The 144,179-nt window shown below is 40.9% G+C and overlaps 8 protein-coding genes and 2 long non-coding RNA genes across 15 annotated transcripts in view; 5 read left to right on the top strand and 5 right to left on the bottom strand.

Annotated features, from left to right (window-relative positions):
• Positions 1–31,127: 31,127 nt before the first annotated feature.
• Positions 31,128–35,123, bottom strand: LOC132910130 (CCAAT/enhancer-binding protein-like). Its single transcript, XM_060965626.1, has one exon. The coding sequence runs from the start codon at positions 34,543–34,545 to the stop codon at positions 33,484–33,486; it is 1,062 nt and encodes a 353-aa protein (XP_060821609.1). The 5' UTR covers positions 34,546–35,123; the 3' UTR covers positions 31,128–33,483.
• Positions 35,124–36,202: 1,079 nt separating this feature from the next.
• On the top strand, positions 36,203–40,132 carry LOC132910138 (longitudinals lacking protein-like). 2 transcript variants are annotated; one of them, XM_060965643.1, is made up of 4 exons: positions 36,203–36,375; positions 36,911–37,143; positions 37,223–37,436; positions 37,522–40,132. In XM_060965643.1, exons 2-3 carry the CDS (start codon positions 36,955–36,957, stop codon positions 37,415–37,417), a joined length of 384 nt encoding a protein of 127 aa, XP_060821626.1. In that variant the 5' UTR covers positions 36,203–36,375; positions 36,911–36,954; the 3' UTR covers positions 37,418–37,436; positions 37,522–40,132. The 2 variants fall into 2 exon arrangements, with proteins under 2 accessions (XP_060821626.1, XP_060821627.1); XM_060965644.1 differs by lacking the exon at positions 36,203–36,375 and adding an exon at positions 36,440–36,681.
• On the bottom strand, positions 39,618–91,298 carry LOC132910145 (uncharacterized). The gene is made up of 3 exons (XR_009658688.1): positions 91,223–91,298; positions 90,816–91,125; positions 39,618–39,683 (listed from the first exon to the last, which is right to left on the bottom strand). It is a non-coding gene; the product is annotated as an uncharacterized LOC132910145 (long non-coding RNA).
• On the bottom strand, positions 49,016–52,065 carry LOC132910129 (arrestin domain-containing protein 17-like). Its single transcript, XM_060965625.1, has 8 exons — positions 51,767–52,065; positions 50,918–51,055; positions 50,572–50,786; positions 50,309–50,494; positions 50,015–50,214; positions 49,598–49,827; positions 49,373–49,501; positions 49,016–49,291 (listed from the first exon to the last, which is right to left on the bottom strand). The coding sequence occupies exons 1-8, from the start codon at positions 51,882–51,884 to the stop codon at positions 49,278–49,280; spliced, it is 1,230 nt and encodes a 409-aa protein (XP_060821608.1). The 5' UTR covers positions 51,885–52,065; the 3' UTR covers positions 49,016–49,277.
• Positions 53,929–80,561, top strand: LOC132910117 (uncharacterized). The gene is made up of 8 exons (XM_060965602.1): positions 53,929–54,199; positions 55,111–56,391; positions 58,082–58,225; positions 63,868–64,045; positions 74,418–74,626; positions 76,919–77,010; positions 77,478–77,670; positions 78,264–80,561. Exons 2-8 carry the CDS (start codon positions 55,491–55,493, stop codon positions 78,542–78,544), a joined length of 1,998 nt encoding a protein of 665 aa, XP_060821585.1. The 5' UTR covers positions 53,929–54,199; positions 55,111–55,490; the 3' UTR covers positions 78,545–80,561.
• Positions 67,398–69,255, bottom strand: LOC132910144 (uncharacterized). Its single transcript, XR_009658687.1, has 2 exons — positions 68,592–69,255; positions 67,398–68,348 (listed from the first exon to the last, which is right to left on the bottom strand). It is a non-coding gene; the product is annotated as an uncharacterized LOC132910144 (long non-coding RNA).
• LOC132910137 (vesicle-associated membrane protein 4-like) lies at positions 81,635–83,472 on the top strand. Of its 2 annotated transcripts, XM_060965641.1 has the most exons (6): positions 81,635–81,854; positions 81,947–81,996; positions 82,080–82,127; positions 82,286–82,518; positions 82,976–83,051; positions 83,320–83,472. In XM_060965641.1, the coding sequence occupies exons 1-5, from the start codon at positions 81,783–81,785 to the stop codon at positions 83,011–83,013; spliced, it is 441 nt and encodes a 146-aa protein (XP_060821624.1). In that variant the 5' UTR covers positions 81,635–81,782; the 3' UTR covers positions 83,014–83,051; positions 83,320–83,472. The 2 variants fall into 2 exon arrangements, with proteins under 2 accessions (XP_060821624.1, XP_060821625.1); XM_060965642.1 differs by lacking the exon at positions 82,976–83,051.
• LOC132910142 (long-chain fatty acid transport protein 4-like) lies at positions 83,929–91,969 on the top strand. The gene is made up of 13 exons (XM_060965649.1): positions 83,929–84,334; positions 88,269–88,419; positions 88,481–88,718; positions 88,939–89,167; positions 89,522–89,723; positions 89,945–90,137; positions 90,214–90,357; positions 90,447–90,584; positions 90,670–90,736; positions 90,818–90,908; positions 90,975–91,128; positions 91,226–91,281; positions 91,347–91,969. The coding sequence occupies exons 1-13, from the start codon at positions 83,964–83,966 to the stop codon at positions 91,443–91,445; spliced, it is 2,133 nt and encodes a 710-aa protein (XP_060821632.1). The 5' UTR covers positions 83,929–83,963; the 3' UTR covers positions 91,446–91,969.
• Positions 91,970–92,320: 351 nt separating this feature from the next.
• Positions 92,321–99,104, top strand: LOC132910104 (5-oxoprolinase). The gene is made up of 21 exons (XM_060965564.1): positions 92,321–93,117; positions 93,175–93,360; positions 93,451–93,689; positions 93,769–93,931; positions 93,994–94,079; positions 94,152–94,353; positions 94,564–94,824; positions 94,909–95,028; positions 95,133–95,334; positions 95,420–95,636; positions 95,742–95,880; positions 95,957–96,234; positions 96,314–96,574; positions 96,650–96,755; positions 96,891–97,058; positions 97,119–97,363; positions 97,432–97,543; positions 97,633–97,857; positions 97,924–98,105; positions 98,172–98,331; positions 98,850–99,104. The coding sequence occupies exons 1-21, from the start codon at positions 92,953–92,955 to the stop codon at positions 98,988–98,990; spliced, it is 3,858 nt and encodes a 1,285-aa protein (XP_060821547.1). The 5' UTR covers positions 92,321–92,952; the 3' UTR covers positions 98,991–99,104.
• A 37,859-nt stretch (positions 99,105–136,963) lies between these two features.
• LOC132910110 (uncharacterized) overlaps positions 136,964–144,179 on the bottom strand; it is a 78,193-nt gene continuing 70,977 nt past the window's right edge. For all 4 annotated transcript variants that reach the window (XM_060965581.1, XM_060965582.1, XM_060965585.1 and 1 more), the window contains exons 9-10: positions 142,293–142,430; positions 136,964–140,635 (exon numbers count right to left, since the gene is read on the bottom strand). In XM_060965581.1, the coding sequence (XP_060821564.1) occupies positions 139,622–140,635; positions 142,293–142,430 (1,152 nt within the window). In that variant the 3' untranslated portion in view covers positions 136,964–139,621. The remainder of the gene's footprint in view (positions 140,636–142,292; positions 142,431–144,179) is intronic.

Here is a 144,179-nt window from a genome sequence, read left to right as displayed (position 1 = left end):
TCTGTTAGATATTTTATATATTTTTGAGGATAAAAGTCCATGTGAATCCCTTCATACGACGAACAGTAAGTATATAATCGATGGAGAGAAATTGTATGTTGTGAATATCGATGGATTACGAACACTTTATGATCTTTGTCGTTCCTTAAATTACGATACTAATTTCTTAAACGACTCGAGTGTTTCGTCCGGTAATTTGTAACGCGCCCCATACCATCGTAGAAGTGAAATAGGGCGCATGTCGGCGAACAGGGGAATAGCCCTCGTCGTGGTCGGACGTTTCGCGAGATGCCCGGCTACGAGCGCCGAAGCGTCGACGAGGAAATTTCGCGGGAAAAACACGACGTTTCAATGCATTTCGAGATAATCCGGGCTGATTAATTGCGTCTGCCGACCCGATCGTAGATGTACGGGCGCCCGCAGAGTTGAGCACCGCTTGTACGTTTCTAGGTTACACGCGCAGCGAGCCGAGTTTCACTTTTTCAGCGTTCGACGCCACGCTCCGCGACCATCGGGAGGTTGATCGACTCGTCTAGCGTCGACGATCGTCTCAGCGCACGCACGCGAGTGTTACCGATTGCTTCGAAATGTATTTCTGTAATACGAGGGATCGTTCTCGAGATTTTGACTCTTCCTCGTCGATACCTTTCAATTATCTCTCCCTTTGTTCGTAATTTCGAGGGAGCTAAGTATCAGTCAGCTCACGAATCCTTCCCGAATTATTTTCAACCTCGAATTTCGCTCGTCTTCTCTTCCAATTTAGATTTATCGATAGGTTGTCGTAATATCCTGGTTAGAGTTTACGATCTTTTTTATTGCAGATATTTTTCCGATCGCAAAGCGAGATCGACGTTATGATTTAACTTTATGGCTCGATTCAGCTTAGCTGTTGATCATTCGATTCGACGTGCTTCTCGGATCGATGATAATTTATTCTAATTTTTTAACGACGATTTCCAGTTTCTTTGACCCAACGATCTACATCGACTAACGCTTGTTTTTCTCTCTTACCTTCGTCTCCTTTCTTTTCTCGTTCCTCCGCGACGCAACTTTTCGATTCTTCGTGGATGTTCACGATGTCTACTAAACACACGCATAGCGAATGTTTGGTGAAACTCACCGGTGCGACACGAGGTTGGAATACGGGAAGAGGCGGGACTTTCGTTTTTGAAAGAGCTGGGGTTCGCGTGGCAAACGCGCGCGGCCTCGAACGCGTCGCTCTTTTAAATACCTAAGCTGTAGCCTAATTTTTGCGCCCTCGACTTTGTCGAATCCTATCGTGACTAGTCGCACTAACGATGCTATAAAGTGACAACCGCGAAGAAACATGGCCACGCGATTGATGATCGTTAGATGCGTGATCATCCTTATCCCATGTGCATTCCATCGTTCCGTGAAATTTATAATCGTGAGCATACTCGATGTTTCTTGCTCATAAATCATCATTGTAATTGCTGCTGAGTTAAGCAACCTATATAAGTGTAACTTCCCAATGTAACCTGTATTTTGTGGGATCGTGAGAAGCATTCGATCACATTCGATATTCAAATCTCGGTGAAAATTCATGATTCTTCCTGAAAACTTAATTCCGTGTTGAAAATACGTTTTGAAAAATAAATTCCTCGGCCTCGAAGCTGAAGAATGCGTATCCCTTTTGAATAAACACGGCCGGAGAGTTCTATCTGGAGTTCCCTACGGCGCAGGGCATCGGCTACGTTCAGACCACCTGTTGCTCCCGCCCAACAATCCCACGGAAAGCGTCGCGAGTCACGTCGTCGATGTATGTTCCTAGCGGTTCTCTTATAGTCGAGCCCTTTCTCCATTCAGATCGTCGACACGTGTATCTGGCCGTGCGAGAGTTCCCTTGACTGTGCGCGATTCGTCGACAATTTCTGGCTCGCCATCGTAGTCGGCCTCCGATGGCCCTCGAAATTTTGAACTTTCTCCGTGAGGACGACACTCGTGTCGCGAACGCCTATAGGCGGCGGCCCACGTGATACGCCAGGTACGAAAATAACCAACGGAAGCGAGCCAACGAGAAGGAAAGTGAAACTCCGTACATGTAAGCAGGTAGCGCATCTACCAGCGCGTCGCTAATTGTACCTGGCTCATTAGGTATGATCCGGCGCGCAGCCACGCCACTATTTTTAGGCTTCCGTCCTCCGAGAACATTCGCCTGGCAGACTCCGCTGACTTCGCTTATTGTCTCGGACGGGTGAAGTAATCGCTGGAGCATGGGAATAATTGCCAGCTAGTTTCTCATCCGCGCGAATCCAAGCTTCTCCGTGACGGAAGAGAAGCTTCTCCTCTGACGTAACGCTCGACAGACCCACTGACACGCATTCGCTGAGATTTCTTCCGTCGCTGAAACAGCCTTCGCCTGCCTGGACTTTCGATTTCAATATAATAAATTTCGGAATCCTGTACTTTCAGAGCAGTGTATTTACTGCCTGAACGTTTAAGCCAAGTTTAGCATGCACTTTCGATTTCAATTTTGGGAAATTCCAAACTATCGTATTCACTGTGCTATTTAGAAAAAAAAATGTTCGCCTAGTGACTCGATTTTTAAAGGTTGTCTGGTCGAACGTGACAAGCGACTAAGAAAGTACGCTCGTTTCCTCGAACCGTGTGTACCTTTCGTTTCTACTTCCACGAACTAAACTACCTAAATCCAAAAATTCATAATTCGTGTCAATATTTCCAGTGCAAGCACTCGATCGAAAAATCGCTTAACTCGACTAACAGATGTCCTCTGTCGTATCGTTGGCTTGTCCTGCTCTCGTCCAACATTTGTCAGTGTCTGCTGGTCCGTGCTCGCAAGCGGATTTACATATAGAAATGTGCGTGCCTCGGAATGTCATCTCGGATGTAATGGACGCGCGGAGCGCATCATCATCCACGTAACGCGGTTACGATCGGTTGGACGCGTCGCCGATCATCGTCACTTTCCCCTGAGCGAGCACGGTCCGCTTCCCGGAGTGCGACGCCTAAGTGTGTCAGCGGGTCTAGCGAGTGCAAATAAAATGCGATCGCCTGCGTTCGTTTCGTGTCTCGAGTTCGCGCGCCTCCCGCCTGCTTTTCGTCGTCGCGTTGTTTTCTTATTGCGTAATGCCGTATCTACGCGTGCTTGAGGAGGTGCACGGACCGAGGCAGCAGAAAATTTTGGGTAAGTGGGTCAAAGGAGGTAACTTACGCTCCTTAAAGCGCGAAAAGGAATTACACGATTTTTACAGTGGACAAAAATTACCAATGACTCGAATGCCGATGAATAAAAATTCATACCTTGAATCTATCGAGTAAATCGATCCATTGATTCTTGATTTGTCTATTTGCGTGACGTTCTCTTAACTTGTCATAGTTTGATGTACGCCACTGTATTTTAAACATAGGAGGAGCAAAAAGATTGAAAGTAATTTTCTTGCGGCTTGCTAACGCGATGCCCTGAATCAAGAGGAGAGATAAAAGAGTTCTCTGAAAATTCCTATGCTTTGTTGTTGTATCCCTTTCTGTGAGCTTTCGGTTTGTTATTTCGAGGAGTACACGATGGAGACGTCCGTGTGAATGATGAGATCGTTTATTAAATCCATGGTGATTGATACGAACAAGAGACGTGTCGCTTTTCTCGGTTCTAGAACAATCGTAAAGAAGTTCAGGTAGCACTCGAGGGTAAAAACGGACTATGGATAAACTCGCCGCGTTGGAGTCGCAAATGACGAATGTTTACGCAGGCCGGGTGCAAGCGCGATTCGCTGCACACGAGATCTTTGGCAACAACATTTGTTTCAGGGATCTGAGGTTCGCGAAACAAATTAGCGAGTGAAGTAATGTTGTGTACCAGCGTGGAAAGGAAAAACATGGGCGCGTGCTGACGCACGGCGAAAATGTTTTAGAGAAAAAAGAAAGATCAGTGAAATACTTTCATGCTGACGTTCGATCGTTTCTATCACAATCTAAATATATTATCTCGTTTAATTTTCATATTACTTCCTTTTAATAACCCCATGTATCTAACCTATCATTTTCTCTAATTATCCCATACAATTATTTCCCGATCGTTGCAAAGATAAGTACGATCAGTTAGAAACATCTAGAGAGAGATTCGGTGGCAGAGTCGCGATAGGATTAACCTCGGTAGCCAAGCGTCGTTTTCAGCATCTAACCACACAGCGGCAGCTTAATGGCTAGCTGCTCAGGTGAAAACGAGCCCTTTTCTAAGTAGAAGGTTCGTGCACGTGTCAACCATGCAGTTGAACCCGAGATCCTCGTTTCAGAAACAAAACGAAGCGAAGTGTCTGTTCTCTGCGGTGAAGGCAATCACTGTGACTGGCTTGGCAGCGTTCACGATCCGTGACGCTCCGTGACTCGGGATCTAGGCCGATTGTATAATGCCGCGAACGTTTCACTAAAATCGTTAAATAACAGCCTACTTTAGTCGGATCGCTCAGCTCTCTGCTCGCTTGCCTTGCCTTGCCTTGCCTTGCCTTGCTTTGCCTTGTCTTGGCTTGCCTGCCTTGCCTAGACACTCGAGTCTCTCTCTTTCTCTTGAAATCGGCCAGCAAGCAACGAGCCAGCCAGCCAGGCAACCAAGCAACCAGGCAGCCGAGGTACACTCGTCGCTTAGTCATCGTCCATCGGCCCGCTCTCTCGTCCTCTCCTTATTGTCGAATAAATCGATTTTCGCTTTCGGTATGCACGGCTCGTCGCGTTTTAGCTGGACACAGGATGCCACATTTTGGGTGTCACGCGGCAGCATTTAACGGATCTCGTGGAAAAGTTATGTTTCCCAATTGGAAATCAACGTCGTCTCTGATCCCGGTTTATGCATGTGCATAATTTTGTGTTTAAAAGGAGCTTGGTGACCTTCTAAAAATAGTGCTCGGAAAAAATGTTAAAATATCCGGTGTAGATTATATAATGTTTCGAATTTAAATATAAGAATAACGGCAAGTCCATTGAGGTTCGATATCGCGGTCGTAATATAAAATAAAGTTGGTGGGGCGGTCGGTCGTTGAAATTAGACTCGTTTTCAATAATTGCCAACGTATCCTTCGATTCCTTGGGATGTTTGCAGATTCAGCGTAAAGTTAATTGTACGCCGCGCGTATATGAGGCAACAAAAAGCAAAATATTTTATTTCGAAATGATTAAGCTCGATAGGGTTTCAGTGATACGAAGAGAAAACATCGGTTCGTCGTATGAAACGATAGGGGTGCGGTGTGGGGTAAAATCTAGTAGCGGCACGCCGGATTGAGCAACAGTCCGGCAATTACGTTTATTGCCGATCCGTGTAAGCGCGCGTACCCACGTACCGTCTCTTTCCACCGTGCGATCCTGGTCAATATTCACGCTAATTACGCCTGAGTCCACTCAATTAAACGTTATTTCTGCCGGTGGACTGTAATTATCGTACGCGGATATACGTATCTATCGTATCCCACAATTGCGAACTTTTTACCACGCTGCGATTCGTATGTCGATCGTTGATAATCGAAGTGTCTGTGTAAGAATTATTTTTAAGTAGCATACATACATACAGTCTAAGCAGCGAATCATCGTCCTTGCACGAAGGATACGATCGGGATTCGTCCGACGAAACGATTAATTATTCACTGATAGATCGCGCAAGTTATACATATGGCTCTTTCGAAATGAATTTCCGCGGATTAAAAATTATATTTGCTGGAGGAAAATTCTCGCCGACCGGACTACTAAACAACTGAGTATAAAATCTATCGGTGAGATTTAGCGATAATGCGCCAATGACGTGGCAAGGAAAAAAGAGGTTACTAGCTCTATGACTACCTGTTTCTGAGACCAATTCGCTGTTCGCGGATTTGTTCTGTCGCGTCGTTGTCGTTTTACTCCGAATCCAACCGCCGAGCTGCGTCGTTCGGTCAACCTTTCGGAAGGAAATGACGAGCCGGGAAGGACATTGCGGCCAGAAATTTCCCGCAAATAGAGAATTCCCTCGGTTTGTAATTCGGATGACTCAAATGTGTCGATCGCCTACGCGTACAGACCGCGAACGAGCGCAGATTTCTCGGAGTCTCCGCTGCACTAGGAGATCCCGATGGGCGGAGGATATGACGAATACGCTTAATTATATTCCGCAAAAACCGCGACGTATCCTGTCCGAGTCGTTTATACGAGAGCATTCTGCGAGTTCGCGAGAAACGAGGTCATCGGGAACCTCGTCCTTTCTTTCCTGTACACTGACAACGACCGTTCAGTGACTCTCGGTAGATAATTCTGAATTTTACACCAAGCAAAGCGATTGTATGTACCACTAAATATATGATCGATCGAGATATGCCAAAATAGTTTGATGGTGCGATACAGTTTCTTCGAATACGAAAATGGATGGCTTCACGAAGAAACGAAGTGAATGCAACGATGCAACTGTAATATTTAGTTGCACGCGCATATTGTTGATCAACAAAGCTTATATTTGTTTATGTATTTCATTATTCATCGGCATACATTCTTTGCTGTAAGATATACGGTGAAAAGAAACGATTGAAAAAATAGAGGATACAGAAAATGATTGCATTGAATAGTGTCCCAAAGCACAGTTTGGTTTAGTATTTGGAAGCGATGTCTTCGTTTCCACCGTTTTACCTATGAACATAATCTGAACACACGGTATCTTTGTTCTCCAATTTTGGTAATGTTTCCCCATTTTCCTTCGGTGCGTCTCAAGAGATCACTGGGGATCGAAGAAGGTTAAACGTTGATAATTATTGAATCTAGTGGAATAGACCGACGTTACTTCCGACAACTTCGGCAAAAGGTTCGGGTAAGAAAGGTAAAAAAGAGATAAAAGAGAGGTCCCTTGCGCAAGAAGCCTCTCGACTGCGGTTAGCCGTGGTTGTAGAGAGTCACAGTCTCTTCTAAGCCTCTAAGCAGCTACACGATTCGTTCGAGGCGCGAGGTTCGAAAGTAAGTGCCCCATCGAGACAATGCCTCGTGAAAATGGGGCAGAGTAATTAAGCCGTTATATAACCGGTTGAAACGGAGTTCATAGGCCGTAGTGTCTCGACACGGCGCCGCTTACTACAACGAGGTTCCAGAGTAAACAGGGTGTGTTTATCACGTCGTGATAATCGGTCAAAAGAAAGGAATGTCTGATTTTCGCTCATTTTATTTCTATAAAAGTTACTTGAGATTTGTATACTTTTTCACACGATTTCTTCTATAGAATCATGCGACTCGTTTAGTTGCAATGAAACATTTTTTTTAAAGACGTTCTTCGTATCAACTAAGAACGATCTTTTGTTTGTAATCTTTACGCTACTGTTATCATAAACTATTATTGTTCCGATTATGTTAGACGTTCTGTCTTCTAAGCTATTTTCTGCAATTTCTACGAAGATAAGCATCTTGCTGGTAGATAGTAAACGTCGAGGTCGCGACTTATCGATGCTTTCTCGATTACTCTGCACATCGCAAACGTTGGCCATCTAGCATTCCATAGTACTTAGCAATCTTTTTAGCCGCTGTGATTGTCGCGATCGAGCGATCTTTCCGTGATTTCGATCCCGGCCACTCGGCAGAATATTTCTCGGGGAAGCTGCGAGATGGCGAAGCGGTGGCCTGTTCAGCTACGATCGCAATGCATATCTAATCGCGTGATCGCCCTTTCCCTTTTTCTTACGTTCTCGCGACAAAACAGCAAATTCCTTTCGCTCTTGAGAGCCAAAGCGGTAGCTCTACGTGTCTATCTCGATGACCGATCGAGCCAGACCGGCTGAGAAACATGTTACGCCACTGTCTGTTTACACTGGAAGTCGACTATGCGCGCGACCACGAAACGTTTTTCTGCCTTCGAGCAGGAATGCAAAGACGAGTTTCGTCGTTGCATACGATGCTCTTTTTCTTCGCGAACCCAGGATCCAACTCGAAGCGAATCAGCGATTTTCGAGTTGAGAAGATGACTAAGAAATCGAGAGTTGCCTTACTGATGACGCAGGAACATTTACGCAGCTTCGAGAAGAAAAGTCGTACCAAGCGAAGAAGATAACAAAATAACAGACAGTTTAGAGGAATAAACGATTCTAGCAACTGTAGTATCGTCACCTATGTAGGCGATAATCATTCGACGTGATTGACACTTTCACGGCCTTCGGAAAGAATAACGTCAATCCATAGAAAAATGTCATTGTCCTAATGACGAACGATACAGGATATACTGATAAAGCTGCGCTATCTATTCTCACCTGCGAGCAATTCAGTCGACGAACGCTTTGTTTTTGGTTTTTCGATAATCCATTCAAAAGTTGATTTACTCGTTTTTCAAAGCACTCTCGTTTCAAATTTACTCGCGAGGAGAAGGTACAGCGAGGAAAAGGAGAGGTATATTCACCTTAGGCAAGCCGTATTTGGGTGATAATTACTTTCCTAGAGGAGGATTCTAAGGAAGGAATAGTCGCGAGTTTATTGCGATAGAAACAAAAGCCGGTGCAGCGTACGTGGTGGCTTGATTCGTTCCTCGGTGAGCGTACTCTTTAGGAAGCGAGCAGGATTATTGGTGAAGTCGTGGAACAGGATCGTATCTGGTCGTGGATGGGTGCCGGAGGTGGCTTTGTAGATACAGCGGATGGTGGATGGTGGTTGTTCGCGCGAGTCCAAGTCGATGTCGATGTCGGTCCTCTCGGTGTGCGCTCGGTGCTTGTGCCACTTTCACTTGGTTACATAACCCGTGTACGTTGGTGCGCGCGAGCACGAGGGGAACTGGGTAAATGGGAGAACCACAATCTGCGCCTGCACCACCGGCATAGAGGCACCGGCGTAACGAGTCGAGCCGTGTGTCCGTGTCCTAAGACTGCCTCTGCGTATCTCTTTTAAGCTGAAACTAGCCAGTTCTTACAGCTTGGCTGACGAATTCGTAAAAGGTACGCCAGCACAAGCCGCGTGCGTTTCTTGCCTGTCCTATCGTCGTCGTTTTACAGCGCCTCGCGTATCGACTACAAATTGCCGATCCTCTGCTTTTCGTTGTTTCTTCTTCTTCGTGCAGCGTGATCGTCCAACGTGATCCAGTAATATGGGAGACCACCCAAAAGTTTATCATACGATCTCCAGTCTATCGTACGAATAGATTCATGGATCGTTCGTCGATCGTGGGTTTGATGGTATTATACGAGCGATTCGATCTATTCGTGGCTGTAGCTAGCGATGCATGGGACACTCAAAATGTCGAGTATCGTGTTCCAGTACGATATTCGTTCCACTATCGTCCGAATGGGAAACGCTGGAGGATCGCTGCACGAAGAAATAACAGCCGGAAACGACGCGCGATCTCTTAGAGATTAAAGAAGAAGGAATCGAAGCCGAAAAGATAGGAAATTTTAAAGAGACAAAGGGCAAGCGAGGAAGACGAGAGAGAAAGAAGCAGAGGAAGAGAGAGACTACGTAGGTGTACAACCGCGGTAACAACAATATACCGCGCCCCTTTCCAACCCCCTCGAGAGGAGAATGGCCAAGGGAGGTGAGGAGCCGTTAAAGTGGATGCGATGACCCAAATACGAGGTAGTGAAAGTGGCACACTGGTCAGACACGGCCTGCCGCCACCGTCGTTCACCCACACGCACGAATACACACGTCTACGTAGTTGTGCATGCCTACGTGACGCGTGTGCGCGCGTAAACGCGCGGCGTTAATGCGCGCTGCGTATCGAAGCGAATAGTTCTCTGGCGGAGAGTTGGCAGCAGCGGTGATGAGGTGAAGGCAATATAGGCGCAGCTACCGACTGATTACTAATTGGAAATTATGGAAATTTGCATGGGTTACGCCCGAACGCCCGGTCTTTCATCGCCTCTCTGTTGGTTGTACGCCCCCGCTTTCGAGGGAAGAAGGCGATTCGTCTTCTGCTCCGTCGGTTTTCCTTTTCGTTCAATCGTTATCAACGCGTGGGTTTCTTTTAATTTCCATTAATTCCTTGTAAGGGCACGCGATGGGGCGCGTTTTATTTCCGTGACGATGGCTTCACGTTTCGCCGCTGACTACGAGCCGGCTTCTCGCCCCTTCGGCGAAACGTTCTAATTGAAAATACTTGAATGGCATCCCTCGATCGGCCGAAATACCTCTAGGTGTTCGCGGGTAAATTTAGCGTGCCAGCGGCAAACTCGGATTCCTCCTCGACCCACGGGAACACTCGGCTTTTCGTTAGATCTCACCGCGGTTTCCGGATGTTCGTCTCTCCTCTTTCAAAATCTTCACGGATGTTCTGAAACGATTCAACATACTCTTCTCTGTACCTAATATTTTTCATCTAGAAATTTTCTAGATTTTTTAAATTTTATTCCTCTGTTTCTACAACAGCCCTTGAAAAATAGATTATATTTCTTAAGTAATTCGTACGATAACCTATTTATTCCAGAGGCGAAGAGTTTCTTCGCTCGTGATCAACTGGGTCGTACACATATCGTTGAATAATCTCTGAACCACGACCCACTTTGGTTCCTTGTCTCTCTTCTTTGGTTCCTCGACTCACGAAATCCGCGTTCACCGGCAGCCGGAACTGAAACGCTTTTGTGCCTTCCCGGGACGATCAAGGACGAGAAAGTGAATTATAGCTCGTTCTTCGTCGGCCACGTACTCGATTAAGTCGAGAAGGGCCGCCTCTGTTCTCGCACGGCGTTACACGCTCGGAACGCGTTCACCGCGTCTACTCGCATAAATATTTTTCAATGTAGTACAATCGACTGGTGCTAGGACTTTTTTTTTTCCAATAAGATCTTACGATGGGAATAATAGTCACGCGCATAGCGCGCACGGAACGGGGCTTCGGATCAAAGTCGCGACACCTTCGAATCTAGTTCTAGTACGACTATGAATAGACGACGAGGCCTTTTGGCCCAAGCGCGCGAGGCTCGTATCCCAATTAAATGGCCACACGATCACCTTACAATTAACTTTAAAAAAAAAAGGTGCACGTAACACGACGTCCGTCTTCCACGACGTCTATCACGGGACGAATGTAAAAAACCTATCCGATTTGAAATTCATTAAATTTGGTCTTCGTTCATGCGTAAAGGCCGCGCGTTCTGTGTTCCATATTTATCAAATGTGCCGTCTCGATTCTTGCGCGCGTTCTCTGAAACCCGTTTTCGTAACGTGACGTTTGCACGCCAGTGACGCCGATTTCTCGGATTCACGTAAGCGTCGATGACCGTGCATCGTAGTTAGCTTTGAACGGTTATCTTATTTTCGACGTCTATCTTTATCTTATCGGTGGTGATATCTCTCACGAATCGGAACATACATCGCGAACGCGACAACGAGCGCTGGCGGAAGCGAATAAAGCCTGTATCAGGGACCCCTCGCGACGGTACGTTGCGACGCGACGTCACGAGTCATCGAAACGGAATTGACGCCGCGCGTATATATATATTATATGTACCTCTGCGTGAGATCGTGACAATATCAATGCTCGAAATCACGATTAGGAGGACGAATGATCGTGCGATGGGTTCCGATGCACGCGCCTACAAACTCCGTGAATAGTAAACAAATAGACTGAAGACGGTTGAATTTTTCTTTTTTAGGCCACGTTATCGCCACGGATATATCATGTAAGCTTGATAAAAAGAGGTTTCTGGCGCCAGTGGTGCTGCATTGAAGACGAAATATTGTCACGATCATGCGAGTAAGCAACCGTTTCGCTGTCAATAACGACTGGCAGTGAAAATTATTTTTATGATCCCGCGAAACTCGTAATCTTTTGTTGACTCGGTCACGGTGCACCGTCGATAAGAAATCGCACATATCGCTGGTACTTGTCGAATTGGATCTAAAGCGAAGGTTTCCCCGTTTTGACGAGTCGAAAGAAAACGTTTCTCGTTCCGTTTGTTCCTTGCTTTCTGTTTATCACCTTTCTCTCGTTCGCCGTTCTCGCGGGCACGCTCGCGAGACCCAAATCAAATTCTATCTCGTGTAACCGGCCGGCATCAAGGGCTAAAAATTTTCTCGACTTCTATTATTAGGGTAGCTGCCCTCAATACCGGTATCTATATTCAGCATATACGCACATGCGTAAGTAGGCGTGCGTGCATGTGCGCATACATACCTATGTATAGCGAGGGTCTAGGGGCAACGATGCACGCGAGCAGTGCCGGTCAGCCTGGCCTAGGCCGCCGAACAGAAGCAGAGACATCGCCGTTCCTCGGACCGAAGACACGAAAACGGTCGAGCTTTCGGCGGTATATTTAGAAAATCGAGCGGAATCGGGACGAACGGAATCAACCCTGGCGGAAGTCGAATCTCCTTTTTTCTCCTTGCCGTGTCAACTCTTTCCTCGTTTAGCCTGTCGCGGTTCATTCTCATCATCTTTAGCCGTGGAGAAACACGTTGCCCCATTGCCATTCAACGTTGCGACGTAAACATAATTTACCTGATGCCTGGTCGTTGTTCTTCATAAATTAGTTCGCTATAACGTGTATTATACTTCCCGTACGAATAAATATAATAATACTTCCATTGTTTAAAGACGTTCAGAAACTACGCAACAAACAGTAATAAACATGTTTCTGTTATCGACCCGGTGCTTTGACCTAGGCACACAGCGGTGCTCGTTATTAGAAATCACTGGATCGGGATCATACAGCTCGAGAGCAGGTCAACCTAATGTCCTCTGCCGATCGAACTAACTGATCGCTAGAAGGATCAAAGATCAACGGGCGAGACGATTGCTGGTAACGCTAGAGTCTACAGGATCGCGTCTCCGTAAGATGCGGCCACTCTGAGAGATCCGTTCACCGTACGCTCGCGCGGCTGTTTGGATATCGGCCGAACGGATCGACGAAACGAATCGGCCAGGATAGGGACGGGTCTTCGGTGTATCGAGACAGGATGGAATAGGATCGAATCCGCGCGCGACTTGGGATAGTCAGGGCACGGCGCAGCGGTAGTGGTCCGGTCGGTCCGGCTTTCTCGAGAAGTGCACCTTGGCACACTTACCGGCGCAACCCCACGCCACTCTACTTCGCTCCACTCCACTCAACGTCGACTCGACTCGACTCGAGTCGACTCGACTCTGCTCACCACTCCACTCCACTTCACCCGACTCCACTCCGTACACGGTTCCGCGCTCGGCCGATCCACACACCGACAACGATTCACCTCCGCGCCGCTCGCCAGCTCGCTCTATCCTTTCTTTCCTTCTCTTTCCCTTCCTTTCCCTGGCTTCTTTTCTCTGTTCCGTCTGATTAGCAGCGCGCTTCTAAAGCTTCTCGGTCGACCGAGTAGCGAGCTTTTTACCATATATCGAAATGTTTCACAGGGGGAGATCTATCGTTAAAGATGGTCGAAGGTTATACTTTTTGCTTTAGAATAAGAAGCGCTTAGAATCGGTAATCGATGGTGATTTTATAAATCATTCGAGCGTTAATTCATTTCGTATTCCACTCCATGCGAGTATTTTGCTCGAGTGTGTAAATGTTATTCATAGTTCGTTAAATGGTAAATCGAACTCTCTCAGGATGTTTACTTTCGCTCGTTTCAAAGACGGGTCCTTTCTTCTGAATACAGCGACCGACATTACCTTCGACTCCACGTGACCGTGCTCACGCGGTCCGTGCACTAACGCGTAATATCTTGCGCGCGTATTGCATATAGCTATCAATAACCGTGCTTCTCACGGTAATGACTTTCTCTAGCCTCTTCATTCTCACGCTTCGCTCTAAAATTTGATTCATTCCGAGTCCTTCTTCTCCGTTCACCTCTGTAATCATGTTAATATTCGAAAGTATAACACGAATAATAATTACAGTTAATTATATCTGCAGAGAAACTTGTTATTACGATTTATTTTTTCTTCCTTTTTTTTCATTTCAAGCTCTGTGTGTGTGTGTGTGTGTGTGTGTACGCACGCGCCCGAGAACCAGCGCCCGATGAGCTCCGCATAAATTGACCTCAGTAGCGCGCGCGCACGCTGCTAGCTCCGAGAATCGCTCGGTTACATAATCGCGGAGGCAGAAGTGCCTCCTTCTTCTTCACGAGCTCCTTACTTTTCCTGGCTTCGTCGATGCGCTCCGTTTTACCTTAGCTCCGCAACGCCCGTCTCTTTGCCGCGTATCCAAAGCGAAGAATATTTCAGTTTCGTTTCTTGTTATTGTAGTGCTACCATCGCATCGAGATACTTCGCAAGTTTGATGCCTCGTAATTCACTGTTTTTATGTAGCATAGAATATTTTGTGATGTATGTAAATTTACGTATTCTCATTAGAATATTCATTTTTGCTTTATTTGTTTTGTTCGTAGTATTTAAATGCAATAAATCCTTTTAATTTTTTACGGTAGAGGTAAACAGAATTTATCGGGGAACACGTTGTCTGTGTTAGGTATTCTTCGAAACAAAGAGCGTTAAACACGTCTCTGTAAGTTAACTGCAGCGTGAGAATGCGAGGAGAAAGTATGGACTTCGATCGTCGTTAACGATATTTTAATTGCCGTTACTGCGATACGCGGCGTTCTTGCCGCAATATTTGGCTACTAACGCGGGTTCGAAAGTGCGGCTTCTGAAAGGCGAAATCTTCCGAGTTTGAACCAGCTAGCAGGTACGCGATTTTGATATTACAAAAAATCGATGTCTTTAACAACGGAGGTTGAAGTATATACCATGCAAAGGACGAGAAGGAAGGAAAGATATGAAAAAAAGAGACACGCATGGCGTTATTTGATTCTCGCGGTTCTTCTATTGGACTTGTTACGAACTGGAAAAGAAACAAAAATGTTGTTTGATCGTTCGGTTAAATTTAATTCAGTGAAAGTGCGAACCTCGCCACGGTCGCTTTGTCAATTTTTTCGGCAACGTTCGCGGCCGAGAACTTTCGGCTGAAACTATTTTCACGTTCTCGAGAGTAGTCGGTTAGACGTCCAACTCGGTTTCACCAAGTTTCACCGGTTTCTGTTCGCGGCTTTTTGGCCCATTCGTCTTATCATTATGCAACAAATTAAGCAATGAATCAAGTTAGATTGGATAATTTCCTTATCCATCCGCATCGCGATGGAGTTGACTGAGCTTTCGCCGCGAGCTCCACACCATCTTCCGTCAACTCGAAGTTCCTGACGGTCGTCACATTGGATGCGACATTTAACTACTGTAAAAAGTGTCTGGATTTGAATGATTTTCGATTAGCATTGTTCTGATTTGATTGGCGTGTTCAACGCGACACGTTCGATCGTTATCTATGTTCGATAAACAAAATATACGCGTGATTAGAACAATGACAATCATGCAAAGATGATAAGTGCTACGAGTCACACAACGATCGATTTGATTGCTTTCTTCTTTTTGTTAGATAAATTCTGTTTCTCCTGGGAAGCCTTTGTTTTGCTTGACAATTACTTACGCAGTTCGTGGGAAACATTCATGACCATATCGATAAGTGAACGTCGTTATCTGCCGAGGATCGCTGATAATCGTCTGCGTTCTACTTAAAAATAGCTACAGATTACGCGTACCGAGACGAATCTCGCGCTGGCGCAATTTCTGCGGTGCATTCATTCATGATTTCACGCGACACGTGCGCGACGTTTCTTGACCGAAGCGTCCACCATCGTGACATCGCATCGGCCAACGACTAGCTCTGACAGCTTTATCGTAACCGATTGATTCAGAGATGCAAAATAGATTTCCTGCATGGAAATGTTAATTACCTTCGTAATTTAGAGTGATAATAATAAACTTAATTGCATCATGTTACGAGAAATCGCATCGTCATCTACAGTCGTATTGTCGTACTTTTATTTCGATCTAATTCTCCATACGTAACGTATGAAGGCGAACGTTCTTTCGGAATAAGGGGAATATTTCATTTCACGAAAATGAACGTTGACGATGAGACTTGATACTTGACAACCGCGAGCGGTTAAGTAGCGAATTTTCCTCGAGGCTGTGGCCGTGAACGAAGAACCAAGCCCGGAAAGTTGGAAATCACGTAGAGTGACAGGAAATTTCCCGGGTTTGATCACGTGAAAATCGACATCACACTTTAAAACGGTCCGCGTTATCGCGCGTTTGTTCGTGCCCATCTTGTATTTGTTCGACGCAACAAGCGTCGTAAAGTGCTGCAAGTGTGTCAGAGACACCTGTTAGAGCGAAAAGGGGGAAAGTCGGACGATAAGCGCGAATCGTGTCGCGTCTCGAAACGCTTTATGTTTACCACCAAACAGGAATATCGAATCGTTAGCGAATGGCGCATATCGTGATGCAATAGAGTCGAATACAGCTCGCACGTTTCTTATTGAATAAATATTTGTGATTAAAAATAGAACGAGCGACAGAAATACGATTCAGACGGATTAAGAGGATTCTTTGTCAAACCGGAGAATCTTCGGCATACGTCGACTCCTTTCGAGATCTATGTTAGTAAATGTTACAGAAAGGTTGGATGGATCTCCTAACATTGGCTGATTTCATTCTGAAATCATACTCGTTGACGTATTCTTCCACTGATCAAAAATATCATACACGAACTTATCGTAGGACGAAAATTGTACCGCGATTTTGTTAGTCGAGTTCGTGGAAAACACTGAGTCTGCAGATTCGTAATCTTCAGAACAAGTTTAGACACTTGCCAGTTGGTGTGACTTTCAATTAGTGCAAGTATCGCTATACACATAATTATCGTTGCGACAAAAATAATTCTACATCCGCGTTTTCCTTCGATGGTTGAGCATCTATAGAATATAGAACGTACACGACGAAAGGTAGAGATATAGATAGTCTGATGATCTCGTTTCTGATATCATCGAATGATTGTGATTTCGTTCGAACGAACGGACCACTCGTCATGTCAGGTAATTAGCGTTGGAAGCGACGGCTGAATTAAAAGCTCGATGGAAGATGCACGTGGGCCAAGACGTGGGTCGACAAGTGCACCTACGCATTCTGCCACGTCGATTAATTCATCCAAGTTAAATTCCGGTGCGATATTATCCGCTAAATCGTTCTCCGTCTCTGGTTCTATTAAAAATAGAACTATATTTCCTCACTGCAAAAAACGCGCCGACGTGTTCAATTTTCTTGGTCATCAATTTCATTCTTAGAACGTGTCGACGTCCACGTCCAGGAAAAATGATCTTATCGTCTGTGACGATAATGCAATCGAAAAGTTTATCTGTTTCTTCCTGCCTTGACGATCTGCGTATCAATTTTTATACGTTCCAATCCTATGAAAAATAGTAAGGGGAAGCGCGTTTATCGCGCGAGCGAGCTTGACGAGCAGATCGACGGTCATTAACGACGTGCCAATGGCCTCCATGCACTTACCTTTCAATAATTCGATGACTCACTTTCGGCACACGTTTCCTTCTCTCTTTCTCGAGCTTCATCAAGCTGACGTCGTGGCTCAAACTGACGTCGTGGCTCAAGACGGGGTATCGTCTTTCGAAATTGTAATGCATTGCGCACTTCCGTATCCGTTAATCCTTGTCAGATTTCGACCGAAATCCCCTTAGGACGATTCTATAATAGAGTCGACGACGAAACGGTTTTATGTTAATCTCAAAGACGATATAGCGTGGCTGTTGGTGAATCGTCGAATTGCCCACGTCAGACGTATAGCAGTCGACTGGCAGTCTCTGTTACGATCACTTTGATCTGTAGCCCACGCGATGAGCCGGCTCGCGAAACAATAGGCTTTACATAGCCGCGTATCTATCATCCTGATCTTTGCCTAGCGAAAGGTCTTCGCCTATTAGCACTACGATTAATTAGTCTACGTTATTGACGGGATATATCGACTGCAGCTTCTACTATTAAAATAGACCTATGTCGATACGAATTTAATCAGTCAGTCTTATACGACTTATTTTCTCCGGAGTCGATCATTCTTGTAACTATAATCAATTTTGAAAATTTCAAATATTCATAAGATACAGAAACAACTGCCTATGCCACATGACGATCCACTTTACGTCGATACATGTTACATTATCGTTACGGGCGAGTAATTCGTGCTTCGTTGCGTATTATCGAGAAACAGCTGTGATTGCAGGCGTCGCTACATCTGCCGTATAAACCAGTCCGTGAATCCGGGGTTCACTGTATTTTTCCGCTGTCGGAGGAAACGAAAATCGTTAGTTTGCGACGAAAGTATTTTTTTTACGGTTGCGTCGATGATCTCTCGAGTTATTCGGCACTAATTTCCGCGTTTGGCCGCTGATATCTTTGTCATCGTACGAGTTAATCCAAGTTTGTGGCTACCGTTCGTGATAAGCTCCCGATTATCCGGCGACCTTTGTATTTTTTCCACTATTATTCAACAAAATTCTGGATAGTAATCGAATCGCTGCCGAGTCGTCCGACCATTCGCGTCACAGAAGAATTAAATAATAGGGCGTGAAGGTAAATATACACGGACGCGACCAACCAAGCAAACAGTTGTCTATTATACACCGTACAGTTACCAAGATTTATCGCAGACGATTTTTGCGCTCATAAAAATTACCAATGCATCGAAATGTAAATTGCGTAAAGATCGTGTTGAGTCATCGATTGTTCGTTATCCGGGCAAGGAACCCGAAATACTTGCAACTCGACTCGCGACACGATCGAACAAGTATACTATCAGTGATTCACAGGATCGGGAGGAACGTCCATTCTCGTGTCGTTTCGTTTCAATGAAACGCTCGAGTTTCGTTCCACGACGGTGACGTTCGTTCCTCTGACGCCTGCGTGTACCAACTATAAATACGCGGCATCGTAACATGACACAATCGAGGGTCACTTTGCGTCATCTGCTCGCCCGTTCACAGTTTGCATCCGGATTGCCCGAGTAGCGGATGGACGTATCACGAAACGCCGACGAATCGGCGAGACGCGGCCGATCGAGAAAGCGGAAAGGAAGAATAAAGAACGCGAGAGCCGCAACGCGAGCTGCGTGTATTTGCACGCGTATTACTCTCCAGCGAGAGCTGCAGATGCATGATGCACATTGCGCGACCTTGCGAGCCATGCGCGAATAACGGCCTCAGAGCGACGCGGGTGCGTCCGGGTGGCACTGCGCATGTTCGTGTGCGCGTCCCGTGCACGCGTGCACGCACGTGTGAGCGTCCGCGCCTCGTTCCTTCCTCTCTCGGGGAATCCGGCAAGAATTACTCCCGCTGGCATAATTAGATCTCGTAACGGTGGCCCTGGCCGCTCGTTTAATTTATTCGTAGTTGTTCGATCGAACGCCTCTCGAACGTTCTTTTGTTTCTTCTTGTTGTTGTCTTGCTTCGGATGGATGAAAGGTTTGGGGCTGTTCGATGTTTCGGAATCGTACAGGGAAACGATCTTTATCGATGATAGATGATTTGATCGTTTTATTCGTTGTAGGTGATATTCTACAAATTTATGAAAATGAGTATCTGGATTATTATATATGGGGGAGTATGGGAAATATGTGGCGCGTAAACACGAATCATGGCAACAAGCGTACGAAAAATACCAGAAGTTTCCGATAGACCTAATAAATCGAAGGTTATATCTGCGCGCGTTCGATAAGGTCACAAAAATGATAGAACGATGTTGGAAAAAGATTCTTACTGCTGGGTTATCGATTGTTTATCGGGGTTTATCGTCTCGTACGATTCTAGCTATCTGTAACTATCATTGAAAATTCCGTTCTATTGCCTCGAAAGTTATTAACGATGGTATAAAGGATTTTAGGGATTACGCTGCGAATGATAATCGTACTGAATTCCGTGGACATGTCAGATGAACGATCATGTCCCGCCCCGCATCGAGGTGAAACGTTATCTTGACCGATTAAAACGCTTTCCACGAGGATTGAGTGGAGTCGAGCAAGTTCGTCAGCGTATTTACATTTACGATTGGAGAAGCTTTGTCGTTGATAGCGTTGCACGAAGAAACGCTGGAATCCTGTAATCGCTAATCACGCGAACGTCGCGCCAAATGGAGCACGTGCTTGGCCCGGCGGGCAACGTAATCTCCGACGATGGTTGCGCAGAAAGTGTCGAATGAAAAGCACATGCAAAGTCGGGTCGTGCGATGATCGACAAATACGTTTATCTGACTAGTGAAAACAGACTCGCAGTGTAAATACGAGTGTAAGTCGTTTCTCGACACAGACTGTACATTCGATATCTTTGCTAAATCACTCAGAATTATCGATTTGTCGAAGCGCTTCGACGTTCGTTTCCGGGTGTCCCTGCGTCACCGTCCGTTTCTCCTCAAAGTGGAAAAAGACATCGTACAGTCTGTCGGATAGTTCCTTGCGAGATTTTACGCGATTATAAAGTCGGCTCCTCGAAAACTAAACCTATATGGAGTCTTGGAGTCTTACTGATAAAACATCTGTCGCGCAAGCGTTCAAGATCATCTCGAGCGTCCGTAAACAGGAGAATTCTCGCGGACGTTACAAAATCTGCGGCCATACGACAGTTCGGAGGGAAAAATGGAATTATTTCTTCGTCTGGAATAGAACAAAAACAATTCGTGGGTCACGCTGATCGCCACCGCTGGCACGATAAAAAGAAGTTCTTATCATTTTTATTTCTCCCCGTGTTATCTGTCTCGTTATTTCTTCCACCTATCTGTGTCTTTTTTTCTTCTCCACTTAATCGTGCCGATCCACTGATTTCTACGCAGTTCGTTACTAAAATTCATGCCATAGATACGTGATACCCTATGCTCTCATTCGCAGTTTCTGTTGTGTTCCTTGGTATACCGAAAGGTTACGCAATGAATGCGTATAACAAACATCGTATGTACGAGGAGCGGGTGTGAAGGAAAAAGGATTGAAAGAATGCGGCATCGTCGCATATTATCGTTGTGACCTCACTCCAACCTTTTTACTCGGTATCGGTCTCTTGACCGGAAGAAAGCTGTTTATACGCGTCATCAAGGTATTCTGATGACAAATCATAACAATTTCATTCGATCGAAAAATTTCCAACAAATAAATCCTTCGCGTTTATATTTGCAAGCTATAGCTGTTTTTACGACGAGCACAAATTATATTTAAATTCCTCGCTGTAGCTGTCAGCCTCGAAACCCTTATCCAACGAGCGAACAGGAACTCGAAAGAACGAGACTCGAAAGTTTCCCGTTCCTATCCTCGAGCTCACGATGCTGCCATGTTCTTCTCCTACGCTTCTTCGTATCTGGCTGACCCACTTCCCGAGCCACGAACGAGAAACACGGAGAGCTAGGGAAAGGAACGAGCGTGGTAGAGCGCACCGAAATTACTCGCTGGTTCTCTACCTGACCTGTGTTTTTCGAGCAAAATCGTGGACGAGCTCGCGATACACGGGTATTCTACGAGTTCCTTCGCCGATGTTGTTGATTTATAGCTTCCCTTGGAACGAGACTCGTCGTCGTTGTCGCTCCTCCGTGACACTTCTTTTCTTTTTTGTTCCACCGTAGCGTTTCAACGACGACACACGGAATTGTTTGCCGATTAAACAAGACGAATAACCTAAATAAGAGTGCACGATGCGGATTGAGGTCCAAGGACGTATGTGGTGTGTACGTGTGTGCCCGTCTGTTTTTAAATCACATTCGTTATTTTTTGCTGATTCCGCTGATCTCGACGCAATTTACCGCCGATCGGGACCGTTCACAACACGATCTCGTTCCTCGCTCCAGCTGAGAAGAATCGTCGACTTTTCGATCACGGTATCGATTATGAATTACGATTACGCCAGCTGCTCGTTGCTTTTACTCTCTGCAGTCCGTGATATTGTCGCGATACGATTCCTCTCGTCGAATGCACGCGATGTTGCGAGTCGATCGTTGTATCCAGAGTCAATAGCAATATGCTCGATAAATAAACGGATTTCCTTTCTTTAAACTTGGCGCCATCGGAAAGTAAGGTTAATTTTAAAATCATTTATATGCCACAGCTGAGAAACGAGAAAAATAGTAAATATATAGAGAGAGATTTCGAGTCCTACTTTCGAGAGAAAACCTTTTCGTTCTTCCCAAGTAGTTTTTCATCGTATCGACGTGACCGGAAGCTGTCGGTTCGAGAGCTACTACTAGAACAGTCGAGGACGGCGTGCATTAGTATTCTTTTAAAGACACGTCGGTCGGCATAAAAGGTGTCCGGGCGTGCTCTCGGTGATACTCGTGTGCGTGTACCATGGAACACGCCACGAACAACCGCGTATACCCATGGACACGTGGCTCAGAAGCGCCAAGTGGATGCACCGTGTCGCTCGATTCATCTGTATCCCTCGGTTGACGTTTCTTTTGCGTAAAAAGAGTGAATAACCGGGCTGGTACATTTACCCTAACTTGCTAGATCACCTGGGAAGCACGAGATTTTCGATCCTTCGCGATCCTTGCACGAGCGAAAGTTATTTCTCGAGATCTGACATTTTTGGCTGACTACGTCTTTGCGTATACTTTTGTTCATTGAGTTACGCGATCACGAAAGTTAAAAATAATTCGGTCACGGTGATCGAAGTTTCGCTTCTCACGGAGTAAATTTTATACCTTTCTTTTATATTTGGAAGTAGTCTCGTATTCGCAACATTGTTGGTTCGTTATTAAACGAGCAGATACTTGAATCCTTGCCAGTAGTCCGCTCTTCCTACGAGTTTTCTATTTTATAATTATGTAACAAATTTTAGCTAAAAATAAACGTCTAATTCGCTTCGACATGCGATAGATGCTTTAACCTTTATTTTCGGAACCTCTCACCGTTACTGTTATTAAAGCAGTCGATTAAACGGATCTATATTATCTTAGTTTCTTATGTAACCTGCTAGAAAGATAATTTTGCTGTCGAGCGTTTGCATCGATTGGGTAGATCGTAGAGTCGATGCAAACGGGGGACGATAGCGATCGTGAAGCTCGGAGAGGAAGATAGGATGATCCAGGCCACTGAAAAAGGAAAGTGATTGCTACCACGTTCGCCGGTAGGCAGGTTTGCCGTCGTCATTATGCAATAATTATTATGATCGCGTTGTCGTCGCAGTCGCCATCATTACTGCGACTGTTGATCGTAGCCTGGCCAGTATCTATCGTAATCCGGCCTGTTCGTTTGATCGTAAACAATTACGCGTGCAATTTGCGTACGATCATCGTAATTCGTGAATCGGTCAGGACTTGACGATCAGGATTACGTTTTTTCTCCGTTTGGTTTCCGTCTTTGCCGAAAATCGATTAATTTCAGTTGCGGGCAGAAACTGATTTACCGCGTTCCACCAATGGCCAGTGGTTCTCGAACGCGGTTTCATAGAAAAGGTCATCTGTTTCTGTGTCGTTGCGTTGGTCGAAAAAATGGAACGACCGCTATTTGCTGGCGATTCCAAGAGACGAAGAATCGATTGAAAAAAACCGCGGTTGTTCACAATGTCCGCGAGCGATCGCGGTGACAAAGGAGTATCTCGTACCAGTGTGGTGAGTTGGACGATGGCGACGCGAGAGGAACATCTAGAAACCTCGAAGGATGAGATCCGTCCGTCCTTGCTCGTGGAATCCGGAAAGTTGTTTCGAGGCTGACCGTTTCTCGAGGAAAATTAGAAGCGTTCTCGCGAGCACGCGAAACCGGTCCTTTTTTCGTCTGGCATCTGTACGGTCCTCGTTCGTCCCATGAACCTCTTATATAATTGCGTAGAATCTTTCCATAGTAGAAAGAGCGAAAACGGGAACGAGTAATTTCGTATCGTGCAATCGAATGGTCGGGAACGAACGCGAATGACAGTTCGATGAACTACGAAAGAGCACGCGATTTTACCTGTGCGGAACAATCGTTTCTGTCGACTCGACGGTATCGGTCCACGTGCAAAACCGCGAACTTGCAAAACCCAAATAGGACGTCACGATGCGCCTGTCTATAGTTCACGTTCTACACGATTTATCGTGGCGCTTTGTTCCGACCTGCGTCGATTCGTGGAATGAGTAACGTCGGTGGTCAGACATGTCCTCGTATATTCGACCTTTTCTACTGTTAAACGCACGCGCGACATGTCATAAATTGCATGAGTAAACGGGCTTGGGAGGGCGACACGACGACGATTGTACGGTGTTCCTACGTGACGCGTATAGAAGAAAGATTCACGGACGCAAATATGCTGTTAATAACGATAACTTTATAGTTCAACTGCTCCCAAAGCTGTCGTTGTCAGGCCTGGCATCTAATACTCCGCAGCCCTACAAGATCCTAGAATATCTCAGACATTCTTGGAAACCATCGTTTTGGAGTATTTTGGAAACAGCCTGACCTGTTTCTCTTTTTTCAAAAACTGTCTTTTCGTTTCGTTTTGGTTATTCTTCGATGGTCGAAATATGCGTGAATCATTGCAGATACCACGATACGTGATTTTTTTAATATTAGATAAAGGCGAGCTTTATCAAATACACGTGCACCAACAATAAGTACGGAAATATGATTAGAAGTTGAAGTGGAAGGGTGTAATGGGTTAGCATTTCTAATTAATTAACGCGTTCACGCACCGCGGCGGAGGAACACGAACTTTGTTATTGCGCGTTTCAACTAGCCTAGTTGCATTTATGCAGGCCAGCCGATGCGTTCCCGTTTCGTAAATCGAAATAAACCGGCTGTAAGTTGGTCTCTGAAGAAATTTTCTCTTCGTCCTAACTGCTTTTTTAACGGGTGAGTTCAGCTCCTGTTTTAATTACATACGAAGAATTGCCGCGGCTATAGATACGAGGTCGTCGGCGATATCTTGCAATCAATTAAATCCCGTTCTTTGGTCAGTGCAAGTGTTTATAATAATCTCGCGGTACACGCTTCACTAGGCAATTCGTTCCTTTTCTTTCATCTTTTCTGCTTCTCTTTCTAACGAACCGTGTTACGCACGATCTGATCGCCGCGGATTACACGTTTACGAAACTCATACACACACAGCGACATTGAACTACGACCCGGCTAGATGATCTGACTTCCACCATGACTTTTTCAGGAATATTTCTAACCACGTTGGTTCTACGCGACTCGAAAATAATACGATATCCAACGAATTTCAGGATTAAAAAGTTTTCAAACTTGGTCACAAGAATGAATTATGAATTATAACGGATGATGTTTAAAATTCGTCGTTGGTAAATGAGAAAGGTTCTTCTCAAAGAAGGAAAAATCGATGGATGTATTCGTGTGGAACGATCGCGTGGATCGGTCGAAAGCGAAAACGCTTTCGTTTTTCCGCGGCGGAAAGCTAGCCGAGAAAACAAACAAAAGCGTTCCCGTGAAACATATGCCGAGGTTCGGGGCGGCGCTCGCTCGCGCGCCATGCCAATGCTCGGCCGTATGTGTACGCGAAAGTTCTGTCGAAACGACGCCTTAGTCATCGTCCTTTTCCGGAGGATATAGGTATATATTCGATAATACTAATCCGTGGCTCGTACCGTCGCTTTTGCTTTCTTGCAGCGCAGTGACCTGATTCCTTGCATGCAACGGTAAGAGTGTTTCCAGAGACTGGCGTAGGGAGATGGAAAGAGAGAGTTGCCGGGGCGAGGGACCGAGACGGGGAAGCCGCGGCCACGAGAGAGAGAAGAGGAAGGAGACAAGAGGGAGCGAGCGCGCCTCGTGACACGTAATACCCGTCACGGTAATAGTGGTACGATATTATAGCACCGCTAATGTCATTCATTTGTGATTTAATGGGAGAAGTCCCGACCGCAGTCCATAGGAGGACAACGACTGTGCAGAGTCGGCTGTCGAATCGGAGAGAACGCCAGCCAAGTCCTCTGGCTTTCCTCATGTTTCGCCAAACGAATATTAATATCGAAACATCATCGTGTCTTATGCCTTCGTTAGCTCGTTTCTAGTTTCTTACTTGACAGAAAGGAAGTAGGTAATTTTATTAAGATCGTGATATCATATGGTAGACATCTCGCTTGTTCTTCGTCCGATCATTAAGAAGAGTAAACAGAGAAGAGCGACACTACGTTCTCGATAGCATCGTCAGAACCACGATTGATAGACGTTCTAATAAGCAAGTTCCAGAGCGGGTCGCGGGATCTCGGGCATCGCTATGCCGGACGTTTCATTCACTTTTTTTCCGCGGTCGAAGAACGTGGAAGGAATTCTCGACATTCGCCGTACATATGTTGTTACAGTAGCCGGCGCTGTGCGGATTCGTCGGTTCGTTGGTTGGTTCGTCGAGTCTTATGCTCCAGTCAGCGGAGCCCTAGTATCTCTAGTTCTCTTTATGTAGGTTATCCCGGTTATGCTAGTTACGACGGACTCTTAGAATTTAGGTTGACCATATGGCGAACGGAATCGTCGCGTTTCTTTCTCGCTCGGTTATTAATATCGTACCGCGCGCCAACTCCGAATCGTCTGTAGTGAGCTGCTTGCCAATGGGATCGATCGATGCTGATCGACGATATTGCTGCTGAGAACGATCGATCGAGTTCTGTAGATCACGAATTCTCTTCTCTCGATACACCGCGTGTATCCACCATTCGATCGTGAAAAAATTCGAGATCTCGTGCGGTAAGAAACAAACACACAGGATTTCACGGAAACGCGATTATTTTCGATTTTCGTACCACCACGTTGGCGCCTGTCGGGAACGTCAAGAATGACAATCCGTGTTTGATCATCTGTATTTGTACCGCGAATACGTCGGCAAACGCGCGCCACTATTTGGATACAGATAGAGCAAGGTGCTAGAGGCATTTGTCTGCTCGTCAAATTGTAATTTACATTTCGAGGAGACGGTGTCGTCTCTGCGGTGCGGGTCCATCGATCGAGAGACCCTAACGTTCGGTCGTACGGAAGAACCACGATAAAAATAAATTCTTGACTTCCTCGTGGCCGCGTGGGTGCGTAAACGCACACACACACATTTTTATGTATGCGTTCTACCGATAGACGAATCATTAGACGAGTCTGGCTGCTATTCAGAGTCGCGCTGGTGCATCGGTATCTCGAGATTACTGCTTTTTATTACACTTTTTTCGACGGTTCTTATTACTGAATATAAAATACCCATTACAGCTTTTTATTACGTTTTTTCAGCCATACACGTTAATAAATATGAGGAAGTGTAAAAAATTAAATGTCATTGTACTTTCTTACCTTCTGCTGCTCTTTTATTTCTCTTGATTAAAAAAATCTAAGTCATGTCATCGCGTACGTGGCGCTGCGACTGAAAGACCTACCCTGTTGTCTCGAACAAAGGATGAGCGAGAGGCGTACCACGAGCTGACAGTAGAAACCGCCGAATTATTCAGTGGACTGGTGTTTGATTGGCATCAGGTCAGGAGAGGAAGACGCTTTCAGGCGTGTCCCTGATGCGTCGTACGCGTCTAATATAGCAATGCAGGCGTGGAATATAGGTCGCACGCTAGAACGCTCTTTTATATATGCCGCCACACGCTCGTGGATCGTAGCGAAGATAGGCGCAGGCGCGTACATGAACGTCGACACGCGAGCGCGTGCATTACGCATCGCACGCGTTATGAATTCGTTAATGTTGCCATTGTGCGCCGTGGAATCCGCGTAAATCGATCAACTCTATGCTTCATTCCAAAGCAACTGAGCGTTTCGTGTTTCGTATTCGAATAGAGATTCGAATCGAGAATGTTATGGAAAACTTGATTCTCGCGGACTAGCAGTTTTTGCGTGAACGAGGAGTCATAGAGAAATACCAAGGGCTCGGCGAGGGATCAAACGGTTGGAACGCTCTAACGTTTGTATCCGGCTTTCCGTTTTTGTGACTCAGCGATCAAGCACGGTGAACGCTTCTGACCAATCGCGCAGCTCGCGACGTTCCCCCTAGAATCAAGCCATAGTTTTCATCCACGCGGGCAAAATAGTCAGTCGCTTATTTTAATTCCCGCGGAGTTCCGCACGTACGTCTACGACCCGTTACGGCCGGCATAACAATGCATGACGTAACTCTGGGGTCGAATCCTCCTTACCTCCTCCGTGCAACGATGTTACAGGAAAGTGAAACTCTCGGAAACCAGGTCACACCCACATCGTGCTCGCAGCAGTGAACCGCGATGCCGATCTACGAGACTCCCCTTTTAACTCTGGGCCAGATACTTTTTCGATCCATCCGAGGGAGCAACGGACAGAGGGGAAGATAAGAGGAACCTTCTCTCCCTGTTCAAAGGGTCCTCCCCTTCTGGCGGAATCAGATTTTCATGCGTTTCCATCGACTCCTTTCTCTCGACTCATATCGCCTCTAATTTACCTAGCTTCATTTAGAGGAGGATCGTTGGAAGATCCTTATGTTCCATTTAAGAAATGGATTTATGCTTTACTAGGAACGATAGTAAAAATGACGAGGATCGTAAAATGCCTGAAGAAAGTTAATTTTCTTTACAAGAGGCAAGGAGAATAGTTAATAAATCACCTTTTAACTTACATCGGAGACCTTGGCTTCGCTATTTGCAACACGAGCAGAATACCTTTCTGTTTTACTGAAAGAACAGGTAATAGTGGCGTTGCGGAGTGTTTCTATAATTCGTCAAGTATCAAGTGCGATGAAAATCTCTGTATACCTTTCACGATTCGCTTAAACAAATCATAAACGTTGTCCTATGGTGTCAATCCGACACTCCAAAGGATAACTGTATTCGCGATCGTTTCACGAGCTCTTAAAAACACACGAGTACTCGCGTCACTCTAGACGGAGCGTGAATACGCTCGCTGCTGTACACGCGTTCCTCTTTGAGCAAGGGAAAAGAAGCGGGCGCGGGCGCGGGTGCGTGGGTGAGAAACGGTATTGCTAGAACTGGCCCTAACCCATATATCGTTGGAGCCAGAATAGAGAGTGAACGAATAATAGGAGGGTGGATAATAATACCGTTGCCAGTGCGTCGCTAATTGCGACGACTTTGTCAAAATGCAACTCGTAGCAAAAAAAAAAAATTCTCTCAATGAAATCGTGGTAGCGTAAGTACTGCATATAGTATCGGGCGATATACATGGTCGATCTTTGACTTGGTCATTCGTACATCTTTTCGGACAACAGTTCGATCTTGAGGATGCCACTTTTGAATGTGACACTGGTACATTGGAAGGAAATACTCGGCATATTTCTCTCGTATACAATCGTCAAAATGACAAAATAGCATTATTTGTTTCCACGGCCCTGCCGAAATCCACGCTACGGCCACGTAGCTGGCGTTGGTTGGCAGTGCTTGTGTCTAAAACTAGCGGCGACCGCGACATGTGCACGTAGACATCGCGGCGTCAAAACTCGTTGCATTATGTCATACTTTTAACGCGGCACACAGCATCGAGCACCTCGATGACCTTCCTACCTTTCGACAACGGGAACACTATTATCTCGCTTCCTACCCGGGAGATGTTGAGGAGGATGGAGTCTTCGAAAATGGAGCGACGAATGATTAGATCGCAGGTGGTAACGTCAATCCTTGGTACATCAGCTTTTTGGTTATGTAACGTTTAGAAAAATTAAAATATCGATTAGTTCGCAGCAGGTGTGTTAATGTTAGTTTACCGTCATGAAAGCGAGAAGTCGCGTTCTGTTACGTCGACGATTGGTGGAACAAGTCAATGGCATCTGTTGTTCAAACATTTCCTTCCGTATCCGTATGGACATTTAAGCCGAGTATTTCTCGTAGAAAGTGGTAATTCTAGAAAATGTCGTTTCTTTGCATGAGTTTCTCACATAGTATCTCTACATGACAGTCGTATTTGGGTATATTTAGACCGCGGTGTTCAGCCCTGGGACAGATTGACGTAAGCTAACGACTAATTATGTTACCTTCTTAACGCTACGCTGGACCGAAACATCGTGCCAAGTGAATCATAACTTTTGCTCGTTTTATCTTAAATTCTAAGGTTTTTCAGAAATCATCGATGCTCTCAGTTTATAAGATGTGCCTATAAGAGGTTTTCTTTCTTTTTTTTTTGCAAAAAAGATTACTCGATAAGATAATGCGGCGATGCTCGATCAATGAGAATGATGTATGTCGATGAATACAGAAACTAGCTACTTCGGTATCGAATTGCTAATAATCCTGATTTAGAGCGTGAATAAGAAGCAATAAAATACTACCGATCATTAGCCGCATAAGAATTAAATCTTTGAATATCTTTGAAAAATATCGAAGAAACATCGTGTTGTAACTTAAAAGAAATTGAAAACACGTGCATAAAAGCGATTCTAGAAAGTTGCGACTTGGAAAACCTGTTGATAGAAGCCACGTGCTTCGATTATTTCAGTCCTGTACCACTCATCTTAATACTCTCTTCGTATTGTCATGTACTGACAAAAACGGGTTTACTGAAATATTTACAACGAGTAAAATGCGTATGTTAAGATTGACGATTTTAACTGAAAGAAGCAAACACGTGAATATCACGTGTCATGATTCTTTTTACATATTGTACTGCGAGTAATTCATTTTTCGACCGAATTATATGCACGTGTCTACTTCTTGATGCAATTGCGTTCGATGCAGTGTCTCGCACGTGTAGATCTCGAGCGGTCGTATCCTGCCCCATCAGAGTGCAAAAGGAACGCCACGACCGTTACAATAGTATTAATCTATTTATCTGACTAACAACAAACTTATCTTGTGACTCAGAGGGCCGATCGCTTTCCGCTTTGTCTACGTACGCGACACACTCAATTTTTATTGCCGGACTAATAACCGTCAGCTATATTGCTGTTTTCTGTCCGTAAAAAATTTGTTTACATCAAGAAGTCGTTTTATTGTGTTTTGTTACATTTGTTAAAGTTCTAAAGTTCTCGCAATTTCCTATGCTGGCTACGTAAAAAACCTTGCTCAAGAAAGTTTCTCATCATGATTTACGTTCTTCGTGATAATGGTAGATTCTGATTGGTTTGTTTGATTTTACATCGCAATAAACGGTGTATACATTTTTAAATGGTTTGTGGCTACAGAGACAATGATTGTCAGCTTTTTTCTGGCCTTTCGGTTTTTGTGATATTCTTTGTGGTTCAATTTTTCACAATTATGAGTAATATGGAAGCAACTACGAATGACTCAATTGGTTTCATATTAATTGGTATTCCATGTTATCTACAGTTTGTCTAGAGATAATGGGATTCTCAAAACGGTGCTCCCTGGTGACTGTTGTTCGTCTCATTTTTATTGGAGTTGGAGTATTGAGAGATTAAGAAAAACGTTAAAGAGGGGATATGATACGGGATATTTTAGAAAAACTGGAGGAGTTTAGAGCGATCAAAAAATACCGTCATTTTTATATCAAAATATATTTGTGCATAGACAAGAAGACAACCGTGACAGGTAATCTCGTACCTAACATATATCAGTCATACGCCAAGGAACGCGTGCACATGCACGTACACGCTCGTGTGCGGACATGCGTGATGTACGCGGGCATACACACGCAAGTGATGAACGCGTACACACTTTTGTTTGAGTCGTGCATCATTGAGAGACCCGATAAACGTCTTAGAAAAAGAGACATTAAAATAAAATAAAATAAAATAAAATAAAATAAAATAAAATAAAATAAAGAAGAGAAAAAGTATTAAACTTGCCGCACAAGTACGTATATAAGGTAATAACAAATATCGTTCTCTCGCACGCGATCGAATCTACGAACGAGGAAGACAAAAAGAAAAAAGAATGAAGCCCGCTTCACGCGATTTTTACGGTAACTCAAGATAAAGGGGATTTGGTTAGACCAAATCCCAGGTAACGTTGGTGAATTATCTATCTCTCCTCTCTTCCCCTCTCGCCGCAATCGCCCAACTCGTCGTTCACATTAACACATATAATTATAACGATTGGTTTTCTTAGACACATGCTCGCACACATTCGACATTTTTTATAATTTTTTATTTTCTCTTCCCTTTCGTCCTTTCACGCTCTCTCGTTCTCTCACAAAAAACACGAGTCCGCTTCGTTTCGTTTTTCTAACAAAATATATTAGCTTTTTTTTATGTACATACATCTCAAATATAATAAAATTAAAATAGAGCTATAATACAAGGGCATGTGATATGAGTGCTTTTCTTTTTTCCCGTGTATATGTGTATATGTGTGTGTATGTGTGTATGTGTATGTGTGTTTTTAGGGGATGGTTGCGCCGTTTCACCCTGTCGAAGAAAATACAACACATGAATCGAGAAGGTAACATGGACATTCTTATCGCATCGATGCTGATCGCAAATTATGGTATCTCGGTATATCTTTTTAGGTACTTGGTAATGAGAACGATAATCTAATTTGATCGGTCGATATCTAAGAGTCTGAACGTAACGCGGTGCACGTACACATCGCGCCCATCGCATCGTCACTTTGTATGTAGATTTGTATGTGTAAATTTGTGTATGTGCACGTATGTGTAAATATGCGTGTTTTGCTTTGTACTCGTATGTATGATCAGTGGAAGGTGCATCAAAAATGTATAATGTAAAGAGAATCAAAGATTTATGCAAATGAATTTACATATGCGCGCGTCGATACACGTATGCACGTGTTGGTGCATGTGTATGCGAGCACGCGCCTCTACGTATGTAAGTATTTCAGTTACGTGTGAGCAGCGTTATGTATGTGAGAGTGTGATTGATGCGCTTGTACACATCGATGCATGATTTGTTCAGAGTCGCAACGTGTCTTCGTGTTGCGAATTACGCGATCGAATGAGGTGGCGAACTCGCGAGACACGCGGTAACCACCACCCAGTCTTACGTACATTGAGAAAAAAAGAAAAAGAAAAAAAATAGAAGATAGATACGAAAGAAGGAAAAAAGAAAGAAACAAAGAAGATCGAATGAATCGATCGTCCATCTCGATTAACTTTCATCTATCTCTCGTGTAACACCGAAGGTCCTAAGAAGAGGATCGCAACATGGTGGCCACGTGAGAAGCCTCGAAAATCGTTCCTCGTGTCTTCTGTTCGTTCTCTTTTTTTTTTTTTTTTCGTTTTTCTAAATCTTTTTCTTCGTTTCGTTGCGTGTCGTGTACAGACGAACGGGGGGAAAGTGTCCGATGCACTTGGTGTAAACAAAAGTTCGTCATGAGCAGAGGCACTTTTCTTCCACACGTGAGGTTATCGAGGTAAGCTTCAGCTGCCGAAAAGCTCTCCCCGGGGAGAAACCGACGAGCGTCTCTTCTTCAAACGAGTCACGCCTCTCCCTTCTTCTCCTATCCTTTTTCGTTTGTTCATTCCCGTCGCTCCACGAGATATTCTCTCTCTTCGTCTTACTCTCTGTTTTCCATTCCCATTGCGTCTTTCCTTCTGTCCGCGAGTTGCGTGCGTCGTTTCTCTCGAACAAACGCACGTGTACATCTCGCGTTCTCTACACCGTGGAACGAAACGAGAAAAGACGCAGTAACGTCCGCGGCGAATGTCAATCCAGGACGTTCTCTTTTACTTAGATCCTGATGACGCGGGTGCGAAAGGATGGAGCTGAACCATCAGGCAACCCGGAAAACGGAAATCGCTTCGAAATGACTCTCTTTCGCAATGGAATCGACCTGAAAGGCAAGGGACGAAGGTCGATGCCGGTGGACGAGAGAAGGGTGTAATAAAGGCGGCACGATGCCACCGTGGTACTCAACGACGACGATGTCGTGCGCTACATGGGTCCCACCGCATGTTGTTGGAATTGATCGAGATGCCTCGAGATCTCACGATGGAGCTGTTCCGGTACCACGCCGACGCTGCTAAACAGAGACCTAAGAACGTTCAGTTCCTCCGTCAGCAATTCGATCCTTTTTTTGAGCAGGTCGTTGTCTTTCACCAGTAGCTTCACCTTCTCCTCAGTTTCTCTCGATCGTACCTTCGCCTTCTCGCGACTTTTCCTCACCGCGATGTTGTTCCTTTCGCGTCGTCTTCTGTATTCGTCGCTGGCTTTGTCGATGGCCTTGGTCTGTTTTCTGGCAACAGCAGCGGCAGTGTTTGCGTGATGTTGATGCGCCATCACCGGCTTCATCGGTCCTCCCCGAGGCGGTGGTTGGTGCACCGGTGCACCGGGATGCCCTCCAGGTACCGTGGACGGCGTTAAAGTTGTGAAGGTTGGTGCTCCGTTGGCGAACGGTCCGTTTGTAACTGGGCTGTATCCGCCTGGTGGATATTGCGGGCAGTGACGACGATAGTCTGCCGGGTCGAGCGGTTCCTCTTTAATGCTGGGCGATTCGGAGCTTGAGCTGTTGCTGTCGCTACAGCTGTTGCTGCCCTGGTGATAACTCGCTCCGCTGTGGACAGGTTGCGGCATGTACGCGAGCGTAGTACGTGGATAACCCGGCGTTCTGACATGTTTCACGGCTCCGTTGTTAGCACCTAACATATCTAACAGGCCGTCGTTGAAGTGGCTATCATCGATCAGGTGTTGCAGATCTAACGATATCTCTGGCGTGTTCAGGTCTGTCAGCTCACCGGCTGCGGCGCAATGTTCCGCGTACTGTTGGTGAAGGCTAGCCTTGCTCGCCGAGACCTTGCTCACCACCGAGCTGCTCTGCTGCTGACTGTGATTATGATTCACCTGCAGAGCAGAGTTATTGTTGTTCGCTGCGTTGTTGTTGTTGTTGTTTTGATGGTTGTTATTATTGTTGTTGAGTACTTGAGATTTCTTGAGATCGGCCGCACCGTGGGCCTGAGCCTGATGGGCCGCTGAATCGTACATGACTGGTGACTCCATTGCTCACTCGCACATCACAGATACGATATATCTTTCCGCGATTCTACTATCACCTTCTTTCGCCTTATCGTTGTACTTATATCCGAGTGTCCGTTTGTTTTTATTCTCGGTTGCTTTGAATAATTTACCCGTATTTCGGATTATAATTCGATTACACGTTGTCCACGGAAAAACAGAGAGCCAATCGTATCGCTGTGAAACTTTACCACGAGAGAACGACCTCGAGCGGCAAGCCGGGGATTTTCCCGTGCGGACGGGCCGAGATCTGACACTGGTCCAAGTACCAAAACGTGACCCTCGACTATTCCAATTTTCGAGGACGAAGAAGCGCGCCGCGCTAACTTTCGGCAGCCTTAGGAGGACACAAGATGATCGTTACTCTGTTAAAACCGCGTGGTTCGTATGCGCCAACGCGTTCACCACGCCTACGCGGGCTTTTTCGTGCTCACGATTACGGTACACCACAGAGAATGCCCAGAAAACGAGAAAACGATATCACCCGCACAAGAGCTGGCGCACGACTGAGCGGCTTTGCGGCATGTCGCAAGCTTTCAATGTGGCGTGCGACGAGAGCAACTCCATGCCTCATTGCGCTTGCGCTCGCGCGCTTCCCTCTCAGCCGCTCTCCTCGCCTCTTTCCTCTTCTAGCGATCCGCGCTAAGAGCATACCGCGCGTCCACCGTGCTCCTTCTTTCTCTCTCTCTTTCTTCGTTTTATTCCCATCGCTCCTTCCTTCTCTTTTCCTCTCCTTTCTATTTTCCCTTCCTCCCTCTCTGTCGCTCTTTCCCTCTCTCCTAGGTTAAATCTTTCTTTGTTCGTTTTACAGGTTGACATGCTGTCGTCCCGTCGCGGCATCGCGCGACAGGAAAACTTTTCCGGTGCTCGCCTTTCTCGGTTCTATTTATAAGAACTTATACACGAATCCGCCGTCCTTTCGATCCACGGATTTTCCACGGAAATCGGAGGACTTTCCATGCGATTTTCGTCTTCGTTTCGCTCCTTCTGCCTTTCCACGCGTATATACGCGCCGTCTCGATGACGCGCGGCCTCCGTTCGCTATAACTATATACACACGAATGGAGAACGCGCGATTTGTTTCGTAGGACAACCGATTTGACGATTATCGTTACCGTCATCGTTGGGCACTCGATCGGAACCGATTTCTAATACCGGGCACATTTGATTTGTCAGTTAGCCGAGTAGCGATATCTGTCCAATTGCTTGCGTGAGATTGCGCAATTAGCAGTAACAAAGTAAGAGAGGATATTATCGGCGGTAGATGCGAGATCCTTATGCGTGTTGTACGGGAATGGAACGAATAATGGAACTATGTTTCCGATATCGAAATGTTTTTTTATTCTCGTCGTAAAATATTATGAGCGGTTCCGTTCAAATTTAGAGTAACGATTCGTCGAGAGGAGAATTTGAACCTTATAATGTGTGATTTTAACCGTTCTATCTTTGTTTCAGGAGACCGCGTTCTTTGATGTTATATCTAGGAATGCATTTTATGCGCCGCAATGACGTCGATATACAATTTTGGATTGACATTTATGTAGAGAGAATTTCGAATATTCCTCCAAGCGCGTGAATCAACGCCGCCAGCGACATCTTCAGACGAAAAACGAAATCATAGCCAGTCGGTATAATATTTGCGAGCCGATCTACGACGAAAGGATCCGAATCTAACCGAATTTCTTCGCCGTGATATTAGCCACAACAAAAAATTAGTAACATTCGCGTAAAAACTTTTCGGAAATATATATATTTTTCACGTTCTTTTTGTGATTCACAATTGCTACCGAGAATATAGTGCTTCGCTACATTAAGGTAAGTACTAGATTTCGTTAGGTTATTTTTCTCGCGCGTTTCGTATCATTGGGCCGTTTTGGGCCCACGACTACCTTTGACGGAACGGTCCGAAGGATGTACGCGTATTGTTATGACAAAATACAAGTAACACGTCATGCACAGTATTTTCAAATATTAAAGTAGAAATTTGCATCGTGGCGTGATATTTGCTTTTTTATTTCTACTTTTGCTTTGCCAAACTTTCTCAAACGCATCGTACACGAGTTGCCTGATTGGTTTTGGGCTTAACCTAAACAAAATCTGCTGCACAAAATTCCACGCAAGGTACCAATGTATTGTCTTGTATACGTTTTAGAAATTTAATCCTTCATTTCATGGTTTAAGTGTTTCAATGTGATTAAGTTATTAAACAAATGTTTTTTGATTGAACATGCATATACGTTTTTGCTCTTATATGTATGGTGATATTTATATAACATTGTCCTTATTATTATTATATTACTTTGTTTTATGTTTTTAGTTCAGTGTGTGTTACTAAAACTTGTTTTTCCAGTTTTGAAATCCAAGCGAGGTTCATTGGAACATTGGTCGTCAACAATGGCAGATGAACAGCAACAGTTTTTTCTTAAATGGAATGATTTCCAATCTAATATGGTATCATCGTTCAAACACTTACGAGATGAAAAAAGTTTTACAGATGTGACGTTAGCTTGTGATGGTCAAACTTGTAAAGCACATAAGATGGTGTTATCTGCTTGTAGTCCTTATTTTAAGTCTTTGTTAGAGGTATGTTATTATCCTGTTATGCGAAATGTAATTTTTGGGAGATACAACGCGAGAGTTAATTTTATAAAACTTTTTGTAGGAAAATCCGTCCAAACATCCCATTATAATTCTAAAAGATGTTGCGTACAGTCATCTTCAAGCTATTTTGGAGTTTATGTATGCAGGAGAAGTTAATGTTTCGCAAGATCAGTTGCCTGCATTTCTTAAAACTGCTGATCGGCTTAAAGTCAAAGGGTTAGCAGAAGCACCAGGTGCCATTAAGAGAGAGGGTTAAAGTTATACTTATAGTTATGGTAATGTCATGTATTAGATTTGGTTGACAATTTCACTATATTTCTTATATTTCCTCCAATTTAGTATTTGTGCTTCCTTTTCCAGGATATTGGAAAGCGTGTGGACTAAAAAAAAAAAAGTGTAATAATGTAAAGTGATTATGTAAAGACATATACCACACATCATAAAAAACACACGCTATGTGTGCACAACTCAGTGTCCTCTGGTTCATGACTTGGATCAACACACGGCGACAATGTAAATTGCCTTTTCTTCATCTCAGTTAATGTTAATGTTGTATTGAATGTATGTATACAAATATGGTAGAGACGAAATGTTGATGTTTGTCTTGAACCCGTTGCGCCATGCGGTGGCGACAACACATTGATTATTTTTTTAAAACAAAGTGCTGCAGAAACTAATAAGTGGGTCACCATAGTTTACAATACACGGGACAGTTTTGTGGATCAAATGGAAATGTTAAAAGACATCTTTACAACTGCTGTTTTTAAAATGGATCTACTGTCTCACTATATTTTCCTATCGGTGGTTCCATGGTAGATCTGTTCACGAGGCATTAAAATTTCTTAAATCTGTACCAAATATTGGATAAGCGCAACCTTTTTACCGTTTTCTTCTGTACGGAGGATAGAGCAATATTTTATTGTAATATAAAAACTAAATATATTCGAGAAATAAGAGTTTATGATACTGTAATTGTAAGCCAATATGTTAATATAGGAGAGCAAGAAATTTAGATCGTATCGTGAATAGATCTGCAATACCCCGATAATCCCATGAAAGAATGTTAAATCAAGTTTACTGGAAGTTGTAACATGCGTGTCGTTTATTGCTCTCTTTTATTATCGGCAATATGTTTAGTTAGGTGTATATACACGATTATTCTTCAAATTATTGAGATATAAAAGAACTCTTGTGTGGATATATCTGTGGTATCTCTTGTAGTTCAAGAAATAATCGTGTATATATGTTCAACCAAATATAGTGTTCGTGAATTGATAGATCGTGTCGTTTCTCACCGGTTAATATTTGCAATTGGCACGAGAATAATTGTTTCATTCATCTTTAATTCAGTCGGTACCAGTTACCTCTTCTAGTGATCATGATTTTTTTACTTAACCAAATACTGCCAGTATTTATACCGGCGTATTCACAATATTACCGATAGACCAAATTTATTTATGATAATAATATATTAAGGGTTGAATGTCTTAAATCGAGGGAAGGTTATTGTAATATAAGCGAAACAAATTTTTGTAAAGTCGGAGCGCACAGTTCCTTTCCCCTCCCGATGGATCAGAATAATCAGAGTTAAAGGCAAAAATGTCAGGAAACATTATCGAGTCAAGAACATATGTATTGATACGTGTTGTACACCAAAATATAAAAGTACCGTTTTATTTGTTATATAATCGCGAGTCCAAGATCTTTTGCTACTTTTACTTCGAAGCACTAATTTTATAATTCTCATAAGTTGATGAATGATTTTGCTTTATTCTTTTCTTATTTCTTAATATATTTGATATATATTATTTTTTCTTTTCCTAAAAATTAGTTCTGGTGTAATATCATTTGGTATACTTTACGATAATTACCAAACAAAAATTAGGTGTATTTACCATTTAGAATTATACCGTTACGTATATTTACGATTTTTTAATTCATTTTTAAACACCACGAGTACTTCTACGATACTGAATGCCAATTTAGGATTACACATTCGTTTCCTATACTTGAAACATATTGGAAACAAAATCGTACAAAGAAATTTTTGTAGCACAATTTTTTCTGTCTTTTTTTAATTGCGTCGGATGTTCTTGTGAACATTATTATAATTGTATGATCATTTAGAAACAACAGATTGACGTTCGAATAGAATTTTTATCTTGACGATATGAAGGAGCTAATTCGAAACGAGTTAATTAAGAACGATTGTTGTAATTATGTACAACATAAACGCACGTAATGGGACCAGCCGCAATGAACTATAAAGGTACAATTGGAATTGACTTTGTCTAGCCTCCGTTAATAGCTGTATTGATTATTATTTTCGAAGTGTGTTCGATCACATATCAATTATTTTGCTCGATTCGTACTATTAGCGAAAGAAAAATTTTCACAGTCATCCGATAGCAAGTCGTACTTGAAAAGCAAAGAAAAAAGAATGACGATCGTGTCTGTTCACAGTATTTAAGACAGCCTTTAACATTAAGATGGTTGGGTTCAGTTCCTACAATGACACGTTTCTCGGGCATTTGGTGATTAAAATGTGAATCGTACCGTGTGTATTTGCTAAAGTATCAAGAGCTGTATACACTTTAGAATAGATGTTATATGAGTGATGATTCGAGATAAGTTTGCAACTTGTTGATAAGCTTTCCTCCATATTCTTAACCACTTATGTTACACGAGTAGAGATGTTCAAGAGCTATTGTAAGTTTTTTACTCTTCTCTTTATCCAAACCTTTTTGAGAACGACCGATTTGCGATCTATTGATTTACCAAGGTTTTCCGATGAATCTCTCATTCCTTTTATACTGCTACTTTTTGTCACGAAATTTTCCTCGTTCACCTTTTTAAAGATAATATTCAACTTTTTCTTTTTGTCTCCTTTTAATTATTATAATATGACTCGATGATGATTATGATTACAATATGACAATGTTGAGATATAAAAATAAATTGTGTAAATATATCATTTTCGTAAAACTGTTGCTTTTCCCTAATGCCTTCTAACTTCAGCTGGGAATAACAAAATGTACAATTCTCTAGACGTGAAAAGTATATTTATATGCTTGTAAACATAGTCCAAATGTGTATATAATCATACATATAAAATAGTAAAAATCAGTTAATAAATTGTATCAAAACATATACAGAAACTTCAACGTAGCTTTTCACCTGTTGGTGAATTTTGTTATGTTTTGAACGAATTAGTCACGCAGGTAATCAACTCTCAGTTCCTATAATCTTTCATTGGGTAACCCTGGAAGACAAGAAATTCAACTGAAAATTTATTCTACGATTGAAACCACTTAGATTGTTTCCTAATGAATTCATGATCTTACTTGGTGCTGGATAGTTGAACACAGGATACTTAGGCGAGAAAGGATCATTCACACCGAATACGAAGTCTGACTCATTTGTATCTTTAATGCTTGGAGTTTCAGACAAACCTTTTTCGTAATTTGGTGGTGCTAAACAAGAGACGAAAGGTAATGCTCGTTAACTTGCTATTCCATTTTCTTTTGCATATATTAAACATAGATTTATTTATTTCTTACGTATGTCTAGGTGAGCCGAAGAAATGTTAATTCGTTCTTGCAACGGAAGATCTGCTCCACTTGATTGTCCTGGTATCGATAGTGGAAATGTCATTATAGCCGGCTGTGCTACAAATGGGATTGCGGAGCAGGGTACGACTCTATGCAGAAGTGTCAAAGCTGGACGATATAATGGTATCGTTCCGATCAGAAGAGGGTAATTTCTCTTAATTCTAGAATACCTGATTTTAAACATAAACGAAATCATTGATGAATATAACTGAGATTTTAGAAAGTAAACCACGCTTATTATATTGTGTCATGGTTATTATATCTCATATCTTTGATATCGTAATTGCTTCTAGTATTAATATTACGATGGTAATCTGATGTGAAGCAATAAAAATAGCTGAAAGTGCTATGCGCTTTCAATCAGTGTTACTTACGGTCCCGAAACATGAACAGTGACCACCAATTCGTAATCTATATCTATTATGCCACAATATTTAAGATTAGAGGGTGGTACTGGTGGTATTAAAAGCTCCGATGATATGCGCCCATTTCCCGGAAATGGTTGTGAATGCTTATTTTTTTTTATTGTATTTGTATGAGTCATTATATTAGATGACGTGCGATAATGGGTTTTCTGCAAGAAGAAAAAGAATAGATGAAAGACGAAACGAAATAATGCCACGGCATTGTAGAAATTGGTATCTTGACCATTTTCAACTATCACTTACTCGTACTAGTTTTGTGCTGAGTTTCCTAATCGGTATATTTGGGGTACTCGCGTAGGCTATCGTTGTAGTTATTGTTTGCCCTGGTACGTATCCAGAACAAGGCACCATGATTTGTACACTCATCGAGCCTTGCCCGATCCAGCACAAGCAATTGAAACTCTTGTTCGTTTCATCATGGATTCCGAACTGTGCGAAGAATAGAATAATTCGTAAATTCGAAATACGTTTGTACATCATTCTAGAGAATGATAGATTCATCTAGAGATGAATATTAATTCCTTACACATTTGTCACGAAAAACGTTCAAGTCTAAACGCGAAATTACGCTGAACGCTGCTTTGCACTCGTAAGCGGACTTCAATGGTCTCTCGACAACGACTTTTATCGTGTATCTTACGTACCCAGTCGTGTCTTCGAAGCTGCATGGTATTTCACGGGGCAATCTGAAGTGAAATGCATACTCGTTACGTCCGGCCCGGAGTATATGCCCTGTCTGACCTGGGAAATTCATAAGCACGTTTCTATTTTGAATTTCGTAGATTTCATTCGATATCTTCTGTTTGTCATAAATACTGATCACCGCCTTGCTCAAATATTTAAATCTCTTGAAAACTTTTACTCACAGTTTGCAACACCAAATATATCGTTCCTGAAATTGAAGTATTCCTGTGAGCTGGCACAGCTTTGCGACATTAAATCATCCAGTGGATCATTTTCTATCCAATGAACATGTGCTGATCCGTTTGCAACGAAATATACTCCTACAATCGAGAGTCAATCAGATCTTGGATAAATTCATAATCGATCTTTGTTTATCTCTGGATACACGCTCGATAAAAAGGCAATAATCTTGTCACACTGGTTCATCTCACTAGCATGATTAAATAACGATTTACTTATGCGCCTAATTAGAATTGCGCAATTTTTCGAACAGAAGTGAAATAATGATTACATTGTTTCATACTACAATATTATTTGTACACTGATGTCTTCAACTAGAGACGATTAATCGTGAATCTACTAATGATCCACATTTCGTAATTTTTTTCAACCACACACGTTTTTTACTGTTTGCAGAATCCGTTGGAACATCGCACAGTGATTAGGTACACAAAAATTTTATAGGTTCATACGTATGTCTCGTTGGCAACGTAATTAAAGAACGTGCGAGTTTCCTTTGTAGCTGCGTACACTTAACGTTGCCGAAAACAGGATTATGCTATTGTAACGGTTATTTCAGATTAGACGTAGTAAAGCAGTTTACCGCAACGCAAAACAATATAAGAATGTGATTGTTTGCAGAGATACCAGTTTCTCATATCGAATTCACATTAGTATTACCACATCACGTTTATTTTGAAATGACTCTAAATTCGAAAACTATATATGTACTACATAGTTAAAAGCCGAAGATGATTCCTCGGGACGCGGCGCGTTTGAAAACAACAATAACTCACCTTTAATATAAACCTCTTGTATTGTCTCTAGGATAAATTTTCCAGCGACAACTTCACCGGGCTCATATGTGGCGCTTGGTTTGTCGAATTCTATGCAAAATACCTTCACTGCCTTCATATTGTATAAGGAGCGCTTACTACTGGTGATTCACAGTGCCAAATTTTCTTTATCGTGTAAGAAGCTCAAATCGTGAACTTTCACGCAGCACAGTTTATAAATCATCCAGCTCCCACTCGATTGTTGACTAATTCGAATTTCTGTTTGACATTGATACTAAAACAACAAACAAGGCGATTGAGGAATATTATTGGGATAGGAATCAAGAAGATATGTATGTTACTATTGATGTGATATCTGGCAGTTAATGATAGCGGAGTTTTTCAAATATCAGGGACAAGATAATTTGTCACTAGATCCGTTTTGATAGGGAATAGTTTATAATTTTTTGTGCACAGAGCAAGTATTGTTTTTGAGTTTAGAAAAGTTATAGTTTAAAAGACACGTTGCGTCGATGTTTGAAATAATAGTCACGATATTCCTACTGGCAATCAGTCGAAACTATCCTCAAGAAGAGGCAATAGATATTTTAAGGGCGAGTGATTAGTTATTCTCGTTAGTGCGTAACTTGTACGAATTCAGTTCGTTTCTTCGCTGCTCCCTCACGATCTGATAAATAATGATGACATTTCATGTCATTCCAATACTTTCCAATCATTTTTAAACCACACATGTAATGGACGCTATTGAGTCTTTCAATGAGATTGACTTTAGTTGGAGATCTGCTTGATCACGCGTCGTAAACACAAGTCTATATCAAACGTACTCTTACAATTTTAACGTAGAATATAAAATTGATAAACGCAACGAGGGTGGATCCACAAGTAATATTTCTGATCATCGACCATGTTTCGAGGGCAATTTTCCACTTGGTAAATTGCTGCCTCGCGTCTGTTTCTGACAATCTGGTTCGACGATTACCTGTTGGTCCTGTTTGCCGAAGTTTGACCGCAAGCACGGGGGTTGATCCGTGAGCAGTTACCATACGTTGCGGTGCAAATTCGAGCGCAATCTCAGCGAACGCTTATACAATGTGTCGTCGTGAACCACTGATTACCCTAAAGGGATCGTTGCCGCGTTAGTAACTATCTGCGGTTTTACAAGAGAATCCAATTTCCCTTGGAGAAGCTGCGCGTCTTTGCATCCGCTTACCCAATAAAATTTCCATCGTTCCAATAGAACTTCACTGTGCATGGGATAAGGAAAAAGGTAGCACCGAGATGTAACGTTTATCGTTGCTAAATTTTCTGATTTTATAACTTGTTGTTTGTACTCTTAATTCAAATATCAAAATCGTATCGCATGTTTGTATTCTCTTGGCAACAGGTTTATTATGAATACGAACTGTCTGTTGGTACTAAGGTAAAATATGTATTAATTCATATATTAGTAATTAATTCCGGTTGTTTCCCTTTGTGCGTTAAACGTGTATGTTCAACGGACGCTGGCAAACATTCTTCGAGTACGATGATAACGGATTACCAAACACCACGCAAAATTCATAGGCGGAAATCTTCGACGCGGACAGACAAATCGAATCATTGGAATATTTGCTCTATCAATTTCAAATCGAACATCATTCCCCTGATATCCATCTACCCTCTTACATAAACAGCTTCTGTTAAATACCATTATCTTTCATTCAACTCCGCTGTTCGTACAGTTGATTCACCGTTACGTTTATAAATACGCACGACTTGGAAAACATTTTACTTGACATTTACTTCCCCACTTATAACCTTATTTTATTTCTTCAACGATAAGATGAAATCCATCTTCAGGTGGTGACCTACGGAGATCCCGAGGAGTCACGGAAGCGAAATGGATCGAATTAATAAAAAGACACGTGCGAAGAGAAAGGAAGCCCCGGGGACGTTGGAGGTGGGTGATCGAGCAGGATGAAGTAGCTGGGTGGAGATGGTGACCCGTTCGATTCAACCCGTCAGTAAATCGGTAGCCTCTGTCGAAAATGTACCTCGGTGGTTTCGTGCTCCGTTTTTCGACATAACGATCGTTACTTTTCTCCTGCTGTCAATTTTCGGCAGTTTACGGAACGTTGGTGTCTCACGAGATCGTTCGGATTGAAGAGAAGAACTTGGAATTTAGCGAAGAAGTTGGAACAATGTAGCGTGACAATCGAGCGGTTTTGATTAACAGGTTAATTCTTCGGAGAAGAAGCAAGTGATGAGATTGAAGTCTCTCAAATGTTTACTTGTAGAGTCGAGGCCGATAATTGAGACACGAATACTTAGAATACATAAAAGATATAACTTAGATAAAACGAAGCTGGCACCCCGATGGGGGTAGCCGCCCACATGCTATATTATTTTTTATTTATATTTTTTTTTCTTCACCAACAAGATATAACACTTTACCAAATGTCCGCAAGGACAAATTATAAAATAACCAAAATAAAATAAAAAAAAAAAAACGAATACTTAGAATGATCGACTATTTAAAACGGAGATACATCAACACGATCTCGTGTCAATAACTCGTATTATATTCGTAACTCGTTGTAATATTTTCACATATTAATTAAAATCTAGTTAAACAAAAAATAATTATAAATATAGAGCAAGCACGAGCTTACATTTGGTAATATTGATTTCAGATGGGTTGGAAATTAACCAGCAACGACGAAAGGGAAACGCGATATGCGCGATTTTTAGGAAATTATTGCAGAGGTTCACGCTACCTTGCGTAAGAGTATTTATATAAATCTTGCGTTTGAGCGAAACATCGTGGTGGATAAATTGATTCTCTCGTAGTCGAGGCTTCCCTTTCATCATTGGTTTGAAACGAGAAAGAAATATACGAAACGAGAAAGAAATATACGACAGCTGAAGGGAAATAAAATATCTTCGCGAGATTCTTTTTATTTACACTTGTTTCCCCGCAAGCCGATTGTTTTCCAGGCGAATCGTTGCGTTACCGCACTTCGGTTCTCTTCGATGGAGAAGGCAAGCGTCTACGGTGTTTGAAGAGATCTGTTTAACCTTAGGGAACCGTATCTGTGACAGGAACAAAAGTTCGTTGGTATCTCTGCTGTCCTTTATATACCAATCACAAAAAAGATACTTTTCGACACTCGTTGACGTTGTTGTTCAGCATTAAAAAGTAAATTTTGTATTATATTTATAACAGGATATTTTTGTAATTTTTATCACACGATAATATCAACGTTCTCAATTTCTATTTGCGTGGATGCTTCGAATCGCAAACGTGATACGAAGCGTTCATCGAACTGTTCTTTTTTTAAGAGTTCGAAGGGTCCAGCGTGTCCTTTAATCTCTTTGTCTGTAGATGAATTCTCGAAGATCCTTTCTCACCCTTTGGGCTATTCTCCGAATCACCGCGTTATTCCGTAATAGCAGTGCGTAAAAGCAAAAGACTCGAGAACCATCGTAGAAGGGAGAGCAACTCGACAATTGGGAGCGGAGATGAAAATTCAATCCATTCTGGAAGGTTGGCGCGCAGCTCGGAGAAGACTCGTGGCGAACCGGCACAACAAAGAGTATCGCGTTTCATCATCATTGTGGAAACGCAATGAGCTCGCCAGAGAAGCTTTCCGCTTTCGCTTAGTAAATTAAAAAAAGAAGAAAAAACACGAAGCCAAGAAAAAATTCTAGGGAAAGGACAAGTAAGGATCAAAAGGGATAGCAATGGCATTCATCGAGTTATAGAACTGAGATGACCATAAACAGTCCCGGACAATCGATACATTTAAAGTCTCCGCGAAGTCTCCGTCAGCTACCACACCACCCCAAATCTTGATTGAAGGACGCAGAAGTCCCATGCAGTTGTCTGTGAGTAAATCACCGGCCACGCCATTGGTTTTTGAGTTCCCACCACAATAGTATCCGGAGACACCCAATACAAGTTTCGTTCGTCAGTAGGAAGGATAAACGTTTCAATAGTTAGCAAGCTGTTCGAACAGGAAATTGGGAAGCCTTTGAAGCTTCGAAAGCTTTGCTGATATATTTACTTTGCATCGCGTCGCAATTGGAGTACTCACAAATGTAAAAGAAAAAAGATTATGGTAGTTTGTTGAACCTAAATCGAGGGTTTGCTTTTGCGATAGGTAACGATCGGTATTGGAGAACCGGAGGTTGAACTCTTAATTAAATATTCCAAATGTAAACTTATCCATCTCTTTGCCTTTCACCCTTCTATCGGTTTATTTACTTTTTTTCGTGTACCCTTTGCTTTAAGACTGGGCCTACAGAGGCATTTTTTACGCCGTCTGTCGCGTGTCGCACGCGGGAAGCAGAGCACACTGGCAATACGATACAATGTTTAGTATGGGCGTGTAACACGCAGCGTATAAGATTCTCATCCAGTCGTTCAACGGAGAAAACGCGACGTACTATACGTAACGTATGAAACATCCGTGTAATTCTGGCTTAAAATTGATCTCACACTACTTTCGAATATGTATGTATGTAGAAATGTTAACCGCGGTAAGACAAAGTATTTTGAAGTGCGAACCGACGCGATGGTTGAATCGTGTGCATGCGCGGACAGCGGAAAGAGAGTCAGTCTTGAACTGGAACGCGATGAGGACAGTTCTATTTTATTACTTTTTTAAATAGCATTTTTCGATTAAATTATTCTTAAAATTTCCCTATTTGTTTTCTTCTTCATGCGTGATACTCTTCTTACGTACATGTATATACTTGTCTTGTAAATTTTTCAGAGATTTATTTGACGTTCATTACGTTCATAGAAATTTAGAAGGATGAATAATCGAGAGAGCAAATGTAAAACGAAGATAATTATTTAATTAATCGAATGTCCAAGTGATATCTGTTTGCCTTGTTTGTTGATCTTTTTAAACTAATACCCTGGCTTTAATTTACTGTCTATCAATATGTTTCAGTGTTAGATCACATTAGGCCGCGAGTACATAGTTTACCTGAGAAAGCGTACAATTTGACAGCCGGAGAGGATCTGTATAGATTTGGGGCATTCAGCATCACTCATAAAGGCGTCGTTAACCGTGGTGATTCGATTATCTCGAGGCATTGCAGGAGCAACGCTTCTGTCAATAGTAGCAGGTAATTAATCCTTGGTAAGAATTATGTTTTTTCTGTGTATGCCATTGTGAAAACTCGTTATAAGTACGTTTCAGTAGGAAATAATTGAAGCGAAACGTTCGAAAATTGAAAAATTAAGGATTAGTATTGTGTCTTGATTGTGCAGAGCACTGGGCGAAAAATTTGAAGCATATCGCGTTCTAATATTTTTTGAATAGAATGCGCGTTGCACGAGCGAACGGTCTACAATTTCGGGAATTTCAAAGCCGATAATCGAACGCGTTCCTGGAACATTGGCTCGATTACTCTCCCCCGTATTACGATCAGTATCCTTGCTTCCTTTCGTTTCTATTGAATTGCGTTAAATCCGATCTAGAACGAGAACAATGACGGACAAAATACGCGACATGCTCGTTCCATCGATCACTCCCTACCACTGGGATTTAACTTAACAGACCGATTTCAATTTTCATGTCATTGCCCTGCTAATAGTTAATTGCATCGCAACGTGATTGATTCTCGGTTTTTCGACCATTAAATAAGTAAATTTAAAACATCGATATTTCGTTCAACATTATAATGTTACCAGAAAATTCTTTCGTTCTCCAAATTTACAGAAATCAATTAGAACATGGATTCATCAGCGGTCTTTGTATCATACACATTTTTTAGAGGCATTCGGTATTTAATCCGACTGCAGCAATTTCAATTACAGTATGTTAATCATACGTTTACTTGTCCCTCAATTTGCATCGCTCTCACCTCATCATTTTTCGCACTTGTTCGCCCGCTAGATAATCTCGTTGTACTGACGGAGGTATTAGCGGATTCAGCGGAAGCGGAATTAATGGAGCACGTTTGTCGACCTCCCTACTATGATTCTAATACCTCCGAGCCAACCTTGGCCATCGTCTTCAACGGTATATTTCAGTCCAACGATATCGATCCTTATATCCTTAATTTCTACGCATTAGAATCATGATAAGAGTCGTTTAAATTAATCGTTTTGTAAATTAAAGTCTTCGATCTAGTCGCTTTTAATAAAACAAGCTGGTTCAGTCATGAAAGAAAATCGATGGCACGAAAAGTATATTCATATGCTTGTAAACATAGTGCAAATGTGTATACAATCGAACATATAAAATAGTAAAAATCGGTTAATAACTTGTATCAAAACATATAGAGAATCTTCAACGTAACTTTTCACCTGCTGGTGAATTTTATTTTGTCTCGAACGACTTAGGCACGCAAATAATCAACTCCCACTCGCTATAATCTTCCATTCATGCGGATATACCTGGAAGAAAGAAATTCAACTGATAATTTATTCTACGATTAAAAACACTTAGATTGTTTCCTAATGACTTCATGATCTTACTTGGTGCTGGATAGTTAAACACAGGATATCTAGGCGCAAAGAAAGTATTCGCACCGAACACGAAATCCGACTCATTGTGATCTCTAATGTTTTGAGTTCCAGACATACATTCTTCGTAGGATGGTGGTGCTAAACAAGAGACGAAAGGTAATGCCCACTAACTTGCTACTCCATTTTCTTTTGCATATATTAAACACAATTCATTAAACATTATTCATTTCTTACGTATATCCAGGTTAAACGAAGAACTGTTAGCTAGATCTAGTGTTGGAGCTGTCGGAATATTTGATGCACTTGCTTGTTCTGGCCTCGGCATTGGAACTGGCATTATCGCAGTCTTTGTCACATTTGAGTTTGAGGAGTGGGGTACGACGTTGTACGGAGGTGGAAAAGACGGATAATATAATGGTATCGTTCCGATCAGAAGAGGATAAGTTCTCTTAATTTTAGAACACCTGATTTTATACATAAATGAAATCATCGATGAACACAGTTGAGATTTTAGAAAGTAAATCGCGCTTATTATATCGTGTCAAAGTTTGATATCATACTTGTTTCTAGTATTAATATTACGATAGTAATCTGATTTGAAGCAATAAGAATAGCTGAAAGTACTATCCATTTTCAATCCCTATTACTTACGGTGTCGAAATGTGAACAGAGACGACCAACTCGTAATTTAAGTTTATTATTTTACAATATTGAAGATAAGAGGGTGCCATGGGTGGTACCAAAATCTCCGACGTTATGTGCCCATTTTTCGGAAATGGTCCAAAATGACTCGCTTTTTTTATTACTTTGACATTACTCAATGACTTAGATGTCGCGTAAAATTCGAGTCTCTGCAAGAAGAAAAGGAATAGATGAAAGACGAAACGAAATAATGCTTCGGCATTAGAGAAATTGGTATCTCGATCATTTTCAACCACCACTCACTCGTAATAATGTCGCGCTAACTTTCGTAATCAGTTCATTCGAGTAATTTGCGTAATTCAGCGTTGTACTTATTGTCTGCCCTGGTACGTATCCAGAGGAAGGCACTGTGATCTGCAAATCCATCGAGCCTTTCCCGCACCAGCACAAGCGGCTGAAACTTTTTCTCATTCCATCATTGACTCCAAACTGTGCGAGGAATAGAATAATTCGTTAATTTGAAATACGTTCGCACATTATTCTAGAGATCAATATCAGTTCCTTACGCATTTTTCACGATGAAGGTTCAAGTCTAAATTCGAAATTACGGTGAACGCTGCTTTACACTCATGATCGAACTTCCATGGTCTATCGATCACGGCTTTTACCGTGTATCTTATGTATCCATTCGTGTGCTCGAAGCTGCATGGTATATTATTGGGCAATTGGAAGCTAAATGGATACTGGTTATATCCACGGGGAAGTTTGTGTCGCGAATCGACTGGAAAATTGACAAGCTCGTTACTATTTTGAATTTCATAGATTTCATTCGTTATCTTCCGTTTATCATTAACACTGATCATCGTCTTGCTCAAATATTTAAATCTCCCGAACTTGAAAACTTTCACTCACAATCCTGTGTACTAAATATGTTGTACTTGAAATGGTAGTATTCCTCCGAATTGCTATAGGTTCGCATCTTTGAATCATCTGATGAATCATTTTCAGTCCAACGGACATATGATATCCCCTTCGTACTAACATATAGTCCTATAATCGAGAATCAATCAGACTAGATAAATTTATAATCAATTTCTGTTTATCTCTGGATATACGTTCAATAAAAAGAAAATAATCTTATCAGACTGGTTCATTTAATTAGCACGATTAAATAACGGTATAGCTATGTGCCTAATTAGAATTGCGTAATTTTCCGAATAAAAGTGAAATAATGATTACATTGTTTCATGCTACAATATTATTTGAACACTGACGTCTTCAACTGGAGACGATTAATCGTGAATCTACTAATGATCCACATTTCGTAATTTTTTTCAACCACACACGTTTTTTACTGTTTGCAGAATTCGTTGGAACATCGCACAGTGATTAGGTACACGAAAATTTTATAGGCCTATACGTATGTCTGGTTGGCAACGTAATTAAAAAACGTGCAAGTTTCCTTTGTAGCTGTGTACATTTAACGTTAAAACAAGATTATGCTACTGTAACGGTTATTTCAGATTAAAGCAGTTTAGCGCAAAAGAGAACAATACAAGGATGTTATTGTTTGCAGAGATATCAGTTTCTCATATCGAATTCACATTAGCATTGTAATTATCAATTAGCACATCAGGTTTAGTTTGAATGACTGTAAATTCGAAAACTATATATGTACTACACAGTTAAAAGCCGAAGACGATTCCTCTGAACGCGGCGCGTTTGAAAGTTCTATCGCGTTTCACAACCGCAATAACTCACCTCTAACCTGCTTCTCTTTTATTGTGTCTAGGATAATTTTTCCACTGACAGTTTCACCGGGCATATATGTGGCATTTGATCGATCGAATGTCACGCCAAATAGCTTCAACGACGGCATGGCGTATAGGGAACGCTCAGTATTGGTGATTCACAGCGCCAAATTTTTTTTACTGTGTGAGAAATTCTTCCTGAGAATTTTCTCACCGTGTGAGAAGAACTTTCACAGAGCACAGTTTATAAATCATCCGGGTCTCACTTGACCATCGACTGAATCGAATTTTTGTTTCACATTGATACTAAAACAACAAATGGCGATCGAGGCGTATTATCGGGATTGGAATCGGTAGATAAAAGCGAGGATATGTACATCACTATCGACGTGATATCTGGCAGTCAGAGATAGCGGAGATTTTTTTTAATACCAGGAACAATAATTATGATAATAATTTGATAACATAATATAATATGATAATATGATAATATGATAATATGATAATATGATGATATGATAATATGATAATATGATAATATGATAATATGATAATATGATAATATGATAATATGATAAATTATGATAACAACAATAATAATGATAATTTGTCACTAGATCCGTTTTGATAGGGAATAGTTTATAATTTTTTGTGCCCACAGCAGCAATCGCTTTTGAGTTTAGGAAAGTTATGGTTTAAAAGACGCGCTGCTTCGATGTTTAAAATGATAGACGCGATTTTCCTACTGGCAATCAGTCGAGACTTTCCTCAAGAAAAGGTAATCGATATTTTAAGGGCGAGTAATTCCCTTTTCGCGTCAGCGCGTAACTTGTGCGAAATCAGTTCGTTTCTTCGATGCTCCCCCACGATCTGATAAATAATGATGACATCTCATGTCATTCCAATACTTTCCAATCATTTTTAAACCACACATGTAATGGACGCTATTGAGTCTTTCAATGAGATTGACTTTAGTTGGAGATCTGCTTGATCACGCGTCGTAAACACAAGTCTATATCGAACGTACTCTTACAATTTTAACGAAGAATATAAAATTGATAAACGCAACGAGGGTGGATCAACAAGTAATATTTCCGATCATCGACCGTGTTTCGAGGGCAATTTTCCACTTAGAAAATTGCTGCCTCGCGTCTGTTTCTGACAATCTGGTTCGACGATTACCTGTTGGTCGTGTTTGCCAAAGTTTGGCCGCAAGCACGGAGGTTGATCCGTGAGCAGTTACCACACGTTGCGGTGCAAATTCGAGCGCAATCTCAGCGAACGTTTATATAGTGTGTCGTTGTGAACCATCGATTACCCTAAAGGGACCGTTGCGGCGTTAGTAAGTATCTGCGGTTTTACACGAGAATCCAATTTCCCTTGGGAAAGCTGCACGCCTTTGCATCCGCTTAGCGAATAAAATTTCCAGCGTTCCAATAAAATTTCACCGTGTATGGGATTAGGAAAAAGCCAGCACCGAGATGTAACGTTTATCGTTGCAAAATTTTCTGATTTGCAAGGACAACTTGTTGTTTGTACTCCTAATTCAAATATCAAAATCGTATCGCAAGTTTGTATTCTCTTGGCAACAGGTTTATTATGAGTACGAACTGTCTGTTGATATTAAGGTGAAATATGTATCAATTCACATATTAGTAATTAGTTCCGGTTGTTTCCCTTTGTGTGTTAAACGTGTATGTTTAACGGACTCTGGTAAATATTTTTCGAGTATTGTAATAACGGATTACCAAACATCAAGCAAAGTTTATAGGCAGAAATCTTTAACGTGGATAGAGAAATCGATCCAGTGGAATATTTGCTATTGATTTCGAATCGAACATCATTCCCCTGATGTTCATCTATTCTCTTACATAAATAACTTCTCTTAAATAGCATTATCTTTTGTTGAACTCAGCTGTTCTTGGAAAATAATGGACCTCAAAAGAGCCCTCTAACACGTAACATTTACTTCTCTACTTATACCGTTATTTTATTTCTTCGACGGTAAGATGAAATCCATCATCAGGTGGTGACCTACGGAGATCCCGCGGAGTCACGGAAGCGAAATGGATCGAATTGATAAAAAGACACGTGCGAAGAGAAAGGAAGCCCCGGGGACGCTGGAGGTGGGAGGTTGAGCAGGGTGAAGTCGCTGGCGGGGTGGAGATGGCGGCCCGTACGCTCCAACCCCTCAGTAACGCGGTAGCCTCTGTCGAAGAGGTAGCTCCGTAGTTTCGTGCTCCGTTATTCGACATAACGTCTTCCGCTTTCCTCGTGCTGTCAACTTTCGGCAGTTTGCGGACGTTGGCCTCTAACGAAATCGTTCGGATTGAAGAGAAAAACTTGGAATTTGCCGAAGAAGTTGCAACAATGTAGCGTGAAGATATCTCTCGAGCGGTTACGATCAACAGGTTAATTCTTCGGTGACAAACCGGAGCGACTGGTGAGATTGAAGTCCCTCAAATGTTTGTTTGTCGAATCGAGGACGATAATTGAGGCACGAGCACTTAGAATGTTAGACTATTTTAGTTAGAGGTACGTCAGCACGAGCTCCTGTCAATAACTCGTATTAAACTTGTAACTTGTTGCAATATTTTCACATATTAATTAAAATCTAGTTAAATAAAAAGTAATTGAAAACACAGTGCAACTACGAGCTCACAGTTTATAATATTGATTTCAGATTGGTTGGAAATTAACCAGCAAAGATGAAAGGGAAACGCGGTATGCGCGGTTTTTAGAAAATTATTGCAGAGGTTCACATTACCGCGCGCAAGAGTATTTATATAAATTTTGCGTTTGAGCGAAACATCGCGGTGAATGAATTGATTCTCTCTTAGTCGAGGCTTCCTTTTTATCATTGGTTTGAAACGAGAAAGAAAATTACGACAGCTGAAGAAAAATAAAATATCTTCGTGAGTTCTTTTTATTTACACTTGTTTCTCCGCAAGCCGATCGTTTTTTAGGCGAATCGTCGCGTTGCCGCACTTCGGTTCTCTTTGATGGAGAAGGCAAGCGTCTACGGTGTTTGAAGAGATCTGTTTAACCTTAGGGAACCGTATCTGTGACGGGAACAAAAGTTTGTTGGCATCTCTGCTGTTCTTTATATACCAATCACAAAAAAGATACTCTTCGACACTCGTTGACGTTGTTGTTCACCATTAAGTAGTAAATTTTGTATTATATTTATAACAGGTTATTTTTGTAATTTTTATAACACGATAATATCAACGTTCTGAATTTCTATTTGCGTGGGTACTTTGAATCGCAAATGTGATACGAAGCGTTCATCGGATTGTCCTTTTTTTAAGAGTTCGAAGGGTCCAGCGTGTCCTTTAATCTCTTTGTCTGCAGATGAATTCTCGAAGATCCTTTCTCTCCTTCTGGGCTATTCTCCGAATCACTGTGTCATTCCGTAATAGCAGTGCGTAAAAGCAAAAGACTCGAGAACCATCGTAGAAGGGAGAGCAACTCGACAATTGGGCGCGGAGATGAAAATTCAATCCACTCCGGAAGGTTGGCGCGCAGCTCGGAGAAGACTCGTGGCGAGCCGGCACAACAAAGAGTATCGCGTTTCATCATCATTGTGGAAACGCAATGGCAGAGGGGCTTTCTGCTTTCGCTTGGTAAATTAAAAACAGAAGAAAAGTACGAAGACAAGAAAAAATACTAATCAAAGGACAAGCAGGGATCAAAAGGGATAGCAAGGGCATTCATAGAGTTATCGATCTGAAATGGCGACAAACAGTCCTGGACAATCGATACATCTAAAATCCCCGCGAAGTCCCCGTCAGCTACCTCAACTACCTCACATCCCGATCGGAGGACGGAGAAGTCCCACGCAGTTGTCTGTGAGCAAATCACCGGGCACGCCATTGGTTTTTGAGTTCCCTCCGGAATACTATCCAGAGACACCCAATACAAATTTCGATTTCGAGGAGTTTGGACGATTAAACGAGACCGATCGAGGTCCCAGAAGTCCGAGTTATTACGTTCGTCAGGGATGTAGGAGTCCAAAGAGTCCGACCCCGGACCTGTTGCACTCACCGAATAGAAAATCTCCTATTTTTCAATTCTCCGACTGTAGAAAAAATTTGGGGAAGACTATGAGCTATCCGCCAAGAAGTCCAGTCTCTGTCTCGCCTATAGTGCCAGTCAGGTCTCCTAGTTCCTCCACTTGCGGTACCAAAAACCTCATATCTTTCGATCATCGTAAAAGTTCTTGTTTCGGATTAAGTGGTCCTAAAACTCCCATGTCTCCAACTATCGTCACCTCTTTGACTCACGGATTGTCTGGTCCAAAGCATTCTGAAATGAATGTGGATCATCAAAGCAACGTGAATTACAAGACTAATGGATCCGGAACGTCTTGCGCAGAAGGATCTTTCCGGGATAAAAACGACAGTCCGAATAGTAAGAAGGGTAGCAAGAAGAGTAGTCATTTTAATCGCAGTCAAGGATGCTTAAATGAATCTATCAAGAATCAGAGCGAGAACACGGAGGATATCTATGGAAGAAATGGAAAAAATATGTCGAGGAGATCGACCAGCGACTTGACTGATATGGGGGACGCGGATACGGAGGTGACTTTGCTGTCTAGCCCTCGAAGAAGAGGCTCCATGAAGGGTGGTCTCGGTGAGTAAAATAAATCATGACACAAGGAGACACATCGGTACGCTTATTGTTAGTCTCGAACAAAATAAAATTCATTTCCAGCAAAGTTTTTCGAAGTATATTAATAAGGTTGTTCTCTATTGTATTTGTCAAAAGTTCGCTTAAAAACAGCATGGAAGTCTTAATTGAAAATTTATTGGATCAAAATGGGTCAATCTTCGGCAGCGTATTGTCGATTCGCAATTCCCTTGTCGAAACAATCTCCGGAATCGTATTTTAAAAGACTTTGCAAAGTGCAACGAGCGCGGAAAAGATTCAATTAACGGGGCTATCGTTGCACGAGGGAAAGAGAGTTAATTATCGATTCGTTATCGCGTGGGCGGGTCTCGTGTCCAGTGAAATCGCAAATTATATTATCTCGTAATGAGATACATCGTTTTCCGGACACCTCTAATTATTCAGTCGTTGAAGCATCTGTGGAACAATGCTCTCTCGCGTGGCGATCAACGAGGGGGATCGTCGATAGGATTAAAATCATTAGCCATTACTCCATCGGTTTTACTGATTCCTCCTTCTCCTCTCCCCTCCATTTCTTTTCAATGTCACGTGCGATGGCAGGATTATCGGTTTTAATTAATGCTGGTAGCATCTCGCGCTGATTTCCCCGAGTCGTTCGAAGCGTGCAACACGGTAACGAGCCACGCGACTTCCGAAGTCAAATTTTTTAATCAATTTGTAATCGATGACAATTGTTTCGTAATCGAGCTAGACGTGAACAACGACTCGGCCACGTGACACAGTTGTTTGAAGAAATCAGATTCAGCAAAGATAACAGGAGTGGAATTTTCCATATATTTCGGAAACGCCAGGCGCACTTCTCGGTTCGTTGGTACCAGCGAGAACGCAATTTGCTTACTGGTTGAAATATCCCATTGTTCTTAAAGTCAGAGCATTCTGTTTTGTATAAACTATGTCCCCGTTTTCTCGCGGCTGCACGGCACAGAGATCATAATTACAACGCTTTAAACCATCTTACCGTACATGATGTTCTTCCTATCTCCGCTTCGCTGGAATTAATAACAACGTCGTTATTAGCCCGTGCGTTTCAGAGTTAGTCTCTTTGTTCTTCGACTCTCGCGTCACGTATTTTCCATAATCTGTTACTCAGCCTCTCACGTTGTGCTTAATCTCGTCACGCGGCAGACAAAGGAAAGGGCTACCGAGAAGCTAAAAGTTGGTTTGACGTAATCATTTTCCCCAGACCGCCTTACCGATCCCAATTGGATCTTCGTTTAAAGGCAGCGAATAAAATCAGCTTTCGTTCTATTCGTTCTAGCTAGTATCCTTTCCCACTCGTGCTCCATTTTTCCCTTGCCATCAGGAACTTTCTTTTTGCCGACGGGGGCGAAAGGCTGATCCGAGTATTTCGAGCGATTAATCCTATAATACCGTTCGATCTTTGATCCCTTGAACTAGGCACATAGCTTTTGCTCGCGTGTTGAAACAGGCTCAAAGTCAGGGGTTAACGGTCATCGCCATGGTCGTGAGGAATCGTCGTTTGGCGCGTTTCACGAGCATTAAGAACGGCGTCGAGCAATTACCAGGGATTGTAGATCGCCTTTATTCGCGACAAATCCCTTTGAACCTTGTACGCGACGTGAATTCCCGGCCGGCATTTGATGAAATTGCCTGAGACGTTTCTGTGTTGCAGCCTATCTCGCGTCCAGACGGGGTTCCCGCGACAGCCAGTGCTCCAATTTGTCGAACGTCAGCAATGAGAACGTGGGTCCGTTGAACTTCAGCGCTCACCCCCGCGCCAGGCAACGGAGGACCTCCAATTTCTTGGAGCTACCCGGTAAGCACGTATTTCCATCGCTAAGGCTGTCGAACGCGATATTTCTTCGGTCTTCTGGTCGTTGATCGCGGTTAAGACGGTAGATGGTGGCAGGTGGTAGACGTCGTAAAGATGGAGTGGAAAGACGCAGCTGGATTACCTTGTATACAGGGCTGACATTTTCCAGTCAATTTTCAATTTACCTTATTAAATTCTGGTTTTTAAGATCGTGGTTGTGAAAGCACATTTCAAGGATTTTATTAATATTTCGTTTGCAGTTATTTCTTTCGTTTCTATAATGTATGAAATTCTTTTTGTGTTCACTGGTATACATAGCAGCCTTCTTGCGATAATAGCTTTTATATTAAATATGCTTTTGATCTTTGATGGATTATTATGTAAAAGCAGACTGTGCGTGTTTCATGGTCGCAAATTGCTATCATTGCTGGATCTTTCTTTCTTCAGAGCAATTTAAATGACAGAGAATTATGTTTACTTGTATAACTTCATCAGGTATTCCAGCTTTCAGCTAGACGTAGGAATTTTCACGATATTTTTCTTTCTGTCAATTTTTGTAACCGAGTTGTAACAATCGAGCGGCAGATTCAGTAGAACGGGGTCAAGTTATCAGATCGACCATTGTTACCGGAGTTTTTAATCGTACATTACTGTTTACATTGAATGGTATCGGAAGCAGCGGCGGCACCGCGCTGCCTGCCCTGGTTTAAAACTTTCAATACGCAATTCGAATATAGAACGAGGTTCCCCCCAACGAAATAAATATACACGTCTAATTTATGTCACCTTATATCTGAATCTAACTATGGAATGAACTATCGTGCAATCACAATGTTCAACGTGGTCTTGTCGAATTCGTTCATTGAGCAATTAATTATGCAAATGCTTATGAAAATTCGCCTCGATTGAACGAAGCTATTAAATCTTGAATTTTTCCAATATCTAACGTCTATTCGTTCATCAAAACGTTGTTACGTTTTAACGAGAAACGAGGGAAAATAAAAAAATTCAGTCACTTCGATCACTTTGCATTCGTGTCGATGCCACGGAGCTCAAACTCCATTTACATTGAAAACGTTTTTTCATCTGCGTCTCAACACAACGAGGGTGAAAAAGGAAAGGTTCCTCCGCTTCCTTTGGTTGAAGAACCATCAAGGGTAATATCGCGAACAGGATCGCGAAGGTAATCCCTGCCCTTGTGAGTCGATGTTTCGTGGTGAGGGTAGCTTGAGGATCTGCCCTTGAATGGATTTCCTAGCGGCATTGAAGCTGCGGAACGTATCAAACTGACAGATTACCCAGGAGTATCCGAGACGGCCATATCTGCACGGCGGAAATTAATTACGCGGCCGACGTCCGTTGGGTAAATACTTTCCGCAAATAACCAAGCCAACAACGACCTCTGTCGATGGAACAAAACCATCGCCGACATGTGATATTAGGATTAGCGATGTTAGGAGGCCGTGTTGGTCAATCAGTTACATTCCGGTGGAGAAATAGTAGTAGAGAAAGGAGAACGCGGAAAAATGAGACACGTTCTCGTAGAGCGCCATGATAATCTCGTCTGATAATGAGTTTTTTTCCCGACGGCTGGCGGATTCTCATTAATAACCGAGAGTACTGGCCGGAAATAGAAAATTGATATGACATGTAAATTATTGTTCCCATGTTTATGATGATAAACACGATATGCATGATGATAAACTACACTGCAGTTGTTTATATAATTATTTATGAGAGATTTAAATATACAAAATATCTAATGATAAATAGAGGATAAATATTTGCAGTTAAATGATAATACACATCGTTCTTTCGATTTTTTTATCTTTTTTCCTCTTGTTTTTTAATCAATACGATTAAAAAAATCTCAGAACGGAGACATGTCCTTCTGTATAAAATATAACGTAGTGAATAAGAGGAAAAGGTACGAGTAAGCGCTAGAAATGTGGGTGTCCAAGAGATAACCGACAACAAAACGTTCGACACAATCGTTTTCGAGAGGGAAAAATGATCGCGGAAATGTACATGCTCAGATACGCTCGCCAGTCGGGAGCGTTGTTCTTTGATAGCGTGGTTTTTGTCGAATGCTTTTATGATCGGCTTCTTTCTCGTGGCACGCGCAATATTGCGAATTTTTGTTGGCAAAAATTCCTCGGCATATTTTTGCCAGTCTGCAAATATTTAGAGGGAAGAACGAGTCCGGTGATATTCCCATTTACCGTTACGATTTCTTAGATAAGACGTGTATAAAACGAACCGAACCGATGCGATGCAATGATATATACGTCGATAGGATAAAGGAAGTGGAATAGGATGGACTAGGTCAGACATGGGTCGCCTTTGTCTCGAACGCCTCGGGATTCTTCCTGCTTTTTCCATTGGCTTCGTCATTTCCTCTGCGTCCGGTTTAATTATTCACTGCCTTCTACTTCTTTGTGCTGCTTCTGTTTCGAGGAAGCCTTCGAGCATTGTGTTTTTTACCTAAATTGTGGACAATTAAGCTTCATGCGAACTACCGTTCTTTTTTAATTCAGAGAAAAAAGAAAAACGAGCCGAAAATGTTTGCGAGTTAGATTTAAGTTAACTTGAAGCTTAATTATTTTTAGTTTCAGAAAATTGACATAAAATTTAAGATTTGATTGTTTTCGCCGAATTATTAATTTTTTTGTTAATTGTTGAAAAATCTAAATAAGGGTGAAATCTAACAGAGAAATCCGTATACCTCAAAGCATTAAAACATGTTACTACACGTACTTCTAAAAGCTTAGAGATACACAGACGTGACAAAGTTCTCTACGTAATTAGTATGTTTTCTTCTCGACTTATCTCGCTTTTAGTGGAAAATGCACTTGTACTACTTTTTCATCAAATCCCTCCCTTGTATTTACCTTGTTGTTCTCTTATTTCTAGATCGGTCTGAGCGTAGTAACAAGTTCAATCTGTCCTCTCGCTGTCTTTCAATTTGCGGGAGCTTTATCCTTTCTCGACCTACCTCCGAAATACCTTGGAAGATCGGATTTCATTCGTAGTTCCAAATGATAGTCATCGAAGCTCCCATTTGCGCGTCTAAGCTTCCCATTGCTTGAGGGCATTGGAATTTCCCTTCGAATCGATGAAAACTTGCCGCTAATTTCGACTAGGCAAAGTTTTAGTCAGTGTCGTTGCTGTAATTAGATACTCGGCTCGGGAGACGAACTTCTTGAGTGCCTCGTCGACCTGTAACCGCATTAAATGCCCGCTTTGTCGGTTGTCGTGTACATCATATGTTCCTGGTTCAATTTTCATCCACCTTTGGAACTTGTCCTTGTATGTTAGCGAACTGTTGCTCGTGGAAGGTTACCGGTAAAATTATTTCTTCTGCCTCCGTTCGTTTGACGATTTTTCAGCTGCCAATTTCATCTGCTTTGTCCACTAAGAATATGATTATTCATTGTTGGACGTAGATAGTAAGGAGATCATGCAATTTTGGGTCACTTCGATTCATCTCATAAAAGATATAACTTAGAAAAAACGAAGCTGGCACCCTGCTGGGGGTAGCCACCCACATGCTATATTTATTTTTATATTATTTTTTTTCACCAATAAGATATAACACTTTACCAAATGTCCATAAGGACAAATTGTAAAAAACCAAAATAAAATAAAAAAAAAAGAAACTTCGATTCATCTGAACTACCAGAACGATCAAAAATTATCAATCCACCACTTTTCATAGAAACTTTACAAACTTACAACGATACAATATTAGCTCTAATAGTTTCTGAATCTGGAAAGATCTAATTTTTCATTTTTATTTCTGTGGTACGTGTTTTGTAGTTCAGTAGTACAATAGTTCTATTGTTAAATCAGAATAGATGAGAGTTTAAAACGTATTGATAGTATTGATATAAATTAGAGAATGAACACTGTTCGTTGCAACAGATGAAATAGACTTATCGTACATGAAACCACGAATAACACGTATTGCGTAGGTGGTAGAGGTATTTTTGAATGTATCCGAGGTACGGACTCTGTTGGAGATTTAATTAACTCGATAATAAAGGGATATATAAATAAAAAGATTATAGAAATAATTGCAAAACTCTGAGCAAAAATTTATTCCACGATTGCCCATTCTCTGGGTGGTTCATAGGATCTGATGTAGTATGCATGAGTTGGTTGTGACCGCACTGTAAACCAACGAAGACCCATGGTCTGTTATGGTATCTCGCAGACCCTTTGAATACTGGATTACGTCCGAACGTTAAGGTTCCCCTTCATTTCGCATTTCTGCTAAGTAATACTTCTATTCAAATATATGTACATGCAACGTGACGTAGATTATAATTCTCCACGTATAATAGTCGTTCGGCTAAACTACATTATACCTGCATAAATATTTATCGATGCGATGGAGCCTATAGAAAAATATTGAAAAAGTTGAATAGGATGGTATACCATGGAAGTTAGTTGGAAACCAGTTGCATTAAACTGCGTTGAAAAAGCGAATGAAATTCTGCAGAGTTTACAGGGCTGGCGAATGGAATTTTCGTTTTGAATTTGAGAGTTTTGGTGATTGAAATGGCGATTGTAAACAGTTTTCAAGTTCATGTATTACAAAACGATGATTCGAACACAATTTTCCCTGTATATTTCAAGAGCGAAAAAAGAAGAGTGAACCAAAATTGCTAAGTAGGGAGAAAAAGCGTTTCCATAGTTAGCAAGCTGTTCGAACAGGAAATTGGGAAGCCTTCAAAGCTTCGAAAGCTTTGCTCCTATATTTACTGTGCGTCACGTCACAATTGGAAAACTTCCAAAGGTAAGAGAAAAAAATGATGGTAGTTTGTTTAACGTAAATCGAGGGTTTCTTTTTACGATCGGTAACGATCGGTGTTGGTGAACCGGTGGTTGAACTCTTAATTAGAAATTTCAGATGTGAACTTACCAAGCTCTTTGCCTTTCACTCTGCGATCGGTTTATTTACTTTCTTTTTGTGTACCTTTGCTTTAAGACTGAGACTACACAGACATTTTTTACGCCGCGTGTCGCACGTGGGAAACAGAGCACGCTGGGAACGTTTAATGTCGGCGTGTAACACGCAGCATATAAGACACTCATCCAGCCGTTCAACAGAAAAAACGCGACGTACAATACGTGACGTATGAAATATCCTTGTAATCCTGGCTTAAAATTGATCTCGTCGCTTTCGAATATGTATGTAAATATGTAAAAACGTTAACCACAGTAAGACAAAGTATTTTGAAGTGCGAACCGACGCGATAGTTGAATCGTGTGTATGCGCGGACAGCGGAAACAGAGTCAGTCTTCGATTGGTATGCGATGAGGACAGTTCTATTTTATTACTTTTTTAAATAGCATTTTTCGATTAAATTATTCTTAAAATTTCCCTATTTGTTTTCTTCTTCGTGCGTGATACTCTTCTTACGTACATGTATATACTTGTCTTATAAATTTTTCAGAGATTTATTTGACGTTCATTACGTTCATAGAAATTTAGAAGGATGAATAATCGAGAGAGCAAATGGAAAACGAAGATAATTATCTAATTAATCGAATATCCAAGTGATATCTGTTTATATTGTTTGTTGGTCTATTTGAACTAATATCCTGGCTTTAATTAACTGTCTATCAATACGTTTCAGTGCCAGATCACATCAGGCCACGAGTACATAGTTTACCAGAGAAAGCGTACAATCCGAGAGCCGGAGAGGATCTGTATAGACTTCGGGCATTCAGCATCACCCATAAAGGCGTCGTTAATCGTGGTGATTCGATTATCTCGAGACGTAGCAGGAGCAACACTTCTGTCAATAGTAGCAGGTAATTAATCCTTGTTAAGAATTATGTTTTTTCTGTGTATGCGATTGTGAAAATTCGTTATAAGTATATTTCAGTAGGAAATAATTGAAGCGAAACGTTCGAAAATTGAAAAATTAAAGATTTGTATGGTGCCTTGATTGTACAAAGCACTGGGGGAAAAATTTGAAGCCTATCGCGTTCTAATATTTTTTGAATAGAATGCTCGTCGCACGAGTGAACGATCTACAATTTCGGGAATTTCAAAGCCGATAATCGAGCGCTCCCTCGTATGCAGGATCAGTATTCTTGCTTCCTTTCGTTTCCATTGAATTGCGTTGAATCCGATCTAGAACGAGAACAATGACGGGCAAAATGCGCGACATGCTCGTTTCATCGATCACTCTCTACCACTGGGATTTAACTTAACAGACCGATTTTAATTTTCATGTCATTGCCCTGCTAATAATTAATTGCATCGCAACGTGATTGATTCTCGATTTTCCAGCAACTAAATATATGAATTTTAAACATCGATATTTCGTTTAACATCATAATATTGCAAGAAAATCTCTTGTTTTTCAATTTTTACAAAAATCGATTTGAACATGGATTCAACGCTCTTTGTATTATATATATTTTCCAGAGGCATTCGGCATCGAATCCGACTGCCGTAATTTCAATTACAGTATGTTAATCATGGGCTTACTTGTCCCTCAATTTGCATCGCTCTCACCTCATCATTTTTCACACTTGTTCGCCTGCTAAAGAATCTCGTAGTATTGGCGGGGGTATTAGAGGATTCAGCGGAAGCGGAATTAATGGAGCACGTTTGTCGACTTCCCTACTATGATTCTAATACCTTCGAGCCAACCTCGGCCATCGTCTTCAACGGTATATTTCAGTCCACCGATATCGATCCTCGCATCCTTAATTACTACGCATTAGAATCGCGATAATGGTCCTTTAAATTAATCGTTTTGTAAATTAAACTCTTCGATCTAGTCGCTTTTAATAAAATAAGCTGTTTCTGTCATGAAAGAAAATCGATTGATTTTTGCTTTCGTCCCTCGAAAATTCATTTGTTTAGCAGCCATGGAGCACAGGATATTTCTGACTGGATACAGGTAGAGGTAGTATCGTGGCGCTACGTTCGCGCTTTCATTCGTTTGCCTTCGACTTTCGTTACGAGAGGCCATAAGTCTTCCCTTCCCTGACAGAGAAAAATCGTTCATACCCATGGGAATGGAGCTTGTATTTCGTCCCCGTTAAACTGATTGTCACGACAAAAATTTATGACAATCAGAGCTACCATGCCGAAAATTTAATTCACCGGTGATAAGCGCAGGAAGGGCATGTTTATTTGGGGATCGCGTTCCTGATACCATGTTCGATAAGATAATCGCGTTCACGTCGTGATAAAATCCTTGACAAATCGATCACGCTAAAACGCGTGCCCCCTTTTCTAACGAAGACATTTAGGTAAGAATTAAAAAGTGAAAGTTCACGGAAGGAGATACGTCGAAATGGAAAATAATTTCGATTATAATTTTCGGTTAATGGACGTTCATCAGGATGTGTTTTAAAACAGTGAACGATACTGCGAACGATTCCACATATGGGGGAAACTCCACATACACGCGGCGCAGGTAATATCTTTATCCTGCTGATATATCTCTGCTATCTTAAAAAAATATGGAAAAAATTGCTTCTTACGAGGAGTTGTTTTATGGCCAAACCATATACTTTAAAAGCTATTTTTCTTACGAATGAAAACGCGGATGAAATTTATGGCTGCTATATCAACCTCCTATTAGTGTCAAACTAAATTTAAAATCTCTAAATTTCGATCTTCCGATTGCCAGCGATCAATTGCCAACTACGTATTTTTAGCGCATAATTCTGCAATTCTGTCAAGATAAAGAAAAATTCATTTCTGGACATTTTCCATGGTTTCCTGATATTCATTTTCGCGGAACTTCGAGCGTATTTATCACGCTTGTCAATGAGATGGAAAGCTCATCCACGCTCCCAGAATTCCATGTTTAGCCAGTTGTCTTCCCTAAACTAGAAGTCGTAAATGAGAAAACCCTCGAACCCTGGCGATTTAAACTTTCACTCGTGTCCGCTGCGTGCCCCTCTAGAGACTGTCACTTAATTTCGGCAACAAGTGAATTAACCGAGTTCCTACGGTTAACTTCGTACTTTATATCGTATTGTATATTTCAACAATTTGTTACCCAGTGATTCGTTTACAGTCAAATTTGTCATGCAAGTTAAGTCGGTACGCAAAATTCATTTTTTGATTCCGGATTGTGTATTAATAAATCCAACGTACTATCATATATATTTGAACAAATTCATTTCTCTCTCTCTTTCGTGGAATTTCTAATTTATTTCTTGATGTCGTTCCTTTAAACGAGAATTCTCTCTTTCTGTTTCTTACGTTTGAGAAATGACGTTCATAAATCTTCCCATGTATCATCTTTGCTTGAACTTCCGGTTTCTACTTGTCGTCACTTAACAAACGATCTCTGTTTTCCTTCTCATTCGGATAATTTACGCGCTAGGCGGACAAGTTAATTCGTCGCTGCCGAGAATGAATCGACTGCAATTTCATTTTTTAAATGCACGAACAAATCTTCCTCTTTATCTTTTATGACATAATCGTATTCTATATCTAAACAGAGATATTCTTGATTGGTCGACAAATGGAATAAAGCGATCGATGAGAAAGGTTTGAGCAACCTTTGTCAATCGTGTAGAAATCTCGCTTTCGTCGACGGGTCGATCGATTTCTATTTTAATTCGAACACGTTTCTCGCAAGGGGGAGATATTAGCAATCGTAAACGAGGAAACGTCGGTCGTATCGCCCCTTTTTCACATTTTTCATTTAACGTCGTTTAATTGGATCTCGAAAACGACATTGAGCCCAGCTGAATTGTCGGACGTCCATGACTCGCCATGACCAGGAACGATGACATTTCTTATCCAATCTCCGCACGTGCTCAACCAAGGTCAAAAGTTTAAGGGTGACATGAAAATTAACAACAGTCAACGAAACTACTGTTGCGTCGTTCCCAGCAACTTTTGGCAATCAGTCGTTTAAAAAACTGCAAAATTATATGGACAAAATGTAATCGTTCAACGATTCTCCAAGCGTTTTCTCTTCTTTTCTTTTTCTACGAGGATTCAAGATAGCCGTGGAATCAGCTTACCGTTCTCAACGAAGGGCATGGATGTCGACGAGCTGTCTTTCTACTTTTGAAAGCACGTCGCTTAAGTAACCAGCAATCTCGTTGCTATTCTGAAACGGCAACAATAACGCTCGCTGTAGATGGGGGACGTGAGAGATCGGCATTGAACGAACCAGAGAACAATATCTTAGAAACTTTATTATACAAAGATAATCGAATGTTTGCAACGAAATGTGGGATCAAGTCGTGACAATGATGGAGAGGCTTGCGTATTTAAAGGAGGATCGGTGATACGATCAGGGACGATCCTTAGAGGAAGAAAAGGAAAGGGCGAATTGCTATTTGGCGGGGAACAGCGCCGATTGGAGGAGAGCCAGAGCTCATGGTCGAGGCTTCCAAACGTTCCTTCATTTTCTTATTTTTCTTATTTTCATTATCAGGTATGCGGTGTAAAAGACAGTGGTTATTTTTGAAAGCCACTTCGAAAGGCCGTGAACGCTTTGACTCGTTGATCAGCTATTCGACTCGACTCGTGTACTCTTTCTTCTGTTCTCTACCGCTTCCGTAGCACGGTCGCACGTTCTTCCTGACTCGATCCAAGATCAACATGCAAGACACGAGGAAAGATTCTCTGCCTGGCATTAGCCGTATTTCCTTTGAATCTCGTTTCGATAGAACCATGCTGGCGTGACGCAGTCGACAAGAACGCGACTAGCTTCTCGAGTGTCTTCCATCGGATATTTCATTTTCGAATTTTTCACATGGAAATGTTGGAACAGATCGGGAGAACGCACTAATATTGTACGTGGATCGAAGCTGGAGCTGAGTCAAAAATACCGCGTGTCAACTCTCCCCTGCGTGGCACGACATCAAAAGGGTATCCGTTTGTTGTTTTTTAATTGTGATTTGGTGTGACGATAATGGATCTAGTCGCTGTACTCGATCGTTTCCTCGTACTCCATGGACTGCTGCGCCCTCGTCGACGACGAGGTCACGGACTTGATGGATGTCGACGACTCGATGACGGACTTGGTCTGCACGCTCTCCATGGATTTCATGGTGGAGACGGATTTTGATTCCGCCGTTATGTTCATCGACTGCTCGACAAGGCTACCAGCGTTTTCGTTCACTGCCGAAATGAACAAATTCTTATCTTAATACACCATCCGGTGTATTGATTCATGATTATTTTAAACGTATCTTATCTTACAAATTGTGAAAAATTCCGAGTCATAGAAAATGACTGATAGCATTAATTAGAACTAGAAAGTGGAATAAATCAGCCAAATTGGGCGTGAATAACAGGAGGAAATCGAGTTAGAAAAGTAAAAAAGGATTCGATCGTGTACCAAATCAAATTAGCAGCACGCACCTTTAGCGACCTCCATTACTCAAAGTTGCGCGTCGGTTTCTCTTAGCCAGTCGGTTCCCAAAGGAAGTTTCCGTGAAGAAAGGAGACGCGAACAACTCGGGATCGAACTCACGAATGGTCCGAACCGCGGAGCTTTGGGTTATTCTAAACCCGTAACCGATGATGGAGAGGGAAAGTCCGCGATCACGTGGCGGTAAAGATGCACGAGTATCAGGGGGCGAGAGGGTAAGGTGAAAAATATTGAGCGTGTTTGGCGGCTTTTACGACGCGGCGAGGAATATTCGTGGAATTTCGAATGGCTCGCAACGTACGTGTCTCGACGCTGAGTCAATGTTCTTCCGACAACCGCGACGTACGTCTAGCTCATTGTTAGTCATCGCAGTCGAAGATTAGTACTCTGATAGTCTCGAGATAACTGGAACCAATTTGCAATCAGTTACGTGTATCTTTGTAATAATTCAATTTCGCGTTTCTTTGGGATAAGATTTAACGAAAAACGAATTTTTGAAATCTGAGAATTTTTTTAGCCATTACAGTCATCGAAGTTGTAAGGTATTTTGAAATCACATCTGGTGGAGCCTCCAAGAGCTGCCTCTGTGTAATGCTGAGGAAAATAGCGATTCGTAATCCGTCTTCTTGATGAGAAAAAGTCACGGTAGGGAAGTTCGTGGAAGAAACTCCATGATCAAGGAATTAGATACGGTTAAACGATAGATCGAGTATGAGAGTTTTTATAGCGTTGATCGAGCGTTCTTAAACCAACGTCGATTCAACGTTTTCATTACAACGATACTTCCTTTATTTCTGGCGCAGGTCCTTCTGTTATAAATTTCTGTTTCTTCTGGTTTATATTAAGAAGTAAATTTCAATAGAGCTTCTTCCATTTAAATATGTATATGTAAAAAAATATATATCTACATCAAACCACAATAATTTCGCATAATGTAAACGAGTCATTCTCACGAAATCTAAGAATTATATTTTTCACGAACGTTCGTGAGTTTCACCCTCGTTTGAGCACTATTTACAGTGGAAACGCAGTTTGAAATTTTGCCAGATTTTCTGTAAACGTACCATCTTCGTGTTTTTTTCTGCGACATACTTTCAAGGCAGTCTGTTTCAACGCACAAGGTGATCGGTCACTAAATTTAAAGACTGAGTTTCCGAACTAAAAGATGAGTCACTTTTCGATCGTGGAAGATCAGCCTTCTCTACTGTTACATACGAGTAATAATTGATGACTCATGTATGCTAGTGATTGTAGCAAATCGAATTTTCATCCATGGAAACGGTCCAAACGTCGCACATCAAATGACATATGAACTAGGCCGAGTAATTGTCAGCCAACGTTGAATTAATCGGAAAGTTTGACGGGAATCTTTAATTATTGGCCTGGTATGACGTTCATGCGTCATACTGGCAAACCATTCTGCTGCTAGAATAGTACTTTTATTTATATTTGTTTGAACAAAATGACTAAGGTTGCGCTATTTCTACGCGACGTAACGAGCTCGTTCAAGGTGACTTTCATTTAACAATTTTCGATGGAAAATTGGATGAAATTAGATAGAAACTATGATAAATGGTTTCCTGCTACAGAGATTGTTCTTTAATTAAAATGTGTTCCGGGTACACCAATTTTCAATAATATTTTTTACCTTTATTTTACACTGACGTACTTCCATCGATACCCTTCAACGAATTTTCCTCTGTACAATCATCGCGGGATGGTTCTCTCGAAACATCGTAGGAATCCCCTCAAAATAGTCACAACTTGTTTGCGGCCAGGCGTTAGTTAGACCACCGAGAGCGATCCCACAGGGAACGAGCCCGGGAAAATAGGTTTCACGCAGGGAGGTCGGTTCTCTGGCTTACGCGAAAGGTTTCCATCGTCCAGCCTCTCATTCCTCGTCAACCTTTTACGCACAGCCAACTCTGAATTTATGTTCGTCCGTGGTAATTTGCCGTTGGCGAGGATTAAGGAATTCTACGAGGAAATTCGATCGTTCAACGATTACCGTTAAAGAAAATAGACTCGATGAAAGATTGGCTTGAAGAAATCGCGTTTCGTAGATTTAGAACGAAGTTGGATGGAACGCAGTGCGAACGATTCTCTATGTGAGTACAATTTAGAAATCCGAAACCACTCGCTTTTTTACTCTTTTTTACCATATTCGATAAATACAACTTTGTTTCTAACTTCTTGCTGTTCCATTGCAATCTCATCGAAATACTCGGATGCGACATCGTTTCTTATTCAACGTGATTAGCAAAGATCGATGTTCGAGCTATTCGTATTCTGTTCTCAACCTCGACTCCCTTTTTTCGACGATTCATCTGAAAATTTTCTCTAAAAAATTAACACAGCATCGCCAATTTATCAACGTTGATGTAGACGTTTAATCTCTCTCTCTCTCTCTCTCTCTCTCTCTCTGTGAATCCTTTTAATCCATGTAAATTTACGTATTTTCCTGACGATAGAAGGAGAAAAAGAGGAACCTCGACGATCGTGGAATTTCACGGCAGAGATGTCGCAGAAAAAAGTTTGGTCGTTGGAAAGATGATCGTCGAGCAAGAAGCGACTACCATTGTGTCTAGACGATAAGAAACTCTTCCGGTGGAGATTGCCTTTCGCTTTTGTCGTGATCGTCTGTTATTACGCCAATTATTACATCGTATCCAAGGAGATGAGCCCAGTCGATGCGTTCCATCGTCTCTTCAAATAGACGGTGTAAATATTTGCACCGGTTTTTCGTTTTCTTACCGGAGAGATCTCTCCCTTTCTCGCCCCTCCGTTTATATATAACTCTGTACGTTACAGCCTCATCTTCGTGTTTCGTGTAAGTGTACTTACACACGTGCCAAACCGGAGGAATGCACGAAGCATTGTTCTTGGCCGGGACACGACGCGTGTCTCGATCGAGAGGAACCACGAGACCGAGTCTTGAAAATCGTGTAAAAGGAACAGTTGAATAATCGTCGGTCGAGATTTTAGACTGGTCAGAACGTTTCTCTGAATAAATGAGTATAAACTCTCGGAATAAATGGGCGAAATTATTAACGTAAATTATTAACGAATAAACGCAATGTTTTTGCGGAAAAATAGCAAACAGCACTGCCAGAGAAAAACATAAACTCAACAAGCAAATTAAGAGCCGATGAGAATTATGGTTCGTGATAGCGACATTTATCGCGTCCTGCTACTTTACTGGATTCATTAGCATTCTAAATATTATCACGATGACCATACAAAGTGGTCTGCTTTTCTACTCGTGTAATCCGCCGCGCAGCGCAATTAAAATCGGTCGCGCGAAACGCGCTACATATATCGACTGCTTTTCAGTTATTCAGGCATATTTGATCGTGTCCACACTGTTTCTCCGTTGGTACAATTTTTTTTTTATTTATTCTGCTCAATCGCGCATATAGCGATCGATTCGTAATTTTTATTCACCGATAAATAAAATGCCTGGCAATTTTCTACTAATTTCCTATAGATCGAACAACTCATTCAACCTTGAAATTCCGATTTAAAACTCGAATTCCTCGACAGGGTTAGCCGACGCAGTTACAAGTCGACGAAAATCGTAAAACTTTAACTCGCTGAATCGAACTGAGGGGTTGAAAGCAGAAAGTTCCGTTTTATTAGGTTGAAATTCGTGTTCCATCGCATCGAGAAAAGCACGCTGCTTACGTCGAGCCATTGCTGCGTTAATCCCAGATCGGCAACTGCTCCTTTCCACGCGCTCGCTTTGTGTCCAACATTATGCACGTAAATTTGATTATGTAGCTCCCCGTCATACGATCGATAAGGGCTCGCGGTGAAACGTGACAGTCGAATGGAGGAAGTCACCTTGCCACAGTAGCGAATTGAAGGAATGGAGAAGCGAATACCTTTGTTCGAGTGTACATCGACGTAAATGGTTTTATTCTCGAAATATCACGAACTTATAGCTATGTCTCTCGACGACAAATTGGTCCTTTCCGATGTGCTCTTTTGAAGCATACCAAATGTACGTATAATATAGGTGGCTGTAAATTGAAAGAAAATTTAATAACAAATCAAAGAGGGTTAATATTTGATCCACGTATGCACCAGCAGCGCGCAATAAGGCGCCACGCGATATGTGAATTACTTGAACAATTTTCTTGTTCGTATTTCGTTCCCATCCGCTGTATATGTATACAAAGTAATACGATAAATCGAAAGTTTCGGTATCAAGAAAATTTCAGCTTTGTCCAGCGAGATGATTGAAACTTGTTGGTTCTTTTCGTTTCGTTGAATGGCTCACGTGTAATCGACCAGAGGCTTCGAAAACTTGCTCGGATTTACGTAATGTTTCGTGTAATGTTCCGCTGATTCTGTAGCATCGACGGAAATTCAATCGCCGTTGGAATCGATTTCACCACGATCTCTCCCCTACCGTTCAACTCAACTCCATAGAACCCTCGATGGCCGAAACATTCGATTCGAGAGCTTTTTGGTCCATTAACCGACGATTTTTCATCGACGCCGACGATGAAAACGAAGAAACGTTCCGTCGTCGGTCGACGAGATTCGATATGATGGATGCAATTTAACGATATGCATTCTCCTAGATGCACGTCGAGACGTATTTTCCCTTTCGTTTGCTCAGAAAACGTCGAGGATGGAAAAGGGATAGAGTAACAATGTGAGTTTATTAAAATTTTTCGTGGAAGGTATTGGTGTCTTGTCGAGTTTATGACTGGAACAGTGGAGCTGGAAACAACCGAGACAGTCGCGAAATTCCACGATTTTTATTTTTGTGGCTGCATTGCTGTTTCAGATGACCCGATTCCTCGAATAAGTCGAAAGTAATTCTCGCGGAAGGAAAGTTGGAAAATTTATAACATTTCGTGTACATATGGAAGATTCTGAGAAATATGAAACGTGTTATTTATAATAATTCATATTTATCTGAATTTCCGTGGTAGATTGAATCACGCCAACATGCAATCTCGTATTTCACACTTGATCGGTTATAATTTGCATCACTTAAATATCAAAAGGCTTTGTTACGTTCTTCAAAATAGTTTCTATATCTTTGAATTATATCCCAGTTTCAAACAATCAAGATCACCGATTGTTTGCATCGCCACGAATACATGTAACATTCATTCAGATTTCTTTTATGCAGATTTCGTCTCTAATTAAGGACCAGTAACATTCGCGGCATGAGATCGTTGTAAGCGAAGCAATCTGCAAAATTGAAACAAAACGCGCCACCGTGACAATGGTTACATTTTCTCGATATTCTCGGCAAATCCCAACAATCCTCACGTGTTCCTCCTCCGTGTCGTGTTTCTCCTTCTCTTGAAACGGGCATGATTTTGCATTTGGAGAGATAATAGGATTATTCTGTAAACAACAATCGTAACTGAAAGTTATTTAGATGCAACATACTAAATATGCATGTTTGACGAAGAACCGTGTAATCCATTGTTCGAGCGAAGCTCGCTAATAGGATTCGGTCTCCTCTCGCAGCGGGCTCTATATACTTACGATAAATTAATTCGATGGACTTTATTGAGTCGAGATCGATGATTGGTTGAACTATAGATGATAATTATAGATCTGGGCTGGAAGGGCTCGTAGCTGCGAGAACCATAGACGTCATCCTGACTGTCCTGTGGAAATCATGATTTTTATAACATTTTACAATTCATCCCTACAATATTCTATCTTTCTTAACAGAGATCGAATTGAGATACTTTCTTACGATTAAGTCGAAGCTTCTGTACTATTCGATCCTACACGACAACACAGTAGTCGCTGTACGGTAAATTTTTGTACATTTTGTTCAGAAATAGCAATGTCTCGGGTGAAAGATCACCGTTCGAAGGTTCCTGCTGTAGCGGACAAGGCGTGGGAGCGGATAGCACGGAAAGCGAAGAAATGGAAGAGATCTCGAAATATCGAGTGGTTCTGCTCGGTGATTCCGGAGTTGGGAAAACTGCGCTGGTTTCGCAGTTCATGACCAGCGAGTATATAAACACATACGATGCTAGCCTGGGTAAGTCTAATCCTTTATTCTCTGTCGATCGATATAAAAAATTTAGTAGCTATTGTTTGTTATTTTCTGCCTGTTCTTTTACGTTTTTTCTGTATTTGTAGTCACTGTCGGTAACTAAATTCCACCTATAGATCGCGTGTAGCGTCGAAGTTAATAATAGAACGAAGCGAAAAGAGGATTACTTCGCCATGTTCTCTCTAAGTCCTTTTTCCTTTCCGTCCTCTACGCTTTTGGTTTTCTTTTTTCTAATAAAGAAAACCACATTTTGAGCGTTGTTTAAAGCACGATAACGAGGTTCTCCTGAAACGAGTCACGAGCTGTGGTTATTCTTTTCTTCCCGTTGCTACAGCACGACCGAGTGGTTCGATAATTTCGTTATCGCGTCTGTTTTTATTTTGCGATGTCTCTTTGTGTTTGTATGCATCGTATCACCATTGTGCCCGATAACCCCGGAACTGTGACAAGCTGGTTAAAGCTTGACGTTCGTCTGGCGTTCCAGTAGAAAAGTTTAATACCGAAACGCAAGGAAACATATCTGAAATGGAAGAACTGAACAAGGTTTGCCGCAATTACTTCTTTTGATTTTCCCGATACAAGGAAAGCTTCGAACGATTCGTCTCCTCATATTTGGTTATTAAATATTCCACAGTTTTTATGCTTCGAGATCTACTTTTCCACCGAGGATAAGGAAAGAAAAGTATTCGAGCTGGCAGAAGGGTGGTTCTTCGAAATATATCTTGTTCAAATTCAGGGAAATCTACGCTCTACCGATGTACCGAAGGGATGTTTTCGCGTACGGATAAATATTTTACCCAATGCTCGAACTTCTCTCTTATTCCTTTCTAACGAATGCAGGTACTGTATTCCACTGGTAGCAATCTAGTTCAGAAATACCGAAAGAAATTCTGGCTCGCTGGAACGTGGTTAAACGAGTTGGCGGTTATACGGGGAGGTACGTTAATTATAAACGCACGCATGAGATCACAGCAGTGGTTGTGGATATAACGAGTATTCCGTTTCTTGCCAACTTTTTCGTACGTCTAATTATCCTACCATTTTTAATGAAGAATTTTGGAATTAAATTTCACTGTGCCTCCTTGTCAATTATTTTACAAATATTAATCTTCGCGTTTAACACATTCACTGTGTTCATACCTGTGAGTTGCTCCGAGTCTTCTCTTTTTATTAAATACTATAGTAAAGCTGTTTGCGTGGGAAAAAACGAGCGAAGGAAGACTTTCTTCGCAGACAGTCTAATGATGATTAATAATGGAGTTCGTTAGACGCTCTACGTCATCATGCTTATCGCCAGACAAATGGTCAACCGTTTATCAACAAATTTTCACGATTTTTTAATCGACATATGCGCCATTAAATCAGGTGATCTTTCTTTGTAGAAAATAGATTGTCAATTGGATTTGTACGTGTCGACGTAACGATACTCGAATGTCGGTTCTCATCCATTTGGTAATTCAGAGAAAAATCTCGTTGACGATTTTCCAAATGGCCTGACCTCGGTTTCCGTTCCACACGAACACGATCCTCGCCGCGTGCGATAATGGCGGTTTCGTGTAACTCTAGCAATGCGGATCGTTAATGTGGCCTTTCGCCATGGTTGTATAGTATTGTACACCTACCTATCGAAGCAGCCTTCGGCCTATTACAGGACAATTGTTGTTCACTACGCTATACACATGATTATACGATACTCCCACCTATCTTTCCTTTCGTTACATCCTTCGCGTGTTTCTATTTTGAATAATTCGTCATTTAACGTCTCGAAGATGACGCTTTCTGATTTATACTCGCGTCGACAGAATGACATTCTTTCTCGATTCGAGCAAATATATTGCAAGTTCGTTGTTTCCGAGATACTTTTCGCGTAAGAATTAGTTAAATAAATTAGGTTGAGAGGAATATATTACAACGTTGTCTGAAATGTAGAACTTAGATTCTACACGTGCTTAAACGTGTTAAATTGGTATACTACGACAACTAAGAGACTAGAAACGTTAAGATTTTTATCATAAACATAGGTATAACACGGTTTGGCCATTTTCGCTTCTCCTTTTATTCGTTTCGCATTTTGAACAGTTCAGAGATCCAGTTGTTTTATCGCTGCTAGAAACTGGTCTTTCGATAAAAAAGACTGTCGGAAGACTATCGTTTTTTGTTTCACCGACTAGTTTTATTGGTTTCAGGCTTCGCGAACAAAACTTAATTTATTGCCAATTCTTTCAATCGTTCTATTTCACATTGACGTGTTATCAAGAGAATTATGATGTTTGACAGATGACGAGTTCGGGGAAAAGACAGTGTCAATTTTGCTGGATGGCGAGGAGTCGGAAATGGTATTTATCGATCATCCGCACGTGGAGATGAGCGTAAGTACCATTCTCGTTTCAAAGACTTTACACCTACGCCCGAATACGCGAGTTTGCCTAAATTCTATGAACATGAAACGCAATTAACCGGGAAACGTTGTTGCATAAAAGTAAAAACTTGGACGGATAGACATGGCGGATAAACGTCAAGTTAGTAGCTAAGTAACGGGACCTGGGTTGAGAAAGGCGAATCAAAGAAGAAAATTAACTCCAAATAAACAACGATATTTTAATTAATTCCGGAGATTAATTACTTGAAAAAGCTGACTTCCTGATATTTTCTTTTAATATTTGCGGCAAAACTACGGTTGGCTTTTCTCGAACGCAAAAAGAAAGGCAAATTTAAATCTTTATATCTTGATTTAAAATCGAACAACGAATAAGAGATATATTTTAAACGAGTTTATCACGACGAACAAAGGTTCCGAGTAATATCTAATGCAATTATTTCTACGAATCTCGTGTAGGTAGAAAATTCTTTATCCACCTACGAGCCCCACGCGTGCATCGTGGTTTACTCCACCGTGTCCCGTACGAGCTTCCAGGTTGCGGAGGAGATCCTAAACTACTTATGGAGGGAGCACTACACGCAGGAACGATCAGTGATTGTAGTCGGTAACAAGTCCGATCTTGCGAGAAGTCGGACGATCACGGCAAACGGTGAGTTTTAGCTTTCAGATAAAACGTATTTTTAATAGCAAAAAAATCATTGAGAGAGATTTCGAATGTCTAGCTCGAATAATTGAAAAGTACTATAGGTAACTGAAATAATTGAAAAGTAGGTATCTATTGATCAAATTAAAGAGCACGGGTCTGGCAGATACCATTTTTATATCAAATTCGCAGAAAAAGGCTTGTTAATTGTTCGCGTAGATTTATTACCAGAACTTTCATTCCCTGAATCGTTCCATGGTATATTTTCACCCTATTATTTTCAAACACGTGAATCGTCCCACACGTGGATAGCCATACATATATATATGCACTTCAAACAATGCAACGATCAGTCGGGCGCAGATGCATCGATCCTTTCTCCCTTTAGTCGCGAAACGAAAGATTTCGTAGAAATCTGCCAGAGTTTTAAGGCGCATTCAAGTAACTCAAACGCGGTACTCAATTGGGAAGCATTTGTGCAAAGATCCTGAGCTGCGAATTTGATAAAGCTTCTCGAAAAGGAAGCGAGCGAGAGAGAGAGAGAGAGAGTGAGAGAGAATGAGTGTTCTGGTGATCGAATAGTTGGTGTTCTTTCAAAGAGGGTAAGCAGCTAGCAACATCGAGGGAGTGTAAGTTCATCGAGACATCCAGCGGTATCCAGCACAATGTAGACGAGCTTCTGGTAGGCGTGCTCAAGCAGATTCGACTTCGTGAGAGCCGTGACAAGAAGCTGAAACGCCAGAGTAGCAAGAGGAAGATTCTGTCTAAGCTGCATGGTAGCAAGACGGCGCTCAGCTTAAATCTCGCCAGGGAGATATTGAACAAGATGTGCTTGAACGACAGCAAGAGTAAGAGTTGCGAGAACCTGCACGTGCTGTAAGAGGATATCGCGATCATTGACCGACGACGTTCGATATTTCGTTCTATTCCCGATGAATCGCATGAGTGAGAATGTAAAACACGTTGTAAACTTCGTGAAGCTGAAACGTTTCCGTTGAGTAATGGTTGCGGTTTGCTGGTATGTAATGTGAATTTCGAGAAAAAAAAGTGGCAAAATATTGTTTCAAAGAGCGCGTACGTTAATGGAAAAGTTGTTCCAGCGTGATTGTGGTTTTTGGTTAAGAGGATTTCGTTAAAATCATATAAGCAAATGGGTTTTAGCGAGTTTACATTAGCAGGACGAATAAAATGGAGGATGGAGAAATGGTGCAGCGAAACGAGACGTTTCCCGCGAGTATCGATTTTTCGCTACGTTTTCAGTCTCATAACGAATTCAGGCCTACGCATATCGCGTCCTCGAAAGCCGATGGATGGATAGAAAGCGCAAACAAGGAAACTTTCACCCTTCCTCAATCGTGCCCTCGAATAATATTTGCTCTACCCTTCTCTCGCCCGTCGGTGGTAACCAAAGTGTCGTTTACAATTGAAGAAAACTGGTTGTGGACCAAGCAACGAGTTTTGTACTCGAAACGAGTTTCAAACAGTACGCGAGTCAATTTGACGAGCTGTTAATTTCTCTTAATTTGCGATACGAAACGCTCATTCTTTAATTACATGTTCGGCGTAAGATCTCAAAATCGGAACCAAAGGATGGAAGATCGCAAAATTTATCATGAGACAAATGACAACGCGAGTAAATTTGGCGGCTGCATGATACGCGGTTCTATTATTTATTAGGATCTAATGAATAACACGTGTCCCTCGGCTCTAGTGTCGCAACTGGCTGTGTTCTACACCGGCGCTCGTTTATATATTGGGTGATTCCTTCCAAAACAATCGATACGCTCGCCCCTAAAGTTGGAGGAAAAATACCGAGTCATAAAAACGGCAGTTTTATGGCTGAAGGTGTTAAAAGAACTCCAAGGTTTATTACGCTTTCTCTATGTCATTGAGAAGTATCGATCGCGATTATTCCTATGGTTTCTAGCTATTCTGCCGTACGCTTGTTAATTATTCGATTAAACACTGTCACACGATTTCTATATATAAGTCGAAATTTCTTAGCGAACCATGTCGAACGTTTTACATAAATTACTCTGCATTCGATTGTTTGGTGGTGAAACACTAACGCACTGTTTCTCTCACGTGTAACGCATACACACGTGTACAGAAACGAAGAGAGAGAAAGAGAGAGAGAGAGCTTTCCGATAATTGCGGCTATGCGATATATCAGCTTCAATTAAACATCTTCCATTAATTGAGATAAAAACGGCTGATTGCCGTTTACTTTCGGAACGAATTGATTTATGTCAATGCGAAAGTTAGGCTCTAATCGTTCCTCGTCCGGTTCGATTTTCAGAGAGGATACGTTTGCCAAGCGAGCGAAGACGTTGTCGACGGCGTGTCATTAATTTATTAAACTAACTGGGCCAATGGAAGGTGTAAACGACGTTGCTTTTCGTCGTTGACGGTCATTTCGTTTCTGACAAACGTGGAATTTCACTTTGAGGATCGAGTTAGCCGATCAAACCTCTAGGATCGTTTCGTTGGACGCTGGTTTCGTCCAATTCGTGCGACGCTGGACGTCCCAACGCTTCTTACTATACGATATCGTGTAGAAATATAATGTAACGTTAATAGTTTAGCGATTATATATGGAATAAGATATTTCACGAAAACTCTAGATTACTTTGAAGATCTTAATTCGAGAATTCTATTTCTGAATTCATACCATTAATATAATAAGCAACTCTGATTAAAAAGAAAATTTAGTAGAAAAATCTTTCTGAATAATTTTTAATTTGTCTTCCAAAGATAGGAAAGACGCGCATACGATTTTCGTTTTGTTCGTTTCCCGCGAAACGGAGCTTCGGCCGCGAAAACTGGTATCGCGTATTTCAGGGAAGTATTTATAGGATTGTCAAAGTGAAAAAAAAGAAAAAAAAAAAAAAAGAAAAGATTCAATCGAGTAGGGACGGCCTAAAAACGTACAAGACGGATGGAGAACGGTCTCTCCGTCGATATATTTGCATGTAGATTTATCATATTATTAATGTTGTTTTCGAAAAGGCCAGCTGATCACCAGTAATGATCGATCGTTACAGTGATTTCAGGATATTATGAATATCTGTAAATTGAAATAAGCGCTTCACATATCGAGCAGCGACTTCTATATGGTAGAGAACAATCGATTATACGTATTTTAATCGTAAACATTCACGTGTCCTGATTATCACAGTCTGACCTCTGTCTTAGATCATTGTCAATTCGTAAGAACGTTCGTAAACGGTTATATTTTCTCAAGCATCGTTCGTGAACGACGACAAAATCCGTTACAAATGTTGTTAATCGTCCTATAAAGTCGTGGATATCTCAGAGCTACGGATACCCCGAAAGGCTGGTCTATTTTTATATACACAAGCTCGTCCAATACGTTTTATTACGATCTGTCATCCACACGATCGACGTTTTTCTACTCTATAAGAATGACTCTACATATGCGAAAAGCTCGTGCAGGGAGCGAACGTATCACTTTTTTCTTTCGTCTTTTTTCAGAAAATAGGCGTTAAATCCTTTCGATGGCGCGGACAAAAGATTTAAGATTCCTATAGTTTACAGAATTTATTGCACATTTCGCGAAGAATCCCTGCACGTTCACACGACAATCATATTTTGTTATCTATCGTGTTGTACTCTATATCTGTGGTAGGATTTAGACCTTAGATGTTTATGTCGAAATAAAAGCAATATACATAACCAGACTAGATTTTTTAAATTTATCATTTAAATTATTTACTTATCTTTTACAAAAAAGAAGCAAAATAATTTCAGAAAATAATAGTCCCTAAGAAAAGCCTTTGTTCCTAACAAGAGTTGCTTTTTTTTTACGATAAAGTCCAAAGAGTATCACATGTATCACGGGAGATCAAATTCCAGCCACATGTACGTATTTGCATCCTATATTTTACCGGATGTGTCGATGACGCCATCTAACGTCAAGAGAGATAATCTACTAGAACCACCTCCAGTTCTCGATGGAACTGTGCAAACTGTGTCGTATCTTAGCAATATGGCTACGTGTCGAGTGTTCTTGTAGCGAGTTCGGGGCACGATCGTATTAAGTACTGTCGCGGGTTTAACGATCGTTTAATAAGACGGCATCGATCGACTTACTGATCATGAACATGTCAACGACTAGCAAATGGGATTTGTCCCGGGAGGACATCAAAAGTGCAGCAAAGGATGAAAAGGTGAGTAGTCTGAGACAAGTTGACTACTGTGGCTTCGTAGTACCGTAGGGCAGAGGTGTATTGGCGGGAAATTTAAATTTGGATGATTTCAGGAGTTGCTATTGGAACATGACAGCGATCCGGATGAAAATATGCTGTTCAAGTGAGTTGAACGTATCGAATGATTCTTTTCCCGTCTGGAATAATTGTTTTCGTATATTCTAATGGATAATATTTGTATTTTAGTCAACCAAGTACGTCCGCAGAAACTAAAGTGGATGGGAAGATGGATAAGTAAGAATATCTTCCATTTTTGTAAATAGAATCCGATTTTCTTTTCTACTATACTTCAACTTAATCTCGGGCGATAGATAATCGTTTCAGAAATAAAAAACGATAGTTACAAAATTTTTAAGAATCGTATCGCTGATACTCGTTTATTTGTGTTCTAGTGTTAGACTGCAAATTCAGGAAGTCACGGAGGTGATGCGGGAGAATGTCCAGAAGGTAATGGAACGTGGAGAGAGGCTGGAGGATCTACAAGAAGTTAGCGATCGACTGAGTATGGTTGGAAACGAATTTAGAGCGGCAGCGAAGAAAGCTCAACAGAGGGCGTGGTTGCAGAACTTTAAAACAAGGATCGTTCTCGTCACTATTACGGTGACCGTCGTCGTCTGTATCATTGGTATGACGCATATTATCATTAGAAGATGCATGTTAAGCGCATGTTTTTTTTCATTGCATTTGAAACAGAAATGCTCAATCATATATTCTGTAAGACCATACAAACACCTTAATTCAAAGAGAAAAATAAATCAAAAGCGCAGTAAGATATTTTTTGTCTTGAAAAAATTAAATTTCTAAGTATTCGTGGTAAGAGTTGATGTCTTACTCTTGGCGTGACGTTAATTATCGTCTAAGAGCAATTTACTATTTATCGATGTACAATTCTGATCTTTCAACTCTGATTGCGCATTTCTAATTTACTCGTCAATCGTCTGTGTTTATCTGTCGTGAACATAGTGCACCGCCGTATCATAGTTCATGCTGTTAGATTTTGTTCTTCATCACCTATCGCATAAAAAAGTGTCGCTCTAAATAAACACAGTTCACGTAGTCAGATCGACGCGTATCGTTTTCAGTTCTGGACATCATGGTGCTTTACCTGGTTCTCAGATAGCGAACACGGTGTAGCGAGCCCCGATCGTTTGATTCCAGGTATTCATCACTGTTTTCCAATTCTAATCTGTTTACACGCTTTTACCTTGACCTTTTCTTTTTTTACCTTTTTTAACAGTTAGGTAGATCGTTTATCAAAGTCGTTGCGAAATTTGTCGCATTATAATTAAACATAACAAGTTAAATGAGTTTTCTCTTGCATTCTTGGCACTATTCATCGCTCGTTCGATTGTGCACGCGTTTCATATCGCTTTGATGGTTGTTGAACAGTCGAACGTGTGCGCATTATTGGCGTTTTATTTTTCAGTATCCATCGTCGTGAAATATTCGTAACCGAAGGCACCTTCCGGATTGAAACACACTTTGCGAGCGTACGTTTATATTTGTACCTGTCTTTCATGGATTATCTACGTGTATTATTATCATAAGTTTATATAAATACATATATTGTTATTTTTAACCGATTCTCACGTCTTCGGAACCTTCGACTGTTCTACGTGTTCGCGTTCACGTTAGGAGAAATCATTTCGAAATTCGAACTATTTTGCTAGAAATTTGATTTTCATATAATATAACGCGTGTGTAGCCACAAAATACCAGTTTGAAACTGTGTATTTTGGCCTCATTAGTCCATTAGAAAATATAATATCGCCGTTATTATAATCAAATTCACTCTCATTACTTCTTGCTTTGTTCTTCTCACTCATAAATTAATTCTGTGAATCATAATTCTTAATAAGTATACGTTACCCTTTTCTAAATTACTAGAAAGGAATCATGATCAATTAGAATTACAAAAAGGAAGTTTCTTTGCGCGTTATCGCAAAACTTCCTTACACAAGCGAACGCAGCTACGGTGTACGATCTCCCCTCTACATTATACGTCACTGACTATCAATGACGAATACTCGCACATTTCGCGAGACGAGGCGAGTAAGTACGAGTGTACACATGTTGATGAACACAGTCGCATCGTGTGCACTGTACACCGTCGTCGAGCGGACGTTTAGTCGTGTTTTGGTCGCGGCATCGATCTCCTGTTCGCGTCGAGCGTACTTGTCATCGAACGTAAACCCAATCTACGGCAAATTCCTTCCTTTCTCTCTTCTTTTTGTCTTTTTTCCCTTTTCTCCTTCCTCTCTAAGGTTCACGCGTTCAAGGACGATCCATCGCGACCGAACGTGTGCCGACAGATCCAGGAACATGGCAGTGCACGAGTTGGTGATCGCGGTTTTGTCCGTATTTATCGGCGTTTATTTGTTCACGGGAAAACGACGACGCTTCATTTACTTGCTCTACAAAACCTTGCCTAGAGACGTGCTGTGAGTATTTGAGAAAGCTGAATTAAAGCTTGATAAGTTTAAATAGGAATGGAAACGCGCAACAGGTGCCATCGTGGCAACCTGTATTGTGTTTCTGTCGAAATATTTTTCGATGACATAATTATTTTTTCTTTCCGTTGGTTCAATGTTTACGCGTCGATACTTTAAACAAACTGGCTAATTGCGTCACGCGTTAATTTGAACAATATTATTAACAGAAGCATGGTCGATATTCCATTCGATAAACGGCCTTCGAATGACATGTTTGACGTTTAGTGATATTGCGACAAGACCACGTGCTCGTGTTTATAATCGAGATTCGCGTGATTGCAGGAAAAAGGAAGCGCGGCACGACTGTTGAAATAAATAACCGTCCACGATCCATTCGTGCGAATTCCTTAACAAAAGTGTGTTCTTAATCGTTTCTACCTACGCTTTTATAAATGCTTCTTCCTACGTAAACGTCTTCGAAAAAGACACGCGCGTTTCATATACTTAGTACAGTGCGGATTCTTAGATAAATACCTTTAATCCCCGTGATTCATTTCAAACGACATCTGAATAGGTCACCAGGCTCGGAACTATGTATATGCATCAGGCTGTAATATACGCCAGGTTCTTTCTCCTAACTCATCTTTTACAATTAGATCACTTAAGAAATTTTACGATACTATTGAACGCGATCAAAGGTCCTGCATCCGAGCGAGATCACGCGTCCGGGCGTGGATTCTCTTGAATATAGGACCTTTGATCGCGTTCAATAGTATCTCGCCCGGACAATAATCGCGTTCGTTATACGAGCGATCTTCTGAGTTCTGAGCAACATAAGGATCCGCCGAAATAAGTATATAGAAGTTTAAAATTTCGACGGAAGAATGAAGCTCTTCTTCCATGGATACGTTTCGTTCGAGACGCACGATAAAGGAATCGTATAAGACCCGGCCATTCGGCATTGATTTCCATCATGAAAATCGTTGATCACGAACCATCCTTGATTCACGAGCACGATCGCGAGAGTATTCTTCGTGCATGCGCGTAGTTGGCCACACGTTCATCTGCGGATGCATCCCGCGCATTGTGCTACCCTGAACGACCATTGTAGGGCCAATATGGAGCGCATGGAATTTAAACAACCGGCTGAATAACATTGTTTTGAAGCCGCGACTACGCTCGATGGCCCATCGTGTAAACGCCTCGAGTTTCGAGACTCGAGGGGATCTGGTTTCTACTGGATCGATCTTATTTTCTTTCTTCTTCGTTTCTGTACTTCGGTGTACACTTATTTTACGAGGATGTAAACAGCCAAAGTTTCAAAACAATGTGGTAATTTTTTTTATTAAGAATGGAAAGGAGAAAAGATTCTGTTACGATTGCAGAAAGTAAATCTAAAATTAGAAAACCTTTCAAATGCGTGTTCTATTTATATCTTGCTTTAAGATTATATAACTGTTCGAAATTTTTATAAGATTTAATTTAATTTATCGATAGATGGATACATGATACAGTGAAATGTATGCTGATCGATATACTGATTATACAACGTGCTCAAATGGCATGAGGTCAGCGTTTATTCATAATCGTAGTATTAGTTACATATTAATTGATAGAATTCTGCATTAAAAGTACTTTCGGTGAACATATATAGTATACGCTTCAATCGTAAACGATGAACTTTGCTATTTTCGTCAAGAATGAAAGAAAAATATTAATCCAGCGGCTGACAACTTGTAGTATGTTATATGTCGAGTGTAGTATGTCATCAACAGGATGTTCACAAAAAGTCCTAATGAAAAAGTACCCTTTTGTATCTCTCTACGCACTTATACATCCTTGAAATAAAAATTGCTTCAATTCCTTTTACTATCCTTCTACATTAATATTGCCAAAATCTAACTAAAGTTCATCATAATAACTCGATGGCTGAAATCTATTTGTCGTGATAAAACTGAAAGATGACTTACGAACGATCTATTCACGTTGTTTCATTTCTTTTCACCTTTCTTTGTGGCTAAGATTAAAATGAAGCATGAGACTGCGAGTTTGCCACGGAATCGGATCGAACCAACGCGACACGTCGTGTACAAACGATCGCAACAGGTTGTTGAAATATCAGTTACAGCGAGAACGATGGCGCATTGGCGCGTCGTTTATATTTGAGGGGCTATTGCACGCAAAAATGCGTAATCGTGCAAACATCATTTGCAAAATTTTCTCGTCGAAAGATAAACAGGCCGAGCGGCACGGCCTTGTCCGCCAACGAGTGCTGGATGCCAGCGTTTACATTCCATTAAGCGCTGGTCTATCGCGACTCGAAGAGTAACCGTCTCATTTGCCCTGTGTCGGAGTGCTCTACCCGATGCAGTTTCCTACGAGACTACATCTATTTTTATATTATTTTCGATTCGATGAAAATTTCTTGTCAAAAAATATATTCAAAATGTAATTGTTGGAATTTTAGTGTTGAATAAAAATGGAGAGTTACGGAAAATTGTAAATTTGTGTACTTGTGTATAATATGATCCTTTGTATGCGTTACTGTGTTTTTAATAGAGAAGAACGAAATTTGGGACAAAGCAGCTTAGAACGAAATTTAACTTTGATGATCTCGTGTAAATAATTTGAACAACGTTTCAGAAAAATGGAGAATCGTGTACTCGAATGATATTCCGTACAAAAGTTTTAACGTGAATCTCGATGCTTCGACGATTCACGACTGTGATAGAACTAATAACATATGACGAACAAATTTTTCTTATTTGTCGACATTTTAACTCTTTTAGATTTATCGGTTAATTATCAATCTGTGCAACAATTACAAATAAAGATACATAGGAGAACAAGTAATTTCGAAGAGACCGGGAAAGTTGTCTAGAGATAGTTATCGCCTATCTGCAGCACTAAGGTGAATACTTGCTGTGTGATTAACACATAGCAACGAAACCGCGAACGATGCATCGTAGTCGAGGGTTATCCTCATACCTAGCACGCATAGCTCGCTTCGTTATTTTATTTGATTTCATTTAATCACCGTGGAAGCGCTGGAAGGGACTGACCGCTGGTGTCGTATGCTCACCGCGATACGAGAGCTTCGACAAAGGCGTAATCTTCCGGGGACGTAGCGTTTCTTGCGCTTTTCTTGCGTTTGAGACTTGGCGTTAATGCGATTTCATATTTTTAAAAATATTCGTTCTATACTATTTACCTATTTATCTTTATTTTATTATTCTATCTTACTTGTGCACTTTAAACGCGTCGATGAAATCAAAACTACTTTTTTCCAAGAACGAGTAGACTGAAGAAGATATACTTAATGAATTTTAGAGAAAAGGAAATTCCAATTCTTTCTTGATTTTTTGATTTGCAGAATGCTACGATTTTTCTTTGATAAAATAATAATTGGTCAGACGCGGTGAAAAGAATCGCGGAATGATCGCATTCGCGTAGACGCATGTAACGCGCGTGTCAAGCCGTGAAATTACTCAATTGATTCGGAAAGAGAAGGACGTATCGTTAGGGAAGAACGTGACGATGTGCGATAGAGACACGTATCACCGAGCCAGAAAACATGTAACCAACCATATTCATTGCCCGTACCCTAATTCCTTTCTAATCATTTCATTTGATCCCTTTGCGACTAACCTCTTTCCCATCGCAGAAATGTGTTGCGTAGGATCCGCAGAATTGCCGTTAAAAATTGTCACTTATTTTAATCATACGCGACAATACATTCTCTATCGTCACATTTTTCTTGTTTCTTGCAATTAATGACCGATTTATATCGCTTTCTGATCAATATTCAATCTTTATTTCCGATTACTTTGTTTTCGATTTGGCAAAAGATGCGATAAATTTCGTAACAACGCTAAAGAATTCTTGGAAACTAGCGAATAAAAATTAAAGTTAGCAATGAAAAATAATTTTGTTTGGACAATAGGGGCGCATACAGGTTCGTTCGAGTGAACGTGTTGCTATGGTGGTGGGAGTGGCAAAACTTCACGGTGGCGAAATTATTCACGAGGCACGCCACTGCTAACCCCGACAAGATTGCATTCATCTTCGAGGACAAAGAATGGAGTTATCGGGAGGTGAGTTGAAATAATTACAGTCTGGAGAGCAACTCGTGATACTTTTGATTTGCGAACGCAGCTGGAAGAATACAGCAATCAATTGGGACGTTACTTCCATGGAAAATCTTTGTCTCGCGAAGATAGCGTTGGCTTGATCTTGGAAAGTCGGCCTGAGTACGTAGGTATCTGGTTGGGTCTGAGCAAAGCCGGCTTGGTGGGTGCCCTTCTTAACACAAACCTTCGGCAGGATGTTCTGGTGCATAGTATCAAGGCTGCTAACTGCAAGGCTGTCATCTTTGGATCAAATTTTAAAGATGGTAAATATTAAATTGTTACTATAATTGAAAACAGCAAATAGTAATTTCTCAGAAAATCCTGAATACGTCACGTAGTATAAATATATACTTTTCTGTCTTTTTAATAATTCAGAAGTAATACATAATGAATACCAAGTCAAACAGACATAAGTTAATTCCACGTTTTTCATTTATTTGTGTAATAGCATCTGAAACTGAGATTAATATGTCTTCTTTTTAGCTATTAACGAAATCAGGGAGAGGATTCCGAACGTGGCACTGTATCAGTGGTCAGAATTGCCCGATACCCCGTGTTTGGAAGGAGCAATCGATCTGAACCCGGAAATCATCAACGTCGATTCCAGCCCCTTGGATACCGTGGCTCTCGGCACCCCTAGAGACAAATTGATTTATATATACACATCTGGCACTACGGGGATGCCGAAAGCTGCCGTTATTACCAATTTAAGGTATAACATCTTTATTTTCCTTTTTGATTAATACTTCAGCGGTTTGAGCATGTTAGTAAAGAACTGACTTACGAGAATTTTTTATCCTGAAAGCTATTTCAGAGGAAACTTACATTTACCAATTTGCAAGAAATAATTAGCATGCGAATACAAAAGTTCTTGGTATCTCGATAACATTAAAATTTTCTTGTCATAGTTGTTAGAACACTTGTACGATGCTATTTTCTTAGAAGAAATGCGAAAATCCAGCCAATGTTCCTTTCGTCAAACACTATTCGAGGATGTCATACGAGCATGGTTTTCTGTGTTGCAACGGATCGTGACGCGGTCATGGACGATCAATCATCGTTTCAGGTACATGCTGATGTCGTGCGGCGTGAATTCTATGCTGAACCTACGACCGACCGATCGAATTTACAATTCTTTACCACTCTATCACACGGCTGGGGGATTAATTGGAGTAGGTCAAGCATTACTGAGAGGAATCACGGTTGTTCTCCGCAGACGCTTCAGCGCCTCCAAATTTTGGTCGGATTGCGTCCATTATGAATGCACGGTAAAGTTATTTTTGCGTTATTATTACTTTGGGTTTTCTTAAATTTACTATGAACATCAATTTAAATCTTGTCGAAAATAAAGTTTGTTCCATCTTCTTATCCTATGAGTTTCTTGTTGCTTTGAAAAGTTGAAAATTGGTAGAGAATGAGTTCAATATATATATTTCCTGTAACCATAAGGGGACATAATTCGTTGCATGAGAGAATACTTTGGTTATAGATAGCCCAATACATCGGAGAGATCTGTCGGTATCTGCTCACCGCGCCATCAGCTTCGTGTGACACCACGCACAAAGTTCGATTAATGTTTGGAAACGGTCTCAGACCTCAGATTTGGAAGCCTTTCGTGGAGAGATTCGGCGTGAAACAAATAGGCGAATTTTACGGTGCCACTGAAGGGAATTCGAATCTTGGTAATTCACACTCACTTGATACTTTATTTTTTGGTCGGTTCTGATTATAATTACTTTCTTTCTGAATTATTTTCAGTGAACATTGATAACAAGATTGGCGCAGTGGGATTCGTGCCACTCTGCGCTGGTTCCTTGTATCCTGTAGCGTTATTGAGAGTTGACGAAGAGACTGGAGAACCTTTGAGAGAATCAGACGGCCTGTGTATTCGTTGCAAACCTGGTTAATAACATATTTTTCTGCTAAAAATTAAAAACTCTAACATGTTTTCAATGTCCCATTTCTTTAACAAATTTTTTCATCTTTGTTAGGAGAGTCAGGTATTTTCGTGGGTAAAATCAATCCAAAGAGGGTGTTAAATGACTTCTCTGGATACGTAGATAGGAAAGCGTCGGAACAAAAAATTCTTCGCGATGTTTTTCGAAAAGGAGACCGAGTCTTCAATTCTGGTTAGTGAAATAAACGGATAAAGGATATTGAAAGACGTATCAAGGTATTTAAGAAAGATATAATTTAATTACATTGTTTATACAGGTGATATTTTACTCATGGATGAATTTGGATACTTCTACTTTAAGGATAGGACTGGTGATACGTTTAGGCAAGGCTTCTTAGTATAATTATGCAGATTTACATTTCATGATTTGAAACCTATTTCTTATCTTTATAATTGTTACTACAGGTGGCACGGTGAAAATGTCGCCACTTCTGAGGTAGAGGCTGTTGTCAGCAACTTGATAGGTTTAAAGGACGCAGCTGTATATGGAGTCGAGGTAATTGCCGATAAAAATTGATCGTTTTTTACTCAGAGTAGATTTAGAATGTTGTGTGATTAACAGGTACCTGGAACCGAAGGAAAAGCTGGAATGGCTGCCGTTTACGATCCAGAAAACACTCTGAACATCAAAGAAATGGCAGAAGGTTTAAAAAAATCTTTGCCATCGTACGCTAGACCTCTTTTCGTTCGGGTTTTATCAGAATTACCCATGACTGGCAAGTATTTTAATTCCAACCGATATATTTACTACCTTAGTTTTTGTATTTACTATCTTAATTAACATTTAAATGATAACAGTATTTATTTTACTAGGCACGTTTAAGTTGAAGAAAAAGGATCTTCAAGAAGATGGATTCAATATTAAAAAGGTAATTTTTTAATTTTTATGTTTAATATTTTATAATATATTATTCTTACAATTTTACTTATACAGGTTTCAGATCCAATTTATTTCCTTGACAACTCTGGTGTCTATGTGAAGCTGACGGAAGAAATTTATAACAATATACTCGATGGGAAGATCCGATTGTGAGCTAAATCCTTGAGAAAACTCAATGAAAGTATAAACAATCTCAATTTTGTATAATTTCTATTTATTGATGAGAGAAAGAGTCTATTAGATAGATTTATTTTTTGTCTACACAAATATCCGCAACTATTCCGAACATCTCATCTCAAAGTTAGCTCGAAAAGAGATTATATTTATACATATTTCTATATCTATTTTATTCTACGATCCTTGTCATCTCAAAGCTCTGTGATTCAGAATTGTAAAAACGGACCAAACAAATAGATTTAGTGCGTATATGTAAAAGAAAAATATTCCCGAAAGAAACTCATGTCTTGAAAATTGTGGATTGTTAATTCTTAATCGGCTAGATGTATTTTTATCTATTATATAGAATTGTTGCTAGAGAAGTAAGACTTTTAAGTTATTTTATAAAAAGCTGGTGGAGGAATCGAGCACAAAGCGACTGCAACTCTGTAAAGTAATGTGTGTAAAATGAAACATCGCGTCATAGTTTAATAAATTGTCCCCTTGTTGAGGAAAACCAATTCGAGCTGGACTTTGTCCCCTGGAGGTGCCTTACTTTACGCCCACCCGGAGTATTGTCTCTAATAGAAGCAGAAATCGTTGGTGCGCAGTCTCGACCGGAGTACAGTGACCCTCATCGTTATCAGACTGATGTGTAATATCAGATCCAATATTCTCTGCTATTCAACGACTATGATGGAACTAATAATTCAATAAAAAATATATTTTACATCGAAGAAATGGTTAATGAAATAATTTCATTCGTTCGAATTACTCAATTTATAAAAATATTATTTTCTAAACTTCCTGATATTTTCATAATAATTCTAATTGATGGTCGTCCACGATATGATATTTTAAGCTCGATTGTTCATGAATGAGAACCATTTACAAGTCTCGCTGCAAGAAAATTTTACGGTTAGACGGAGTTCGCCATCGTGTTACGCAATTGATGTAATCGGTCGTGGAAAAGTACTAGTAGGTACTAGTATCACAGACGAGTATACACGGCATCCCATTTCGAATCCATGCTTGTAGCCTACTGCGTCAATTTTCGCAACAGTGCTGCTATCGAGTGTGCGACACCGGAAAATACTTGACAAAATAATTGCTCCAAAACACGAAGTGCCATTGATCATGTCAACAGAGAGGGAAACCAAGCATTATTGATTAAAATTGCCTCGATCATCATTGAATCGAAGAAAAGAAAGAAAAAGGCATTCTCGTCGATAATCATTGTGTATCCTGAATTTTCTTTAATAATCGAAAATTGGCTGCTTGTATCTATTATTTGTGACAAACATACGTAATTACAGTTTGTTTGTTTTGTTATGTATACATCATTGAGATTTATTAGCGTCGAATCTTATCAGGCATTACTGTGCACAAATTTGATGCTCTTTGTAGACCTTCGATTATCTGACGAAGTAATTTCTCTTGCTTTTTAACTATTCCTAGTAGCTGATCTATTCCTCGAGTATCTGTCGAGTAGTGCACGAGTAATATGAGCAACGAGAAATTCGAGTTCGCTATAGATCGCGGCGGCACGTTTACCGACGTGTACGCCAGATGTCCAGGCGGGAAGATTCGGGTGATGAAACTGCTGTCTGTAGATCCTGCCAACTACGAGGACGCGCCACGCGAAGGAATTCGCAGAATTCTCGAACAGGTATCTATAGTTATGATCTGAGAATTTGATTTTGTATATGACATAAAGCAATTTCAGGAAACTGGAAAGAAAATCAGTGGGGAAATAGATACATCGTTGATATCATGGATTCGAATGGGTACGACAGTTGCTACGAATGCCCTTTTAGAAAGAAAAGGTGCGAGAATGGCGCTCCTGATAAACGAAGGGTTCAGGGATCTTCTTTTTATAGGAAATCAAGCACGACCGAATATATTCGACTTGGTTTGTATTTAAATATAGCGTTAAATTAACATGCAATTTGAAATAAGTAAATTGAAATAACCAAAGAAAATTACGTTCTTTTTTCTTTAGCAAGTAATTACACCGGAAGTATTATATGAGAGAGTAGTCGAAATTAAATGCAGGGTAATACCTGCATTGCCTGGTAAATGTCACTTGGATAGTAAAAAATGGCGCAGAGTGAAGGGATCTACGAGCGAGGACCTTTTTATTACTCAAGAACTCGACGAAGAGAAATTAAAACTAGATCTGAAGGAATTAAGAAGATCGGGAATTGAAAGTTTAGCCGTGGTTCTCGCGCACAGTTACACGTCAGTTACATCAGATGTCAATTATAGTTTAATTTAATATTCTATTAAACTTTACTCATACTTTATTCGTTTATTTTAGGTTTGCGGAACACGAGATAAGAGTAGGTGAGTTGGCGAAACTGGTCGGTTTTTCGCAAGTCTCGCTTTCTCACGAAGTTATGCCCATGACGAGGATAGTTCCTCGAGGATTCACTGCTTCTGCCGATGCATATTTGACACCGCATATTAAACAATACTTGCAGGTATTTTTTCTTAATATATTGTTTCATATTAATCTTTCATATCATAACTAAATTTATTTTAGGGATTCTCCTCTGGTTTCAAAGATAAATTGAAAGGGGTGAACGTTTTGTTCATGCAGAGCGATGGCGGATTGACTCCGATGAATTCGTAAATGCAGTTTTATCGAAGTAACGAAGAAACCGATAAAAACCAATTAGTATAACGCGCCTGTCTTTATAGATTCAATGGGTCTCGAGCCATTCTTTCTGGTCCTGCCGGCGGTGTAGTTGGTTATGCGATGACTACTTATGGCAAAGAGACCGATTTACCGGTGATCGGATTCGATATGGGTGGCACCTCAACTGATGTCAGTCGTTATGGCGGTAACTATGAGCACGTCTACGAGAGCACGACTGCTGGCGTCACGATCCAGGCTGCACAGGTACTGATACTTTATATTAGCTTCAATTTCTTTAAATTCAAATCAAATGTCTCTATCCAAATCGACGATAAACTATCTTGGAACTATTAAGTTGGTGAGGATGCCTCGTAAATGAAGTGAAAAGATATCGTATTGGCGTAATGTAGTCGATGTTAAGAGATGTAAAGAAATAAACGACATTCTGAAACATATCTCGAAATTGGGTCAAAGTTGGACGTGAACACAGTTGCGGCAGGAGGTGGATCGATGCTTTTCTTCAGGTCGGGTCTCTTCGAGGTAGGACCTGAGAGCGCTGGAGCCCATCCTGGTCCGGCGTGCTACAAGAAGAACGGTCCTCTGGCTGTCACTGATGCGAATCTAGCTTTGGGAAGACTCTTGCCAGAATATTTCCCGAAGATATTTGGTCCGAATGAGAATGAACCACTGGACAAGTCTCGAACGATGGAAGCTTTCCAAACACTTACGAATCAAGTATAGGATGCATTTTCTGTTGAAATATCATCATATTATGTGAAACAATCAGTAGTTTATCGACAAATCAACTATGGTTTATAGATAAACGAATTTCTAGCAACAGAGGAGCATAGACCGAAGATGACCGTCGAAGAAGTAGCAATGGGATTCATCAGAGTGGCCAACGAAACTATGTGCCGACCAATACGAGCTTTAACACAGGTATTTATTAAACTGTATGAAGTCTATTAACATTTATATATTACACAGATACACTATATAACATTTTAATTCGTTAAAAAATTCTGTTCTTTTCTGCGAATTAGGCAAAAGGCTATGACACATCTCGCCACGTTTTGGCGTGTTTCGGAGGTGCAGGTGGGCAACACGCGTGTGCTATTGCACGTTCTTTAGGAATGGGGACTGTCTTCGTTCATAAATACGCTGGAATTTTGTCTGCCTACGGAATGGCCCTGGCTGATGTCGTGGAAGAAGCTCAGGAACCCAGTGCAGAAGTTTATGAACAAGGTATATTTAATGAAAATGCTCGTACACAACATATTAGCTTCTTACAATTTGATGTAAATTTTTTATTTTTTTATTTTTTACTTAGAATCATTTGCACGTTTGGATGAGCGTCTAGATGCCTTAGAAAAGAAGGTCCGAGAAAAGGTAGCTGCTCAAGGATTTCCTGATTCTTATATAGAGACGGAATCTTTCCTGCATTTGCGCTATCAAGGAACAGATTGCGCCCTAATGTGCACTCCTAATAAAAATTCTGAAAATAAGGCCACGAAGCATGGGGATTTCCTTACTACGTTCTTGGAAAGGTAAAGTTTGTCTGTATTGATATAAAAAAAAGGAAGAAAGGGAAACCTTAATCTATGACCTCTATCTTTGTATTTCACCTTTAATGATAATTGTATCGAATTAAGGTACCAAACAGAGTTTGGTTTCGTTATGTCCAACCGAAAGATTCTGGTGAACGACATAAGAGTAAGAGGCACGGGAAAGATTGATATCCAGGAAGATCCACATCTACCTTTCTCCAATGTTTCACCAAAGGTAGAAAAGGTAAGCAGAAGAAAAACTACACCAAATTAGTCCAATTCATCAACGACCAAGTAGCGGAATTCTAATCTTCTTCTAGACTACCATGGTGTACTTCGAAAATAGTTACCAGGAGACCAAAGTGTACCAATTGCATTCTCTCTCACCTGGCCACGTGATTCACGGGCCGGCCATTATAATGGACAGCCTGAGCACTCTTCTGATCGAGCCCGATTGCACCGCATCGATCACATCTCGCGGCGATGTGAAGATAACGATCGGTCAAGGGCTGAGGGCCGAGGTCACGACCGAACTGGATACCATTCAACTGAGCATCTTCTCTCATCGTTTCATGAGCATCGCCGAACAAATGGGCAGGTAGATCGATGGATAAATTGTACTTAAGAGAGTCTATTAAAGTACGAGGCTCTGATAAATTGGAATTATGACCTTGAAGGATTCTTCAGCGAACCGCTATTTCAACGAACATCAAGGAGCGTTTGGATTTTTCATGTGCGGTTTTTGGACCCGATGGTGGTCTGGTTTCCAATGCTCCGCACATACCCGTGCACCTGGGTGCCATGCAGGAAACGGTTCAATATCAAATGAAGGCTTTCAACGGTGAATTTTCAAAAGGGGACGTAATCCTCGCGAATCATCCTTGCGCCGGAGGATCGCACCTTCCGGATCTTACTGTCATCACCCCCGTGTTTTACAGGTATTCATTCTTTAATGTTAGGAAATAATAATTTAATATGTTTGTATGTCTTGAATTTGAAATGTGTTTAAATAGGGACGTAGAGAAGCCAGTGTTTTTTGTAGCCAGCAGAGGACATCATGCTGACATAGGAGGTATTACACCTGGCTCCATGCCACCACATTCAACCTCTTTGCTCCAGGTATGAAAGATTTCCAAAACTTTGAACTCGGAAAAAATTCTCTTTTTGATTAATGTCAGTTCTTTGCCTTTGTTGAATGTGTCTACACTATGACCATTAATATGATAATTACTAACAAGTTATGTTCTTCTACAGGAAGGAGCGACTTTCAAGAGTTTCTTGTTGGTTCATAAAGGAGTATTTAGAGAGAAAGAGTTGACGGAAGCGTTGATGGCACCTGGGAAGATCCCAGGAAGTTCCGGAACCAGAAATCTGTCTGACAATCTGAGCGATCTCAAGGCTCAGATTGCAGCCAATCACAAAGTAATTGTAACGACGGTCTTTTCTTTTCATTCGTAATTTTAGAAAACATTCTTTTCATAGGGGTCACTGTTGGTCAATGAACTGATCGATATATACGGTCTCGATGTAGTGCAAGCTTACATGGGTCATATTCAACACAACGCTGAGGTTGCTGTGAGGGATATGTTAAAATCTGTTGGAAAAAAGCTTCTTGAGCAAACTGGTAACACTGTAGCAACTGCAGTAGATTATCTGGATGACGGAAGTCCTATTCAGCTCCTTTTGAACATTGACGTGGACAAGGGCGAAGCAGTCTGTGATTTTACGTAAGTTTTCATACTCATCTAATTACTGTCTTTGAAATTTTTGGTGTAAGAAAAAATGAAAATTTCAGTGGTACAGGGTATGAAGTATGGGGCAACTGTAACGCGCCTAGGGCTATTACTCTTTCTGCGTTAATTTATTGTCTGAGATGTATAGTGGGTAGAGATGTACCTTTGAATCAGGTAATATGAATTAATTAATTAATCCTCATAATCTTATTAAATGTAAAAGAAAATTTCGCAATGTTCGCCATTGAATATTTCATTTCCAGGGTTGCCTAAAGCCCGTAAAGGTAATTATTCCAAAAGGGTCTCTTTTAGATCCTTCAGAGGAGGCAGCGGTGGTCGGTGGCAACGTGCTCACATCTCAACGCGTAGTTGATGTAGTTCTGCAAGCTTTCGGAGCTTGTGCAGCGTCACAGGGTTGCATGAACAATGTGACGCTTGGCACTGAGGAATGGGGTTATTACGAAACTGTTGCTGGAGGCAGTGGAGCCGTAAGAAATTCTACTTCTTCTACCTAAATTAATAATATTTATTTGTCACAAAATTTTTTTACCAAGGGACCAACATGGGATGGTAGAGGAGGAGTTCACACACACATGACAAATACAAGAATCACTGATCCAGAGATATTAGAACTTCGTTATCCAGTTATTCTTAACAGGTTTTCTCTTCGACCCGAAAGCGGAGGAGCTGGTGCTCATCCTGGTGGCGATGGTGTCGTTCGTGAAATGACATTTAGGTACTTATATGGTATCGTAAATTTTCTAAAGAACATTTAATTGTAAACATCTGTGAAATTTTATAGAGCATCCATGATGTTGTCTATATTGACGGAAAGAAGAGTGCATAGTCCACCAGGACTAGCAGGAGGACGGCCAGGTCAGAAAGGACGAAACATATTACAAAGAGCCGATGGTAGAAGAATTAATGTAGGCCCCAAAACCGCGGTGCCTGTTTGCCCTGGGGTAAGAAAGATGGCAATTCTTTTACAACGAGTACTCCTTCGCGCAGACGTAGACGTATGGCTTGCATAAATTTTACACCACGCTGTAAAAGTTGCGGGATACGGTGGAAACAGCAAACCGCGGATCGCGTGCATTTCGGGAAGGTAAAATAGCAACAAATCTATTCGCGTTTTACGCCGAGCTGTAAAAAATTTTATCTCGGTCGATATAATCGGGTCTATTTGCAAGTGGCTGCTGGCAACGTTTCTCTATACACGTTGTTTGCAAAATTTGCGTCGATATTACCTACATTGTTATTGGAAGAAGGAAGCAAGATTACACTACAACTGCTTGGACCACAGAGAAAATGGAATACGGCTGTTGGTTGCCAACTTTTCTTTTTAAAACTTGTTTCTCTATTTACGTTTGCAATATCGTGCTTACGCGTTTCGTCGTCTCCAATTTCATTTTTCGCAGGAAAATGCAAACGAAAGTCGAGTTTTGTTTGATATTTGTTGAATTTTAACAATTTTCCATAGGATACGTTCATTTTGGAAACTCCTGGAGGCGGTGGCTACGGTTCTCCCGGCGAAAAAATGTCATCGATGCAGAAAACTTCTCAAGGATTCGTCGAACGTGGTAGCGTGTTCGAATATAGAAAAGCACAAGAATCTGTATAATGTATATTCACAACTGCACATACTCGCTAACGACAATAATTATTTTAATAATCGCACAATATTCTTATCCTTGTACTTATATCGACGAAAGACAATAAATGTAAAGCGAGTGAATATTCGACGTCGATTTAATCGTCCACTCAATCGATTTTCGATCACCACCAATATAATAACGATAAAGCCGGCTGTAAGAGGGTAATTGAAGCGTTCAATTTATCGCTAAACGATTTATTCAGAAGTTTCTTAATAAATCGAAGCGAGAAGTGAATCAAATTTACTGGACCTAGCATCGATTTGCCCGCACGGTTCATTTGGGAATGGCACACGATGGCTACCATTCCATTTCCGGTCGCAGTAATTGCTGACCGAAATATCGCGGCCTCTGTACACGTGCGCGCAGTTCGACACTTCCGATTGCACTTCCATTTGCACGGAAGGTTTCTTAGAGACCCACACGATCTTCATCCAATATTCATGCATTTCCACCTAAGCTCTATTTCACGTAAGAAATAGAGAGAAAATAGTATTGCAAGTAAATAGAATAATCGATTCTTTTCTCGGAACTATGAATAGAGCTCTCATTGATGTTCACCGCATAGCTCCATGTGAAAAAAGAAAGTCGAGAGCTCTTATTTCGCAGACTTCTGCTAGCTGTGAAGCTCCTTTGTGCACCCTTCTTTTCATCACGAGACACGGACCAAGAAACGTCCACGATGTCGCATTAAAATGTAATACGACGCGCCGCGTGTTAAGGTTCGTGCACAATTAGCTCGTCTGAACGAACCGCTGATCTTAGACTTCGTACGTGACGATCCGTAAGGAAGCGAAACCGAAACCCGAATTTTCCTCGATTTTCTGAAAGAACGGCGGCCGTATAAGGAAACACTGATTGAAAGGGGAATATATTTTTCTCCTTTGTTCTGAAGCAACTGTTCTCGGAAGCTTTAATATCGTTCGAAATCACCGCTTTCAGTGATCGTTTCAGTTCATCTAGAGGAAGGCAGACACGCCGCGTTATGATCACGGAACGATAAAGTTTTCGTGAAAATGTTACGAATGCTGGAGTGCTCGCGTAAGGGGGAGCAGAAAAGTTGCATGAAAAACGACGATAGTTCGACAAAGTTTCGACCTTCCTTTTGCCAAAGTTATATCCTTCTGGTCGATACGCGCACGTGCCTCGGCCAACTAGTAAAGCTGACGCCCGATTTTCCGGCAAATCTGCTGTCGTTTAAAGAAAATCCTGTCAAGATTCCTTTCAAAATATTTTCAAAGCGATTTTATACATTTTTTTTTTTTTTTGTACAGCTCCCGATCATCGACCTGGAATTTATTCCCTTTTGAACAAACGTCCTCGAAATGTCTATCAGTTTGCTAGACAAGTCGATCTGTGTTTAACTAGATCCAAAATTCCAGCGTTTTATCAACATCTTTCTTTATTGGATTTTATATTCTTTCGATATAGTCTTCGATAATAAAAGTAACAGACTGTGCAAACGGTAATTAGGTGATGTTCGTTCAGTTGCAATAATCTCGAAAAACGCTATGGTTTACGCAATAAGTCTCTCAAACACCTGTCAAATACTCTTATAAAGCAAGCCCCTCGACTAAAAACCGATTAAATACGGAGTGAAAACAGTCGAAATTAACGCTTTTGTTAGAATGAGGATACCTTCAATATTTTTCTTCCTCTTCACGCTTCATTGCATTTGTCTGCTCTCGAGTGCCAACTGCAAGGAACAATTGATTCGAGATGAAAATTCCGGGCATCTGAATCCAAACCCGCAGAACTCGCTAGTCCATGGCCGAGTAATTACCTCGAGAAAGGAACCTGTGGCGAACAACGGAGCGTTTGACAAACTTCCGACATCTCGTTGGAAAAACTTTGGTCAGGTGGGTTCGAATGACAATGCGGGCTAATTACCCTGGTCATTTCATCGTTGTGTCCATTTGGAAGGTATTTTCCTGCCGGGAAAATTGCCATAATGAGCGAAATAGATTTTAGAGGGAACTTTGTTCGAACTTCTTTCCAGAAGTCCACCGAAGAAATCACGTGGAAAAATCAACGAATTCGCAGTTGCTTGAAGAATAAAAACGCGACATCCAGTGACAAACTTCGCTTGACCATCTTTCGACAACCAGATATCGGCCGTCTCTAAGAAAACGGGCGACTTTTGCCCCGAAAATTGAATCGGAGATCGGTGCAATCGGCACAGACGAAAAAAGAAAAACGAGAAACTCGCGAATCCGGATTTCCCAGGCAAGCTTTCGATCTGAACGGCAAACTTAACCCCGATCCGCCTGCCTTTAGTTTCTTTGTTTTGTTTTCCAGTTGGGATGGCGGCAAGGATCAACACTCCGATAAGCGACAAGCGGATGCTGAAACTTTCCAAGAGAAAGAAGAGAGGCGAGCGAAAAATCATGAAGCTCGCGTTGGCAATCAACGTGCGTTTAATCTGTCAGGTTTATTGCCATTCAGAAATGGATCCTTGGAGACGGTTGGTCTGCCGGGTCATCTTATTAGGAAGATTTTTGACTTTTTCTTTAACACGATTAAGCAAAAACCAACGGACGGTGGTGAAAATAAGAATCAACAATTGCATATCATAGGTTGATAAGGAAATTGTTCGAGTACGGAAGAGACACGAACGATACAATGGAAAACGCAGAAACTGCGAAGGTTGGTATTCACAAAGCGGTGAGAGTCGGATCATTGTCTATAAACTCTGACGTAGGGAAACCATAAACTGTTATTCGTTGCATATATACGTATTATTAGCTCGTTTGATTAAAGAATAAATAGATGATTATAATCGTGCTTAGTTCCTTTTATCCGCGTAAACTATGGAAGCAACGTCGAAGCTACGAAAAGAGAATTAAGAATTGTTACAGTTTGTGCGTTATCGTGAGAACGGAGTTTCATGGGAGATAAATTGTGGAAACTGGAGGGATGTTTTAACCAAAGATAAATACTACTCGATTACTATCTGTCGATTTTTCGACAGATGGAAGAACGTCTTGAACATCTTGGAACGAACGAGTGTATGAACATCTAGCTCGAAGGTAACGAGAAGAAGGCGTAAATCTGTTGTCGTTTATCACGTGTATTACGATTAATGATCAGAGAAGTAATGATTCGCGCGCGAATGCATGTCGAACAATTAGTAATATATCGGGGAAATTTAAGGTAACGATCGTCGATTGGCACGTGTACCTTAATTAATCACGTTCCGATGCATAATGCATATTTGATGAGCAAATCCGTTTAGTATTAATATCCTGATTATCGATTCATTCGTAACATTGAATAATCAAATTAACCGACACGATATATCCTCGGGCGGCATGAATCGAATTAGATGGAAGCAATTAATAACAAGATATTACTTATTTTATTTAATTCGTCATAGACCTGTCAGTAAATTAGGAAAATCGAGCTTACATTTTTGCTGCGTTCATTGGTTTTGTTTCCTCTTTCTATTTCGCGTGTATCGCAAAACACGCGAATTTTTTCACCACCTGCGGAGAAAAAGTTTCCATCGTTTTCGCGAAAGATAACGAGAGATATCGATTTGGTCAACGGAAGGGAAATTTTTATAGAAAATTCCACCAACGAATACTTTATTTTCCTTCCGTTTTCTGTTTGCCTTTCCGTGCGGATTATTTTCCATGCATTGCCGACGCTTCATATTTTATTTTTCCAGAGGTTGGGTCATAACTATAACGCTTCAACTCTATGAAAGACGTGTTCTACGATCACGGTATTTCGCCGAGAAGAAACAATATTTCTCGCGACATAACTCGAACTTTCACCAATCGAGTAAGCAAAGCTTCGAGAGGCAAAAAATTTTAGAGTATAGAAAGCGGATCGTCAATATCTTTAACAAATATTCAGAAATCGAAATCTGCTCGAGGAACGGGGTCGTCTAATTTTTCGAACGAAGAACAATCGTTGATATTTTTATACATGCTCCCACTATTCGCTAGATCTGGAATCTCCGGGGAAGTATTCTTCCCAGAGGAGGAACACTTACCTTGGAATCACGTGGAGGCTGCGTAAACGTGACCGACTCTGACTGGAGTCTGTGATTTACTGGAAACCACAGCTGGATCTTCGACGATTCGTCTCGCCAAGGAAATGTAGCTCGCACGAGGCCAGCATTCAATAGCCGAACGTTCCAAACCTTCTTTCCGCCTGTTGAAATATTAACGAGCATCTGCTAGATTTCGTCCGTTGTTTGTGGCTCATTTTGCAAACAGCTTTTACTCCGCGTGCATCGATATCACTAACATCCTACTATTATTAATTATCACTAAAAGTTTCCAGGAATGCGAGAGAAATCCTAACAAATCTAATATTCCAAGAGAAACATTTTGCGAATGCCGCTTCCAACTGAGATCTGACGGGATTCTCATTGAGAACGTGTGTGGGATCCTCTAAAAGACGAATGAATTCCTTTCCGTTTGAAGTCCTCGTGACACAAGGGTCTGGACAGTTCTGAACATAGGGTAAATTGCACGCGTGTTTCGGCTGACGTGTATGAATTGCATGAGTAAAGGAAAAATGGAGGACAGGTTGAGAGGATAACGCACGTGTATCCGGAATCGCGCGAAAAGCTGTCGCTTTACGACTTTACGGAAAGAAGGCGATCGTCGAACGGTTAAAACCGCCCAAAACGAACAGAAACGGAAACTTGTGCTACAAAACGCACGATAAAGGGATGGCCAGTCGGTGCCAGTGGCACGTTACCAACCGAGTCACTGATATAAATCTTATTTCTCCGTTTTGTGTAATGTTGGACTGTAAGTGTATGTGCGCGAATCGGTCTTCCAGACGAAACATATATGTATGCACAATGCACGTCCTCCACGCTACTTGTCTTGGTCCGATCTCTCGCATAAATCGTCCAGCCAACGTTTCCTCTGAATCCCATGGAAAACTGTGCGAGAATAATTTCCTGGCTGTTTTTGCTCGGTTTGCGAACATTCCACCGTCGTACTTTAATGTTTAACACTTTGTACACGGCTTGAAGTCGACTACGCTGGAGTGAGATATTGGCGATGTTATCCGGAACCAAGTCTCGGATTCTGACAAACGAGGCGTCTCGCATTTACATAAACGTTAACATTTGGTTTCTAAAATATACCGTAGCGAGGATTTAAATGTTTTAGATTTTGAAAGTGTTTCAAACGATTAGGTGCTTTTCTATTTACGTGTATGGAAGACGTGTGTAAAGTATTGCGATGGAAGTTATATTAAAATTTACGACTATATTTATGCTTGACCCATTAAACACAGTCTCCTTGCTCGCAGAGGAATTCAATTTCCTCGAAAAATTGAAAGAAAGTACAGCGTAATAGATAGATTATACTGGAAGCTGAATTTTAAACAAAGTCAAACTCTCGCGAGGTAATCGCGTGAGAAGTTAGCAAAAGTGGATCGTCGAACGGTACACGCTGCTCGTCTACCTAACGTTTCTCTCTGACGGGAACACCGACCTTCTTTAGCGTAGTTTGCTGTTTGCACAATATTAGAACGATTTCTGAGTAACAACGCAGGGCAAGGAAACAACGTAGAGTTTACGAGGATGAAACGGCAGAGTAACGCGTTTTCACGGAGCATTGTCTCGTAATGGTATGCGAAACTCTTTAGAAGTTCTCCGAATTTGGTTCGCAAGCGGAGATTGCTCGCTTTAAAAGTCAACCACTTCGCGAAATCTTTCTTCAATTATGAGAATCCTTTTGTGCGGAAGCACGACAAAATAGTCCAACTATTAGCGAGACAAAGCTCGTCGAAGATCAATGGAGAACTTATAATCGCGAAACTTCGATAAACGAGAATATTTCGCTCCGTTCAGCTGATAATCGACGATCGTCTTTCGAACGTCATATTACGTTTGTAATGGTGGTTTCTGTGTTTGTGGTTAGATTCGTTCTCGTTGTTCGTCGTTCGAAAGAATATCGACGATGTCAAAGATATTTAGGATATTTAAACCGTCCAGTGGATTGATCAAACGTTATCAAAGTCAGAGTCAAAACAATCGCGACACTTGGAGAATAAAGATTAAGAAACAAGCGTTCTATTTGTCCGGATATCACAAATATGGACTATATACCCACGATTTATTTTACGACCAGGACCCTGTGATAAGAGAGGCATTACGTCGACTGCCAATACAAGTGTTAGACGGCAGAAATTTTAGGTATTCGCTGAAATATGTTTGCGTTTTATGTTAATCGTGCGCAGCTAGTTGACGAATTTCTATAGCGGCTTTTCCACCAGCCGAATATTCAACTCGCATATTTGCGAGGCCAGCGTGCTACGAAACTATGCGTAAATCCTCTATCCGGGATTATGGAATTTCTAGGCTCATACGTGGCTCTCAATTGGACTTTCTGAAAATACATTTGCCCAAGGAAAAATGGATCACGTTCGAACAAGATATGGAGTATCGATATCTGGACCCGTACATAGAAGAAATCAAGGCAGAGAGAGACGAGATTTACCAGTTTGGTTGCACTAATTATTCTGACAGCGACTGGCCTAGTTGCGAAGTAAAATAATTTTTCTCTCGTTTATTATCTCTCGTTTGCTGCTTCTCAAATATACATAGGAGATAAACGAGAAAGAACGAAGAGGCGAAAGGACATGGACGTCGAAAAATTCATTTTCTGACTCCTGTGAACAATTTGTATAATAATTATCGTAAATAATAAAAGCCGTGAGATCTGATGAAACGGTATTAATTTCGCTACACTGGAAATCCAATTTTTCAGCACATCTCAAGGTTGTATCGTATTCGAATTATAGTATTAAAAAGGAAAACTGAGTTTCTCGTTCATTTTCGAGTCGCGTATCTTAATTTGCAACGCGCACGCGTCCTAGAGGAAAGTTGGTCGGAACGATAAAAGTGGATGGCGTCGGTTCTTGATGATAACTTCGGTGTCTCGCAGCTCTAATTATGGACCACGCATTCAAGTGGTTATCCCGGCAAGGATGTTGCTCTAGAGATTTGAAAGTTGCTTCTTCAAGTGTATCACGCGTTGCGGCCGCCAGCTTCAAGTGGCCTCTTCAAACTCTACCCTGACCTAGGCAGGATTCATCGTCGGTTCACTCGTATTCAAAACGCGCCGCATCGGCAACGCTTTTTGTGATTGCACGTTCGTTTTTACGAGCAGGTATTCCGCGTGCCACGACTTCGTTACGACTGGAATATTTCCGGCAAGGCAAGACCACTTAATTAACGCCAGATACGGTTCTTAATTTTTATGTCCATATATTCGTTTCGTGATTTTTATGTCCATGTATCGAGCATACGCGCTAGTTTCGCGATATTTAGCTGACGAATCTATTGCGAAATATCGGTAATCCTCTCTTTAAATACGTTTCTTCGCATATAGATCTCCCTCTTTGCTCTTTGCCAAGAGCAAAAGTGGTTTTCTTTGCTGCAGTATTGCACCGTCGTACTACCAGCTCTAAAGACCAAAGCATTTCGCAAAATCTTGAAAGGATCGCGCTTTTTCATTGAAAAGTATATAAAAGGATTTTCGAAACTCAAAGAACTCGGCATCGTCGACAGTTGCCCCTTTAATCACGGTGACTCTTAATTAGAAAATTATATCTGCGTGTCGACAAAAGTTTCTCGAGGACACAGATGAGATGGTATGACGTTCTATTTGACGAGGATCTAGATAATACGATCACGAACTATGTCAAAAATTTGGCCACGTCCATCGGTATTAAGTAAGGCGTTTAATGTCCTGGCTGGAACAATTGCACTTTATAGAGTATAGAGTGTTACTGAATGGTTTCGCTTATTCAGTTGGAAACAAAGAGGCATGACATTAATTCCACTCCTGCTGGATAGTTAATACAAGCCATTCTCAACAAGTAGAACTTCGCCAGCGATCCTAATTCGATAACTCGGCAGTTATCGGTGTCGCGAACGCTTCTTGCGAACGAACATTGTTTCGATTCCATTTACTTCGTGTGCTTCATGCTTTTATTCAGTTTACGAGCGGTGAAATGAAATTTCAAGCGGTATCGACCGCGACAAAAATCAGCGCGGTTACCAAGTGAATTTCGATTTCTCAATTATGTAGCGACGGGGTAATTTATCCGAGAATGTGGAAGTTTGTTTCCACGTAGCTAACGATGGTATACTCTGTGTCCATTTAATTGTTCGAACCTTGAAACAATGAACCGCCGCGTGGCGACAAAGTTACATTCAATTTACAAGCCCGGTAGGGAAGCTTCGTCCGGTACAAGCGTAATTATGTTGCACCTAAAGGCAAGTAGAAGTTCGATTTGAACGATGCGATCTTGTCCGATCGTTCTAGGCTTGTTTGCAAAGGTCGGAGGTATCATCAAAGTTTCACCAACAAACTCAATCTTCTCACTAGAAACGCGAGCGAGACTGTACGAAGATATTCACAGATTACGCAATCGATTAACGCGAAACGAGGCTTTGTTCGAGATTGCATAGTGGGATTTGCTCGATATTGGCGGATGCGAGCTAACAAGATATATTCTGTATGATCGAGCTTGCCAGATTCTCGCTGTTCGTGCTAATTAAACATCATTTTGCCCGGAATGATAAATTAAATTTTACCTTTCTAGCACATCGTTTTGTTTCGCGTACGCGTTTCTTCGCGTGGCTGTAGTCGGCGTTTATCTTTTTACGAAATTGAAAAAGGTAGACGAAGACGTCGTGCCGGAAGGAAAACATATTTTTCCCGAGGTAAGAAACAGGATCTGATTAGCCTCTTGTCTCGTACTCGGAGGAAGAAATCGCACTCAGAAACTACGGGAGTTTCACAACATGCGCGAAACACGAGCGAAGCGACAAGCGAAGAGGCATCTTAATTTTTCGCCGAGTCCATCCAGTTAAAATTTATCAATGATTTTTTCATTTTTTGCTAATAACTGCACATTCCGACGGCATAAATTTTATTATTGCATTACTCGCGAGACGAATTATTATACAGCAGCCGGTTTATTAAGACGGAGAAGTTCTACAATACCGTTTCAACCGGTGGCAATTTGCATACATCACATCGTCGAGTCGCTTCTTATTCCTTCAAATTCATCCGAACTTACAGTAGGTTAATTAAGGAGGAATTACCGAATGAATGCCGGTTAAAATTGCCAGGTAGAGTGATTACTCGCGGCGAAGGATAGCCAGGGGAAAAGTTAGAAATATCCGGTAGCTTTACTTTTTAATCACAGTTTATCCGTGTCGAGACCTCTTACTTATCCTGTTCGTGCAATTACGGTGTGTCCATTTTGTATTGTTTCCACTGAAGAGCTATAGAATCTTCGATGACGACGTACCGGAGCTTTTTATCGGAAGATTTTGAAACGTAACAACAAGAAAGAAAAATGAATCCACGTGGATAAATTCCCGTTTCCCTCGGCCGGGGGTGAATCGCAACCGAGAAATCGTATTTACTTTCCATCAAAGATGGAAAGAAAACATCGGGTGCGGTGATGATAGGCGTTCTAGCCATACTGTTTGTTCAGTATTATATTTTTAATACTCCGCGATTTTCCGCGTCATGTAAATTCTAGCGACAATGAAAGGCACGTGATAATTCGTTTGTTTCATAAAGAGAAAAAGGCGGGACGAGCCTTTGCTCCGGCGTTTATCTGTGCGTTAGAGTGAACCGATTCCCCGCTGTATTTTATTCCAATAAATAGTTTTCGACGAATAGAGAGTTGGTCCGGCACGTACGAGGAGCTTGAATTGCCCAACAGGCTCGACAGTAGTTTAGAACAATAAAGACAATACCATTGATTCTGGATTATTGAGCGCGAACGCAGATGCAAGTTCGACTAAACTCAGATATTAATTTAAATTATACGTCACATTGCCGCGGGTTAAAATTTGGGAACGATAGCCGAGAAATTTTGATAGAAAGTAGAAATTCTTAGGATCTTTTGACAAAGCGAATTATTAATAGCTTCATTTTTGTATCTCTATCTCTAACAAAAACATAGTAACTTTTTTATTGAGCTAAAAATTTGTATAATTTGTTCTTATTAAACAGATCGATCAATATCTAAATGTTCAAGATTAACGAACACATATATAACAAATGTGAAACTGGTTTGAATCTCCCCCTCAGGGGTGAACAGCATTTGTGAAAACTGCATCGTAGGTGGAATGAATATATTTGCTTCTTGAATAACCGTATATTCTACATTTTCCGAAAGTTAATTAAAACTTTTTGCGCCTACATGGTTTGGATGTACTTTTATACAACTACAATCCTCGCTTGCATTCTCATTTTCGTTATATAAGAAGGTTGCGAATAAAAGATTTATCTCCATTTATCTCTACGTTTATTTATTTCTCTATTCACAGACATCTTCTCGTCTGCATATAGCAAAATTAATCGATGTATCAGCGAGACACGACGTGCTTTATATCCCTTACATCGAGAATGTATTTCCTGTGCCACGTGAAGCTCTCTGTTTCATCAAATTTCTTCGACTTGTATTCTGCAAGACTAATTTCTCTTGAAAGGTATGGCAGATCGCAAGAACGAATCGATCATCATACATAAATTCATGCTGTTACTCGGGGGGACAATTTCCGCAGCCCTGTATACGAAGGTGTAAAGAATTTACTTGGGAATCTCGTTCGAATTGAATTATTAAAAAAGTATAGAATTTATTGGGGAAGTTTGGGAAGTTGATTTCAGGAGGTGGGCGAAGCTATCACGGTACTCGCGGAGTCGGGCACGTCTTGCTTTTATTAGTTCGTTAATTTAATTATCCGCAGCGAGAAAGCATTAAGCCAACACGCCACGTGAGGGCGTATAGCTTGATATAATTGAATTGTAAGCCACCTTTGCAATGCCTACGGGAATTCCACGATGAACGTGAACCAATCGATACGTATTATGTAAAGAGCATGAATGGAATTTAACACGCGTGTATGAATAACTATTGTAACGTTTTCAACCTAATTCGTACAATTATCGGCACGATCGTTTAAAAATGGAGCTGGTACTCGACCAGAATAACAATTTAATCGGTTCTCTTTCTCTCCACCGTGGAGAACGGAGTTTCTTTTATCTACTATAATTATACCGACGATTCTCGCGACGAATCAGTAAGAAAAGCGATACACTGAAATGAGATTGCAGATAACGCGAGAACTTTCGTACCTCCTTCGACGTGGCTGTCTCTTGGAACGCTTCAAAATCTCTGGCTTGGACACGAAGCCGATAATTGGAGGGTCGATGGATAACGGAACGAGATGGTGCTCGCGGAGCTAGAAAATCGACGGTCTTATCGAAGTGTCGCGAACGTTTCAGTAGACGGCCGTCAAAACGAGCCAGGAAGGAAGACTTGCGCGATTGTAGAATCTCGGGTTTTAAAACGTGACTTTTTTTTCTAACCGTAAAGAGGATCACAGTTGTGCAAATACGCGAGGTCGTGTATTTCGGATAGAACAGTAAATATTCGGAATGAAACACGCAGTTCACCGCAAAGTGCATTAAAACATGACCAAAAGAAGGAGGAATTTTATTAAAATTCGCGGACCGCTATGCGGCTACGTAAATTGCACTTCTGTGAATTCACGCGAATCACGGAAACGCTTTAATTAAACTTGACTCCAATAAGAAGTTTCGCCCTTCCACTTGCTTGTAATATGCAATAATATGCAGTAATAAATCCTGACCGTCGATGTTTTTTCTGCCAGATGTTTCGCGAAGAGGACGGTCTCGACGAAAAAAGATAAGTTGTCTCTCTATGCTCTCTTCCGCTCTTTGACAGAAATTAGCCGTGCACACGATATGAAATTTACTTTCCAACAGAACATATTTGGCTTTTCTCGCGAGATAGAACAATTTCAGCAGATCTACCGTTAATTTCCATCTATTTCTTCCATTTCCATCGATACCACGTGAACCTATTTCAGACGCTCTCAGCCATAAAAGCCTGTCAACGTATTCTGCCTTGTTCTTCACTTGTTCGATGCTTAAAGGTACTATTCGATCCGATATGCGTGAAATGTGTCATTCACGTGGAACGTTTAATACGAGCACTTCGCGAAAATTTTGCACCCTGTTATATCGCGAGCGTTTTCTGCCTAGAAAAATTATTCATCCCAATGTTCCATTCCGATGATTATACTATGCTCTTTTTTGTTTTCCTCCTAATATCGTCGTTCCGATTTATTGCTGTTCCGATATCAGCTAAATGGTCCAATATTTCACTGATCGTGCATACGCTTGAAATTGCAAGGGACCCAAGGTCACGGTATGTGGCAGCATGCCATAAGCAAGGGGATGCTGTATTCTTTCCGGTTTGCTGGCAACTTGCTCGACTGCTTCATTTATCGATTTGACATTAAGAAACTTCTCTTATTTCATGGAGTCTAGGGACATTCTGTTTGTACGCTTCAGCGAACGAAATGGTATCTAGATTAGCGTTCACATATTGTTCAGTTTTCCTCTGGTAGAAAGAGTCGCTCAGGCAGAATATCGAAAGTAATATGCGTTATCACAGATAAATGGCATATTCAAAAATATTTTATCAGTAAATGGATATTAAATTCATTTGTAATGTTTTATTTTGAACAAAATGTTCCGGATTATTTCTGATAAACGTGAATCGCGCGTTTGAAAAGTTTGTGCTTAAAATGTTTGCACACGGGACAGAAATATTAGAAAGAAAAGGGACAAAGAACGAAGATTATCCGATTTTTTTTTGTAAAATAAATACCAGGGCATCGACGAGAAATATCCAGCTTGTACTGTTGTTAGTCAATGTAAAACCGCGCACGACTAAATTGGTCGTTAAATTTTCAGAAAAGGAACGTTACGATTTTTGGACATTTTTGCTCGTTCGCCAACAATCGATTCGTTTGGTCGGTCATACACGCATCACCAAGCGTTTTCGCTTTAATGTCGCGGAAATTGAATCGAAGTCTCGCTACCGTTCTTCTTAGTATCTCGATCGACGATACATAACGCTTTCTCGTTAGGGTCTTTGAAATTCCGTACAGCAACTTGCATTTGCATTTTTATACATATAAAATTAAACTCACAAAGATGTATTTTTAAAACCAATAATAATCGTTTGCTCACACAGCGAAACTCCACTTTCTCCTCGATTACACGGAGGGAAGTTATCTTGAAATATTTTTGAACTCGTTGTTTCTCCCCTCGAGTTTAATTATTTCGCAATCCTGAATCTTTATTTACAATCTCCACTCCATGACCTGGATTACGAATTCCTTTGTTTGTTAAGAAACCGATTATTTTTTTTTTTGATTTTCGTCGAGAATTCTACGTTGACCCTCATCAGCTGAAAATGTCTTTTTACAAGATCGTATTCATTGCGACGATCTAAATATACCTACTGGTTTTTCTATTAAACCACATTCATTTGTATACCGAGTGAGACTTTCTTTGCAGGAATTCACGGTAGAACCCGTGCTAGTATCAGCGAGTTTGAATGCTACATTATGCATGCCTGGTATTTGTACACGCGGCCACCATTAAATAGTTCTCAAACAGAGGTTTCTGCACATTTCTTCCCTATTGCCGTTCGCGCAAGACTCCGTTAATTTCGACTGTGCTCAAGTTCTGTTTGTTTATTCAACGCTATTATTTACCTGGATGATTGTCGTTTTCCAATTTATGCTCCGGAATATCAAAGACTATGTCTTTATATTCTTAGCATCGCCGTATAATAATTTTCAAATGGAGATTAAGAGGAACAACTAGGACGAGTTATTTTCATTTTAGCTGCGATAGAAGAACGCGTAAATAAACGTACGATAAATAAAGAGATAGATAGTCGTGCGTCGTACGTGATACTTCGTGGTCAATATACAGTAGCGGACAAAAGTTTAAGACGATGATTTGTAAACCGGATTACAAACATCTTATACGCATATTGTTCTTCTATTCGGTTTGTCTCTTTGGAATAACGTAGCTGTATGTTTGACCTTCGTAACCTCAGACAGTCAGTTGTTAAATACAAACAATGTAGGAGTTACAACAGTTAGTTACCGCCTAGCACTTGGAAACAGTGGACATTAGTTTAAGACGATCTGTGTAAAACGTGAGTACGAGTACAGTTTTTGAACATTTTGATTCTGGAATGTCAAAATCATTGTTTAGTGTACCTTTTATTGCTTAAAATTCATTTAGGTAGGAACAGACTATGGGTAAATCAAAGAATTTACTTGAAAACGAAAGGGAACAAATCGTAAGGCTGCGAAAGCAAAGTAAAACCTTCACCGAAATAGCAAATATAGTGAACAGGTCAGAAACAGCTTGTAAACAAGCTTGGTATAAATTTTTAAAGACAGGCATGTATTGCGATCAACCGAAAAACGGAAGACCACGGAAAACAACACCGAAAATGGATCGCCGGATTCATCGATTGAGCGAAAAGGATCGTTTTCGTAGTGCAAATAATATTGCTGCGGAGATAAACTATGAAAACGATACACAAATTAGTGCTAGAACTGTTAGGAGAAGATTAGAAGACTTTAACTTAAGAGGACGAAAACCCCAAAAGAAACCACTGCTGAGTTCTAGGAATCGAAAAAGACGACTTGCATTTGCTAAAGCTCATAAGCATTGGACAAGTGAAGATTGGCAAAAGGTATTGTTTTCTGACGAATCGAAATTCAATCGCGTCTGTTCTGACGGGATACGGTACGTTAGACGTCGAATTGGCGAAAGTTTGAAAACACAGTGCGTTTTAAAAACTCTTAAACATGGTGGTGGCAACGTTATGGTGTGGGCGTGTTTTTCTCGAAGCGGCCCTGGTCCGATATGTCGTATCAATGGAATTATGGACCGTTTTCAATACAAGGACATACTCAAGAACACAATGTTACCTTTTGCACGCAACAATATGAGTGATGATTTTATTTTTCAAAATGATAATGATCCGAAGCACACGGCTCGGGTTGTGAAACAGTTTTTTCAAGAAGAAAATATCACCGTGCTGCCGTGGCCGTCGCAATCACCAGACATTAACCCAATCGAGAATTTGTGAAGCATCATAAAAAAGACAGTACAAGGTTATAAACCGAAAAATTTAAATGAACTTTACTCTACGATTGAAACAGCCTGGAATAATATTACGGTAGATTAATATAAAAAATTAATAGATTCTATGCCAAGAAGATGTACCGAAGGGATAAGAAATAACGGATATTGAACAAAATATTGAATTTAAACAAAAATTGTGTATATTTTTTAACCAAAAATTAATATTTTTTGTATAGTCTTAAACTTTTGACCGACGAAATATTATACAGATTTCGTTCCTTTTTTATAACTTAGCTATTGAGCAAAATATCAAAATGAAATTTTTTTTCTAAGTGTACAAACAAATGTACAATTAGTTAATACCAAAAGTAGAACACCGTATTTATATTTTTTATGGAAAGTAAATCAATTATTTATTTCTTCCATTTCGTCTTAAACTTTTGTCCGCTACTGTATAAGGTGACAAGTTGAAGAAACAAGTTGAAGACAAGTTGAAGAAACCGTTGGAATTCGAAGATTCCTCTACTGGCGTGTTGCCGCAGTCTACGACTTTTACTTCATTGTCTTTCCATTTTAATTTTCAGTCTTACTGCATTTTGCCATTCATTCTTCCTCCCTCATTGGCCATCGGATCTTCCATCTCGGGCAGGATATTAATATTCAGAATTCTTAGAGTCTCGACGGAGAAAGGCTGAAACTTCACTGGCCAGTTTCGTTCCTTACATCAGACTTTCTCCGTCTTCCGAATGAATCCTCGTAAACGAGTTTCCGGGATAATAAAATAAAATGCTTAATACGATGGCACGATAATGGAGCGTTATAATCGCGAGAATCTGGCAGTTAGTGAAAATACACGATTTCCGTAGGAGAGATATTTCTGGAAAGTTGGCCGATGAAAACTATCAAAGTGATGCTCCACTTGTCATATCCTGGCCCGTTTTCAGGCTGATTAAACGCGGATAGTGGATGCGTCGTTTACATCGCGTTGCGCGAACACGAGATTGAAAGAGGTTGGAGTCGAGCAGACAGAAAGCTGAATAGGGGTGCGAAATAAAAAGAAGACGACTCCGGCAAAGAATGATAGAAATATGCATTCGCGTTCGATGAGCGAATATAAAACGATCGATACGATCAGCCTGAGACCCACGCTTCTTAAAAATTCTTCGGCCATAATTTCCTCAACTCGATGAATCAGCATTTATTCCGCTAAGAAGAGAACTATTCGCGTTCTCTGTGTTGCACCGTTTCTGCCTCAATTTTGCTTTCCCCGTTTCGATGCGCTACGCGGAATGCTAAATGGTCAAAGGATTAAATTGTTTCGAAGGGGTTAGTCGAGCATTCGTACGATTAAACTCGTAGATACTGCTCGTTTTTACATCAGCGCGCACACTTTACGCATTCCATAAATTACGATGAAAATTTGCTGTTTCTACTATATCTGAAAATTCTAATATCGAGAATAAAATATGAAAAATCATTCAGAAGATATTTTGAGTCTCGTTGATAGTAAAGTTCAGTTCTGTAAAACTGCGCGAGAGTGGGGAGGCTGATTTAAAAAACTCGTGAATTCTAGTGAGGAAGACCTGAATATCAAAGCTGACAACCTATTTTACGCTTTTCTTCGAAGAAATCTAAGGAAGCCGGGATAGGTGGTGCTCTTTTTTTCAGGCAATCGACCGGACGAGGATCTTGGACCGGGTGTAAAAGCTATCGAGAGGAAATAACGGGAAGGAAAGTGCAAAATGTGCGGTCAGAGAAGGAATGAGCTTCGAAAAGAAAGCTTGGTAAGTGGCCTGGTAGGTACACGACTTGCAGGTTAACCTTGATTTTACCTTTTCTTCTTCTTCCTCTTCCTTCTGGCTATCCCTAATCTCAAGGAGTTCCTCTCGAACGAAAGAATCTCGTCGTAGAAATGAACGCCATCTGAAAAATCGAGAGAACATCCCTTGCTACCTTTCACGCATCGATTTTCCATCTCTGACCCGTCCCTCAGATCCGTTCTATTTGTTTGAAATATTTAAAAAAAACGAACAAATTCGAAGATCGTCTCGCGCTATCGCTGAAATTGAACGAAATCGTTGTAACATTCTTTTGGCTCTTCCAATCTTCAGGGATGCATTATTGAATCGAGAGGGTTCAACAGAGAATCGTTTACCTTCCAAGCAGATCAAACTCAAATTTAGTTCCTTCTCCTCTTCCGTTCAAGTTAAATTCGTTTAAACGAGAAACGAGTCGATTTCCACGGTGTAGAAGCAACGATCGAGTTCCATGTGATTGTTCAATACATTCACATCGAACGCTGAGCGCGACCGCTTTAAATCACAACGACGAAAAACTTCATCTTGAAAAACCGTCTTCCGTATCGATCACTGTTCCATTATATAATTGATGGTCCTAAATGCGACAGCAGTCGACTATTAAGTGGACGGATGTCTCAAGTTCGATTAATTAATTTTCTCGGGAATTTCATTATCGAGGTATTACTCCATGCTGTCTAGCCTCCCTTCTTGCCTGAGAAATTCCATCACGAGATGACCCTTTTTGCGAATCCTCGATAATCCTGGTTGCCGATAAAAAATATTTTCGTTGCGTGAACTTACGTCCCCTTCATTCATTCTTTGTCTCTGAATAGAGATAAAAAGCAGCTGTCTTTCGTGTTGGCTAGTTTCAAATCCAATCACCGCGGAAAGTATTCAATCAACAAAGCCAGATGTTTTTCTGTGGAGAAAATAGCTAACCATGGACAACAATCTGGGATCTGGTCGAGTTCTCGTTCACACAAATTGCGAACAATCGATCTGATCGAAGTTGTTCGTATTTTAAGGACAACCCCTCAGACACGAATCACAATGGCGATAGGGTAATTTGAAGAAATGTCGACAATCAGGGTTGAGCGATGAAAGACCGGCTGGTAGAGGGAAAGTAAATGACAGTTTTCGTTCTTGTCGCCATTACCATACATATTGCATCACCATTGAGAATCACGCTTCCTCTGATGCTAGATTTTCACACCTTTCGACAATACACGCCGCGTATACGTGGAGTTTCTAACGACGAGCAGATATACCGAAGAATTGAATTAAAATGCCGGCTACAGTGGACATCACAGATTCGCAGCGAGACAATTCGGGATGAATCGATTGTTTATTTAAATGTTTAGAACGGCCTCTACGCTGTATTTCGTGCTCGTGTCGTTTATTACGGAGATAATTCTAATACGCCTATCTAGTCACAGGGCTGTGTTCTACTGCAAACTGGTCCGACCAGAAAATTATCATCCCTCCTATTGTCGTGTTGAAGTCGATACTCTGAATTCTGAGCAACGCACATCATGTAACAATGATCGTAATTCTGTTAAATGGAATTCTACCGCTGTAACCAACAGGATGTGCCTACCGATAAATCTAATCTCGTTAAAATACAAAGAATATCACTTGTAATATGTGTTTTTCAAAGTGTTATATTTCCCCATAAAATAAAAATTTTCTCCATATAATAAAAATTTCTCTTGACTGATACAAATTGATCGCAATATGCTTCAGCGACGCTTGAAGAAAACGTATATTCGTAAATTGCGAACAATACGTGTATTGTTATATTTGGTTTAATAATTCCCCATTTAACAATATTGCGCGAAATGATACGATTTATAATATTCGTCGCCAAATTGTGAAATGTGAATTCCAGCAATTTAGATGTACGAGTCGACCACTCGTACCCTCTCGTTCGCATTTTCAGCCATCGTGTACTTCTCTATCTACCAGACAACTTGTATCGCTAAATCCACTATCAAACTTTCCATATTGAAATTCTCGATTAGTATTAGAAACAAACAATGTATCCATATATCAAAATTCTGATTTTCCCGAAGCTTTTTGCGAGTGAAAGACTAACAATTTTTTTCTGAAAACTGTTTGTGGAGCACGCTCGTAGCGAAACAGTCGACAATATCGCACCTGCCGGATTCGATAAAGAACGTACGATACGTTTGTCGACTTTTATTAAATCCGATTTACGGAGGTTTGCGTGACAACGACGAAGCCTCGACGCGCGCGTCAAGCTTACAATTCGCGTCGATCGTTAAAAAAGAAAATTCCTTAAGCGTTACGAACGAAAGGAGACAAACCCTTTGAGCGATTTTAGTCAGAGGATGGGTTGTCTCGCTTGATCTTCGAGCGTCGGTGTGTCAACGGTAATTGGCCGTGCCACGTTATCAACTGTTCCAAGAGCAGACGGCTTGGACCACGAATCGAAATGCCGGGGCAGCTACGTAAAATACAGCGCAATCTGTTCACTGTCGATACGAATCCGCCGTGCTTACTGGTTGCACATGTCCCGCAGTGTATCTGCACGTACCAGGCTGAACGACCAGATTTGTCGGTAGGTTACTCTGACGAGGAAAATAAGCTGTACACAAGCTGCGAATTCGCCAATAGCGTCGGATTAATGGATCATTCTGAAACGAAATCTTTCAAAAATTAGTCGCCGTCGAACGTATCTGCGCGTTACATAGCCGCAAAGGCATCGTTCCGAAAAAAAAAAAAAAAGAAAGAAAGAAAAGAAAACTTCAAACAGCAATTACATCGTGTTCCTTCTACGTTCGTGATTCTAACATACGGGACTAGTTAACATGTGGCAATCTTTCTGCCGAGTTTACTCGTAGCGTGAATTTAACGAAGTTTATTCTCGATTAATGGAAACATCAATCGTTGATAAATAGAAATAGAAAGAGTGGCTCGTGACAACAAAGGATTTTCCAAACACCAGGAAAACAACGAAGTGAATTTAGACGATCGAGATTTTGCATGAAATTGAAAGCAAACAAATATGGGTGTAAAAATCCGGTCACGGTAGACATCTAACTGGGAAAAATGATAGCTGGAAAACACGGCGAGTCTCAGTTTAGCCTTGGAAGTTCCCCTGTATAGCTCGGTGTTTTTCCTCTGTGTATATTCCAGATTTTTCGTTTACGTCTTTCTTCCGATTGTTTGCAAAGCCATTGCGCACGATGCCAAATTTTTTGTTCCGCACTGTTTGAATAGGCAAAGCTGTGTAGCGCAACATCATGATAAATTTCCAGATAAATGCATCGAAGCTCGGTGAAACGTTCGATCGTTTCAGAATAAACATTTCTCGTTTTACAATGTATGGGAAAAAGAACAGGAAACTATGGCAGGGGCATGCGAAATTGTCGAAGCAACCTGTCGGGGATGGTATCATCGCGTCGTTGCGGATTCAGTTCCATTGGGTTCTCGTATGGCAATTTGCATAAGAAACCTGAATACATTTGCTCGGTGAAATCGGGTACAACGTTTCATAGGACACATCGGGCGTAATTATTCTCTTTTCGCCGTCGGCTTCTCAAGGTTCTTGTTTTACAAAGAAAAAAAAAAAAAAAGAAAAAAAAAGGCGGACGATAAAAAAGACCACAGACGTTCCATTTTTCTACGCGAAAGTCTTATAATAAATCCTGGAAGATGTAACGCGAGGAAAAATCTAGTTAAGCTTTTTACCGTCCTTCCTTTAGCGACGCCTGCCACACCCGAGTACAAATGGGAGCGATATCTCGATGAAATTAAAAAAGTAACCTCGGCAATCGTGATTTCATTTTCGTCAAGAGAAGTCAGCCGAATTGTTCCTAACTATTATCTTATACATATATAAATCAACGTTTATTAACGTAATTTCTTCGAAGAGAGAAGCTGGTAATATCCGGTTCCTTCTTTAAAAGTTTAAGGAAAGTCCAATATGCACTGCTAACGAGAGTTAAAAGCAGTGAGAAAATAAGAGCACTTCAGAAAACGAGACCAGACTTTATCGGGCATTTGGCCACCCTTTCGCGATCACGTGGTAAAGTATTTCACTTCTTTCGAGCGGAGAATAAGAGAGGTACGAAAGTTCTTTTCATGAACGATATTTTGTGCATGATGTGTATCGATAATATAGTATGTGAAAAATGAAGGATTGTTCAGTAGTTTAGATTACAATCGTTCCATGCAAATTTTTTAAACAAACAAAACGTGTACGAAACGCATTTCCAAGACTAAATGATAAACGATTCGTGTACGATCGAATAGTAATATATTCAGGAACGTATCAATTAGAAATATATCCCCGAAAATTTGCATCTCGCTAGGGACAGCCGATTTGTCGAGCATTGTACTTGCAAACTTAGTGCGGCAATCTCCAACTTTACAAGTCTCTATCTTGCACGTGTAAACTTAGCACAGTAATCTCTGTGGAGTCAACCTAAATAGAAAACGTTTCCTGGGGTTATGCACCTGTAAAAGCTACCTAAATTGTTACCATGTGAGTTACTACTTCACAGTTATCATTAAAACTATTACACAAGATTCCATTCCATCAGTAAAATTCTAAAATTTCTATTCAATCCAATGAATCAAACTTTCAATTGAATACCCTATCCCCTTTACGTATTTCGATTTTCCATCTGTACCGAGTATTAGATATCGTACGAACGATTCGATAACGTAACAACAATTTCCATTTCCGTATTAATAGTTCGCGAATTTCATCGTCGCAAACCCGTTAATCCGGTGATAAATTAATCCGGACAGCCAATGAATAGTTCATTATGTTTTATAACATTAGCTTCCGCGTGCTCATGATGATACATATTCGATATTCCAGCACGGAAAAGCGTTTGGAGCAACGGTCACTCATTGATCTTTCGAAAAGTTGTCCGGCCATTGCGACAGACAGAGTTCTCTGTGTGTTCTAAGGAAGAGAAATTGGCTCTGTATCCGCGTAAAATATTATCCTATCCGGTTAGTCAAAAACAAAGAATTTCCTGAAATGAAATCATAAATCTGGAGTCGGAAATGTAGACAGAGCTACTGCCGCGGAACTTGTGTCTAGAACTTTCGATCACATTATTCGCGGATGGAAGATCAATCGTGTTTATCGTGTCCGTGTATAATCCTTCGCTTCTATTTCGTTTGAACGTATGTAAGTACGTACCACTGGTGGCTAGCGATATCGAACAAGTTGTATGGTTTGTCGGTGTGGGTGATTGGCGATCGATCCAATCGATACGAATCGAAAAGCCCTAGTACCGGAATAGAGGGAAAAGATTTGATTCGATCGTAATTTGTTGCTATGCCCAGCGAATGCAATGATGGTAAATGGGTGACGTTTTTCGGCTTTTCAATGGAACTATCGTGAAACGGATATTCGTAAACTGATTGACATCGACAAAATGGATGTTTAATCCGGGTTCGGGAGTGCCGATTTTGCCTCTACAAAATTAATCTTCTTACACAGTGATTTATATTTATACTGGTGTATATACAGAGTTCAACTTGACAAATTCAAAATGGCTATTGTTTTTTCACTGAAACGTCAAAGGTTCGAGCGAATGTTTATAAGCGTTCGACGGTACATCATTTGTATCCTTTGATAATCCGATATAATAAATCACACTCTACTGGCACTCCTGTGGTTTAATTAATTTGTAACGAGTTTCCACAAGTTGCACGCCGATGAAGCTCGGATATTAATCATCGTTGAACTATTACCAAAGGTTTCCTCTTTCCCTTCGTTTTCATTTTCTTTCGAGTTAATCACCGGCGCTTTCTACCCTACTTATTTAACTCGCTAAGATATACCACTCGCCCTAAAGGTGAAGCAGCGTAGTTCTTTTTAAAAGTCTTACCTTTCTCTCTCTTGATTTTCCAAGGCGAAAGTTAGTTTCCGATGAAAGAAGCGGAACTTTTAACTATGCAACAAACGATAAATCACCGACTGTGGAATATTACTTTAAGTTGTTGCAACGCTTTCTTCGATTGCCTTGAAATGTACTTCCAAGAGACCTCATATATTTAATGAAGAAAATCCACGAATATTTCGCGATCTTCTCGCGAGCCACCTTGAAATGCTCTTCTGAGGAACCAGTTCACGAGAGCAATATATCTAATGAGCGCATAAAAGAAGGATCGAACGAACGGAAAGCGCATTAAGCTTCTGGATAGGCCAAAGAATGCTGATCGATTTCTTCGAAGCACGCAATAAGACGATCTTTCGCGATCAAGATGCAGGCCGCAGCGGGTTAAGCCGGGATCTGAATTGTGTCATGCACACAGTATTTCGGTCTGTACAATACGAAGTGCAGTCAGTAGCACGTACCGTTCTATGTACCTTGGGCATAGAGACCGATACATTGGAGAAAGATCTGGGCCGGCAATTCGATCTTAAACTCGAAGCCAGAGGCGTGAAACCTCTTACGGTTTTGTTGACTTCTACGTCATAGTACTTTTTGGATATTAAACCCTTGAGAGTATTCTCCCTTGTAACAGATCTTTAAACCATTCTGACTCTGTGCCAAGATATTTTCTTACAGTTGCCACCGACTGATAAATATTAACAGGACCAAGACGACTACATCCGCAAAGGAAAGTACGCTGTCTTTTATATTTTTAAACGCTTCTTTATTTTGAGACGGATTGTACTACCGACGGTAGCAGATTATCCGTTTTACGTCCGGATGGTCGATTTTTCTTTATTTTTTAGACGAAGTTTGACAGATAAAAACGTATGTTTAGACTTTGCTTGTAGGGCACGAATAAATTTTGTCTCGAATTGTAAGTAGACTATATCGTGTTACTGTCATACGAGATATAAGAAGTGATCCTTCGAAGCGATTATATTTGCTGCACTCGAACAAGTTGTCTCGTAGCTCCGTGAATAAGATTTCTTAAGACCGCAGCAAGTCGAGTGGCAGACTTCGCCTCGGTGAACTTTGTCTCTCCTCGATTCCAGAAGTTTCATCAAGCAGTTCGATACGCTGGCTTCCGTCTGGGTTCGCGCGGTTATCAGTTTGTTAACCGACATACTGAAGTGTTCGGCCGAGTCTCTCGGTAGCATCGAATCCTGGAGTAACGTTCCAAGTTTCTCAAGGAAACGGATTCCTCCGAAGGAAATCGAAACGTTTTGGAGTCCTTAGATAACGGAGTACCGATAGCGCGATGTTTTCTGTTTTTCCGCTTGTTTCAGCGTACAATCGAGCGTGCAAAGCACTTGTTGAATGGAAACGCGGAAACGAAGTTTTCAAAGCAGAAACGAGAAGGGTTCTCGACGATTCGTCGCTCGAAAAGTTTAATTGTGACTGTGATTCTTTCAAGCAATAGAGTGTGAGCGGATACCGGCAAAACACGCGTCACACAATCAACGCAAGCTGAGATAACCAGAACGGTTTCTACTTCGTTTACTGTAAACTCGATGAGCTTACTTTTTTCACGTCAACGTAACACGGTTATTTTTTTGCGGAACTTTAGTCGAAAATCGCGTATCATTGGATTTTCTCGTAATTTCCGGAGTACGGCCGCTCTGTTGTAATTTACTTAGAACCCAGGACTCGCGTGCCAACCAGAGAAGATAAGAGGCCCGCGCGTGAACGATAATTAGCTGGGCGAATGAAAGGCGAAGGAGAGACGCCGCTTTTGGACTAGACTACTAACAAAGCGTTTTGATAGTAGGTCGTCGTTATTGCAGACGTGCGAAAGTCTGGGGTAGAAGATGGTTCGAGGAAACCATCCGTCGAATTAATTACGGTTAGTCGACGAACGAGGCGATAAGGCAACTTTGTGCAGAATGAGATGCTAGACGCGTCAAGATAGCGCCTCGGGGAAATCCTCGAAATCGATCTTCGAATTTTAATCGTCGTCCCTTGTTAAGGAGATTGCTTTGAATTTCGTCATTGTTGAATCTTTCGAGTAACTTTCCTCTCTCGTTACCAAAGTCTAAATTATCTCGAGTGGCAATCCTTTTGCATTTCTTCCCGATACAAATCCTCGATTCGTTTATCAAACGAATTAATCCTTTTCCTTCCTCTATTATATTCTATAGAAGAGAAATACTCTTTGCTCGTCGCGAACGACAATTACGTGCCGACAAACTATAAATCCATCCATCGATTTGGCTGTTTGTTCCTTTAATGTATTCTTCGTTCATTAGCTTGCTCGATATTTTGCCACGAACAAAGTTAGTCGTCCCGATAGTTGGCCGCCAGTAGTCGCGAACTATCATCCTTCATAGAAACCGGTAAAGCTCGGCATGAAGGTAATTACGCCGGGCAGTATTCACGAGCAAACTGCAGGCGCGACGGAACGGCGAGAACACGCGACTGAAATTTTCTTTTTTTCTTCTACGAACTTCATTATCGAAGAAAATATGAGAATTTTTCTTCCGATTCGTGCTTCTTCTTTTTACGCGGGCCAAGTCGTAATTCTTCGCGATTGTGTTTCCATTTTCTTGGGTTTACCTCGGTCGTTATCCCTGCGGCTAACGATACAATCCTGACACTTTAATAACATCCCCGCTGAACTTCGTATCCCGATACAAATACTACGACGTCTCCGGTATTATTTTTCTAACAATTCGCCTCTTTCCACGACCATTCTCAATACACAGTTGCGTCTTCCGTCTCGATTCACCTTTCTGGCCGCGACTCTGCCCCTTTTACGTTTGTTACGACCACTCTCTTGTATCCCCTATCCCCATCCCAGATGCACGCGTAAACAAAATTTACGTGAACTCGGCGTTAAACTCGCGACCAACTTCTCTCCACCTTCAGATCGGTAGTTTCGCGCGAATGATCCCGAGAGACGACAAAGCGGAACTATAGCAGGGGGAGTTTCGAAGCCGGTTCATCAGCTTGAAATACCGTCTCAAGGAAACCGGGAAGTTCGTACGAACTGATGTATTAATGCTGATTCGAGGAGCCTACGCGCATTCGTAAATGCCTTGGCGAACTTCTTCACGAACTCTTCCGATAGCTTCCTTCTTTTGAGATTCATGAAGCACGAAAATCTGTATAGCTCTCTCCGCGAAATCTTTCGTACACGTATTTCTACCTGCCAGACAAGAGCACGAAATACCTTTGCCAGATAGAGGAAAATAGCGGTCATCGTAAATTTAATTCGGATATCCCATGGAATATCCCCGACAACTGGTAATATTCATCGATATTCGAAATTCTAATCTGACGAAGCTGACGCGCAATACACAGCGCGACATTCCGTGGCTGAGATCAAAGCGAATAGGTCGCAACTACGTCGTTACGCTTTCCTGTGTTCCTCCCTCTGTTCGATACTTTGTCGCCTTTAAAAATATTCTCGCGTCGAAATGGCCCGGCCAATTCGCGTTCTAGTCGTTTCCAAGAATTCTCGATCGTTCGTGGATTTATCAGCTTTCAACAGCGGGGCGAAGGTAACTGTTAGCTCGGAGAGAATGAGAGGTAGAAAAGGTCCGAGAAAAGGGAGCAAAAAATCGGAATGGTGAAAGTGCTGGCAGACAGTACGCGATGGTGGAATAGAGACGAAGAGGAGGGCGTAATCTTCGTACCCGAGGGTGCGCTCGATTCAATGTCTGGATTTTGCCAATCCTCGCGACTTCTTCCTTTATCTCTGGTAAGAACGAGAGTGATGGAGATATCTGAGTCTGTGTGAATGTTGCAATGTGGATGCGCGGACGAATATAGAAGGGTAAGCGAAAGCGGAGAGCGTATGTTTCAATGTGCGCGGCTACCGCATCACCTTGCTTCCCTTTGGCTTACCGGCTTTCCCGAGGGATGAAAGAGGTGCCACGGAATGAACCAGAGGGTTGCGTTCCCAGGGGAGTCGTCGGTAACGAGCGGGCTGCGGACAACTCGAATTCCGCTTCAGGTCACGCTCACGCCGGCAAACGTTCTTCCATTCAAAACAGTTTTTGGTCCAGAAAATTAAAAACGCTATCCATCGGGACAGAGTGGTGTTTCATTGCTAATTGTTCGTGACGTTAACGAATTATCCTGCCCAACGTTAAGCGACGCGTCTGACACACGCTTCGTGTGCTAATAGCGAGACACCTGATCCTATCTGATTCTGGCGAGCTCGTTAATTAAACCACTCTCTTGTTGTTTGTTTTCTCGATCTTAATAAGCAACGACAGGATAAAGATACGAGATATGAATTTTAAACGAACACTTATATTATACAAATTTTCAGACAATCAGAATTTCGATCGGAAAACTTCCTTTGCATACGATAATAATAATAATTCTGTATAATGGGAATCGCAGTGGATCTTTTATTTTTTAACGAGATCGAATGGAACGAAGAGCTAGTAGAATCAAAATGATCAAGGAAAGAAGGATGACTAATTCATACGCTAATTACGGGCTGAAAAATAGGAGTGGAAAACGGCACGATGTAAAGATCCTTAATGGCGTTAGACCATCCTAGGAGAAAGAGGAGAGGCTGTTGTATCGCCGCAGTAGCAATTACGATAAAGCTTGATTTTCTGCAGGATGTCGAGCAATACAGTTTGCGATTCACCTTTCACCTGCGCTAACGTTAGTTAGTTAGTGATTAAAGATTCGCAAAAAGAATTATCGAATCGCGCTGGCCTATTTCGATAGAAAAATGGTTGTAGCGGCCAATGAAGAGGAAACGAGAACTTGTAAACTAAATAAGGTATAGAAGGATTACAGAGAGTTTTTCTTCGCGAGATATAACTTCGGTGAATTATCTCATCCAGAGCTGAGAATAATCTTTTTTATCGTTTCGTTGGTGACAAAATCCCATTTTTCTCTTTTTCCTTCGGCTATAAATAGCTAGCAGAAAGAAACGAAGGAAGTGTGAATAAGTAGGGGGCACATTGTTGCACGAATAATGGATGAAATAATAGTTGGCGTTTAACATTGTTAACGGGTAATCAGGGTACGGCCTCGACCAGAATTAGCCTTGAGTAGAACCCTTCTGTAACCGGCGTAAAAGTGTGATTAATTATTGCGCGTTCCGGGCGAACAATGGATTTCCTTTCGGTCATTATTATTTCTACGAGGCCGCAGAGAGAAGAAGCAGTGTGTTTCCTTTCTTTTTACTGACCTAAATTCATCCTGTTTGCTCGCGGAGTCATTAAACACCCAGCTCGATGTTTCTTTTTAATCACGAAGTAGAAACATTCGAACGGCAATGTGTCGATACAATTGCTATCCATTGGCTGAGCACTGTCACACAGAGTCGATGTAATTTTATTTCAAATTACGCAATACTGTCAAGTCAGCGACGTTCGATGTTTGGTTATTTATTTTTTCAATTGAATAGCTGCGAAATGAGTGCGTCTGCCATTAAAGAGAAAAAGAGAGGGGAAAAGGGCAACAGAAACGATTGAACGTTCGCAGTTTATTAGTTTCCCGTACTACCACGGATGTTTCGCGTTTCGAAACGAAAATTCGACCATTGCTATCCATTATATTCGCAAGCAATTTTTGTTCGTTTCCCCTTCCCGCGTATCGACGGATACACAATCCGGACAGTTAATACTTTAACGAACGATTCATGTATATCACAGCCATTGTTTAAGACTGAACATTTTGTAAATATAAGCAAACAAATATATCCGTTTGAAAGAAACGCAGGTGTGTTGTATCCAATTTTTCGATAAAACTACGTTGTAAATAAAACGTAAGATAAATTTTCAGACGTTGGTAGCATACGAAGCAATAGATGATTAACAAGGTGCGATTGGTTGATTGCGTTATTTTTTTCAAAGTCGTCACACGATCGTTCCATCTGTCATGATATTGCAGAATTAACGTTCGTTTCTTCTCCCTGATAAATAGCTGCGTAATAAACATTTCTCTGCATGATGAATTAATACGTTTCCCATGTAAATGATACTAGTAATATGTATTGTTTGTTTTTCATCAATTCCAGCACGCTGAAGTCGTTCCGCCACTTACTCGACTCCATTCGTTCGATTTCAACGGTTGGCATCGAAATTTCCTTCGAGTCAAGCGGCGAAACTCCGAATTGACCGTAATACGGGATATTACAATTTGAACAAGTCTCTAGAACAGGCGAGCAAACGATGCAACTCGGCACGTGGCGTCGTTTGTCGTAGCTGCGTGCTAGACATCCCGACCGCTTGGTCGCATAATAAGCGAGTGCATGCAATACGATGTATCCCTTTGGGCATTCGCTGGCGCCGTCTAGAGGGTCCTATCTCCGTGCACCGGCAATTGGATAAGCGGTAAATGATAATCCTCGACATACTGAGCGGATTTCAACTTTCCGATTGTCACGAGCCCCAGATAATATCCAGGATCGTAATACGATTGTTAAGGCGAATACATGACTCTGTATAAAAAAATGTTCAGCTCAGTTTTACATATTTCGAGTCGTTTAAAGCGATAATAATTGAAAAACAAACAATTGCAGACCAACGTTTCTTTCGTCATCTTGTTATTATGTAGTTTATGTTAAAAATCGCAAAGCAAATCGTACAAAGTGCACAGATTTACAGCTCGGTAGATATTATAGAGGATTATGCGTTGTGTAAGAGAAAAATCCAAGATATATTTGTATTCAGTTTCGTGACAAATTACAAAGCGATCGTTGAAATATTTTTCTGCTTTTCGAGTACTCCATTTGTTGATCCTACACGTAGGATCGCTCGCGTTTGAATGGTATCCGTCGCTAAAACGTTACGCAGCGCTCTATTTCCGGCTATGATTCTCTTACTTCCTACACTGGTGCCACGTCCCAACGATTTGATGCGATGTGTAATTAATAATTCACGGAGAGAGTGCGAAGCTTTCCCAATTAAACGTTTCGCTGCTGTCCTATGGTAATAAGCAATTAATCCATGAAAAGATGATGAATAATCATCTCGCAGTGAAACCAAATTTATATCATTAACAATCATCATCGATAATTATAATTGAAATCACATATCATACGCGTTTATATATGCATCGTTCTCTAACATATTTAAGATAAGTGCTTCGTATTTCTGTAATATGTATCTACTTCTAAGCGGAGCAATACAACGCAACTAAATTGCACTCGCACGTCTTAATTCCGAATTTACAAATAGTCATTTGTTGGACAGAGATTAATTGCCACCCTTTGGTCGCATTCGAGCGAACAAACTAAGTACTACGAATGTTAGACGATATAATTTGCTATATGTAAGAAAATCCGATACGATATGCATATAGTGTTAGTAGATAGTAGTTAACAGTTTCTAGAACCAACATTATCCAGTTCATACTCCGGCTGACTTGATTATTCGAGTTACAAAGAAGGCTACCTTCGCATTAATTAGCGTGATTCATTCGAGAGTAACAGCAAGAGACAGCAATTTACACTGTTGCTGGGAATCGTCCTTTAAGTACTCAAATGCTACCTCTCTTACGGATAGAAAGGGAAATAGAAGAGGAAAAAAGAAGAGCTTAGCGAAAAGATGCATCCTCGAACGCACTTGGAGTTCTTTTCATTGGCAGCCAAGGGAGATCGATCGTCTGCCACTTAAATTTCAAATCCTCTTCAAAGTGAACGAAGAAGCATTAAATACACTATGCTTTACGATAGCATAACGACGACAGAGGAGCCGTGATAGTGGCGATAAAAGCAAAATTTTCGCACGGTCGCGCTCTAAATCGCGAAAAGAGTCGACGAAGTATCAGTTCTTTCGAAATTTTTCGTCCTGTCTATGATACTTTCCATTAAGGTGACAACTTCGACGTAAGATGTGATAAAGTTTATTACTCCTGAACGTAATAGCCAAGCAGACTGGAATAAACAGTTCTTTGGCAAGGGCAAGTAAAGAGATATATTGCACAATTTCAGCCAAGTATCTCGTTATACCGTAATTTGAGTCCGATATAGGCAATGTGACGCGATTCGTCGGATCCATCGGCCATCCGGCAGGGATTAAACTTTCGCTGCTTGATCCTTCCCGTAAACCTTAATTGAATATAGCCACGAAGTAGTTAAGGCAATAGTCGGCCATCGATTGCACGTGAAACCAAGAAAACTCGGCTACTGAATGCGGACAACTTCCTGCGTAGTTTATTATTCGCGTTGAATGGCTACTGGGGCTAACTTTGAAACTTAACGCGGAACGCTTATAAAACTTAACTCGCCTATAATCCCGACCGCGTCGAATGCTAATGTAATCAAATTCCGCCATAGCTGTACCTGGCTTGATTTGGAATCGTTTCACGGATCGCGTGCAAGTTACGAACGAGAGAACTCCGAGACATTTTACGTTCGACCAATGAAAACCTGTATCTATACGCAATGTTATTCCTATTGCGTTATAGATACGTGCAAAATTCTGTTACCATGCAGTGAAATGCTTATTTACAGAATAGTCGATTACAGTTGGTCTATTAACTACAACGATTAATTTAATAATTGTCAAATGGATGTGCGTGATTTCATGGCGATCTGACTGTAGAGAACGAGATTAAATTTGTCTCTGTATCTCCCAACACCGCAAAGTGATCTATGAAATTAATTGGAAATATTGACAGGTTCTATCATTCACGTGACCATCGCGTTCAATAAGTAAATTACCGTCGATTGCATTTTTAACCATTCGTTTCCTGTATACGTATATCATATTTATAGTAGAGAATGGTCTATAATTTCCAACTTGCAGGATTAAAAAGTATTTAAAAATAGGCAAGGTCCCAGAAACGAGAGTATGTTACTCCGTCACGTTACGCGTTGAAACGTGATCCAAGTCATCTTCGTGCCTAGGAATATCGCGTTGCGTCGGTAGATTGTTCCGCGGATTTTATAGATTTCATGACCGAAGTTAATTCGGAACGACGTCTGATACAGTAGCAACGGGACAGCGGAATTTATTCGGAAAACGTTGGCGTACCTACGTTAACGTATAAATAGCAGTAGCCGACGCACGTTTCTCCAGCGAGCCACGCGCAAAATTAACTTACTCGACCGTTTCGATTCAATGGCAAAAATGTTTCTAAGAGATCGTGAAATACCCCCAGCACATACCAGTTTCTCGGTCGTGTTCTTCAGTACGTTCTTGCATTTCTATGAAAAGTGAACAAGCATGATCGATATCGAAAATCGAGCAGTTTAATCAAGAGTAGAGCAACGATTTTGCTTCAGAAAGAGGGAAAGGAGAAAAGAGAAAGGTTGCATAAGAGAGAAGTATACAGCGATAGGTTTTACGCGAATGAACAGATCCTTACGAAGTCGATTCCTTTACGATAATCCGCAAGAGAGCAACTCGATGAAAGAGGCGAGCGGATTTGTAGAGGAGGAAAGGTATTAACCGCGACGGAACGAATTAGCCAGACGTTCTCCTTTACTTTCCGCTTACCCCGAGGTTAATTAAATTTCCATTGATCTGATCTTTCGTCCAACAAATATCACGCTGGCCAACCCGAATTTCCAAAATGCTCTGTACGAATCGCGAACTCTGAATTCATTATAACACCCTCCATCCCATTAGAACTTTATTTAATTCTACTGACTTTTTGATATTCATAATTCAAATCAAAAAACGAACAACTTCCACAAACCGAGCCCCTTCGTAAATGGATATTATCTGCAAACTCATGACGCTGCAAGCGCGTATATGGTGACTCATTTTAATCCCGCAAATGGAGAGTGTGTTAAATGGCAGAAAACAGAATGCACGCAGTTAAAATTCGCGAAGCTACGCGAAAAAAATATAATTTTTTAAATGTTTTCAAAATGTTTCTATAAATGGAAATACGAGTTCCGGATATTTTCGACGGTACTTTTGCGCATCAGCCGATTTCATTTTGCAAAATTCTCCAATATTATCAAGAGGACGTGATTATTCCACTCCAATGAGTCCAACTTCTATGCAAACAAATATTCTGTATATATATTCTGTATATTCTGCATAATGAAACACCTTGTATAATATGCGAAAATCTGCTCTAGGCATGTCGAAAATGAAAATGAACGTTATTAGTGTCGATTAGAGAAACAGGACGGGCAATGAAGAAAAGAATAGAAAAAAGAAACGGCGAAGACATAATCTACGTGCTATGGGGTATTCATAGTCAAGATAAAGTTATACGAATTGATGCTGTTTCAAGGATATCAGACCGCGTATTTACATTTTATTAAAAGTGACAGCAACCGATGGGCGGTCATAAATCGCCATCCCACCGATATTACGAGTCCCGCATGTTGCGGCAGATGCAGATGCAGAACGATGCAGATGCGAGAGGCTGATCCGCGGCCATCTCGCAGTACACGCGCGAAAGCTACGCTGTAAAGCTGAGACCTTATTCTTCCATTTTCCTTCTTGCTGTTTTTCCATCCTCGGCGATGTTTGCGCCGTTTTTCTACCACGCCACTCGCTCTCTTTCTCTTTTCCTAACACAGGAATGACGCTGTTTACACGGGTCGAGCCTCTCGCGGATACATCGATCTACCTTATCCGCGACAGATCAGCTGGAAAATTGAAGCTCCGATGACTTTATTTCCACCCTGATATCGAGGCTACCGAGCTTTCGACGTGCAGCCAGGAAACGGAAAAAGGCTAACGAAAAGCAGCTAATACAAGAGTAGATGGCTGGTCGATTTTAATTATCATTATTCGATAAGAAGTATCGATGCGCCAGAGTTACAAGAAAGTTTCCATGACCGGTATATTAATTGGGAAAGTTATTCGTCCTTTGGGAGGACAATTTATGTACTCCTGTATTCAAAGTATATCCAAAGTTTCAGCAGATTTTCATACGGATGATAGTTAATTAAAGTATCAGCTAGAATCATTTACAACCCGAAGATGGAAGAATTACGATAATATACATACATTTGGCAATTTTTATTTTTAATATCTCTTCACATATTTAATGAAACAAGAAATGGATGGAGAAGAGAATAGATAAATGGTTATACATAGAGGGTTTGCACAGAACATTAGCCTCAAAACGTAATCAACAATTTCATTAATACCTCGGGAAGTTGTGAACAAAAAATCGTAGTGGAGAAGGAACACGTTAGTGTAACAGCGGTAGATTATCTAAAAATAATTGGTTAATTAATTGGGCTTTAGTATGCTTGTAAGAAACTCAAACCAAACTCTTCTTTCGTTTTACGTGTACTTGTTTGATCACAGGATTAAAAGATAAACCAAGTAAAAGGAATATTTAGAAGGGACAGTAAAACGTATTGTCCAATTTTCGTTAGTCCGCCAGGTGAAATAAGTAGGTCGATCACGCCTCCGAGGACAATGCCATTAAGGTATATTTATACCCCTACGAGACGGTAGGAAATATACTACCCTTCAAGGAATAATGGTTCACGAACCGTCTGCGACGAAGAGTGTAATTTTCCAATAGGCATTCTTGCCACTAGGAAGTCAGGGACGCGCTCTAAAAGTCCTTTTAGTGGTCGTATATCAATCCGCGCGAGATGTCGCGACGTCATGAAATCGTGATCTTCCAATGGATGTAAAATTCTTCCTTCTTTTTTCATTCCCGCGGTAAGTGTTCTTTCGTGGCAAATTCTTTCTCGATCAACTTCCACCGTGGAGCAAGCCCTTTGTCTTCTTTTATTTCCTACCTTCGAATAAATTTACCACCAAGCTGTTACCACGACCATTATGTCGTGAAATCTTTCTTCGGTGAAAACATTAATCTTCGAAAGTCGATGATCGTTGTTTTTGTTCCGCCAATACCTCGAAGAAAAAGACGTTTGTCTCATGGTAGAACAGGGCACGATGTGATACATTTTAAGAAGACACGATGGCTAGGATTTGTATCCTATCACCAAAATACCAGAGACACGGTACATGTCTACCGGAGAACTGAAAAGAGGCGGTCCTTTTTCACTCCTGAACAGCATGGTAAAAAGGAAAGGAATATTTATCTTACAGTGGCTTGGTAAAAACATAGATCTTTCTACTGATACAGAGAAAGAAGCGAATGCGTTCAATGCTTGTGTGCATGAGCTACTAGTAGGAACATTCACGACCTACAAACGTATATTTACCGCGACGTCTGCTACTCGAACAGCCTCACCCTCCTATATAAACCGGATTCCATGACCCCTTTCTTGTACTCCAAGCTCGGTGCTACATAGAAAAAGATCCTTCTTCCGGATGCTTTCGAAATGCTTATTTTACGGCGCGGCGTCATAAAGACGCGATCTTCCAATGAGCATAAAACTCTCGACTTCGATTCGCCGTAACCCACGGATGTCTCAATAAATAAAGATGGGGTGGAAACTAGAGGCTTGCTTTTCCATTGTATCGTTCCTTTCCGCCTTTCCTATCTTCGTTCTGTTGCGCATTCGACTTCCGACTTTGGAAGTATAATATGAGAATTCAACCACCTTTCAAAACAGGAGAGCGTCTCTATCATAGGTCGTTTTACGGAGAAGTCGTTTTACGAATGAGGACTACTTCGTCATATGAATGACATTATTATTTTTTTTATTTACTTATATCCATTTGGTGGAACGTGCGGTTTCTCTGACAAAACGATTTCATTAGATTGTACAGGAAACACCCTGGCGAACGGCCAACGTATAATAGTTCTCGATAAATACTTGTCGCATCAAGAAACGGAAATGACTGACAATAAAAAAGGAAGACGGCAGGAGGTACTAAAATGGAATAAATGCGTCTGTCGCACTCGCTAGAAAGCTCTTTATCTTGTATATTTTTATTCGGAAAGGGAATTCCGTCAACTGAATGCTATTAGATATGTATCGAGACCGTCTCACGCTGTCAGACCCCTTGAAAATCTTTTATACAGAACTCGTCATTGGCTAAAGATTACACATTCAGCCGGATGTTCTTGGCTCTAGTAACAGGTTGATCTTCGTAATATCTCTAATCGGATTACTCAGGTTTAAGTAACAGTGATATCACGGATAAATTAAAAAATTTACCGTTCCAGTTCAATACGTTGGCTTTACGCATGACTATTTCTGTTTGCTGGGCAACCACCTGAATATTTCGTGCGATATATCATGAAAATCGTTGAAAATTTCCAATCGTTTATGAGTAATAAATAATTTGACCGCCATATGCGAGTTTAATTACGTTTATTTGGATTATTTGGGAAATATATGCAGTCCGTGTTCAAAATTTAGATTATACCTGGTAGGTATTACATTGAAATAGAGTTGGGATTTGAAGATCAATGTTTGAACGATCATTTTTATAGAAACGTGTTATTCAGAATATTATCAACATTTCTGTTTATCTGAAATCCAAATATTTAAGCAAGTTTTAGTGTTACAGTAAATCGTTAATACATTTCTGATTAATCAATATTTCAAATAAACAGTTTAATATGTACATTTTGCTGTATGAATACTAAATTCTGTTATACAAGTATGATATAAGCACGGTGTAAATTAGTTATTGTAGTGTACAAAGTAACAGAGTTGAAGAGACAGTATAAGAGCACACAATAAAAGGATTATCGCGTAATTGGTAAAGACGTAAATTAAATGAATCTGGAAATTGAGATCAGAGAATATATTATGAATTCGAAAATTCACAACCGCATCATGACAGTGGTGTGAGCTAGGTAGCTCATATCGTACGCTCAAATTAAATATAAAACTATTCAAAAGAGAATATGATAATGCTGCTTCATGAATTTCTATTTGCTACTTCCCTCACATATTGATCCAACTAAAATTTAACTAAAAAAACAGAGACACGTCTAAAACTTAAGTTTTCAACTTTACTTAAATTTCTACTTTTTATAATTTTCAATATTAAGTTTGCATTTTAATTAAATTAAACAAATTTCATACGTAAGTTCAGCATACGGTTGTTTCTTTCTTTCGGTACACTTATTCTTGGACTTTTTATCTTCTCGTCGACTTGCGCGTACTTCCACGAGCAGTGGCGCGTGAAGCAGTAATTATTCCACTTTCGATTAATTATTTAAAACCGGAAAATTCAAAATGCAGCAAACGATAGTCATACTATCGGTAGAAAATTGTTCGCTCTTATCACTGAACGCGAGAATATAACTTAGATAAAAAGCAAGAAATCTCCACAACAAAGATTGATAAAAAATTATGATGTAAGGGAAATCAACGTTGCATCGTTTCGTGCATTAACCTTTTCACTAGAGTTCCGTGGCACGAATCTGTGCTGTAAATTTCTTTGAAATATCGTTGGGTAAAGTGACAGAAGAATCACTGTGAAATACAACGCATCATTGTCATCGCGTGATCGCGGAGATCGACGAAACTACGGCGACCCGAGAGCGTACATAAATTACAAATTATGCGGAAGAGATAAAGGTGACTGAGTATAGTACTACGTATGACCATATAGATTATTATACATAGATGTAGTACATAGCACATCGCGCGTGTACACATATTATATGAATATGTATGCCAGGATGCAACGTACCAACAGCGGCAGAGTCACATTTTGTCGCGATTTAACTCATCTGTCTTCATTATTCGCGTTTTTCTTTTTTTAACTACCCTCGTCAAACGCCAGGGTTTCCACTAAATGAGCAAAAGTCAAGGTCCTCTCGCCGTTTAACACGATACTTTTTAGCAGTACGCGGAAAGTCCACGCGGATATTAACTCTTTCCCTGTCTATTATCCCTTTATGCAAAGTAAATTCAATTCGTTATGATAATTCCGACCGAGGAATTTGTTTAATTTAACCACGGGATGTATTTCTAAGTATATCAAGACGATATACGATACCACGTAATATGTAAAAGGAGAGCTAACTAATTATCGCTGCACGTAAATCTTGAGATGCGATCTGCAAATCATTTGAAGCTAATTAAGAGCTATGTATATGGAAGGAAGTGTTTAAGGACCGAAATGCCTCGGGCTACGAGAAAGTTAATAACGCCAAACGAGCAAACCGGAGAGCGAACGCTTTTGTTAAACTTTACACTCCTTAAGAAAAAACCTATTAAAACGTTAAATTTGATGCGAATAGGTGAGTGCTGCAAGATTAATTAAAGAAGCAAAATAGTCAAGCAGTGCTTAGAGAATTTATTATTGGATAGAATGTTGACTTACCTTCGTTAAATTCCCAGAATTCCTTAAACGAAAATTACATTGAGGGGAACAAATGGAAAGGAAAGCAATTGGTTAAAAAAGAATTTATAAGGAAACGTATACGATTAGGTCGAAAGTCTGGACCGTTTTAAAAGTACTATATTTATTATCTGTCTGACGTATCATTTGAACAGATATTTCGTGTGTCATTTATATACAAATGTGTACACTCTGTACATTCTGTCCTAAATGATAACGGGCAATACGTAATCTGTACAGAAGCGAGAATTGTTTGATTACTAATAATAAGTTAGGTTAGGTTCCTGACAACTTTACCACGTATCTGCTTACAATGCTTACGGTTAACACGCATGTTGTTCACACTTTTCCTTTCATTTTTTGTTTCACTACTACTCTTTCTTTTTCCTCCCACGATCGTTTAACATTTAATTGACTAATTTAATCATTTACCTGGTTGCTAGATGATTGACGCACGCTGTCCTTGAAATTTCAATTGTTCACGAAATCTTGTATGTATTCCTGTCTCATTCAAACGATCGAACGAATAGTATACAACGGAAAGAAACGAATCAATTGCCAATAAAATACGTGCGTATACGATCGCATTTTCTGAAAATGTCAAATATGTTATTGTACAAAGCAAAATTCCCTATAACACGATTCTAGGGAAGTTTACAGAAACTTTACGGAAAAATTGGCAAACAAACGTTCTCACTCACTCATCGAGACGAATTTATATGTATGTACGTTACAAACGTGACGATCGATCATTCTGATCGATAACTATCGACGATTCGAATTAGATATATTCGAAATGGAACACGTTATCGACTCATAAATGCATTCTTTCGATTCTCGTTTTCCGATCGAGTGCGCGTAAAACATGCTCGATGCTCGATTATTAGTGGAAACACCGTGGAAAAATAGTTTGCCTATCGTAGTATCATAACCGTACGCTTAGATATTCGAATCGCGAAATCTATACCGCGTGTAAAAAAGGGTTAGGCTACGTTCGACTTGAATATCGTCGTTCATTAGGCGCGAGTTGACATATTTTAATTACAAATCTACTTACTCGTTGGCCGAGGTAACTTCCCGTAATCATCTCGTAATATGTTGGGTCTCCCTTTAACGGGTTTTCTAACCATTTCACTTTGATTTTTATTGAACTGTGTAAACACTATGTGATCACTTTGAAGTTGTTCGATTAAAACTATAGTAATATGCGTGTCAGTATCATAGATGTTATATCGCCATTACGAAATGTGTCTCGGTCTCGATATGTTTGCATTCTGTGTGGCACGATTTTCTTCGCGAAAAAAACATCGTATTTACTCGACAAATACGAGTTTCGAATCACAAATTATATGTAGCCCGCAACGTGTCCTTCTCTTGGTTCTTCCTATGGCGCAATGCAATGAAGGAGAATGCAGTGGAAACGATCGGAAGTATAGTAAGTTTTTTTTAATTAACATTAATATACCACAAATATACGATATGATGAGAGACGTATGCCCTCGAAAAACATAATGCATATACTTCGCTAATGTGTTTTGATTTCAACGCGATATAATATTATTTACGACGAAAGGAACGTATGAATATAGCAACAGTGAAGATCGTGTAACGTTAACGATAATTTGCGATCAACACAACGCGATCACTAAACAGCGTTCTTTTATCGAACATCGATTGATTGATCCGATTTAAGCGATAACAGAAAACAATTTTAAACTCGTATCGTATTATTAACAATAATAGAGCGTGGACCGTTTTCTCGCTTACAAAAATCTTTGGTCCGTGATCCAATCGATACAACACACGGAAGATAACTCCTCCCGAATTAAAAGTAAACCCTAGAATGGTATTGTAGCTCCGATCTCCAGATCCATCGACCTTTCGGTCATATCGATCGATCTGACGACACAACGGAGAGCGCTAAGAGACGATCGCGAGCCATCCAATGAACTCTGGGTGCCCACGGTCCTCCTCGATGGTCGAACGAACCTTCTGCTAGTTCTGTTAGGCCAGGTTCGATAGAAGGGCTCCTGACTGTAATGTTTCAAGGCACTCCAGATGATCGAGGATCTTCGCGGCGGTAAATGTGAATGCGATGGACAACCGCAGTGTTGCCACGCTAGGGTCGGTGTTTTGCAACGGAAAATGGGAGCTCTGAAGGCCTCGGGGGGTCTCAGGATCGGGAGATCGTTCAGTTTTAAAGCCAGCTTGGCTGACGATACTTTCGAAACCGGAACACCATCCATTGACTGCATCTCGTCGCGTCCAGTCGACTGCAGGATCGCAACATCACCGTGCAATGTCCTCGTATTTGTCTCTATAGACTCCGAAACGGAGGCACCGTTTAGATCTATTCCGCCGATTTCACCGATATTGCCCAGACGAGTTTCTGGTTCTTTTATTCTGCCGATTTCCACCGATCTCGGAAACGGAACGTCGTTCTGCTTTCCCGTACTGAGAGATCTCGAAGTTTCGGCATTTCGTAGGACATTCTGCGTAGTCTTGTCCAGGGATAAGTTAGAGTCGTCCGAAATTGCACGGTCTAATTGACCAGGTCGATCGATCGCGCCGGTATGCGTGGATCAGGAGGACGAATTCGCCTCTATCGTTGAACTTGTCGAAGCATCGTCGTCCAAGGAGCTTTGCGTGGCTACGGTGACTTTGTTACCATCGTTCCGACTAGGCAACTGAAGATCAGCGACTGTTTGACGGGGATGGCGTCTCTTGTACGGCTCCCAATCCCCAGGACCCCGGCGTCAGTGCGTTGCGATCACGTCCGGTGCGCTCTTTGTGCTCTCTATACTGAAAGGTCGCCTCTGATCTACTTCTATCACCGCCTCTGCTCTGTACCTAGCATCAGATGTTGTTTGTTGCGAACGCTTGGGCGTGCCAGAGTGTTGGGTGCTTGATGTATTACTGGATCCGTGTCCAGATCCATAGACAGAACTGCCGTATCTCTCTCCGGAACCAGTCGTTCCTTGCCTCAATAATTTCGGCGATTGGCGATAGACACTGTTTTCTCTGCTTGGCTTCGGGCTTTGAAACCTTTGATACGACGGGTAATCCGGATGTTCCGGGTAAGAAGAGCCTTGATGCAGAGGTAACGGATAACTAGATTCGTGAGTTGACCAGCCGGGAGGAGCTGGGATTGGGTTGTGTTTTGGACAAATACCCATACTGCCGTCCCGACCTCTTGATGCTGGACTACAACCAGAGCATTGAGAGCCTGGCTGTTGAGAACTGTGTTCGGAAGACTGCTGTATATTGTGCTGAGAAGACGGACCACTTTGGCGCGACTGTGTCGGACTTTGATGATGGTGGAGGTGATGATGACGGTGATGATGAAGATGATTGGTCCCGTTTTGAGAGCCCGGGCCACGAACGCCGAATGTCGTGAAACCCACTGGTACTATATTGTCCGAGATTCGAGGTTCGAAAAGGCTTTCTCGTGTTTGACAAGAATTGTCGCGCATTTCTGGCTCCTCGCTGTTTTCCTGTAGACGTTCCTGTGTTGCATTGCTAACATTGTTACTTTGATGGATGTCATTCATGTCCCTCGTATTGTAAGCCATCTCCAATACGAGATCTTTCGTGTAATCCTGTGGTATTAGCGTAGTGGGCTGTAAAAGTTCTTTGCTGGGAATCACTTCCAGGCTCGGCGAGTCGCTTCCTCGGTCCCTGATGTCTGTTCTGGAAGACGAGATTGGACAGGGTGTTGTCTTTCGTCCGAGTTCGTCTAATCGATTTTCTCTGGATTGTCTAATGTGTTCCTGGACAAGACAAACGAATTCTTCCAATTAGTCGGTTAAATATCGCAGCGTAAATAACGTATGCTAGTCAAAAGTTTCTAGTGACTACTCTTTGTTAATGGTATTTGTACTATTGTACACGTTAGTTACAACATAACCATTGTTTATTTGATGAATAACAGGAGATCAACATATGTATATTATGATACGCTATATTCCAATTGACAATACGAAACATTATCCGTTTGATACCTCTCAATATCACATTCTCACACAATGTAGTTTATATTATTCTAGGTTTCAATTTCAAGGAGCTTTGTAAATGACACATCAGTTGTTAGCTTTGAATGAATATTATAACGTGGTACCGTATGCCACTTTTGATTCGCCGGATTAAAATTACAAGAGATAGCCGTTGATTTTAATTATTCAATGTTTTTTCATTCATTTTTTTTCTGTTTTTTTAATAAAATGAAGAGTCACTGTCTCGGTAACTCATATGTTGGATTAATATTACAAATAACGTACTTTCTATGACAGTGAAACGACCGATCAATGGTATCGGTTTACCACGAATATAAGCAATGCAAGTATCTCCCGTATAACACGGTACTCTTATAACGCAGATTCGATCTAACGTAGTTCGAGAATTGGCGAATTCTCCATACAATACCGTATTCGAACAACATCGTTTCGCTCTATCAAGGTTCGAGAATTGGGTAAATCTCAAACTAAAACTTAAAATATTAAAAAGTTGGAATATTTATAAATTTGAACGTTTGAAACTTTCAATATCTGGTGATTTTAATATTAAAAAATTTTAATATATGAAAATTTTAATATTTGAAAATTTGGATGTATGTATTTAGTTTATTCGGTGAAATAAATGAAAATAAATCGGCTGCAAAATATTCGATAATTATAATTATGCAGAGTTGTATCACTAATGACTATAGTTTTACGGAACCCTGACAATTATCCATAAACAATTACCGTATTTTCAAGTTGATCGTTCGTTCAGAATTAATTTTTATTTTCTCATTAATGTGTTGTTCCCCTGCATTTGTAATTCGGCCTTTCACACTCCAGTTTTTCATTCTTTGTGAATGGGTGAAACGAACCATGGACTCATTTCGGATTGTGCCGCATCAATCTTTTCCGAGTTGCGTGAATGTTAGACACGTGTGATCGTACGTGACAAGTTCAGGTCGTGAACCGAATCGAAATCCTGCTGTGTTCGAAATGTAATTGAAATTCTAGAGACGTGTAACAAGGCGAATCGTGTATAATGCACAAAGAACCTCCAGTCTTTCGTGATTTGTCGATACGTACATCTTGTGTTGTCCACGATATTGTATACGGCCTTTAAAATATAATACATCTTCGAAGATTGGCAAACGTGTCACGTGCTTTGGATAGAAATAACAATTTTAAATATAATCGGTTGTCGAAGCTAACGCTGAGAGGATTTTGACATAAGACACGAACAGCTTGAATATGTATCATGATCGTGATCGAAATATAAATAGCGAGCAATTCAAACGTACAAGCGTTAAGATTGTGCTGGAAAAATTCCATGCCAAACTGCCTTACATCAGTAAAGATATTTATATCCTTAATTATTTTCTAACAGATTGGCATGGTTACAGAGATGTACGATAAAAAGAATGTCACTTACCCGAATGATTCGATGATCCCGCACCAGTTTCCTCACGCAGTTGAAAACGAAGGCGAAACTCATGCCAAACATAATCAGCGAGAAAACGATGAGGATTATAACGATGTGCTGGGAGTCGATCAATCGAGATTTCTTTTTCTGTAAAGCAAAAATAAGGTAGGGAAGTTTTTGATGGATCGTAAACAATTTGGAACCCACGACACTTCAAGTAATACGAATTAATTTACACTGAATAATTTGAAACTCACTTACATTAGAAAGTTACGATTGATATTAATGGTTATGATCTTCAACAAAAATATTGAATTTCATCAGAAGCATATTATGAACTATATTTTTGATATGATATAATAATTGATTTCGAGAAGATTTCATGAAAAAAATTGTTAACACGAAATTAAATATCGTATTTGACCAATTATCTGCTCGAGTACACAGATATTTCATAGGTGCATACGCATTTTGTCGTTTGATTACTAAATACATATATATTGAAAATAATTACCGTAATGCAATGCAGGATATTACGTGTAACATAACAAACGAAGTTTTGTCTTTTTCTTACCGTTTCTATATCTTGTTTTGCCGTCAGCGAAGTCACGCTATTAGGTAGTCAAAATGTCGAATGACGTGACACATCTTCTCGTATGTGTACAAATGAAAATTCGAGAATAGGATTCTTTCATTGCGGGCTCGTGAAAATACAGGTCCTATATCGCTCTACAGCGCCAAACACTACGATTTTCATTTTCTTCTCGTTTTCGTCTTATCTCTATCGCTGTATCTGTGTGTCATGCGAAGTTATAAATGGTGGGAATTTAGCCGATACGGCGAACATATTTCGCCAGAGGCTTAATTTTGAAATCCTCTCGTTTGGCCAAGAACTTCCATGAACGCGTATAAAAATGACCACTACAGTTTTACGATTACAAGGGTAGAATCGGAGTGCAAGTGGTATAATAGAGGATGAAGTGTGCCTGATACGTATAAAAATAGCTTAAATTAGAATTAACGCAATTCTGTTATTCTCGAGTTGAAAGGATGGTGTGATGATCTTGTTTTCGTTCGTAATGCGTCCTGATTTTTTTCATGTCCAAGTGGATCGCTAAAGCGCGAGCATACGTGGCCGAGATAAGAATAATAAGAACAACGCTCATAATGATCACATTTTCTGAAAAGCCGGCGCCATTAACAAAATAGACGGAGTTATCGTGCTCCTGTTTTTCACGTGAGATGCCCGTGGAGCATTTCTGAATGTCTACCGAATGAGATTTCTGAGCATTAGATTCTCTAACATTCCTCGGAGAAAGCTGGAACCAATGTTAGTGCAACCAAGTGGAGGGAGAAAAGAAGAGATGGCCAAGGGAGAACGAGAAATTCTAGTTGAGGGGTTGAAAATGCCTCTTTCTGCTTCCGTAAGCCCGAGAGGTTTATTGTTATGCTTATATGGCCGAGTACACTCCAACGGACGGTTTACGTGTTTGCAAAAGTCTGTGCAAAAATACATTTCGAACGGCTACTGCATTCGCGACGAGAGATACTTTTGATGCTTTCCTCCTCTATCGAACAAGGATTTATCCCGGCCTGCAAGCGAAACTCCAATATTTTCGATCGTATTGATATTTATTCGGCTTTACGCTACTGAACGTCATATCAAGTATAATGAAGATTTTTGTGTAGGAAACATTTTTTGCCATTCACGCTGTTTTCTTCTACTACTCTTGTTTTCTTCAATAGTCAAAATAAAGATATTAAGATCATTGATTTATTGAAATTTTTATTTTCTCCCTATCGCGATTATTTCGCTTTGACTTAGGCTCTTCGCTTGTCTCGAAACTTTTCTTCACTCTAAGACGGTTTTGCTGTTTACTTTGATCTTTTTCGTTT

This window comes from Bombus pascuorum, chromosome 8, assembly GCF_905332965.1.
Source record: "Bombus pascuorum chromosome 8, iyBomPasc1.1, whole genome shotgun sequence".
NCBI lineage: Eukaryota > Metazoa > Arthropoda > Insecta > Hymenoptera > Apidae > Bombus > Bombus pascuorum.
The sequence above is the reverse complement of the archived record's forward strand: the minus strand, read 5'-3'. Positions and strand labels throughout refer to the sequence as shown.

Bases quoted from the DNA above. Each gene is read 5' to 3' on its own strand.
- LOC132910130 (XM_060965626.1), bottom strand. From the start codon at position 34,545: ATGGAGTCACCAGTCATGTACGATTCAGCGGCCCATCAGGCTCAGGCC.
- LOC132910138 (XM_060965643.1), top strand. From the start codon at position 36,955: ATGGCAGATGAACAGCAACAGTTTTTTCTTAAATGGAATGATTTCCAA. The intron at 37,144-37,222 runs GTATGTTATTAT...AACTTTTTGTAG, and splicing joins ATTTTAAGTCTTTGTTAGAG to GAAAATCCGTCCAAACATCC.
- LOC132910129 (XM_060965625.1), bottom strand. From the start codon at position 51,884: ATGCCGTCGTTGAAGCTATTTGGCGTGACATTCGATCGATCAAATGCC. The intron at 50,787-50,917 runs GTGAGTGAAAGT...TCAATTTTCCAG, and splicing joins CATATTTAGTACACAGGATT to TCGATTCGCGACACAAACTT. The intron at 49,502-49,597 runs GTAAGAAATGAA...TCTCTTGTTTAG, and splicing joins TTCGTTTAACCTGGATATAC to CACCACCATCCTACGAAGAA.
- LOC132910117 (XM_060965602.1), top strand. From the start codon at position 55,491: ATGGCGACAAACAGTCCTGGACAATCGATACATCTAAAATCCCCGCGA. The intron at 77,011-77,477 runs GTAAGTACCATT...AATCTCGTGTAG, and splicing joins ATCCGCACGTGGAGATGAGC to GTAGAAAATTCTTTATCCAC. The intron at 77,671-78,263 runs GTGAGTTTTAGC...GTTCTTTCAAAG, and splicing joins TCGGACGATCACGGCAAACG to AGGGTAAGCAGCTAGCAACA.
- LOC132910137 (XM_060965641.1), top strand. From the start codon at position 81,783: ATGAACATGTCAACGACTAGCAAATGGGATTTGTCCCGGGAGGACATC. The intron at 81,855-81,946 runs GTGAGTAGTCTG...GGATGATTTCAG, and splicing joins GTGCAGCAAAGGATGAAAAG to GAGTTGCTATTGGAACATGA. The intron at 82,128-82,285 runs GTAAGAATATCT...TTTGTGTTCTAG, and splicing joins GTGGATGGGAAGATGGATAA to TGTTAGACTGCAAATTCAGG.
- LOC132910142 (XM_060965649.1), top strand. From the start codon at position 83,964: ATGTTGATGAACACAGTCGCATCGTGTGCACTGTACACCGTCGTCGAG. The intron at 89,724-89,944 runs GTAAAGTTATTT...CTTTGGTTATAG, and splicing joins GCGTCCATTATGAATGCACG to ATAGCCCAATACATCGGAGA. The intron at 90,737-90,817 runs GCAAGGCTTCTT...TTGTTACTACAG, and splicing joins AGGACTGGTGATACGTTTAG to GTGGCACGGTGAAAATGTCG.
- LOC132910104 (XM_060965564.1), top strand. From the start codon at position 92,953: ATGAGCAACGAGAAATTCGAGTTCGCTATAGATCGCGGCGGCACGTTT. The intron at 95,029-95,132 runs GTATTTATTAAA...TCTGCGAATTAG, and splicing joins CAATACGAGCTTTAACACAG to GCAAAAGGCTATGACACATC. The intron at 95,881-95,956 runs GTAAGCAGAAGA...ATCTTCTTCTAG, and splicing joins TTTCACCAAAGGTAGAAAAG to ACTACCATGGTGTACTTCGA.